Genomic DNA, 144,179 nt, shown 5'->3' on the forward strand with positions numbered 1-144,179 from the left:
CCCATAACGGCCATCAGGGAGATTAAAATCTTGCGACAGCTCAACCACAAGAGCATCATAAACATGAAGGAGATCGTCACCGACAAGGAGGATGCTCTGGACTTTAAAAACGATAAAGGTATTCCTGTGTAATTGTTTTATTACCGGTATATTGATGTAATATCTTCTTTATTCTTGTTCCCCACAGGAGCTTTCTACCTGGTGTTTGAGTATATGGACCACGATCTGATGGGCCTGCTGGAGTCTGGTCTGGTGCACTTCAACGAGAGCCACATCAAGTCTTTCATGCGGCAGCTACTTGAGGGCCTGGACTACTGCCACAAGAAGAACTTCCTGCACAGGGATATCAAGTGCTCAAACATCCTGCTCAACAACAAGTCAGGACTCTTTAAGCAAAAAAACTTATTTTCCTCTATTGCAAGGTCTTTTTTCTAACAACATTCAATTTTCTTCTAATCAGAGGTCAAATAAAGCTGGCAGACTTTGGTCTCGCTCGCTTGTACAATTCTGAAGAAAGGTGAGTACGCCTAAACAAGCTCTAACATGCCCTGTGGTTCGGAGTCTAACAAATCCACTCTCTGATTTAGTCGACCGTACACCAACAAAGTCATCACGCTGTGGTATCGACCCCCTGAACTACTCTTGGGTGAAGAGCGCTACACGCCGGCCATCGATGTATGGAGCTGCGGGTAAGAGTTTCCATCAAAGAAGTCAACGTATATATTCAGTGGAACCTCGATATACGACCTTAATTGGTTCTTGAGCAGAGTTCGCAAAAAGAAAAGTTTGTGTATTGTAGCAAATTTCTCTTTAAGAAACAGTGGAAACATAAATATATATATATATGTATGTATGTACTGTATGTATGCGCTGTGTGCACTCACATCAAAAATATATTGATATCAAGATCTCACAGTATGATATTCACATAATTATAAAGGTCACGGTACGATATTATTTTGGTATTGTCTAAAAAAAAAAAAATAGACCGTAAACATGCCAAAGTGTGTACAATGGTACCGGTATTTGAAAGTGCAACACATTGTCTGTTTCAAGCAAATATAAAAAAAGGCTTACAGTTGAGTGTCTTTAAAGTCGACAAAACAACATGCCGTGCAACAAGTGTGAATCAGTAATGTTAAGTTTAGTGTCTTTCATCTTTGACTTTCTGAGAAGCAGTGTCCTCTGCAATAGACATTTTGTATTTTATCAGTTTGGAAAATGCTGTTTCTCAGAAAAGTTAACTGACAATAAAAATTTTTGTAATTTAAATACATCACAGATTTGCTGGCTTCAAATATATTTTTTGGGTGATGGTTTATCAAGTAGCTCGAGACGAAGGTGGTGGGCTTTGCATTATGCAGACATTATTCCTTTCACGAAAGGTTATGTTTTTGCCAGGGTTTTTGTCGTTGGCAGCATAACACAAAAAGTTATGAACGGATATTGATTACATTTTCAAACAATTCCTCCTATCTACTACAAGCACACTTCTCCTGCATGCTTCCTCTTTTTCTCCCCTTCCACGGTTTTTGTTTTTACCTCCCTGGGAACCCTGTATACAGTACTGTATAGCAAACATAACAAGGAGATGATGGATCAACTTGATATTTTATAGCAATGCCAAAACAATAACGAGATCACTTGCAGCTGCCTTGCATATACGTACTCACATTGTCACCAGCATTGAGGTGAAGTCACAGTTTAAAATCACAAAACTCCATAATGGAGCTTTTGAGTTACTACAATTATTAGGAATAAAAAATAAAATCCACTCTACCATCTTCTTGTTGTGCACTGGACAAAAAAGGGATGGGGCAATGTCAACAACACTGGATTCTTTCTGAATGTTTTAAACCACACATTGCTTGTCCATTGTTTACTTTGAATTTGTATTGAGCTAGCAAAAGTAGAAAAATGCTGTAAAAAACGCTTAAAAGCACACAAAGTAGCACAGAGCACAAGATTGATCAGCTTGCCCACAGCGGATGTCCTGCCGGGTACAAAATGGTTGTGCTGCGAAGCACACGGTGGGTGATGAAACATTGTACACTGAGACAAGGTTTGTTCAACAAACCATATTTTTATACGGCCTGTGGTTCATAAATTGAAAAGTGAGGGTTTTTTAAATCAAGGTTTTACTGTGTCCATAAAAACAAATGTGTTTAAATTATGCTGTCTTTCACAGATGCATCCTTGGCGAATTGTTCACAAAGAAGCCAATATTCCAAGCTAATCAGGAGCTCGCCCAGTTGGAGCTTATCAGGTGTGTTTATGATCCATTTGGTTTGATTTAATTCTTTGCTTTTGAACTACGGTTTGATTTCAAAAGGTATACATGTGAAAGCTTGACTCACAATTCAGTTTTTTGTGTTTTGCAGTCGGATATGTGGTAGTCCGTGTCCTGCTGTGTGGCCTGACGTCATCAAGCTTCCCTTCTTCAACACCATGAAACCAAAGAAGCAGTACAGGCGACGACTACGGGAAGAGTTTGTCTTGTAAGTCTACTCACTTTCTGTAGAAAACATTTTTAAGGCCGTACTTACTAAACCATTTTTGCTGTTGTGCGCAATTCCCCCATTGGCCTACACTCACATTTAAAGGGGAACTGCACTTTTTGGGGGGGAATTTTTGCCTATTGTTCACAATTATTATGAGAGATAAGAGCACACAGATTTTTACAAATTCAAATGCAAAAAAACATCTTTTGTCTTCTTAACCCTCATAAGGACTGTGAACGATAGGCAAAATTCCAGAAAAAAGTGCAGTTCCTCTTTAACATTCGTGCTTTGTCCTGTTAGCTTGTGGCATCACTTCACTGCTGTACTACTGCTATTTTCTTGACTTTGTGGGTTATTTACATTCTTATTTCGAGTCGTTTGAATTGTTCCTATTGTGCAAAGTCGTGGCTATTATTTAAGAAGAGAGGAGTTGACGTTTAATTAATTTAATGGTTTTAACTAGAGATGGGATTTCGGACTCTTTAAAGGGAGCCTTGAGAAGTCTGTCCTTTCAAAGAGCCATACAAAAGACTGGCTCATTAGTATAATTCCTTGTTTTTTTTTCTTCAAGAGAACAATCAGTGGTAGTAGTTATAAAATATGATGTACCGGTAAACCAGAATAATTAAAAGGTACACCAATATCACTGTAATCGTTGGAAGTATTCAGAAAAATTTACTATATTTCTATTGTAAACATTCCACAAGGTGGTGCCCTACCTGTTGTGTCTACCTTTGAACTACTTTACGTTACCACAACAATGAACCAGAAAAGTAAATCCGAATATTGCAAGGTTTCCTTTCACTCTATATTGAAACATATTAATGTTTTATATCGGTCAACATAGATAATTATTTATATTTTTTATGACCTATCAAAAATAAGCACCAGGAGAAAAATGTATTAAATGTAAACATGTTTCTTTAAAATGTTACCTTTTTTCTGATTACCGGTACAATCCTCGGCTATCAAGGTAGAAAGGAAAGGAAATGTCAACACAACCATGGAAAACACTCAATCAACGTAAACAAAATTCTAAAATAAAATTAAACACTTAACAATTAAAGTGCAAAAATAAGGAATACATAAGAAATGCTTAATAAAGTGTAACAAAATAGTGTGAAAATGTAAACCAAGAGAAACCTGAGAAGAACTATTCTCTGCAGGTTTAGTGCCAGGAAGTTACAGCTGTGCTCTGAAGGGTGAGCGCTGCGAAGGTGGTGTGGTATTACCAGTCTTGGTGGATACGAACGCCTTGCATGGTTTACACACCACATTGGTCTGCCTACGGTCCGTTCTAAAAAATAGAAAAATAAAAAAAATACTGCCACACTGTTGAGGTGACTTTTCCTGTTTTATCGACAATTTCTTCGCTCTCTGCAGCACTAATTTTTACATTCTCTTCTAACTCCACTCTCAAAGAATCAACCGTGACACAGTAAGATGGCGCAAACTTGATAGTTGATACTGTTACCTGATTGGCTGTTAGAGTGTCACTCCCACTGATCACTTTCTCCATTGCTCGGTTACCAGTGAGCAAGTGTCTTTGTTCATGCAATCAACCTTGCTTCGCAACTTCTGTTTTCTTCCACCGAAGAATACAGCAAACACATTTTTTTATCGATTACGTATCTATCATGATTGTTATTATCATTGAGTCGGCTAGCCTTACTTACACTAGCTAAAAGAAATATAACAATCCCTCCTGATTTAAACTTTGTCTTTTTTGTACAGCATCCCTCCGTCTGCGTTGGATCTGTTTGACCACATGCTGAACCTTGACCCCAGCAAGCGCTGTGCAGCTGAGCAGGCGTTGGCCAGCGACTTCCTGAAGGACGTGGATCCAGACAAAATGCCCCCTCCAGAGTATGTTTTCCGACTCAATGCACGCACCTTCTAACAGTCGTTTTCAGATTTTAATCCTGAACTGTTCCGCAGTCTTCCGCTGTGGCAAGACTGTCACGAGCTGTGGAGCAAGAAGCGTCGGCGTCAGAAGCAGATGCCAGAGGAACTGGCCGTCCCGAAGGCGCCGCGTAAGGAGCTGGGCCACGATGACAGCCGCAGTAACACTCCTCAGGGCTTCCCGGCACCTGGAACTATCAAAGCCCAGAATGCAGCGGCTTCTGCACTGCTAGGTGTGTCACAGAATACACTTGATTAACCCCCAATATTAGTATGAAACATGTTCATAAAGGATGTGCTAACAGTAAATCTTACCTTCTGCAGATCCCAAAGGTCCAAACTCCCAGCTGACCCAGGAGCAGCTGGCAGTCTTGCTCAACTTCCTTGGCCCAGCCAACAGTGCTGTTAACTCAACCCAGTTTTTCCAGAACATGAGTTCAAAGGTCAACCAGGAGACGCTGCAGCAGCTCTCCAAAGTCCTAGCACCCACGACCGATGTGGCCGAGCCCGCCCCCCAGGCCCCAGCCAAGCCCCCCCAGCCCGCCGCTGTGCCAGGCGTGCCCCGCACCCCGCCAATGCCCAAGCCTCCTTCTCCTCCTCCCCCCGCCAGTGTTCCAGAAGGAGACGCGGCGGCCGCCACCCAGACAGCCATGACCATGCTGCTGGCTCAGCTACTGCAGGCGCAAAGGCAGGAGGGCGGTGACAGCGGGGACGCTGTGGAGGGCAGTAACCTCACAGCAGGACAGCCCCACCTTCCTCCTGATGTCCAACAAGCTCCAGAGTCCAGCCCAGTCTCACCAGGTCAATTATTTAGTAATGTTATGTATTTGAACGCATCAGAAAATGACTATTTATTGGGGCCTATTTTGCAAAGCCATCTTTTCTTACCTATGGCAACCTGCCTTTTGTGTATTTGGGATCCGGGTACATCCCGAAAATTGTAAATCAAACCATGGAGGCATTGCGGAGATATTTATAAACAAATCTTGTTTTCCTTCATACTTCCTGGAAACAAGCCGTTAAGAATTTGCCCATTTAGTGAAGTTTTTCCAAAGTGTGACGTCAGATGATTATCCATATTGTAGAGATTTACCCAAAGTGCTTTGCACAAGTCTGCCATTGTAGTAGCTGCATTGCTGTAGTCAAAAAGCTCCTTCTCTTTCGCTATCCTCCTGCGGGGCAGACTGGCTCGTACATGCATCCACCACTGATGCTATTTCTAACACAAAATAGATTATAGTTCTAACTTATATCTCGCTAAAAGCAGTAAAAATGACTACAAAGATGGCGGGGAGAACACCCTGTCAAAGTGAAGCCACGTAAATAAGGCCGCCCACAAAACGGTGCAGACTGAGAAGACTGTCAGAAAGCGGCTTCAAGATGGTCTGTAAAACATAATTTATGCAACATTTTGACCAAAGGACTACCATTACATGTTATGTAGACCACAAATATGTGTTTTAAATGTAGAAAAAAAACCCATAAAATTAACCCTTTAAATTATGTAACTACTAATTGGGCTAAACCTAGGACCTCGGGTTTGAAATGTGTGCTGATATGAATCCTTGAATGACCATATTATGTCATTTGTCTTACAGTGCTCAAGTTAAGTGGCATGCCCATCCTGCCCCCTGACCAGAGACCACCTGAGCCCCCAGAGCCTCCTCCACACGCTGACCTAGACTACAGGCAGCCACCCCCCGAGCCCAAGAATGGCCACGTCCCGCCGATAGCATCAGCAGGTGGCGGCGACGGCGGTCGCCCATCTGAGCCCGACTACCATCCCCTCCCTACCGCGGAAGGCCATGGGTATGGGGGTGACTTCAGCCACCCGCTGCCTCACCCCTTTACCCCTGTAGGCTTTGGGGACAGCTTCATGGGTCACTTGTTGAGCGGAGGCCTGCCACCTCAAACTCTCAGAGAAGTGTTCAGCAGGCCGAGCCAGGCCCACCCGGAGCCCTTCCCCTTGCCAGGGACCCCCGTCACTGGACCCAGCAGCATGGTGTTCACCGGGGACAAGGACCACCGTTTTGAATACAGTTCTTTACCAGTGGAGGGGCAGCCCAGCATGAGCGCCCTCCACCTGTACAACCACGCCATGGTCAGGAATGATGGCGTGCCCCCTCCCCCACTCATCCCGGCATCACCAACACCACCACCGCCGTTTGGTTATGTCCATGTGAACCCAACAGCAGCCATCAGAGGACGAGGTTTGCCCTACTAAGGAAACTGGAACATTTTTTTGGCAGTGAACTCAGTTTAGATGACTTGAAGCCTCTTGGACCAGGCTTGACACCTGGTCCAGTTTGGGTCCATTGTGTCTCTCCTCCAATGTGGAATGTGGACTACATTGCTGAAGGACAGCGGACTAGCTTTTCTGGCTCAGATCGTTTTCATATTTTTTTGTAATTTGTTCTACAAGTCTTTTAAATTAAACTTTTACCTGTTTTGTTTTTCCTTGATTGTAATATGAATTGCTGAGTACACTCTTGGCCCTCCTCAGTAGTAAAAGTATTATGTTTTGCACTACTGACTGAAGTAGGCTCAACTCTACGGGGGGGAACACATTGTGTGCATTTGTCTGCACAATAACACGCCTGACCCGTAGTCTTCTCTCTTTGGTTTTTTAACGATTCAGTCAGAGTATCATGAGCACTCTGAGCTGGTGGACTAGTAGCACTTGGAGGAACAACTCTGTTCTTGACAAAGAGACAGTTTTTCTTCTTGCAAATAGAAGAAAGTGTAAAATGATCAAACCCAAGTTCTTTTTTTTTTTTTTTTTGTATTAAAAATATTTTGCCCTCACCCTTTTCCTCCGACAAATGTTTATTAAAGAAATGCCACAGTGGACCAATGTATTGTCTTTTCAGTTACTTCATGAAGATTAATCTTCAAGGTTTGTTGTGGCTTATAAATGTCACTATCATTTCCCCCGACTGTTCTACTACTACAACTTAAAGGCGCAAATGTGACTAAGAAGCGTTTCCAGTCAGCGGATTCGTTGCATTAAATCTCTTATGTTATTTCTTTGTCAAGAGAAACAGCAAAAAAAGATCAAGCGCCACACATCACTGCCTTAGTGGGCGACTTTCCACTTTTAATCGCTTTTACTTGCACTCAAAGTAAACAGCTTGTCAAAGATAGTCTTCTTTGTGCTCTCCTAATGTCTACTTTAATATCAATCAGTGGCTCTTAACAGTCACTTTTGCACTTTCACTCAGTGCTCAGTAAGAAAAAACAAACTGGTATGGTGTGAATAAAAAACAGCAACATTGCTACAGTTGTGGCAATAATATTAAACATAACAAAAATAAGAAGGGTTAATTAATACAATACCTTGAAATGGTGGTCCTACTATCTCAGTGGTTCTCAACCTTTTTTCAGTGATGTACCCCCTGTGAATTTTTTTTAATTCAAGTACCCCCTAATCAGAGCAAAGCATTTTTGGTTGAAAAAAAGAGATAAAGTAAAATGCAGCACTATGTCATCAGTTTCTGATTTATTAAATTGTATAAAAGTGCAAAATATTGCTCATTTGTAGTGGTCTTTGTTTAACTATTTGGAAAAAAAGATATACAAATAACTAAAAACTTGTTGAAAAATAAACAAGTGATTCAATTATAAATAAAGATTTCTACACATAGAAGTAATCATCAACTTAAAGTGCCCTCTTTGGGGATTGTAATAGAGATCCATCTGGATTTATGAACTTAATTCTAAACATCCATCCCATCCATTTTCTACCGCTTATTCCCTTTTGGGGTCGCGGGGGGCGCTGGAGCCTATCTCAGCTACAATCGGGCGGAAGGCGGGGTACACCCTGGACAAGTCGCCACCTCATCGCAGGGCTAATTCTAAACATTTCTTCACAAAAAAAGAACTCTTTAACATCAATATTTATGGAACATGTCCACAAAAAATCTAGCTGTCAACACTGAATATTGCATTGTTGCATTGCTGCATTGTAATGAATGGAATAGCCTACTTGATTTGATGTTCAGTTTATGAACTTACATTCATATTTTGTTGAAGTATTGTTCAATAAATATATTTATAAAGGATTTTTGAATTGTTGCTATTTTTAGAATATTTAAAAAAAATCTCACGTACCCCTTGGCATACCTTCAAGTACCCCCAGGGGTATGCGTACCCCCATTTGAGAACCACTGTACTATCTTATATTGCATATAAAAATACAGCATGTTTACATAAGAATACATCAGCTATCTTTTCCATTGTAGGACAGGAATAGGGGGCTTGGGTTTTTTTCTACATTTTCCCACAATGGTGGTCATTTTCTAGTTCTCGTCCCATGTAATGTAGATACTTTTCTTATGCCTTCTGATCTCTCTCTCTCTCTCTCTCTCTCTCTCTCTCTCTCTCTATGTTAAAGTTAAAGTTAAAGTACCAATGATTGTCACACACACACACTAGGTGTGGCGAAATTATTCTCTGCATTTGACCCATCACCCTTGATCACCCCCTGGGAGGTGAGGGGAGCAGTGGGCAGCAGCGGTGGCCGCGCCCGGGAATCATTTTTGGTGATTTAACCCCCAATTCCAACCCTTGATACTGAGTGCCAAGCAGGGAGGTAATGGGTCCCATTTTTATAGTCTTTGGTATGACTCGGCCGGGGTTTGAACCCACAACCTACCGATCTCAGGGCGGACACTCTAACCACTAGGTCACTATGTCCACTACTTGCTGTACATATCCCACCAAGTCAGACCTACACTGTTTCAATATCCATTTCTCTGTTCTCAATTGTTGATGACTGACGATAACAACCAAACCTAACCCCCCCCTCCACACCCCGAATTGTAAATAATGTAAATATTTCAATGTATACACCCTGATGATTATCTTGTGTGATTATGATGATAGTATATATGTGATAATATATATCTGTATCATGAATCAACTTAAACAAGTTGAAAAACATTCGGGTGTTATTTAGTGGTCAATTGTACGGAATATGTACTTCACTGTGCAACCTACTAATACGAGTCTCAATCAATCAATCAATCAAACCTAGAACAGGGGTCGGGAACCTTATTAGCTGAGAGAGCCATGAAAGCCAAATATTTTAAAATGTATTTCTGTGAGAGCCATACATCTTTAACACTGAATATAACTAAATGCGTGCGCTTTTAAGTAAGACTAACATTTTTAGAGTGTATTAAGTGGCGACTTGCTCAGGATGTACCCTGCTTTCCGCCCGAATGCAGCCGAGATAGGTTCCAGCGACCCTGAAAGGGACAAGTGGTAGAAATCGGATAAGTCTCTTATTCTTTTTAATATAACGTTGTTATTCTGAAGCTAACCAATAATAAATAAAATACTTCTTACCATTAATGCGAAGTGAAGTGAATTATATTTATATAGCGCTTTTCTCTAGTGACTCAAAGCGCTTTACATTGTGAAACCCAATATCTAAGTTAAATTTTTTTTTTTAAACCAGAGTGGGTGGCACTGGGAGTAGGTGGGTAAGGTGTCTTGCCCAAGGACACAACGGCAGTGACTAGGTTGGCAGAAGCTGGGATCAAACCTGGAACCCTGAAGTTGCTGGCACGGCCACTCTACCAACCGAGCTATACCGCCAATGCGACTTCTTGAACAGGTGCGGTAGAAAACGGACGGATGGCTTAAAATGCATGAGAATGTTTTATGTTTTGAACGTTATTTTTAACACTGTGAATACCAACGGAATTATTCATTACTTATCGTGTTAAGCAATGTCAGCTAAGATTTATCTGAGAGCCGGATGCAGTCATCAAAAGAGCCACATCAGGCTCGAGAGTCATAGGTTCTCTATCCCTGACCTAGAAGATCGTTGGGGCGTAGCAGACGAGATACGGTACACCAAGTCCTTCCACCTTTGGTGGTATCCAGAAGCTGGTAGAATAGGCATGTTTGGATGTTATCCCTCCAAGGCATTCTGGGGCGACCTCGTTTTTGCTTTTTCCTTACACAGATCCTTGTAGGATGGTTGCATGATACTCGGTGTTGATCTTGTAATGTGGTCAAACCAGGAAATATGTTTGTGCACCCCGACGACTGTGGTTATTTCATTTCTGATGGATTCGTTGCTTCATATGAGCCATGTATGGGAGTCTCAGGAGACGACGACAGCGTTTCATCTCAAGAGCCTGGGAGCTTGCAGAGAGTGTCTAGCGTTCATGTCCTTAACGATAGGTGGAGAAGATTTCAGGATGAAAGAGGTAGACTTTTACTGCTTGTTGAGATGTTGTTGCTGTGGTTAATTGTGTCAGGGACTTTAATGCTACTCTTGTCCTGATCTCTTTGTCAGGCACCAAGATACTTTTCAACTTCCTCATGTAGTTCTCCCATGGAGACTCTTTGGCTTGGTATGTGAGATGCACTTCCCATTGTCATTGTTTTGTTCTTTTCTTTGGGACTGTACGACAAGGGGTGGCACTTTCGTGACTTCAGTGGTGCTTTTTTTGTGAACTTCTAGATCTGCCTTTTGGCCATTGAGCATACTTGCCAACCTTGAGACCTCCGATTTCGGGAGGTGGGGGGTGGGGGCGTGGTCGGGGGTGGGGCGTGGTTGGGGGCGTGGTTAAGAGGGGAGGTGTATATTGACAGCTAGAATTCACCAAGTCAAGTATTCCATACATATTTATATATACAGGTAAAAGCCAGTAAATTAGAATATTTTGAAAAACTTGATTTATTTCAGTAATTGCATTCAAAAGGTGTAACTTGTACATTATATTTATTCATTGCACACAGACTGATGCATTCAAATGTTTATTTCATTTAATTTTGATGATTTGAAGTGGCAACAAATGAAAATCCAAAATTCCGTGTGTCACAAAATTAGAATATTACTTAAGGCTAATACAAAAAAGGGATTTTTAGAAATGTTGGCCAACTGAAAAGTATGAAAATGAAAAATATGAGCATGTACAATACTCAATACTTGGTTGGAGCTCCTTTTGCCTCAATTACTGCGTTAATGCGGCGTGGCATGGAGTCGATGAGTTTCTGGCACTGCTCAGGTGTTATGAGAGCCCAGGTTGCTCTGATAGTGGCCTTCAACTCTTCTGCGTTTTTGGGTCTGGCATTCTGCATCTTCCTTTTCACAATACCCCACAGATTTTCTATGGGGCTAAGGTCAGGGGAGTTGGCGGGCCAATTTAGAACAGAAATACCATGGTCCGTAAACCAGGCACGGGTAGATTTTGCGCTGTGCGCAGGCGCCAAGTTCTGTTGGAACTTGAAATCTCCATCTCCATAGAGCAGGTCAGCAGCAGGAAGCATGAAGTGCTCTAAAACTTGCTGGTAGACGGCTGCGTTGACCCTGGATCTCAGGAAACAGAGTGGACCGACACCAGCAGATGACATGGCACCCCAAACCATCACTGATGGTGGAAACTTTACACTAGACTTCAGGCAACGTGGATCCTGTGCCTCTCCTGTCTTCCTCCAGACTCTGGGACCTCGATTTCCAAAGGAAATGCAAAATTTGCATGGTTGGGTGATATTAGCCTTAAGTAATATTCTAATTTTGTGACACACGGAATTTTGGATTTTCATTTGTTGCCACTTCAAATCATCAAAATGAAATGAAATAAACATTTGAATGCATCAGTCTGTGTGCAATGAATAAATATAATGTACAAGTTACACCTTTTGAATGCAATTACTGAAATAAATCAAGTTTTTCAAAATATTCTAATTTACTGGCTTTTACCTGTATATATATATATATATATATATATATATATATATATATATATATATATATATATATATATATATATATATATATGTATGTATGTATATATATATATATATATATATATATATATATATATATATATATATATATATATATGTATATATATATATATATATATATATATATATATATATATATATATATATATATATATATATATATATATATATATATATATACATATATATATATATATAGATATCTACATCCTGAAAATATGCAAACAAAACAGTGTTTGGATAATTGATACTTCAAACTTGCATAAATAAATCTTAAGGAATATAACATAACTTGGCTTCTGAGAGTTTCAAAATGTAATGAATAAAATGCTAAAGTTGTTGATAAACAAACAATTATTTTAATAATTAAATATGGTAATTTTAAATGAATTATTATGATAATTTAAAATCAATTATTTCAAATATGTTTATTTTAATGTATAATTCTATGGCTGGATGTAATTAGGAGTCAGGAAAAAATACAAAGAAAAATACAAATAATTTTGATGTTTTTAGCAAAATATAGTAAAAATGTATTTTTTTTTTTATTTTTTTTTAATCAATAAATATATTTATTTTTAGGTAAGATAAACATAATAATACAATTTATCTCTAGTCTGGATGATTTAGTTCTTGTCACCCTGTTGTCCTCCCGTCATGAAAAAAGGCTGTCCTCACGCAGGTCCGCATGGAGCTGGAGGGGGCGTGGCTTCCAGCTCCGGCTGAAAATCGGGAGATTTTCGGGAGAATATTTGTCCCGGGAGGTTTTCGGGAGAGGCGCTGAATTTCGGGAGTCTCCCGGAAAATTTGGGAGGGTTGGCAAGTATGCCATTGAGACCAGCTGCTGGGTCTCTGCCACACCAGAATCCATTTGGAGAGACTGGAGGAGATGCGGATGAAGAGATAGGGCTGCGGAGCTGGCGCTGAGCGCCGGGACAGACGAGCTTCACAGTGTCTTGGCTGAAAGAGCAGGTATCGGACACCTCGGTCTCCTTGGACGTATCCTCGCTCATCCATGCGGACTGGACACTGGCCGAGAGTTGGTGGGCGGCCGAGGCTCTCTTGGTTCCTTTGTTGGGTCTGCTCCTGTCTCTCGCCATGCTGCCCCCACCTCAGCAGACGATGGCGTGGAACACCTTGTTTTTTGTTGTTGTTTTACTCTTGTGGCTGTGTGTAGAGGTGGCTGGTTGCATCAGCTCTGCTATTTTAATGTCTTTAATGTCCTTTGTGTTCTTTAAAGTTTCCCTCTTACACACATGTTTATGTGTGCTATGGCTATGAGGTTGTTTTTCCTTGGCCTCAGTCTGGACCCCCTCTCCAGGGGCCCAGGCTTTGACTGAATATTAGACGCCTCCCCAGCGTTTACCTGTTTCTCACCTTTTTTGTAAGGGGCGCCGGAAGTTGGCAGACCCCGTCTCTGTCTCCCTGTAATGTTTGTCTGATCTTGAATGGGATTGTGCTGAACATCTTAATTTCCCCTCGGGATTATTAAAGTACAAACCCCGTTTCCATATGAGTTGGGAAATTGTGTTGGATGTGAATATAAACGGAATACAATGATTTGCAAATCATTTTCAACCCATATTCAATTGAATGCACTACAAAGACAACATATTTGATGTTCAAACTCACAAACTTTTTTTTTGCAAATAATAATTAGCTTAGAATTACATGGCTGCAACACGTGCCAAAGTAGTTGGGAAAGGGCTTGTTCACCACTGTGTTACATGGCCTTTCCTTTTAACAACACTCAGTAAGCGTTTGGGAACTGAGGAGACACATTTTTTAAGCTTCTCAGGTGGAATTATTTCCCATTCTTGCTTGATGTACAGCTTAAGTTGTTCAACAGTCCGGGGGTCTCCGTTGTGGTATTTTAGGCTTCATAATGCGCCACACATTTTCAATGGGAGACAGGTCTGGACTACAGGCAGACCAGTCTAGTACCCGCACTCTTTTACTATGAAGCCATGTTGATGTAACACGTGGCTTGGCATTGTCTTGCTAAAATAAGCAGGGGCGTCCATGGTAACGTTGCTTGGATGGCAACATATATTGCTCCAAAACCTGTATGTACCTTTCAGTATTAATGGCACCAATACACCCCCATACCATCACAGATGCTGGCTTTTCAACTTTGCGCCTATAACAATCCGGATGGTTCTTTTCCTCTTTGGTCCGGAGGACACGACGTCCACAGTTTTCAGAAACAATTTGAAATGTGGACTCGTCAGACCACAGAACACTTTTCCACTTTGTATCAGTCCATCTCAGATGAGCTCAGGCCCAGCGAAGCCGACTGCGTTTCTGGGTGTTGTTGATAAACGGTTTTCGCCTTGCATAGGAAAGTTTTAACTTGCACTTACAGATGTAGCGACCAACTGTAGTTACTGACAGTGGGTTTCTGAAGTGTTCCTGAGCCCATGTGGTGATATCCTTTACACACTGATGTCGCTTGTTGATGCAGTACAGCCTGAGGGATCGAAGGTCACGGGCTTAGCTGCTTACGTGCAGTGATTTCTCCAGATTCTCTGAACCCTTTGATGATATTACGGACCGTAGATGGTGAAATCCCTAAATTCCTTGCAATAGCTGGTTGAGAAAGGTTTTTCTTAAACTGTTCAACAATTTGTTCACGCATTTTTTGACAAAGTGGTGACCCTCGCCCCATCCTTGTTTGTGAATGACTGATCATTTCATGGAATCTACTTTTATACCCAATCATGGCACCCACCTGTTCCCAATTTGCCTGTTCACCTGTGCGATGTTCCCAATAAGTGTTTGATGAGCATTCCTCAACTTTATCAGTATTTATTGCCACCTTTCCCAACTTCTTTGTCACGTGTTGCTGGCATCAAATTCTAAAGTTAATGATTATTTGCAAAAAAAAATAAAAATGTTTATCAGTTTGAACATCAAATATGTTGTCTTTGTAGCATATTCAACTGAATATGGGTTGAAAATGATTTGCAAATCATTGTATTCCGTTTATATTCACATCTAACACAATTTCCCAACTCATATGGAAACGGGGTTTGTATTTCTGATTCTGATTCTGATTATTTCCATTCCATGGGCTTTATGCAAGGCTTATTTTCTAAATACGCTCATTGTTGTTGATCATCCAGTGTCAACTGGTACCTAACTCAACATTGATGGCGTCTTCCTCTGTAATCGCGATACCAGGAAGTAGTTTAGAACAATGTTCCAACTTTTTGTCACAAGACCATTCCTTTACACCTGTCATGCCTCAGTTCACTGAAGACTTTTTGGGTACTTGGCTTGAAGACTATTTGGGCACAAATTCTGCACTTGACTCTTTCATCACTGCCAAGCAAATTGGTTCGTCTTCTTTCATGGTCTTGAAGAAACTGTCGTACCTGGCCTGGGAAATGTTCACGGTTGTTTTCCTTGCTTCTTCCCATTGGTTTATCCAGTGTTTTTACAGATGTAAAATCAATCTCACGTAGTGGAGCCTATGTTACTCTTGTCTTTGACGTACGACGCGTCCAGTCAGCAGGTTTCTGAGTTACTGTATTCTCTTCTCTCATCCGGACTGTGGCCTCCACATAAAACCAAAGTGATGTACACGAGTACATCATTCTCCCAATCCTGCTTTACAGTCACCGTGTGCTGAGAGGATCTTAGATTGGTTATCCGTGACTATCCAGGCTGTCAAACTCGAGTCGAATATCTCTTGAGAGTGTATGACTCCAGCCTTGACAACACAATGTCCACTGGGTTTAAACAGATAAACACAAACGTCAGGAATCAACCCACCAACACACCAGTCATAGCTTTCAAGACTTTCATAATTTGGAAAGTCCCTCACCGTTGAAAATTTAAGTATTGTTCACAGACATCGGGGAAGACGTCGTGATCTCGACTCCACTAAAAACTGTCGGTCTAGTAAGGATCCTCACATCCAATAACTGCTGTTTTCTTCTTGTAACGAGTAAGGTACTTCTTACCTAGTCACTCAAAGTCTATCTCCATCGTACCACAGCCAGTGTAATGTTATTTTCTACTGAATACTTCGGAAATATCACGTGTGCATTGAATAGCACTATGTGAAATGATTCTCGGTAAACAAAGCCATCCCAATTTGGGATATTTTGGCAAAATGCCTACTTTCCTTGCATTAGCCCCCTGCTACAGTTTTATTTTTATTGGAAAATACATGTATTGTAGATGTCAATTAAAAGGTAACTAACATCCAGCCATCCATCCATTTTCTACCGCTTGTCCCTTCGGTGTCGCGGTGGGTGCTGGAGCCTATAACAATGGTACGTTATTTCCATATTAAAAAAAAACATTCAAGTCGCCACCTCATCGCAGGGCCATACAGACAGACAGACAACATTCGCGCTCACATTCACACACATGGCTAATTTCCGTGAGATTATTTTCTAATATAGATGATTTGGCCCATTTACAATGAAAATAACAACAACAAAAATATATTGTTATTCATGAGCTACTGGTATTGTATATCTGGGTGGGGGTCCTGCTTTGGAGATCATTTGTATACCTTTTAGACAAACATTCACATGTTGCACAATGAGATGTAAACATGGGATAAAGTGTACATTCCTTTAACTTTCTGTCTGTAAAATAAATTGTTTTTATTAGCATTTCTGTAATCTCGTAACAACATTTCATGATTAACATCCATAAATTAACATTCTTAATAAATTACAGTAAAATAAGCACAAATCTGATTGAGGAGTCATAAGTAACAACCTGGAATTTACACTTTATGTGTGGTGTCGGAATTTTCCGACTTTTTGTGTGGCCATAAACGCATCAGTGGCAAAGTGCCATGAGTGCGTGTGTTGGTGCAGGTGAGTAAGAGCAAGCTGACACGACAGATGACAAATAGTTGGTTTAAGCCTGGTTTGTACGGTAGACACATATACGTTTCTTTTTTTTTTTACGAATGTTTTTAGTGTGGTTACGGCCGAATATAAACAAGTTTTTCACTTGGATAAAAAAAAAATTTTTTAATTATGTAATTTACACGTATAACCAGTAAGCGGCAGTGTTGAGGACGTGTACCTTAATGGAAAAAACACACGAATAAGAGCAAGCTAGCTTCCCATTTTTAAGCTAATATCGATCAAGTGACAACCCTTTTAGCTACTTAACTTAATTTTTTTTTAAACCAAATTTACTATAAAAATGTTCAAAAAAGATCTCATCTTTTTCTACACCCTGTAAAATGAATACAAATGAAGGTAAGCAAAAATAAATTACCGGTAGTAGACGTCAAATAAAACGTATGTTATGTTATTTCTAAAGTTTTTCACTTGAATAAAAACAATTCAAATTATGCAATTCACACGCAGAACCAGCAGGTGGCGGTGTTGAGGCCTAATTGTAAGAATCTACGAATAAGAACAAGCTAGCTTCCCATTTTTTTAGCCAATATCAATGAGAAGTGACAACCCTTTTAGCCCCTTTTAACTTAATTTTTATTTTTTATTTTTTACAATATATATGTTCGAAAAAGATGTTATCTTTTTATACACCCTTTTAAAATGACGAAAAATGAAGGTAAGCAAAATAAATGAGTAGACGTCAAATAAAACATGTTACATTATTTCTGTATTCACATAAACAAATAAAGTTTTTCACTGAATGAAAACAACTCGAATGATGTAATCCACATGTAGAACCAGTAGGTGGCAGTGTTGAGGCCTAATCGTAAGAAACAACGAATAAGAGCAAGCTAGCTTCCCATTTTTTTTAGCCAATATCGATGAGAAGTGATAACCCTGTTAGCCCCTTTTAACTTAATTTAAAAAAACAAAAAACACATTTACAATAAAGATGTTCGAAAAAGATGTTACATTTTTATACGTCTTTTTAAAATGAAGAAAAATGAAGGTAAGCAAAAACAAATTAGTAGACGTCAAAAAAACATAACTAACAATGTTATGTTATTTCTATATTTAAAAAAAAAGAGAACGTTTTTCACTTGAATATAAACCAGTGTTTTTCAACCACTAGTGTGCCGTGAGATACAGTCTGGTGTGCCGTGGGAGATTATGTCATTTCACCTATTTGGGTTAAAAATATTTTATGCAAACCAGTAATTATAATCTGCAAATGATGTGTTGTTGTTGAGTGTATGTACTGTCTAGAGCTCGGCAGAGTAACCGTGTAATACTCTTCCATATCAGTAGGTGGCAGCCGGTAGCTAATTGCTTCGTAGATGTCGGAAACAGCGGGAGGCAGCGTGCAGGTAAAAAGGTGTCTAATGCTTAAACCAAAAATAAACAAAAGGCGAGTGCCCCTAAGAAAAGGCATTGAAGCTTAGGGAAGGCTATGCAGAACGAAACTAAAACTGAACTGGCTACAAAGTAAACAAAAACAGAATGCTGGACGACAGCAAAGACTTACTGTGGAGCAAAGACGTCGTCCACAAAGTTCATCCGAACATGACATGACAATCAACAATGTCCCCACAAAGAAGGATAAAAACAACTGAAATATTCTTGATTGCTAAAACAAAGTAGATGCGGGAAATATCGCTCAAAGGTAGACATGAAACTGTTACAGTAAAATGCCAAAAAAAGAGAAAAAGCCACCAAAATAGGAGCGCATATATATATATATATATATATATATATATATATATATATAAATATATATATATATATAAAATTATATGTATATAATATGTATATGTATATATATATATATATATATATATATATATATATATATATATATATATATATATATATATAATTATGTATATAATTATATGTGTGTGTATATGTATATATATATATATATATATATATATATATATGCATATATAAGTTATATATGTTACTGTTCTTGTATATTGTTACCGTATGTGCATAAAAGCTGCTTTAAGTGTTTTATTCAAGTGTCACTCATTTTGGATGCCACCTGAATGCCACTTGCATTACCGCCTTCCGCCACTGGGTGGTGTCCAAAGCCTTAACGATTCAAAGAGCCCTTTATGACCAGTGAGCTCTTCATTGTAAATATGACACATCTCTATTAACTAAAGGGTTGTCAAAAGAACTGGCAACATTTGATTTTGAACCTTTTTTTGGCAGATTAAAGTGGAATTTTAACATGTTGCAATGGTCCAATCATAGCCTTACTTACACCTGCTCTCTTTCTGCCATCTTGCAAGTGCCTGTAGAACTGGGACAGTTGGTAGATAAACTGTGATTTTTATTTACCTTTAGAAGAAGTAGCGATAAAAAAAGTGAACAATAATGTCATCCCGACTGTACCTGGGGGGGCGGGCAACACTCTGCCAAGAAGAGATGAGTTGGCAAAGACAATGATCGCCTCGTCGCACCTCGCTTGCATTTAATTTATTTACGGTTTGTTTTTGTGAGCAAATTCCTCCTAAGGGTAAATGCCACCTTTGATCAAGTTAATTAGAACTTGAAGTAAGAGTGATAGAAGTGCTGTGGTGTGGTGTCCAACATGTATAAACAACTAAACATAAGGTTTTAAAGTAAAAAAAATAAAAAAATAATTGCAAACATTATTGTTTGTTGTTGTTGTTTCTTCTATTTTTTAATGTATTTTAATTCTAGGTGAAACAAAACATAATATAAAGATGCTAGATTAAATGTTACATTTCAGTGTGAAAAAACCCTAAAACAATTTAAAATAAAATGTGTTGTGAAAAGAAAATTAAAGGTACTAAAGTGATTATTGCATTATTTTGATACGCTAGCTTGGTCACACATTGAAAGTTCATCAGCTATTGAAACTATCCATCCATTTTCTACCGCTTATTCCCTTTGGGGTCGCGGGGGGCGCTGGAGCCTATCTCAGCTACAATCAGGCGGAAGGCGGGGTACACCCTAGACAAGTCGCCACCTCATCGCAGGGCCAACACAGATAGACAGACAACATTCACACTCACATTCACACACTAGGGCCAATTTAGTGTTGCCAATCAACTTATCCCCAGGTGCATGTCTTTGGGGGTGGGAGGAAGCCGGAGTACCCGGAGGGAACCCACGCAGTCACGGGGAGGACATGCAAACTCCACACAGAAAGATCCCGAGCCCGGGATTGAACCCAAGACTACTCGGGACCTTCGTATTGTGAGGCAGATGCACTAACCCCTCTGCCACCGTGAAGCCCCTATTGAAACTAGAATATGCAAATTTGGGAGAAATAGCGTGTGAACACTGAAAGGTCAAAGCCCAACCAAATAGCTAACGGGTAGCACGCCGGCCAGATAGCGTCAAGTAACAAAGTGTGCGGCTCCATGTCGCGTGATCGCAGAGTTAGCTAAAAAAAAGCGGTCAGCATGTGTCAACTACCAAATTACATGACTCTGAGGTGTATTACCATGAATTGATTAACGTGGACCCCGACTTAAACAAGTTGAAAAACTTATTCGGGTGTTACCATTTAGTGGTCAATTGTACGGAATATGTACTTTACTGTGCAATCTACTAATAAAAGTTTCAATCAATCAATCAATCAATCAATCAATATGCCTGTAAAATCTGCCGAAAAAAAAAAGATAGAATTTTAATGTTAGCATGCTAACAGTTAACATGTCATGTACCAACTTATAGGATGCTGCTGTGACTACCTGTACAATTAATTACCATTTAGCGTGTGTCAACTGCCACATTATAGAACTCAAACGTGTATATTTGGAGCGTATTTACAAAGTTAACTAATAAAGCTAGCATGGTAATATTAGCATGCTAACATACTTACGGTTAGCATGTGTCAACTACCATATTACATGACTGAGGTGTATACATGTGAAATCTGCTATAAAGAAAACTAGAATGCTAATATTAGCATGCTAACAGTCAAGTACTAACTTATATAGTCCTGGGCATGACGTTAAAGTGCATCCGGCAGTGGAGGCTCCTCTATGGGGTCTTGGAGCACTAGGAGGTTAACCCCTTTACTACTGTTACCCCAGGTGGCCCTTGGCAAAGGCCTAGTACCTGACTGCCCCCTAGCCAGGGATACGGCGAAGACCTCAACGGCGTAGCAGGCGGAAAACGGTAGATTTAAGAACTACCACAACGGCTGTGATGGCGGAAGAAGGCTGCAGCAGAAAAGGGTACCCAGTCGTCTTGGACTTCATGCCACTGGACCCTGACCCGATTCTGTCAAAGATCGTGTGGTGACTGTCTGTGCACCAGTCTCCCCACGTTAAACAAAGTCACGCACAGGCATCCTCCATAAAGGGATACACCCCTACCAGGAGGATCGTCATACTCGTTCGAGTGACTAACTTATATGACGTTGAGGTGACTCCCTGCAAATTTTCTTACCAGTTAGCATCTGTCAACTACATACTTGCCAACCCTCCCTAATTTTCCGGGAGACTCCCGAAATTCAGCGCCTCTCCCGAAAACCTCCCGGGACAAATATTCTCCCGAAAATCTGCCGATTTTCAGCCGGAGCTGGAGGCCACGCCCCCTCCAGCTCCATGCGGACCTGAGTGAGGACAGCCTTTTTTCACGTGTGCTTTCCCACGATATAAACAGCGTGCCTGCCCAATCACGTTATTTCATACGAGATGTCTGGCATACCGCCGATGAGCATGGTGCAGATGGAGAAGATCTTCTCGTCGTCCGTGTTGGCGCACATGTTGCCAAAGCCGACGCTGGTCAGGCTGCTGAGGGTGAAGTAGAGGGCGGCGATGTACGAGCTGCGCACCGACGGGCCGCCGACCGTGTTGTTGACGTAGGGCATCTCCAGGCGTTTGCCCAGCTCATGGAGCCATCCTTGGGGAAGAGACGGGAGGACAACAGGGTGACAAGAACTAAATCATCCTGACTAGAGATAAATTGTATTATTATGTTTATCTTACCTAAAAATAGATATATTTATTAATTAAAAAAAAAAAAAAAAAAACTAAATACATTTTTACTATAAAAACATCAAAATTAATTGTATTTTTATTTGTATTTTTTCTGACTCCTTATTACATCCAGCCATAGAATTATACATTAAAATAAACATATTTGAAATAATTAATTTTAAATGATCATAATAATTCATTTAAAATGAGCATATTTAATTATTAAAATAATTGCTTGTTTATCAACAACTTTAGCATTTTATTCATTACATTTTGAAGCTCTCAGAAGCCAAGTTATGTTATATTCCATAAGATTTATTTATGCAAGTATCAATAAGTATCAATGATCTAAACACAGTTTTGTTTGCATATTTTCAGGATGTAGATATATATATACGTATGTATATATATATATATATATATATATATATATATATATGTATATATATATATATATATATATATATATATATATATATACACGTATATATATATATATACGTATATATATATATATATATATATATATATATATATATATATATATATATATGTCTTAATAAGGTTATCCAAAAAATAGTGCTCGATACCGTAGTAGAGCGCAATATATGTATGTGTGGGAGAAAATCACAAGACTATTTCATCTCTACAGGCCTGTTTCATGAGGGGGGGTTCCCTCAATCATCAGGAGATTTTTAATGGGAGCATTCACATACCATGGTTTATATAGGGCACAGAGTGGGTGGGTACAGGCTGGCGTAGGGGCGTGGTGATTGGCTCATGTGTTACCTAGGAGGTGTTTCCGTCTGTGGCGGCATGCTGTTACAATTTCGCTGCGCTTGTTGAGGGATGACAGGTCTGGACGGTAAATAATAAACAGTTTCTCTTTCAAGCATAGGTTGCATCTTTTATTACCACTATTGTAAGGTGTGCTGGATGCAAGAATTTGCCATGTTATTGAATATTCAACATTATTGTCTTTGAGGTCCCAAATGTGTTTGCTGAGTTCTGTGGTATTCCGCAGGTTTTGGGTCCTGAAAGAAGCCTTGTGATTGTTCCATCTGGTTTTGAATTCTCCCTCGGTTAATCCTACATATGTGTCGGATGTGTTAATGTCCTTGCGTATTACCTTAGATTGGTAGACAACTGATGTTTGTAAGCACCCCCCGTTGAGAGGGCAATCAGGTTTCTTTCGACAGTTACAGCCTTTGTTGGTTTTGGAGTCGCTCTGTCCGGGGGCCGACGGCTCATTTGCAATTGTTTTGTTGTGGTTTGAGATGATTTGTCGTATATTGTTCATACATATATATATATATATATATATATATATATATATATATATATATATATATATATATATATCTCACTGGATCGGTTCGCAGCTGAGTGTGAAGCGACTGGGATGAGAATCAGCACCTCCAAGTCCGAGTCCATGGTTCTCGCCCGGAAAAGGGTGGAGTGCCATCTCCGGGTTGGGGAGGAGATCTTGCCCCAAGTGGAGGAGTTCAAGTACCTCGGAGTCTTGTTCACGAGTGAGGGAAGAGTGGATCGTGAGATCGACAGGCGGATCGGTGCGGCGTCTTCAGTAATGCGGACGCTGTATCGATCCGTTGTGGTGAAGAAGGAGCTGAGCCGGAAGGCAAAGCTCTCAATTTACCGGTCGATCTACGTTCCCATCCTCACCTATGGTCATGAGCTTTGGGTTATGACCGAAAGGACAAGATCACGGGTACAAGCGGCCGAAATGAGTTTCCTCCGCCGGGTGGCGGGGCTCTCCCTTAGAGATAGGGTGAGAAGCTCTGTCATCCGGGGGGAGCTCAAAGTAAAGCCGCTGCTCCTCCACATCGAGAGGAGCCAGATGAGGTGGTTCGGGCATCTGGTCAGGATGCCACCCGAGCGCTTCCCTAAGGAGGTGTTTAGGGCATGTCCGACCGGTAGGAGACCACGAGGAAGACCCAGGACACGTTGGGAAGACTATGTCTCCCGGCTGGCCTGGGAACGCCTCGGGATCCCCCGGGAGGAGCTGGACGAAGTGGCTGGGGAGAGGGAAGTCTGGGCTTCCCTGCTTAGGCTGCTGCCCCCGCGACCCGACCTCGGATAAGCGGAAGAAGATGGATGGATGGATGGATGGATATATATATATATATATATATATATATATATATATATATGAAATACTTGACTTGGTGAATTCTAGCTGTAAATATACTCCTCCCCTCTTAACCACGGAAGAAGATGGATGGATGGATGGATGGATATATATATATATATATATATATATATATATATATGAAATACTTGACTTGGTGAATTCTAGCTGTAAATATACTCCTCCCCTCTTAACCACGCCCCCGACCACGCCTCCGCCCCACCTCCCGAAATCGGAAGTCTCAAGGTTGGCAAGTATGGTCAACTACCATATTATGTGACTCATGGTGTATACCTAGCGCATATCTACACAGTTAGGTAAAAATACTAGCATGCTAATGTTAGCTTGTAAACATTAGCATGCTAACATACCAACAGTTAGCATGTGTCAACTACCATACTATATGACTGTGAGGTGTAGGCCTAAACCGATAAAATTTGCCAAAAAAGCTATAATGCTAATGTTAGCATGCTAACAGTTAACATGTGTCATGTACCAATTTAAATGACACTGGGGTGACTACCTCCAAAATGGATTACCAGTTAGCATGTGTCAACTACCAAATCATATGACTGTGTATACAGTCGTGCTCATACGTTTACATACCCTGGGAGAATTTATGATTTCTTGGCCATTCTTCAGAGAATATGAACGATAACACAAAAACCTTTCTTCCACTCGTGCTTAATGGTTGTGTGAAGCTATTTATTGGCAAACAACTGTGTTTACTCCTTTTAAATCAAAATGAAAAAAGAAAGTACCACGCAGCCCATTTTTCTTCAAGTGCCTCTTTATTGTACATCTTGAAACATCCACTCGACCATTTTTTCAGTGAGTCCTGTAGTTCAGCTGAAGTTATTTGTGGATTTTTCTTTGCATTTCGAACAATTTTCCTGGCAGTTGTGGCTGAGATCTTTGCTGGTCTACCTGAATCCCTCATTTTCCACTTCTTAATCAGCGTTTGAACACTGCTGATTGGCACTCTCAATTCCTTGGATATCTTTTTATACCCCTTTCCTGTTTAATGCAGTTCAATTACCTTTTCTCGCAGATCCTTTGGCAAGTCTTTTGCCTTCCCCATGAATCCAGAAACATCTGTGCAGCACTGGATGAAAGATGCAATGGTCTGTCAGAAGCCCAGAAACTCACTGACCTTTTATACACACACATTAATTACAAACAAACATGTCACAGGTGAGGATTGGAACCTTGATTAGCCATTCAAACCTGTTTGTGTCAACTTTTGTACATGCTATCAGATCAAAGTCACTGGGGTATGTAAACTTTTGATCAGGGTCATTTGGGTACTTTCTTTTGTCATTTTGATTTAAAAAGAGTAAACATAGTTGTTTGCCAATAAATAGCTTCACACAGCCATTAAGTATGAGTGGAAGAAAGGTTTTTGTGTTATCATCCATATTCTCTGAAGAATGGCCAATAAATTATACATTCTCCCAGGGTATGTAAACTTATGAGCACAACTGTACCTGGCGCAAATTTGGCTAAAAAGTGAGCATGCAGCATGCTAACAGTTAACGTGTGTCAAGTACCAACTCTTGACTCGGCGGTGAATACCTGCAAAATTAGCAAAAAATTATAAATTATATGACTGCAAAATGAGCTGAACAAACTGGCATGCTAAAATAAGTAAACATCTGAATACTCCTTAATTGTGCCAACTCCTGATTGTAGCGATGTTTAAAAATAAGTCAGGTGTGTTAAAAAAAATAGTGCCTTGTCTAGAGCTGCAACTAACGATTAATTTGATAATCGATTAATCTGTCGATTATTACTTCGATTAATCGATTAATGGGGCGGCATGGCGTAGTGGGTAGAGCAACCGTGCCAGAAACCTGAGGGTTGCAGGTTCGCTCCCCGCCTCTTACCATCCAAAAATCGCTGCCGTTGTGTCCTTGGGCGGGACACTTCACCCTTTGCCCCCGGTGCCACTCACACCGGTGAATTGAATGATGAATGACAGGTGGTGGTCGGAGGGGCCGTTGGCGCAAATTGCAGCCACGCTTCCGTCAGTCTACCCCAGGGCAGCTGTGGCTATGAAAGTAGCTTACCACCACCAGGTGTGAATGATTGATGGGCTCTACATGTAAAGTGACTTTGGGTACTTAGAAAAGCGCTATATAAATCCCAGTTAATATTATTATTATTATTAATAATCGGATAAAAGAGACAAACTACATTTCTATCCTTTCCAGTTGTCAGGCTTGTCCCTGACAGTTTGACTGTGTTTTAGTTTTTTCTCTGCGTTTGTCTTAGTTTTCTCTCAGCGCTTTTATTTTGTCTTCATTTCCTGATTGTCTCCCTGAGTGCTGCTTCCCCTCAGCTGTGGCTGATTGGCACCTGGCCACACCTGGTGTCAATCAGCCAGCTGCTATTTAAACCTGCCTCCCCCTCCAGTCAGTGCTGGATTATTGTAGTGTCTACCTGTCATTGTCATTGTCATTACTACCTGTCTTAATACTTGTCGTTGTAGCTTTGTCTACTTTTGTTTCACTCTGCTCATGTCCTAGTTCCTTCGTGTCACAGTAAGTGTTTTTGTTTCTTGTCCACAGTTAGCCTCTGTGCTATTTTAGTTCACAGCCAAGTTTGTTCTCCGCCTTGTGCGCGCCTTTTGTTTGTTCCCTTTTGTTTGTTTTTTTGCTATAGTATTAAATCATGTTTTCTCGCTCAATGCCTGCCGTCATCTCTGCATCTTGGGGTTCGTCACCAACAAACTCTGACACCAGTATTTTATTGAAAAAAAACAGCATACTGGCGCCATGCTCTTTCAACTTGCCAAATAAAACAAGGAAAATGTTACAAAAATGCACACTTTTGACACCCCTGCTATGGATAATAACAAATTAAATCTGATAAATTATGGATAAAATGCAGAGCCTGACGACGCATGCGCGTTTATCACAACTCTCTCGTTCTCTCTGTCTCTCCCCCTCCGTCACCAATGCTGCTGCACGCACAATTTGTTTTGTTTTTAACCCCTTCTTAACCCTGGACGTACATTGAAAATACACGCAACCCTAACTCAAAATGCCGGACATTTGAGGCATTTAAGAAACACCGCCCGACAGCCCCGCAAAAGATGTCCAGGGAAAAGAGGACGTATGGTCAGGACCTAGCCCGGTTGATGGTAGCATGCTAGCAGCGATCGGTTTCACGTCCGGTGAAACCGATCGCTGCTAGTCCTCTTTTGCTAGCATGCTAGCAGCTAACGGGCTAGGATAGACTGACCATACGTCCTCTTTTCACCGGACATGTTCTCCTTAGCGGTGCTGTCAGGGCGGAGTTTCATAAATGCCTCAAATGTCCGGCATTTTGAGTATTGTTTACACAACGTGCAGTACGCTACTTAATATGTCCGTGTGGAAACTCGTTCGGTACACTTCCGCACCGAAACGAAACCCCCGTACCGAAACGGTTCGATACAAATACACGTACCGTTACACCCCTTTTATTTTGATTATTGTTTCTCAGCTGTTTGTAAATGTTGCAGTTTATAAATAAAGGTTAAAAACGTCCCACTGGGGTGAGTTTTTCCTTGCCCTTATGTGGGCTCTGTACCGAGGATGTCGTTTTGGCTTGTGCAGCCCTTTGAGACACTTGTGATTTAGGGCTATATAAATAAACATTGATTGATTGATTGATTGGTTAAAAACAAAAACAAAAAACAGCCTCTGCGCATGCGCATAGCATAGATCCAACGAATCGATGACTAGATTAATCGCCAACTATTTTTATAATCGATTTTAATCGATTTAATCGATTAGTTGTTGCAGCCCGAGCCTTGTCCTGTTTTGAATACGACCGCAGCCCGTTTAGGCAGCCGGCAATAGCATATAGTCGACATTGCATGACCTAATATTGTTTTGCTTACCATTTAGTGAGAGTGGATCGCTAAATCCTTTCCCCGCAGATCAATCACGGCGGCGTGTTAAAGGGCGCCCAGCAAGGTGACACCCTGCCCAACGGTCACGCCACCATGACCTTTATCACACCGCCTGTCGAGCGCGGTGCCCGCCGTGTCACCCTGTAGACCGCAGGTTTTTAATTCCTATTTTCCCTGCATTGCACAAACATATTTTCCCTTCCATCCGCATGTGATTTGTGTTTCCTGTCTCGTATTCCGACCCTTTAAATGTCACGCTTCGCTTCTTTCTCCATCCGACCTTTGACCTGTCATCGCAGAAGAAGTCTATAAAAGCTCATGGGATGTGGGAGGGGTATATACGGGTCAACCTTTTGATGAATGAGCGTTTGTCGGCAAGGTTTATTATCATCATATGTGGCTTTATAAGATATGTGGGGGGAGGGGCGGTTGTGGTGATGAGTAGGGGCGTGCGGTGGAGGGGGAGGAGGTGGGGGGGGGCATATATACGAACTGCGGTGCAGCTCCGACTGGCTCGGCCTTGTCTGCTGAAATCACGTTTACACTTCCCCTTGGGCAACAAACATGTCTGTTTTCATCTTCGACAGTTGAACGTTGCCTCTGCAAAACATGTCTCACACACACACACACACACACACACACACACACACACACACACACACACACACACACACACACACACACACACACGCACACGCACGCACACACGCACTGGGGTTCACAAAAAGAATAAATAAAAAAATTAAATAAATAAATATATACATATATATATATATATAAACATATACACACACATATATATATATATATATATATATATATATATATATATATACATACATACATATATACAAAACCCAAATCCAGTGAAGTTTGCACGTAATTTGTAAATAAAAACAGAATACAATGATTTGCAAATCCTTTTCTACCTATATTCAATTGAATAGACTACACAGACAAGATATTTAATGTTCGAACTGAGAAACTTAATTTTTTTTTGCAAATAATCATTAACTTAGAATGTATTGGCAGCAACACTTTACATGGCCTTTCCTTTTAACAACACTGAGTAGACGTTTGGGAACAGAGAAGCTTTTCAGGTGGAATTATTTCCCATTCTTGCTTGATGTACAGCTTAAGTTGTTCAACAGTCCGGTGGTCTCCGTTGTCGCATTTTACGCTTCATAATGCGCCACACATTTTCAATGGGAGACAGGTCTGGACTACAGGCAGGCCAGTCTAGTAGCCGAACTCTTTTACCACAAAGCCACGCTGTTGTAACACGTGCAGAATGTGACTTGGCATTGTTTTGCTGAAATAAGCAGGGGCGTCCATGAAAAAGACGTTGCCTGGATGGCAACATATGTTGCTCCAAAACCTGTATGTACCTTTCAGCATTAATGATGCCTTCACAGATGTGTAAGTTACCCATGCCTTAGGCACTAATACACCCCCATACCATCACAGATGCTGGCTTTTGAACTTTGCGCCTATAACATGGTTCTTTTCCTCTTTGTTCCACAGGACACGATGTCCACAGTTTCCAAAAACAATTTGAAATGTGGACTCTTTAGACCACAGAACACTTTTCCACATTGCATCAGTCCATCTTAGATGAGCTCGGGCTCAGCAAAGCCGGCGGCGTTTCTGGGTGTTGTTGATAAATGGCTTTCGCTTGGCATAGTAGAGTTTTAACTTGCACTTACAGATGTAGCAACGAACTGTAGTTACCGCCTGAGGGATCGAAGGTCACGGGCAGTCAATGTTGGTTTTTAGGCCTTGCCGCTTAGGTGCAGTGATTTCTCCAGATACTCTGAACATTTTGATGATATTACGGACCATAGATGGTGAAATCCCTGAATTGCTTGCAATAGCTGTTTGAGAAATGTTCTTCAACTGTTGGACAATTTGCTCACGCATTTGTTCACAAAGTGGTGACCCTCGCCCCATCCTTGTTTGTGACTGACTCAGCATTTCATGGAAGCTGCTTTTATACCCAATCATAGCACCCTCCTGTTCCCAATTAGCCTGTTCACCTGTGGGATGTTCCAAATAAGTGTTTGATGAGCATTCCTCAACTTTCTCAGTCTTTTTTTGCCACTTCCGCCAGCTTTTTTGAAACATGTTGCAGGCATCAAGTTCCAAGTGAGCTAATATTTGCAAAAAATAACAACGTTTACCAGATCGAACGTTAAGTATCTTGTCTTTGAAGTCTATTCAATTGAATATAGGTTGAAAAGGATTTGCAAATAATCGTATTCTGTTTTTATTTACCATTTACACAACGTGCCAACTTCACTGGTTTTGGGTTTTGTATATATATATATATATATATATATATATATATATATATATATATATATATATATATATATATATATATATATGTCTTAATAAGGTTATCCAAAAAATAGTGCTCGATACCGTAGTAGAGCGCAATATATGTATGTGTGGGAAAAAAATCACAAGACTATTTCATCTCTACAGGCCTGTTTCATGAGGGGGGGTACCCTCAATCATCAGGAGATTTTAATGGGAGCATTCGCATACCATGGTTTATATAGGGCACAGAGTGGGTGGGTACAGGCTGGCCTAGGGGCGTGGTGATTGGTTCATGTGTTACCTAGGAGGTGTTTCCGTCTATGGCGGCATGTTGTTACAATTTCGCTGCGCTTGTTGAGGGATGACAGGTCTGGACGGTAAATAATAAACAGTTTCTCTTTCAAGCATAGGTTGCATCTTTTATTACCACTATTGTAAGGTGTGCTGGATGCAAGAATTTGCCATGTTATTGAATATTCAAGATTATTGTCTTTGAGGTCCCAAATGTGTTTGCTGAGTTCTGTGGTATTTCGCATGTTTTTGTTCCTGAAAGAAGCCTTGTGATTGTTCCATCTGGTTTTGAATTCACCCTCGGTTAATCCTACATATGTGTCGGATGTGTTAATGTCCTTGCGTATTACCTTAGATTGGTAGACAACTGATGTTTGTAAGCACCCCCCGTTGAGGGGGCAAAAAGGTTTCTTTCGACAGTTACATGCTTTGTTGGTTTTGGAGTCGCTCTGTCTGGGGGTCGACGGCTCATTTGCAATTGTTTTGTTGTGGTTTGAGATGATTTGTCGTATATTGTTCATGCAGCTGTAGCTCAATTTAATGTTGTTCTTGTTGAATACTTTTCTTAGGGTGTTGTCTTTGGGAAAGTGTTTGTCAATCAGATTGAGGAATTTGTGTCCAATGTTCGTTGAGACGTTTTTGCTGTACAGCAAAAACGTCTCAACGAACATTGGACACAAATTCCTCAATCTGATTGACATAAATTCCTCAATTGATTGACACAAATTCCTCAATTTGTGTCCAATGTTCGTTGAGACGTTTTTGCTGTACAGCAAAAACGTCTCAACGAACATTGGACACAAATTCCTCAATCTGATTGACAAACGCTTTTCCAAAGACAACACCCTAAGAAAAGTATTCAACAAGAACAACATTAAATTGAGCTACAGCTGCATGAACAATATACGACAAATCATCTCAAACCACAACAAAACAATTGCAAATGAGCCGTCGACCCCCAGACAGAGCGACTCCAAAACCAACAAAGCATGTAACTGTCGAAAGAAACCTGATTGCCCCCTCAACGGGGGGTGCTTACAAACATCAGTTGTCTACCAATCTAAGGTAATACGCAAGGACATTAACACATCCGACACATATGTAGGATTAACCGAGGGTGAATTCAAAACCAGATGGAACAATCACAATCCTTCTTTCAGGAACAAAAACCTGCGAAATACCACAGAACTCAGCAAACACATTTGGGACCTCAAAGACAATAATGTTGAATATTCAATAACATGGCAAATTCTTGCATCCAGCACACCTTACAATAGTGGTAATAAAAGATGCAACCTATGCTTGAAAGAGAAACTGTTTATTATTTACCGTCCAGACCTGTCATCCCTCAACAAGCGCAGCGAAATTGTAACAACATGCCGCCATAGACGGAAACACCTCCTAGGTAACACATGAGCCAATCACCACGCCCCTAGGCCAGCCTGTACCCACCCACTCTGTGCCTTATATAAACCATGGTATGCGAATGCTCCCATTAAAATCTCCTGATGATTGAGGGTACCCCCCCTCATGAAACAGGCCTGTAGAGATGAAATAGTCTTGTGATTTTTTTCCCACACATACATATATATATATATATATATATATATATATATATATATATATATATATATATATATATATATATATATATATATATATATATATGTATATATATATATATATATATGTATATACTGTATATATTAGGGCTGCAAATCTTTGGGTGTCCCACGATTCGATTAAATATCGATTCTTGGGGTCACGATTCGATTATAAATCGATTTTTGTTTCGATTATATATATATATATATATATATGTATATGTATATACTGTATATATTAGGGCTGCAAATCTTTGGGTGTCCCACGATTCGATTCAATATCGATTCTTGGGGTCACGATTCGATTATAAATCGATTTTTGTTTCGATTCAACGCGATTCTCGATTCAAAAACAATATTTTTTTTTATTCAAAACGATTCTCTATTCATTCAATACATAGTATTTCAGCAGGATCTACCCCAGTCTGCTGACATGCAAGCAGAGTAGTAGATTTTTGTAAAAACTTTTATAATGGTGAAGGACAATGTTTTATCAACTTATTGTAATGATGTAAATTTGTTTCAACTATTAAATGAACCAAAAATATGAGGTTTTTTTTATCTTTTTGAAAATATTGGACACAATGTGTTGTCAAGATTATGAGATGCGATGCAAGTGTAAGCCACTGTGACACTATTGTTCATTTTTATTTTTTATTTGTATATATTTTTTAATAAATGTCTAATGATAATGTCTGAGGGATCTTTAATCACTGCTATGTTGAAATTGTAACTAATATTGATACTGTTGTTGATAATATTCATTTTTGTTTCACTACTTTTGGATTGTTCTGTGTCGTGTTTGTGTCTCCTCTCAATTGCTCTGGTTTATTGCTCTTCTGAGTGTTGCTGGGCCGGGTTTGGTTTTGGAATTGGATTGCATTGTTATGGTATTGCTGTGTATTGTTTTGTTGGATTGATTAGTTAAAAAAAAAATTAAAAAATAGATTTTTGAAAAATGACATGAGAATCGCGATTTGAATTCGAATCAATTTTTCCCCACACCCCTAATATATATATATATATATATATATATATATATATATATATATATATATATATATATATATATATATATATATATATATATATATATATACTGTATCTATACTTATATATATATTTATATATGTATATGTGCTGGAGCCTATCCCAGCTGCACTTGGGCGAAAGGTGGGGTACACCCTCGACAAGTCGGCACCTCATCGCAGGGCCAACATAGATAGACAGGCAACATTCACACTCACCTTCACGCACTAGGGACCATTTCCATGAGATTATTTTCTAATATAGATGATTTGGCCCATTTACAATGAAAATAACAACAACAACAAAAATATATTGTTATTCATGAGCTACTGGTATTGTATGTCTGGGTGGGGGTCCTGCTTTGGAGATAATTGGTATCCCTTTTAGACAAGCATTCACAAGTTGCACAATGAGATGTAAACATGGGATAAAGTGTACATTCCTTGAACTTTCTGTCTGTAAAATAAATATTTGTTATTAGCATTTCTGTAATCTAGTAACAACATTTCATGATTAATATCCATAAATTAACATTCTTAATAAATGACAGTAAAATAAGCACACATCTGATTGAGGAGTTTTAGGTAACAACCTGGAATTTACACTTTATGTGTGGTGTTGAAATTGTCCGACTTTTTGTGTGGCCATAAACGCATCAGTGGCAAAGTGCCATGAGTGCGTGTGTTGGTGCAGGTGAGTAAGAGCGGCTGTTGTTGATATGACATTATAGAAAAGAGTTGGTTTAACTAGATATGAGTGTTTTACCATGCTTTTGGTGTGGTTACAGCCAAGGATAAACATTTTTGCTCAATAAAATGGTCGATACAATTCCTGTCCTTAAAGCGTCTCCACAGACGTTACAATACTTGAACAGTGTTGACGATCATTGTTGTCTGTTGTGGCCGCTTGTTGTCACCTGTCACTCACAGCTGCATTGCAAAATCATACAGAATACATTTTTATGTGTTTATTTTGTTTACAGTTCTGGTGGAATTTGATTTAGTGCGCAGCATAGATTTTCTGTACGCAGAGCACGCGTGAGAAGTGCGTAATTCTAACACCTTTGAGGCAACGTTGGCAACAATGTTGTTGTCCGGGTGGGAATCGGAAGAAATTTGTGATAATGGCTCCTGAATTCGGGACTCTGCCGGAAAAATCGGGAGTGTTGAAGCCCACTCAAGCTAATAATTGAACCTTCCTCTAGCTCGGGGGTCAGCAACCCGCAGCTCTACAGCCGCATGCGGTTCTTTAGCACCGCCCTAATGGCTCCGGTGAACCTCTTTCAGATATGTGTGAAAATGAAAAAAGATGAAGAATTTTTGTTTTTTGTTTTAATATATTTTCTGTAGGATGACAAACATGACACAAACCTTCTTAATTGTTAGAAATCACACTGGTTATGTTATACATGCTTCATTGATGAGAGTATTTGGCAAGCACCGTGTAGTCCTACTAATTTCAGCGATCCTTGAACTCATCATAGTTTGTTTACATGTACAACTGTATCCGATTCTGCCACAGAAAGACATGTTTTATGTCACTCCTTCTTTGTCACATTTTGTAAAGAACATAATGTCATGGCTGTCTTGAGTTTCCAATAATTTCTACAACTCTTATTTTTTGTGTGATAGAGTGATTGGAGCACATACTTGTTGGTCATGAAAAACATTCATGAAGTTTGGTTATTTTATGAATTGATTATGGGTCTACTGAACATGTGACCAAATCTGCTGGGTCAAAAGTATACATACAGCAATGTTAATAATTGGTTACATGTCCCTTGGCAAGTTTCACTGCAATAAGGCGCTTTTGGTAGCCATCCACAAGCTTCTGGTTGAATTTTTGACCACTCCTCTTGACAAAATTTGCGAAGTTCAGCTAAATTTGTTGGGTTTCTGACATGGACTTGTTTCTTCAGCATTGGCCACAAAGTCAGGACTTTGGGAAGGCCATTCTAAAACCTTAATTCTAGCCTGATTTAGCCATTCCTTGACCACTTTTGACGTGTGTTTGGAGTCATTGTGCTGTTGAAACACCCAACTGCGCCCAAGACCCAACCTCCGGGTTGATGATTTTACAAACCCTGTTTCCATATGAGTTGGGAAATTGTGTTAGATGTAAATATAAACGGAATACAATGATTTGCAAATCATTTTCAACCCATATTCAATTGAATGCACTACAAAGACAAGATATTTGATGTTCAAACTCATAAACTTTATTTTTTTTTTGCAAATAATAATTAACTTAGAATTTCATGGCTGCAACACGTGCCAAAGTAGTTGGGAAATGGCATGTTCACCACTGTGTTACATCACCTTCTCTTTTAACAACACTCAAAAAACAATTGTGAACTGAGGAAACTAATTGTCGAAGCTTTGAAAGTGGAATTCTTTCCCATTCTTGTTTTATGTAGAGCTTCAGTCGTTCAACAGTCCGGGGTCTCCGCTGTCGTATTTTACGCTTCATAATGCGCCAAACATTTTCGGTGGGAGACAGGTCTGGACTGCAGGCGGGCCAGGAAAGTGCCCGCACTCTTTTTCTACAAAGCCACGCTGTTGTAACACGTGCTGAATGTGGCTTGGCATTGTCTTGCTGAAATAAGCAGGGGCGTCCATGAAAAAGACAGCGCTTCGATGGCAGCATATGTTGTTCCAAAACCTGTATGTACCTTTCAGCATTAATGGTGCCTTCACAAATGTGTAAGTTACCCATGCCTTGGGCACTAATGCACCCCCATACCATCACAGATGCTGGCTTTTGAACTTTGCGTCGATAACAGTCTGGATGGTTCGCTTCCCCTTTGGTCCGGATGACACGATGTCGAATATTTCCAAAAACAATTTGAAATGTGGACTCGTCAGACCACAGAACACTTTTCCACTTTGCATGAGTCCATCTTAGATGATCTCGGGCCCAGAGAAGTCGGCGGCGTTTCTGGATGTTGTTGATAAATGGCTTTCGCTTTGCATAGTAGAGCTTTAACTTGCACTTACTGATGTAGCGACAAACTGTATTTAGTGACAGTGGTTTTCTGAAGTGTTCCTGAGCCCATGTGGTGATATCCTTTAGAGATTGATGTCGGTTTTTGATACAGTGCCGTCTGAGGGATCGAAGGTCACGGTCATTCAATGTTGGTTTCCGGCCATGCCGCTTACGTGGAGTGATTTCTCCAGATTCTCTGAACCTTTTGATGATATTATGGACCGTAGATGTTGAAATCCCTAAATTTCTTGCAATTGCACTTTGAGAAACGTTGTTCTTAAACTGTTTGACTATTTGCTCACGCAGTTGTGGACAAAGGGGTGTACCTCGCCCCATCCTTTCTTGTGAAAGACTGAGCATTTTTTGGGAAGCTGTTTTTATACCCAATCATGGCACCCACCTGTTCCCAATTAGCCTGTACACCTGTGGGATGTTCCAAATAAGTGTTTGATGAGCATTCCTCAACTTTATCAGTATTTATTGCCACCTTTCCCAACTTCTTTGTCACGTGTTGCTGGCATCAAATTCTAAAGTTAATGATTATTTACAGAAAAAAAAAGTTTATCAGTGTGAACATCAAATATGTTGTCTTTGTAGCATATTCAACTGAATATGAGTTGAAAATGATTTGCAAATACCGTATTTTTCGGAGTATAAGTCGCACCGAAGTATAAGTTGCACCTGCCGAAAATGCATAATAAAGAAGGAAAAAAACATATATAAGTTGCACTGGAGTATAAGTCGCATGTTTTGGGGAAATGTATTTGATAAAACCCAACACTAAGAATAGACATTTGAAAGGCAATTTAAAATAAATAAAGAATAGTAAACAACAGGCTGAATAAGTGTACGTTATATGAGGCATAAATAACCAACTGAGAACGTGCCTGGTATGTTAATGTAACATATTATGGTAAGAGTCATTCAAATAACTATAACATATAGAACATGCTATACGTTTACCAAACAATCTGTCACTCCTAATCGCTAAATCCCATGAAATCTTATACGTCTAGTCTCTTACGTGAATGAGCTAAATAATATTATTTGATATTTTACTGTATCGTGTTAATAATTTCACACAAAAGTCGCTCCTGAGTATAAGTCGCACCCCCGACCAAACTATGAAAAAAACTGCGACTTATGGTCCGAAAAATACGGTAATTGTATTCCGTTTATATTTACATCTTACACAACTTCCCAACTCATATGGAAACGGGGTTTGTAGGTTGTCCTGAAGAATTTGGAGGTAATCATCCTTTTTCATTGTCCCATTTAAAGCACCAGTTCCATTGGCAGCAAAACAGGCCCAGAGCATAATACTACCACCACCATGCTTGACAGTAGGTTTGGTGTTCCTGGGATTAAACAGCTCAATTTTGGTTTCATTTGACCACATAACTTTCCTCCAGAAGGTCTTATCTTTGTCCATGTGATGTCAGATGAAACAAAAATTGAGCTGTTTGGACACAATACCCAGCAATATGTTTGGAGGAGAAAAGGTGAGGCCTTTAATCCCAGGAACACCATGCCTAAAAAATAAGAGTTGTAGAAATTATTGGACACTCAAGACAGCCATGACATTATGTTCTTTAAAAGTGTATGTAAACTTTTGACCATGACTGTATATAGTTGATTTATGTGTTGGATAACTATAGAGCAGTTCTGTAAGCGTTCTCATATTTTCACACACATTTTAAATGTATGCAACACTTACAAATGTTTTTTTTGTTCATGTTGAGGCTTTACAGTTATTTATATACATTTATTACGTAACTACAGAACTGTTATTGTGATCCACGACAAGCTCCTTTTTTATCAATACGCAGACACATATGAAATCAAGTGTGAAATGTTATTGTGGCTGAAATTACCATCGGGAGGAGGGAGGGTGTGTACCCAGAAAACGACAAGCTCTTTGATTCGTGTAAAGGTCACTAAGACTTGTCTTCTTTCTGATCCGTACTAGAACCCAGTGCTCAGCGGATGAGGAAACATCACACTGCAACACCGGCGGTTGTCACACAAATGTTGTTTTCCCACAGGCAGCAGCCGTCGCATCCTGCTGTTGTCGCTCTCAGCTGCGCGAGTTTCTTTCAAAGCGTGTAACGCCGTAGATGAAGCGCCGACTTCTTCTCAGAGCAAACAGACTGTCAGCGACAACACGAGGCTGCTCCACTTCCTGCAGAGACGAGTCGTCCTTCTGACTTTTGAACATCTGAAACAAAACATTTATTATGTGTGTGTGTGTGTGTGTGTGTGTGTGTGTGTGGCTGCTTGGATGAAGCCAAGGTGGAATGCACAGAAAGAAGAGTTGCCAGATCACTTTGTTAAACCACTTCATGGTTTATGGAGGCTAATGTTGACAATCCATCCATCCATCCATCCATTTTCTATCGCTTGTCCCTTTTTGGGGTCGCGGGGGGTGCTGGAGCCTATCTCAGCTGCATTCGGGCGGAAGGCGGGATACACCCTGGACAAGTCGCCACCTCATCACAGGGCCAACACAGATAGACAGACAACATTCACACTCACATTCACACACTAGGGCCAATTTAGTGTTGCCAATCAACTTATCCCCAGGTGCATGTCTTTAGAGGTGGGAGGAAGCCGGAGTACCCGGAGGGAACCCACGCAGTCACGGGGAGAACATGCAAACTCCACACAGAAAGATCCCGAGCGCAGGATCGAACCCAGGACTACTCAGGACCTTTGTATTGTGAGGCACATGCACTAACCCCTCCGCCACCGTGCTGCCCTTGTTGACAATCCACTCATGGTAATGTTTGTATTCTGGGTTGCATTGTTCCACTCATGCCTCAGTGACTCAAACAACAACTAAATGTTACCTAACTATCCCAACGACTAGGGATGTCCAGATCCGATATTTGGATCGGATCGGCTGCCGATATTTGCCAAAAATTGCGTATCGGCAAGGCATGGGAAAATGCCGATCCAGATCCAGTTTAAAACACACCGATTTAAATAATACATTCCACTTTTCTGCTGCTCCATAATTTCCGTTCCGCATTTTCCAGCACACCTTCAACACATCCACACGTCTGTGAATTCTCACGCAGTTGCTTTTAGCGGCTGGCATTACACGACAGGCTCTTCTCACTCTTTCTTGTGTCTCCCTCTCACAGACAGCAAGCGCACCTTCTTACACACGTCACATACTGTCACGACATACGTCACACACGTATACGTCCTCCCCGAGCAGAGAGGTAGCAGCATGGCTAACGTTAGCTGTGATGCTAGCGCAGCCGTGCGAGCAACGCTCCCTCTAAGGTGCGCGCCTGTGCAATTGCGCACTGTTTAAGCGTCCTCTGCGCATAGCAAATCTATGCCACACACAAAATCAAATAAAAAAATAAGAGCATAACAATTTTCGACACACGGACACGACAGAGAAAACAGTTTTCGTCATCATTGTTCAAATATTGTGACGTCTGTCGAGACGCTTATCTCCATTCGGTGCCACACGCCCACACCATCAAAATGCCGAGGCAAAAATTTCCACATCAACACCGTATGAAAAAAATTTGTGATTTTTTAGTTGTGATTTCCTTCTCTGCATTAAAGTTTAAAAGTAGCATATATTAATGCAGTATGAAGAAGAATGTTTTAATGTAGACATGCAAGCCTTGAAAGAACATTTTGAAAATCAAGACTACATTTCCTTCAAATGGGTGCATTTCTACCCTATATTTTAACTTTAGATTTATTCTCATATCAAACTCTTTTGGCTGTCTTTTTGACACTTACATCCGACGCCCCCCTCCACACCCTTGATTATAAATAATGTAAATAATTCAATGTGATTATCTTGTGTGATGACTGTATTATGATGATAGTATATATCTGATAGTATATATCTGTATCATGAATCAATTTAAACAAGTTGAAAAACTTATTCGGGTGTTACCATTTAGTGGTCAATTGTACGGAATATGTACTTCACTGTGCAACCTACTAATAAAAGTCTCAATCAATCGATCAAAACACATAGAATCATCATACTGCTGTGATTATATGCATCAAGTGTTCATTCAAGGCTAAGGCAAAATATCGAGATATATATCGTGCATCGCAATATGGCCTTAAAATATCGCAATATTAAAAAAAGGCCATATCGCCCAGCTCTTGTTTCAATGATGCCATTTCTGTTTGCCATGTATAATTTTGTCTATTTTGTGTTTATCCTTGAATAAACAGGTCAGTTTCTTGTTACCAACCATTGTGTATTATTCAAACTCCCCTAATTCAGCTGGCTAGTTGTTATCAAGCGTACTAAAACCCTTTTCAACATGATTTTGACAACTAAGTAGGCTAAATAACTTTAAACTTTAATACATGCTCGGATAGGCCAGTATCGGTATCGGATCGGAAATGCAAAAACAATATCGGTATCGGATCGGAAGTGCAAAAACCTGGATCGGGACATCCCTACCAACGACCTTAACCGGTTCATCAAACAACTAACGAGCAACTGACAAATGTACTAAGTTACTAATTTAACTAACAAAAACATTTGTTTTTTTGCACGTTTTTTGTTGCATTCATGTATGTTTGTTACGTGTGTGTGTGTGTATTATGTTTTTATGTTACATTTGTGCATGTTTTTACATTCATGCATGTTTGTCGTATGTGTGTATTATGTTGTTATGTTGCATTTGTGAACGTTTGTTACATTTGTGCATGTTTTTACATTCATGCATGTTTGTCGTATGTGTGTATTATGTTATGTTGCATTTGTGTACGTTTGTTACATTTGTGCATGTTTTTACATTCATGCATGTTTGTCGTATGTGTGTATTATGTTGTTATGTTGCATTTGTGTACGTTTGTTACATTTGTGCATGTTTTTACATTCATGCATGTTTGTCGTATGTGTGTATTATGTTATGTGGCATTTGTGTATGTTTGTTACATTTGTGCATGTTTTTACATTCATGCATGTTTGTCGTATGTGTGTATTATGTTGTTATGTTGCATTTGTGTACGTTTGTTACATTTGTGCATGTTTTTACATTCATGCATGTTTGTCGTATGTGTGTATTATGTTATGTTGCATTTGTGTACGTTTGTTACATTTGTGCATATTTTTACATTCATGCATGTTTGTCGTATGTGTGTATTATGTTATGTTGCATTTGTGTACGTTTGTTACATTTGTGCATGTTTTTACATTCATGCATGTTTGTCGTATGTGTGTATTATATTATTTTGCATTTGTGTACGTTTGTTACATTTGTGCACGTTTTTACATTCATGCATGTTTGTCGTATGTGTGTATTATGTTTTTATGTTGCATTTGTTTACGTTTGTTACATTTGTGTATGTTTTTACATTCATGCATGTTTGTCGTATGTGTGTATTATGTTATGTTGCATTTGTGTACGTTTGTTACATTTGTGCATGTTTTTACATTCATGCATGTTTGTCGTATGTGTGTATTATGTTATGTTGCATTTGTGTACGTTTGTTACATTTGTGCATGTTTTTACATTCATGCATGTTTGTTGTATGTGTGTATTCTGTTGTTATGTTGCATTTGTGTACGTTTGTTACATTTGTGCATGTTTTTACATTCATGCATGTTTGTCGTATGTGTGTATTATGTTATGTTGCATTTGTGTACATTTGTTACATTTGCATATTTTTACATTCATGCATGTTTGTCGTATGTGTGTATTATGTTATGTTGCATTTGTGTACGTTTGTTACATTTGTGCATGTTTTTACATTCATGCATGTTTGTCGTATGTGTGTATTATGTTGTTATGTTGCATTTGTGTACGTTTGTTACATTTGTGCATGTTTTTACATTCATGCATGTTTGTCGTATGTGTGTATTATGTTATTTTGCATTTGTGTACGTTTGTTACATTTGTGCATGTTTTTACATTCATGCATGTTTGTCGTATGTGTGTATTATGTTGTTATGTTGCATTTGTTTACGTTTGTTACATTTGTGTATGTTTTTAGATTCATGCATGTTTGTCGTATGTGTGTATTATGTCATGTTGCATATGTGTACGTTTGTTACATTTGTGCATGTTTTTACATTCATGCATGTTTGTCGTATGTGTGTATTATGTTATGTTGCATTTATGTACGTTTGTTACATATGTGCATGTTTTTACATTCATGCATGTTTGTCGTATGTGTGTATTATGTTATGTTGCATTTGTGTACGTTTGTTACATTTGCATATTTTTACATTCATGCATGTTTGTCGTATGTGTGTATTATGTTATGTTGCATTTGTGTACGTTTTTTACATTTGTGCATGTTTTTACATTCATGCATGTTTGTCGTATGTGTGTATTATGTTGTTATGTTGCATTTGTGTACGTTTGTTACATTTGTGCATGTTTTTACATTCATGCATGTTTGTCGTATGTGTGTATTATGTTATTTTGCATTTGTGTACGTTTGTTACATTTGTGCATGTTTTTACATTCATGCATGTTTGTCGTATGTGTGTATTATGTTGTTATGTTGCATTTGTTTACGTTTGTTACATTTGTGTATGTTTTTAGATTCATGCATGTTTGTCGTATGTGTGTATTATGTCATGTTGCATATGTGTACGTTTGTTACATTTGTGCATGTTTTTACATTCATGCATGTTTGTCGTATGTGTGTATTATGTTATGTTGCATTTATGTACGTTTGTTACATATGTGCATATTTTTACATTCATGCATGCTTGTCGTATGTGTGTATTATGTTATGTTGCATTTGTGTACGTTTGTTACATTTGTACATATTTTTACATTCATGCATGTTTGTTGTATGTGTGTATTATGTTATGTTGCATTTGTGTACGTTTCTTACATTTGTGCATGTTTTTACATTCATGCATGTTTGTCGTATGTGTGTATTATGTTATGTTGCATTTGTGTACGTTTGTTACATTTGTGCATGTTTTTACATTCATGCATGTTTGTCGTATGTGTGTATTATGTTATGTTGCATTTGTGTACGTTTGTTACATTTGCATGTTTTTACATTCATGCATGTTTGTCGTATGTGTGTATTATGTTATGTTGCATTTGTGTACGTTTGTTACATTTGTGCATGTTTTTACATTCATGCATGTTTGTCGTATGTGTGTATTATGTTGTATTTGTGTACGTTTGTTACATTTGTGCATGTTTTTACATTCATGCATGTTTGTCGTATGTGTGTATTATGTTATTTTGCATTTGTGTACGTTTGTTACATTTGTGCATGTTTTTACATTCATGCATGTTTGTCGTATGTGTGTATTATGTTGTTATGTTGCATTTGTTTACGTTTGTTACATTTGTGTATGTTTTTAGATTCATGCATGTTTGTCGTATGTGTGTATTATGTCATGTTGCATATGTGTACGTTTGTTACATTTGTGCATGTTTTTACATTCATGCATGTTTGTCGTATGTGTGTATTATGTTATGTTGCATTTATGTACGTTTGTTACATATGTGCATGTTTTTACATTCATGCATGTTTGTCGTATGTGTGTATTATTTTATGTTGCATTTGTGTACGTTTGTTACATTTGCATATTTTTACATTCATGCATGTTTGTCGTATGTGTGTATTATGTTATGTTGCATTTGTGTACGTTTGTTACATTTGTGCATGTTTTTACATTCATGCATGTTTGTCGTATGTGTGTATTATGTTGTTATGTTGCATTTGTGTACGTTTGTTACATTTGTGCATGTTTTTACATTCATGCATGTTTGTCGTATGTGTGTATTATGTTATTTTGCATTTGTGTACGTTTGTTACATTTGTGCATGTTTTTACATTCATGCATGTTTGTCGTATGTGTGTATTATGTTGTTATGTTGCATTTGTTTACGTTTGTTACATTTGTGTATGTTTTTAGATTCATGCATGTTTGTCGTATGTGTGTATTATGTCATGTTGCATATGTGTACGTTTGTTACATTTGTGCATGTTTTTACATTCATGCATGTTTGTCGTATGTGTGTATTATGTTATGTTGCATTTATGTACGTTTGTTACATATGTGCATATTTTTACATTCATGCATGCTTGTCGTATGTGTGTATTATGTTATGTTGCATTTGTGTACGTTTGTTACATTTGTACATATTTTTACATTCATGTATGTTTGTTGTATGTGTGTATTATGTTATGTTGCATTTGTGTACGTTTCTTACATTTGTGCATGTTTTTACATTCATGCATGTTTGTCGTATGTGTGTATTATGTTATGTTGCATTTGTGTACGTTTGTTACATTTGTGCATGTTTTTACATTCATGCATGTTTGTCGTATGTGTGTATTATGTTATGTTGCATTTGTGTACGTTTGTTACATTTGTGCATGTTTTTACATTCATGCATGTTTGTCGTATGTGTGTATTACGTTGTTATGTTGCATTTGTGTACGTTTGTTACATTTGTGCATATTTTTACATTCATGCATGTTTGTCGTATGTGTGTATTATGTTATGTTGTATTTGTGTACGTTTGTTACATTTGTGCATGTTTTTACATTCATGCATGTTTGTCGTATGTGTGTATTATGTTGTTATGTTGCATTTGTGTACGTTTGTTACATTTGTGCATGTTTTTACATTCATGCATGTTTGTCGTATGCGTGTATTATGTTGTTATGTTGCATTTGTGTACGTTTGTTACATTTGTGCATGTTTTTACATTCATGCATGTTTGTCGTATGTGTGTATTATGTTGTTATGTTGCATTTGTTTACGTTTGTTACATTTGTGTATGTTTTTACATTCATGCATGTTTGTCGTATGTGTGTATTTTGTTATGTTGCATTTGTGTACGTTTGTTACATTTGTGCATGTTTTTACATTCATGCATGTTTGTCGTATGTGTGTATTATGTTATGTTGCATTTGTGTACGTTTGTTACATTTGTGCATGTTTTTACATTCATGCATGTTTGTCGTATGTGTGTATTATGTTATGTTGCATTTGTGTACGTTTGTTACATTTGTGCATGTTTTTACATTCATGCATGTTTGTCGTATGTGTGTATTATGTAATGTTGCATTTGTGTACGTTTGTTACATTTGTGCATGTTTTTACATTCATGCATGTTTGTCGTATATGTGTATTACGTTGTTATGTTGCATTTGTGTACGTTTGTTACATTTGTGCATGTTTTTACATTCATGCATGTTTCTCGTATGTGTGTATTATGTTGTTATGTTGCATTTGTGTACGTTTGTTACATTTGGGCATGTTTTTTTACATTCATGCATGTTTGTTACATATGTGCAAGTTTGTTACATGCATACATGTTTGTTACATTCATGCATGTTTGTTACATTCATGGATGTTTGAAACTGAACTGAACTGAACATTTGTGCAAGTTTGTTGCATGCGTGCATGTTTGTTATGTGTGTGTGTCCTATGTTTTTCTGTTACATTTGTGCAAGTTTGTTACATTTGTTACATTCATGCATGTTTGTTACACATCTGCAAGTTTGTTACATGCATACATGTTTGTTACATTCATGCATGTTTGTTACATTTGTGCAAGTTTGTTACATTCGTGGATGTTTTGTTACATTTGTGCAAGTTTGTTGCATTCATGCACATTTTTTATGTGTGTGTGTACTATGTTTTTCTGTTACATTTGTGCATGTTTGTTACATGTGTGCAAGCTTGTTAAATTCATGCATGTTTGTTACTTGTGTTAAAGTTTGTTACATTCATGCATGTCTGTTACCTTCATGCATGGTTGTTACATTTGTGCAAATTTGTTGCATTCATATGTTTGTTTCATTCATGCATGTTTGTTACCATCTTGCAAGTTTGTTGCATTTGTGCAAGTGTGTTACATTCATGGATGTTTGTTACATTCATGCATGTTTGTTACATTCATGCATCTTTGTTATATTCTTGCAAATGTGTTACATTTGTGTAAGTGTGTTACATTAATGTGTGTTTGTTACAATAAAGCATGTGTTGCAGTTTTGCAAGTTTGCTACATTTGTGTGTTTGTTACATTCATGCAAGTTTGTTAAATTTTTGCAAGTTTGTTACATGTGTGTAAGTTTGTTACATTCATGCATGTTTGCTACCTTAATGCATGTTTTTTTTTTACATTTGTGCAAGTTTGTTAATTTCATGCACGTTTCTTACATTCATGCATGATTGTTACACTTGTGCAAGTTTGATACGTTTATAAATGTTACATTTGTGCAAGTTTGTTACATTCATGCATGTATGAGTGTGTACTTTGTGCGACTGTTACGTTCATAAATGTTACATTTGTGTGTGTTTGTTACGTTCATAAATGTTACATTTGTGCAAGTTTGTTACATATCTGCATGTTTTACATGCACAGATGTAACATGTTTGTTACATATCTGCAAGTTTGTTACATGCATACATGTTTGTTACATTCATGCATGTTTGTTACATTTGTGCAAGTTTGTTACATTCGTGGATGTTTTGTTACATTTGTGCAAGTTTGTTGCATTCATGCATGTTTTTTATGTGTGTGTGTGTACTATGTTTTTCTGTTACATTTGTGCATGTTTGTTACATGTGTGCAAGCTTGTTAAATTCATGCATGTTTGTTACTTGTGTTAAAGTTTGTTACATTCATGCATGTCTGTTACCTTCATGCATGGTTGTTACATTTATGCAAATGTGTTGCATTCATATATGTTTGTTTCATTCATGCATGTTTGTTACCATCTTGCAAGTTTGTTGCATTTGTGCATGTTTTTTATGTGTGTGTACTGTTTTTCTGTTACATTTGTGCATGTTTGTTACATGTGTGCAAGCTTGTTAAATTCATGCATGTTTGTTACTTGTGTTAAAGTTTGTTACATTCATGCATGTCTGTTACCTTCATGCATGGTTGTTACATTTATGCAAATGTGTTGCATTCATATATGTTTGTTTCATTCATGCATGTTTGTTACCATCTTGCAAGTTTGTTGCATTTGTGCAAGGGTGTTACATTCATGGATGTTTGTTACATTCATTCATGTTTGTTATATTCTTGCAAATTTGTTACATTTGTGTAAGTTTGTTACATTAATGTGTGTTTGTTACAATAATGCATGTTTGTTACAGTTTTGCAAGTTTGCTACATTTGTGTGTTTGTTACCTTAATGCATGTTTTTTTTTTTACATTTGTGCAACTTTGTTAATTTCATACATGTTTGTTACATTCATGCATGATTGTTACACTTGTGCAAGTTTGGTACATTTATGAATGTTACATTTGTGCAAGTTTGTTACATTCATGCATGTATGAGTGTGTACTTTGTGTGTTTGTTACATTCATAAATGTTATATTTGTGTGTGTTTGTTACGTCCATAAATGTTACATTTGCACAAGTTTGTTACATTCATGCATGTTTGTTACATTTGTGCAAGTTTGTCTCTTTCACGGATGCTTGTTACATTCTTGCAGGATTGTTATATTCGTGAAAGTTTGTTACATCCATACATGTTTCTTACATGTACACGTGTGTACTATGTTTTTATGTGACATTCACGCATGTCTTTTACATTTGTGTGCGTTTACTCGGTTTCATGCATATTTGTCACATTTGCGTGTGTTTTCTGTTTGTTGCGTTTGTGCACGTTTGTTACATTCATCCATGTTTGGTAGCTTTGTGCATGTTTGTTCACTTATGTCTATGGTTGCCTCAATGCACTGATTTCCCCGGGCTGAAGCCAAGGGGCCCCTGATTTTGATTAGGGTTCATAGCTGTCAATCACAGATAGCTTAGCTTCGTGTAGGGACTGTGTACTCTCTTTCTCTGTCGGCTGAGGTTTTTTTTCTTCTACTCCTCCAACCCAGGTCACCGGTGTGAGAGGCAAGCGTCCCGAGGACTGCGCTAAAAGCGCAGGCAATCTCCTGGACCGCCAGCACGATTCTTGAAGTTGACTGGCCTCTGTTACACTCCCACAGACTCTCCCTGTGTATGTCCATTAGAATTCTAGTTTAGAAATACTGCAAACAAAACAATGTAGTAGAGTTGGGATGTAAATCATTCCTTAAGCACAAAAACTTCCCGCCTCTCTGTTTACCCGCCGTACTCCCCCCACATCTCCCATCATGGCGTCTGTTTTCTTCCCAGTGCAAATGGAGTGTCCAAGTGAGGGATGCATTGCCAAAAGTCAGCGTAGGTTGAGGTGATATATCTGCCGTCACTTTGTGCATTAGCGCTCTGACCTTTTTTTTTCTTCCCTACTTCCTTCTCCACCAGCAATGTGGCCCTCGCTGCTAAGAAAGACGGATAAGTCCGCCGTGAAATGTGTCACCGGCGCGGACTCATCTATAAACCACGGGGGAAAAAAACTCAGGAAAGTGGAGTTTAAGTGGAGGACCGTAAAGAAATGAGTAAGTGACGATGAGGAAGACTCTCACAGTTTTTTTTGTCCGCAGCCATCTCACAATAGATCAGACCCAAATGCAGATTGATTATGCTGTCAGTGCCAACGTTATCCCCTTTTGAATGCATTTCATATTTGATTCAGTTTGTTATTCACGCCCCCGATTCTTTGTGATGCCATTTGTCTCCGCTGTCATCCTCGATTCATCACGCGTGTCCTCACCCTCGTCAGCTGCTGCCGGCGATATCGAGCCGCAATTAAGCAATATTACTCCAGGGAGTGTATACATTTCCCCGCCCTCTGGTCATATGCTTCTTGTCAACAAAGTGAAATGTATGAAAAGCCTGATCTAAACCTTCAGCTGATTAGTTACAGCTCATTTTCAGCGAAAACAAATCTTTTTGAGTTTAATGTAGCCAGCTGATATTAAACTTGCAAATATAGTTGCATACTTATTTCAACCGAAATGTCCTTAAGCAGGGGTCTTCAACGTTTTCCAGGCCAAGAACCCACAAACTGATGGACAGAAGGAGCCCAGACCTTCTATTTATATATCTTGTATGAAATTAAATTAGATTAAACTGGTAACTTGCTATTGTGCAATACTAACAATATTCAATGAATAGCCATTAGTGGCAATATTGTTATCTAGCAACTAGCGCACTAATCGCTACCTAGCAACCGATAACAGATTCCGATCCAACAAAGGTCTTAAAGGCCTACTGAAATGCGATTTTCTTATTTAAACGGGGATAGCAGGTCCATTCTATGTGTCATACTTGATCATTTCACGATATTGCCATATTTTCACTGAAAGGATTTAGCAGAGAACATCGACGATAAAGTTCGCAACTTTTGGTCGCTGATAAAAAAGCCTTGCCTGTACCGGAAGTAGCAGACGAGTAGCGTGACGTCACAGGTTGTGGAGCTCCTCACATCCGCACATTGTTTACAATCATGGCCACCAGCAGCGAGAGCGATTCGGACCGAGAAAGCGACGATTTCCCCATTAATTTCAGCGAGGATGAAAGATTCGTGGATGAGGAAAGTGAGAGTGAAGGACTAGAGGGCAGTGGGAGCGATTCAGATAGGGAAGATGCTGTGAGAGGCAGGTGGGACCTGATATTCAGCTGGGAATGACTAAAACAGTAAATAAACACAAGACATATATATACTCTATTAGCCACAACACAACCAGGCTTATATTTAATATGCCACAAATTAATCCCGCATAACAAACACCTCCCGTCCATATATCCCGCCAATACAACTCAAACACCTGCACAACACACTCAATCCCACAGCCCAAAGTACCGTTCACCTCCCCAAAGTTCATACAGCACATTTATTTCCCCAAAGTTACGTACGTGACATGCACATAGCTGCACGCACGTACGGGCAAGCGATCAAATGTTTGGAAGCCGCAGCTGCATGCGTACTCACGGTACCGCGTCTGCGCATCCAACTCAAAGTCCTCCTGGTAAGAGTCTTTGTTGTTCCAGTTCTCCACAGGCCAATGGTAAAGCTTGACTGTCATCTTTCGGGAATGTAAACAATGAAACACCGGCTGTGTTATCCGGCACAACAGTCAGGGGCTGCATTCTACGGCGGGGGTGCGTTATCCGGCACAACACCTGCCGCAATACACCGCTTCCCACCTACAGCTTTCTTCTTTGCTGTCTCCATTGTTCATTGAGCAAATTGCAAAAGATTCACCAACACAGATGTCCAGAATACTGTGGAATTTTGCGATGAAAACAGACGACTTAATAGCTGGCCACCATGCTGTCCCAAAATGTCTTCTACAATCTGTGACGTCACGCGCTGACATCATCATACCGAGACGTTTTCAGCAGGATATTTCGCGCGAAATTTAAAATTGCACTTTAGTAAGCTAACGTATTGGCATGTGTTGCAATGTTAAGATTTCATCATTGATATATAAACTATCAGACTGCGTGGTCGGTAGTAGTGGGTTTCAGTAGGCCTTTAACTCATTCTCTTTCTATGCTACATCAATGTGGAATGCGCTCCAAACAGGTGTAAAAGAAAGGGCATCTCTATCCTCCTTCAAAACCGCAATAAAAGCACACCTCCAGGCAACTTCAACCCTAAACTAACACCCTCCCCGGATTGTTAATAATCAAATGTAAACAATCAAATGCAGATATTTTTCTTATGCCTTCTGATCTCTCTATGTCATGACTTGGTCCTGGGGTTTAGTTTTTCCAGAAGGCAACGGAAAGTTGGCTCGGGCGAGACGGGAATGTAAGTACATATTTTAATTTTTTTACACTAACAAAGGACAAAAAAAGAGTACAAACGAAAAGCGCGCACAGTGGCGGAGAACAAACTATGAAACCAAAAGACTATAGCATTAATAAACAAAAACTTACTTGGCTTGGACTAAAGTAGCAGCATGAAAGATGGACATGTAAACAAGTGTCAGGAATGTGAAGACCATAAATGTGGGATGTCGCCAGCACGACAAACTGAAAACAATGAACTTAAATACTACAGACATGATTAACGAAAACAGGTGCGTGACTCAAAGCGTGAAACAGGTGCGTGACGTGACAGGTGAAAACTAATGGGTTGCTATGGTGACAAACAAGAGTGCACAATGAGTCCAAATGTGGAACAGGTGAAACTAATGGGTAACCATGAAAACAAGACAAGGGAGTGAAAAGCCAGAAACTAAAGAGTCCAATAACTAAACAAAACAAAACATGACTAAAACAAAACATGATTACACAGACATGACACTCTGTCTCTCTCTATATCCACTACTTGCTGTACATATCCTACCAAGTCAGACCTACACTGTTTCAATATCCATTTCTCTGTTCTCAATTGTTGATGACTGATGATAACAACCAAACCTAACCCCCTACCCCCCCTCCACACCCAGAATTGTAAATAATGTAAATAATTCAATGTATACACCCTGATGATTATCTTGTGTGATGACTGTATTATGATGATAGTATATGATAGTATATATCTGTATCATGAATCAATTTAAGTGGACCCTGACTTAAACAAGTTGAAAAACTTATTCGGGTGTTACCATTTAGTGGTCAATTGTACGGAATATGTACTTCACTGTGCAACCAACTAATAAAAGTCTCAATCAATCAATCAATCAATTTCATTGTCCCATTTACTCTCTGTAAAGCACCAGTTCCATTGGCAGCAAAACAGGCCCAGAGCATAATACTACCACCACCCTGCTTGACGGTAGGCATGGTGTTCCTGGGATTAAAGGCCTCACCTTTTCTCCTCCAAACATATTTCTGGGTATTGTGGCCAAAGAGCAACATTTTTGTTTCATCTGACCACAGAACTTTCCTCCAGAAGGTCTTATTTTTGTCCATGTGATGTTTTCAAACACTGCCTGTAATGTTAGCTTCATCGTAGCAGTTTTTTACTATTTAGAACACACAGAAAAGGGAAAGACATGTTTTTGTCTCACATTAGGATTGTGGAGGATGGGTAACGTTCCAAAAAAAGTGTAGTTTTCCTTTAACCCCTCATTTGCTGATGTTTAACTCACCTGATACGACACAAGCCAAATTAACTCACACATGCTAGAAGCCAGGTAGCAAAAATGGTGGTACTAAAACGTATGAAATCTACTGTTGTGGTAGCGGCACATGTTTGAACCTGCATACAAGGTCATGCAACTGCAAGGCGGAAAAACAAGTGTGATACCAACACGACGGATTCCGTCACATCCCGTATTTTTATTCATTTGCCGGCTAAAATTGTGTTTATGCGTCTCCACCGCAGGCTGGGGAACGTGTCCGCTGAATAAAGAACTGGTCTTGTCGGCACCAAGAGGCCAACCGCTCGCATCCTCTCTCCAAGTTTGACGCTTATGCTTGTGGAGATGTTGTAAAATAAACCCGGATTAAAGTAGTCACGGTTTATATCTGAGATGCCGGCTGAAGCCTGTGATGAACGTGGGATGTTTTCAGATTCATGCGAGATTCCTAAAAGCCTGCCTGAGAAATCCTCAAGATCAGCCGTAGTGGATGTCTGTGATGAATAATTAAGAGTATCTCTGCTCCTTTCGTGCTCGGAACATTCCTTATAGCACATGTCATTTACTCCTATACTTTTTTTTTTTTTTTACACCAACAGCTGAAGGCGAGGTGGAAATCTCCAAGGACAAGGTTGAGGTGATTGTCAGCTGATTTCCATGAGAATCTACGCTGCTGGAGAGAGGTGAAGTGCATGCTGGGATGGGAAGGAGTAGTGATTGACGTTCATGATACTAGCATTGATTCTCATAACAAATCATCAATATTTTAATCATGACTTCAGGGAGCTATATTTTATGTATTGAGATTTGTTTCATTGGTTCTTCAACCTTTATTAACACATTGGGCCATTTTGTGCTGTTCAGTTTTTTTTATTTGTGTTCCTTAATTAGCCTGAAATAGCAACATGACAAATGTGTTCCTCACGACCGAAAACGTCTTTTTGAAATTGCCATTTTTGATCCCACATTTATCATAACATACCTAACTAGCTTGGCACATACAGATTAATCAATAAATGTGATCAGGTTCTCAGGAGGTCTTTAATTAAGCTTTTTGTCATTAATTGAGAACCACTTTACTAAACTAAGACGATACTTTGTGTTAAGATTTCAATGGTAAAATGTTGATATTTGTCCACCAAATGGTAGTATTTTGCCCACTCAAAACATGCAGCAAAATTTCACACCATTTGCTGTTTTTACTGAAATACAAACCTCAAAACCAGTGAAGTTGGTACGTTGTGTAAATCGTAAAAAAAAATACAAAAAAATACAATGATTTGCAAATCCTTTTCAACCTATATTCAATTGAATAGACTGCAAATACAAGATACTTAACGTTCGAACTGGAAAACATTGTTATTTTTTGCAAATATTACCTCATTTGGAATTTGTGTTTCAAAAAAGCTGACCCAAGTGGCAAAAAGACTGATAAAGTTGAGGAATGCTCATCAAACACTTATTTGGAAAATCTCGCAGGCGAACAGGCTAATTGGGAACAGGTGGGTGCCATGATTGGGTATAAAAGCAGCTTCCATGAAATGCTCAGTCATTCACAAACAAGGATGGGGCGAGGGTCACCACTGTGTGAACAAATGCTTGAGCAATTTGTTTAAGAATAAAATTTCTCAACCAGCTATTGCAAGGAATTTAGGGATTTCATTGTCTACGGTACGTAATATCATCAAAAGGTTCAGAGAAACTGAAGAAATCACTGCACGTAAACGTAATAAACATTGAATGCCCGTGACTTCCGATCCCTCAGGCGGTACCGCATCAAAAAGCGACATCAGTGTGTAAAGGATATCACCACATGGGCTCAGGAACACTTCAGAAAACCATTTTTAGTAACTACAGTTGGTCGCTACATCTGAAAGTGCAAGTTAAAACTCTACTATGCAATGCGAAAACCATTTATCAACAACACCCAGAGATGCCGCCGGCTTCGCTGGGCCCGAGCTCATCTAAGGTGGATTGATGCAAAGTGGAAAAATGTTCTGTGGTCTGACGAGTCCACATTTCAACTTGTTTTTGGAAACTGTGGGCGTCGTGTCCTCTGGAACAAAGAGGAAAAGAATCATCCGGATTGTTCTAGGCGCCAAGTTCAAAAGCCAGCATCTGTGATGATATGGGGGTGTATGTGCACATCTGTGCCATTCAGTCTTTTATTTATCATTCCATTTTGGTTGTGTTTATTAAATATTGGTCAAATTTGATAGAGAATATTATTTTTTAAATTTGTTTAACTTATCTGTGTTCTTTAGGGATGCGTGCCGAATCCGTCGGTACTACTAGGTATTGATTCACGTAATATTTCGATAAATTTGTTGGACGTGACGTCACGTTCAGCTGCAGACTAAACACCGGCTTAAGGAAACGATCACTCAAGGAGCACTCATAGACAAACTCCCTTTAGGTAATGTTGCAATTTTCAACACCAACAAAGCAAGAATGCTTGGTCACAAACGCTCGAATGTAAAGTAAGGCTTCACTCATCCAAAATGCTCTAGCTCGATGCTAATTTACATTGGATTTGCCATAGACAGGCTACTATTAGCACGAGCAATTTTACATGGCGCTTTCAACACCTCCAAATTTGATAATGAAAACTATAACTAAGATACATGTTAAAATCAAACAGCTGGTGTGTATTAAGTATAATACTTACAGTATGAACACGTTGTAGGGCGCAACTTAACACATTCAGCTTCTTGGAAAAAGCTACATCCTAGTTCGATGACATACCATAAATAGCCTATACAATACTGCCATCTAATATCTTGGAAGTGTAATTGCATTGCAAATGAGATGTTACATGGTAAGATATAACAACTGACTGCACAGTTATCATAAGCAGCTCATTTTTAAATGTTACGTTAAAAAATAAAGTTTTGTTTTCAAACAATTAACATTTTGAACACACACAAAAGTACAGAAAATTGGTACCGATGAGTACTGGTATCAATTCCCAGGTACCTGGAATTGGTACCGTATCGGTTCAAATGTGAAAGGTACCCATCCCTAGTGTTCTGTAATTTAGCTTAAAATGGCCAAGTGACACAAAAAGTGACATTTGTTTCTTGTGATCAAAAATGTCCCAAATACAGTATATCTCATGCAATCCTTTGTGTCAGGATTTCAAGTTGTCATTTTGTTATTTGTCCACCAGACGGCATTAGTTTTTCCCATTCAAAGCATGCTGAAAAACATCAAACTTTTCACTGTTTCTTTTGAAAAATTGTGTTTGTTGCTGCTGATGTTAGATTTATCAGTGTGTATAAAAAAAAGGTCAAATTTAAGGTTTTTTAATGAGAAAAATAATGAAACAATATAAACTTACTAGCCTTTAAAGCCGGTGCGTCCAAAATGTGGGCCGGGGGCCATTTGTGACCAGAAGCAAAACATTTTAACGGCATGTTAGCTTATTATACATCTCAGCATGAAATACTTTGTTACTAATACTGGTTTTAACGTTTGTATGCTAGCTTATTTTTTACCTCATTATACACCTCAGTCATATTTTGGCACTAGATGCATGCTAAAGTTACCAGGCGAACATTTTAAACTAATTTTTCCGGTACACACCTTAGAGCAGGGGTGTCAAACGTACGGCCGGCGGGCTGGATCAAGCAGGTTTTATTCGGCCTGCGGGATGAGTTTGCTAAGTATAAAAATTAGCCAACATTTTTGAAAGAAAGAAACTGCTGTTCTAAATGTGTCCACTAGATGTCGCAATAGCAATTATTTGTATCTTTGTAGATGATGCTACATATGTACAAAAAAAATTATGTTAGTGCACCAGTCGAGAAAAATGATCAAACTACGTAAATAACATACTGTAATTTGATTTTGATATTTTTTAATTTTGATGGATTGAAAATGAACACCAATGAGTTGAGTGATGAACATTATCACATAATTTATTCAGAAAATATAAATAACGACAAATAAAGATAGAATACTATTAACCGCAACATGTAAGTGTAAAAAAACAACAACATTATGATTTGTACATTTTCAGAATATGCTTGTTCTATTTTTAAACAAAGAAAACAATCTGAAATTGTCTTTATTTTTAAGTTATTGTGCCGTGATTTTTCCAGTCTGGCCCACTTGGGAGTAGATTTTTCTCCATGTGGCCCCCGATCTAAAATGAGTTTGACACCCCTGCTTTAGAGTAATATATTTTGGACTTGACGCATGTTACAGTTAGCATTTTAGCATGATACCATTTTATACAGCTATACACTTCAGTGTTATATCTTGTGCTATTTCACTAATGCTAACTGTAATCATGCTATTGTTAGCATAGTACTGTTAGTATAATTACATTTTTAGACCTACTCAGTGGTCTAGTGGTTAGAGTGTCCGCCCTGAGATCGGTAGGTTGTGAGTTCAAACCCCGGCCGAGTCATACCGAAGACTATAAAAAATGTGACCCATTACCTCACTCAGCATCAAGGGTTGGAATTGGGGGTTAAATCACCAAAAATGACTCCCGGGCGCGGCCAGCGCTGCTGCTCACTGCTCCCCTCACCTCCCAGGGGGTGAACAAGGGTGATGGGTCAAGTGCAGAGAATAATTTCGCCACACCTTATGTGTGTGTGACAATCATTGGTACTTTAACTTTACTTTACTTTAGCTCATTTTGCTCATATTTTTCGTTACTTGACGCTATCTGGCCATCGTGCTAACTCTTAGCATTTCAGTTTTCCTTAGGCTTTTCAGCATTCACACAAAATTTGTACTGAAATTGCAATTTCTAGTTCATTGAAAAAAAATCAATGGATATTTGTTTTGAAGGTGAAAACCACCAAAATGGCCCCGTCTGGGGGCCTCAGTGGAAAAAGTTTGGGCGCCCCTGCTTTAATGGGTTTAATGATTTGGATAAATTGGAGTGCATGAGAAAGTGGATTGGACAAGGGCTGGAATTGGGGGTTAAATCACCAAAATGATTCCTGAGCGCGGCCACCGTTGCTGCTCACTACTCCCCTCACCTCCCAGGTGGTGGAACAAGGGGATGGGTCAAACGCAGAGAGTAATTTCACCACACCTAGTGTGTGTGTGTGACTATCAGTGGTACTTTAACTTGAACTTAATATTGCACAACACAGCAGCAACAGAAGCAATGCTGTAATAGCCGTAAGGAGCAAACAGTACAGCAAATGTACCAGGCATTATTTTCACTAAAGTAATAACATTCCTACGAGCATGCAGATGGTGACCACAAAGCTCAGGGTTACTGCCTGTTCACATGACCTCCACATGGCGAGTGCGAGGATGTCGACCGGTATCATTTGTCAGCTGGGAGGGAGACATCGTTCCACGATACGAGCCCGGAAAGATCCAGCAAAAACATGGTGCACGGTGCTCTGCTCAAACCAAATGTGACACACGCCTCAATGCCTCGTGCCAGCTGGTGCTGGCGCACTCAACTCTGCGCGGCTTTGCGAACTATCACCGCCATCATAAACATTGTTAACACCATGAAACGTTGAGCGTCGTTATGTTTACAAAAGCACCTTTTTTTTTTTTTTTTTGCCCCGTCGCACGAGCCGCAAGCTTCAATTCCAAATGCAATCCCATAAACTGCAATGCATATTTGATGGCGTAATAGAACATATTTTTCACTCCGCTGCGGAGAACGGCGGGCCCTGTGGCGTGTATGCATTTTGCATTTTGGATTGCAAGGTTGTGTAGCGCAGACAGACGGATGAACCGACCTTGGCACGCACACCTACCTGGGGACACACAAAACAGTGTGCATGCATGTTTAATTGTGCGTGTGTGCGTTCTTTAAGGCGGTTTTATAAAAAAAAAACAACAACCTCAAAACATCACTCATTTTGATGTTGTACTTGCATATGCGCAAACCTTCATTTCTGTTTATGCTTAACAAGAATGTTGTTCCAACCAATATGTTTAGTTTTTAGCTATATTAATTGGACATGTTTGGACTGACACCATGCACTCAAAGTCATCATTTACAAACCCCGTTTCCATATGAGTTGGGAAATTGTGTTAGATGTAAATATAAACGGAATACAATGATTTGCAAATCATTTTCAACCCATATTCAGTTGAATATGCTACAAAGACAACATATTTGATGTTCAAACTGATAAACATTTTTTTTTTTTGCAAATAATAATTAACTTTAGAATTTGATGCCAGCAACACGTGACAAAGAAGTTGGGAAAGGTGGCAATAAATACTGATAAAGTTGAGGAATGCTCATCAAACATTTATTTGGAATCTCACAGGTGTGCAGGTTAATTGGGAACAGGTGGGTGCCATGATTGGGTATAAAAGTAGATTCCATGAAATGATCAGTCATTCACAAACAAGGATGGGGCGAGGGTCACCACTTTGTCAACAAATGCGTGAGCAAATTGTTGAACAGTTTAAGAAAAAACTTTTTCAACCAGCTATTGCAAGGAATTTAGGGATTTCAAAATCTACGGTCCGTAATATCATCAAAGGGTTCAGAGAATCTGGAGAAATCACTGCACGTAAGCAGCTAAGCCCGTAACCTTCGATCCCTCAGGCTGTACTGCATCACCATGCGACATCAGTGTGTAAAGGATATCACCACATGGGCTCAGGAACACTTCAGAAACCCACTGTCAGTAACTACAGTTGGTCGCTACATCTGTAAGTGCAAGTTAAAACTCTCCTATGCAAGGCGAAAACCGCTTATCAACAACACCCAGAAACGCCGTCGGCTTCGCTGGGCCTGAGCTCATCTAAGATGGACTGATACAAAGAGGAAAAGTGTTCTGTGGTCTGACCAGTCCACATTTCAAATTGTTTTTGGAAACTGTGGACGTCGTGTCCTCCAGACCAAAGAGGAAAAGAACCATCCGGATTGTTATAGGCGCAAAGTTGAAAAGCCAGCATCTGTGATGGTTTGGGGGTGTATTAGTGCCCAAGACATGGGTAACTTACATATCTGTGAAGGCGCCATTAATGCTGAAAGGTACATACAGGTTTTGGAGCAACATATGTTGCCATCCAAGCAACGTTACCAGAAGCTCTTTCAACATTTTGGGTTGCCAACCCCTGCCCTATGTCGAAGATAATGTGGAGCTGTATACTGCACCAGAAGCTGTTTTAAGTACGGTGGAACATGGAAGTGGACACATTGAAAAAGACAACTGGATTTAGGATTAGGCCAACTGAGATCCTCGTACATAATGGTGAGTTCCGAACAGACATTTCAAAACAAATCTGTCTAAAGAATTATATCAAATATTGAGGTTTAAAGATGTAATTTGTGGTGTTTTGATAGACATCATCAGCATAATCGAGAATGAGAAGTAACAGTGGTGAAATTCTTCTTCTTCTAACCTGAAATGAGAAGCAATTGATTGATCAGTAGAGCGAGCCCAGACAGCTCTCTTGCTATAAAAATCAATATGTGCTTTAAAAGTAAGCTGAGGGTTGATCCAGAGACCAAGGTATTTAATGCATTAACTCGCTCTAATGGACTTCCATTGCCAAAATTAATAAGCAACTTAATGAGTGAGATAAACCATATTTTGTAATAAACACCACAAAACAATATTTTTTTCATATTAAGCACAAGCCTGTTGTAATTTAACACGTTTTGGACAGTATTATTATTTTGATTTGTGATATATCAGAATTGGAAGGGTAAATAACAGTTCTGTCAGTATGAAAATGTAAGTGACAGAATAAGCACATGTTGAGGGAAATCTTTATTAAAAATACAGAAAATAAGTGGACCTGAAACGGAACCTTGTGGGACACCTCTATTGGCTAAGATTCGACTGGATAGACAGCCATTTAGAGAAATATATACAGAATAGTATACTTATTGTCAAACCAGAAGACAGTGTTTTGATCCAGTCCAACATGATGCATATATATATATATATATATATATATATATATATATATATATATATATATATATATATATATATATATATATATCCATCCATCCATCTTCTTCTGCTTATCCGAGGTCGGGTCGCGGGGGCAGCAACCTAAGCAGGGAAGCCCAGACTTCCCTCTCCCCAGCCACTTGGTCCAGCTCCTCCCGGGGGATCCCGAGGCGTTCCCAGGCCAGCCGGGAGACATAGTCTTCCCAACGTGTCCTGGGTCATCCCCGTTGCCTCCTACTGGTCGGACGTGCCCGAAACATCTCCCTAGGGAGGCGTTCGGGTGCCATCATGACCAGATGCCCGAACCACCTCATCTGGCTCCTGTCGATGTGGAGGAGCAGCGGCTTTAGTTTGAGTTCTTCCCGGATGACAGAGCTTCTCACCCTATCTCTAAGGGAGAGCCCCGCCACCCGGCGGAGGAAACTCATTTTGGCCGCTTGTACCCGTGATCTTGTCCTTTCGGTCATAACCCAAAGCTCATGACCATAGGTGAGGATGGGAACGTAGATCGACCGGTAAATTAAGAGCTCTGCCTTCCGACTCAGCTCCTTCTTCACTACAACGGATCGATACAGCGTCCGCATTACTGAAGACGCCGCACCGATCCGCCTGTCGACCTCACGATCCACTCTTCCCTCACTCGTGAACAAGACTCCGAGGTACTTGAACTCCTCCACTTGGGGCAAGATCTCCTCCCCAACCCGGAGATGGCACTCCACCCTTTTCCGGGCGAGAACCATGGACTCGGACTTGGAGGTGCTGATTCCCATTCCAGTCGCTTCACACTCGTCTGCGAACCGATCCATCAGGACCACATCATCTGCAAAAAGCAGAGACCTAATCCTGCAGCCACCAAACCAAATACCCTCAACGCCCTGACTGCGCCTAGGAGTTCTGTCCATAAAAGTTATGAACAGAATCGGTGACAAAGGGCAGCCTTGGCGGAGTCCAACCCTCACTGAAAACGGATCCGACTTACTGCCGGCAATGCAGACCAAGCTCTGACACTGATCATACAGGGAGCGGACCGCCACAATCAGACAGTCTGTTACCCCATACTCTCTGAGCACTCCCCACAGGACTTCCCGGGGTACACGGTCGAATACCTTCTCCAAGTCCACAAAGCACATGTAGACTGGTTGGGCAAACTCTCATGCACCCTCAAGGACCCTGCCGAGAGTATAGAGCTGGTCCACAGTTCCACAACCAGGACGAAAACCACACTGTTCCTCCTGAATCCGAGGTTCGACTATCTGGCGTAGCCTCCTCTCTAGTGCACCGGAATAGACCTTACCGGGAAGGCTGAGGAGTGTGGTCCCACGATAGTTGGAACACACCCTCCGGTTCCCCTTCTTAAAGAGAGGAACCACCACCTTGGTCTGCCAATCCACAGGTACCGCCCCCGATGTCCACGCGATGTTGCAGAGTCTTGTCAACCAAGACAGCCCCACAGCATCCAGAGCCTTAAGGAACTCCGGGCGGATCTCATCCACCCCCGGGGCCTTTCCACCGAGGAGCTTTTTAACTACCTCGGCAACCTCAGCCCCAGAAATAGGAGAGCCCACCACAGATTCCCCAGGCACTGCTTCCTCATAGGAAGACGTGTTGGTAGGATTGAGGAGGTCTTCGAAGTATTCCCTCCACCGATCCACAACATCCGCAGTCGAGGTCAGCAAAATACCATCCCCACCATACACCGTGTTGCCATTGCACTGCTTCTCCTTTCCTGAGGGGGCGGATGGTGGTCCAGAAGCGCTACGAAGCCGTCTGGAAGTCGTTTTCCATGGCTTCCCCGAACTCCTCCCATGTCCGAGTTTTTGCCTCCGCGACCGCTGAAGCCACACACCGCTTGGCCTGTCGGTACCTGTCTGCTGTCTCCGGAGTCCTATGAGCCAAAATAACCCGATAGGACTCTTTCTTCAGCTTGACGGCATCCAGGAGACTCTGCTAGGCGTTCCCAGCAGACCCTCACAATGCGTTTGGGCCTGCCAGGTCTGTCCGGCATCCTCCGCCACCATCGCAGCCAACTCAGCACAAGGTGGTGATCAGTAGAAAGCTCGGCCCCTCTCTTCACCCGAGTGTCCAAAACATGAGACCGCAAATCCGATGACACAACTACAAAGTCGATCATGGAACTGCGGCCTAGGGTGTCCTGGTGCCAAGTGCACATATGGACACAAAAAGTCCAATAACAAAACACCACTCGGGTTCAGATCCGGGCGGCCATTCTTCCCAATCACGCCTCTCCAGGTTTCATTGTCGTTGCCAATATGAGCGTTGAAGTCCCCCAGTAGAACGAGGGAATCACCCGGGGGAGCACTCTCAACTACTCCCTAGAGTGAATCCAAAAAGGGTGGGTACTCTGAGCTGCTGTTTGGCGCGTAAGCGCAAACAACAGTCAGGACCCGTCCCCCCACCCGAAGGTGGAGGGAAGCTACCCTCTCGTCCACTGGGTTGAACTCCAACGTGCAGGCTCTGAGCCGGGGGGCAACAAGAATTGCCACCCCAGCCCGTTGCCTCTCACTGCTGGCAACGCCAGAGTGGAAGAGAGTCCAGCCCCTCTTGAGAGAAGTGGTTCCAGAGCCTTTGCTGTGCGTCAAAGTGAGTCCGACCTATATCTAGCCGGAACTTCTCAGGCTCCTTCCCCCCCAGCGAGGTGACGTTCCACGTCCCAAGAGCAAGCTTATGTAGCCGAGGAACGGACCGCCAAGTGCCCTGCCTTCGGCTTCCGCCCAGCTCACATTGCACCCGAACTCTATGGCCCCTGCTATTGGTGGTGAGCCCATTGGAGGGGGGAACCCACGTTGCCTCTTCGGGCTGTGCCCGGCCGGACCCCATGGGGACAGGCCCGGCCATCGTGCCCCACCTCCGAGCCTGGCCGAGTGGGCCCCCGGTGACCCGCGTCCGGGCGAGGGAAATCTGGGTCCTTTGTTTTTATCTCAGTAAATATATATATATATATATATATATATATATATATATATATATATATATATATATATATATATATATATATACTAAGATAGGCTCCAGCACCCCCCGCGACCCCAAAAGGGACAAGCGGTAGAAGATAGATGGATGGATGGATGTATATATGTGTATATATATATATATATATTATCATATTATTTTGTAATATCTTTTTATTTAGATTTTCTTTTCTGTTTCTTGGCAGGGTAGTACATTTTTGTATTTGGGGCGGTATCACTCAGTTGGTAGAGCGGCCGTGCCAGCAACTTGAGGGTTGCAGGTTCGATCCCCGCTTCCGCCATCCTAGTCACTGCCGTTGTGTCCTTGGGCAAGACCCTTTACCCACCTGCTCCCAGTGCCACCCACACTGGTTTAGATGTAACTTAGATATTGGGTTTCACTATGTAAAGTGCTTTGAGTCACTTGAGAAAAAGCGCTATATAAATGTAATTCACTTCACTTCACACACACACTATTTACATTTTTGTGATCTCCGAATTTTTGTTGTAGTTTAATTTATACTTTTTGTATCTAATAATGCATACTACACTCACCTATTATTTGTCTATTGTTAAAATTCTCTTGTGCTACAGCGTTTTTTTGTGTCAGTAAAAATTCGAACTAGCGATGTCCCTGTTAATGCATGGAAATATGCCACCGTCTTATTGAATGTTTACAACGAAAACAACAAGAGATTAAATTATAGCCAATATTTCAGAATAATTCCCACCAATAGAGTCATATTTAAATGATTCGGGTCCAGGTATTGTCTTATAACCATACTTGCCAACCTTGAGACCTCCGATTTCGGGAGGTGGGGGGTGGGGGGCGTGGTCGGGGGTGGGGCGGCGGGCGTGGTTAAGATATATATATATATATATAAGAAATACTTGACTTTCAGTGAATTCTAGCTATATATATATATATATATATATATATATATATATATATACATATATATATTATTACATATATATATATATAAATAAATAAAAAGAAATACTTGAATTTCAGTGTTCATTTATTTACACATATACACACACATAACACTCATCTACTCATTGTTGAGTTAAGGGTTGAATTGTCCATCCTTGTTCTATTCTCTGTCACTATTTCAGAACACACACATTATACAAATATACATTATAAAATCAATAAGAAAACGGGAGCTCTAATTTGGGAGTCTGAATTAGGATCAGAAGTTCCTATATAAACATTGCGCACTCATGTCGCCTTTTTGTATTGATTACTGTAGCTGTACACTGGATTCATTCACAAATACAAACTACAACTCACAAACACTTTAGAGTTAGGCTCCACCATCAGAATGTGTACTTAAACTTATAAAGATCACATGGATATTATTCAGTGAGTTGATTCACCAAAACTAACCTGTTATACAGGAGGAAAAAGCACACAGGACGTTTCAATTGTTCACAGACTGGTCGCTCTCGTCAGAATGACAAGACATTTCCGGTCTGTAGGTGATAGCATTCAATTTTGAAGAAACGCCCTACTGCCCCCTACTGACCAATGTAAATACTGATCAATGTGTAATGACAGCTCCAAAAACGAATTCAAACCACAAAATAAAATAAATAAATCAACACAAAAATGTGACACATGATGGGTAGGTCACATATGCATGTACAGTAGATGGCAGTATTGTCCTGTTTAAAAGTGTCACAACATTGCTGTTTACGGCAGACAAACTGCTTTACGGTAGACGAAAACTTGACTGCTGTTGTTGTGTGTTGTTACCGCAGGACTTTAATGAAACTGCCTAACAATAAACGCACATAAGAAACCAAGAACTCGCCCTCGATCATTAGCTGTTTATATTGTGGGAGAGCGGACGTGTGAACAGGCTGTCAACACGTCACTCAGGTCCGCATGGAGCTGGAGGGGGCGTGGCCTCCAGCTCCGCCTGAATTTCGGGAGATTTTCGGGAGAATATTTGTCCCGGGAGGTTTTCGGGAGAGGCGCTGAATTTCGGGAGTCGCCCGGAAAATCCGGGAGGGTTGGCAAGTATGCTTATAACTGATACTGGTGATTGGTTACATGATGTTCAAATCACATCGGGGTCACCAGTGTGTCAAGCAAGACAACTTGAAGTATCTTTGACACACAAAACGTGTGCGCCGTTTATTCAACCAAATACAAGAATAATCTCCTTTACAAAAAAAGCAACTCAAACTGGCGGTCACAACAAACCCCCACCTTTGGGTAGAACTCTTGACGGCCACACCGAATTAGTCACTCTTAACTGCATATATGAATGCTAAACAAGAACAACATTATGTGCACAATAGAATAATGACAGTGAATTATGGTGACAAAGTGAAATAAACAGGTGTGGTGTATTATGTCCTTAAAGCAACCGCTACAAGGCTCCCTTTAAAGCATACTTGCCAACCCTCCTGGATTTTCCGGGAGACTCCCGAAATTCAGCGCCTCTCTCGAAAACCTCCCGGGACAAATTTTCTCCCAAAAATCTCCCGAAATTTAGGCGGACCTGGAGGCCACGCCCCCTCCAGCTCCATGCGGACCCGAGCAATGTTGTTGTAATATATTGAGTTGGAGGCAATAAACAGGCGAGGGGATGAAGTACGTCTCTTTACTGTAGACTTCAGAACAAACTCACACACTTGACGTCAGGTGTGCAACACCACGTAAATCGTTGGCCAACCAAAAAGTAACCCCAGTACGCTATAGCCAACATTCACCAGGAGATGGCAACAGACAAACATAGATCACTCTATTACATTCCTCCCCTTTTAGAAATGGAGAAGTTACTCAAAAGAAATAAACAACCCAACCAAAAAATGCAGCAGCTCAATTAAAAAACTGTACTTAAGCCACATTCTTTTTTTTTTTTAGTACTGAACTCTTTACCCTCATTTGTAAACAATAACATGCTTATTATACAAACAGTATTTATACATCTTTAACACAGATTTTTATACTGTCTTCAGAGATTCTGTTTTTTTGGTGGTACTCGAAACCTTTCTGGGTATTTGCGGATCACTGGTGGGGTTTTTGTTGTGGGTGATCTGGGTTCTGATGATGGCAACTCAGCAGCCCTCGAATCTGGTTCAATGATGAGACTAGTTTGTGTCTGACTCACTGATGGTCCTGGTGATGGAACTGAAACAGCACTGTCCAGTTGTACTGATGGCACATTTTCTGCAACTGGTGGAGACTATATAACTGGCAGTCTCTCCATGTTTTCTCGCCATGGTAACATGTGATCCACATGCACTGTGTGCTGTCTCTGTCCCTCTTGATATATATATATATATATATATATATATATATATATATATATATCCAGTGAGGGTTGGACTCCGCCAAGGCTGCCCTTTGTCACCGATTCTGTTCATAACTTTTATGGACAGAATTTCTAGGCGCAGTCAAGGCGTTGAGGAGATCTGGTTTGGTGGCTGCAGGATTAGGTCTCTGCTTTTTGCAGATGATGTGGTCCTGATGGCTTCATATGGCCAGGATCTTCAGCTCTCACTGGATCGGTTCGCAGCTGAGTGTGAAGCGACTGGGATGAGAATCAGCACCTCCAAATCCGAGTCCATGGTTCTTGCCCGGAAAAGGGTGGAGTGCCATCTCCGGGTTGGGGAGGAGATCTTGCCCCAAGTGGAGGAGTTCAAGTACCTCGGAGTCTTGTTCACGAGTGAGGGAAGAGTGGATCGTGAGATCGACAGGCGGATCGGTGCGGCGTCTTCAGTAATGCGGACGCTGTATCGATCCGTTGTGGTGAAGAAGGAGCTGAGCCGGAAGGCAAAGCTCTCAATTTACCGGTCGATCTACGTTCCCATCCTCACCTATGGTCATGAGCTTTGGGTTATGACTGAAAGGACAAGATCACGGGTACAAGCAGCCGAAATGAGTTTCCTCCGCCGGGTGGCGGGGCTCTCCCTTAGAGATAGGGTGAGAAGCTCTGCCATCCGGGAGGAGCTCAAAGTAAAGCCGCTGCTCCTCCACATCGAGAGGAGCCAGATGAGGTGGTTCGGGCATCTGGTCAGGATGCCACCCGAACGCCTCCCTAGGGAGGTGTTTAGGGCACGTCCGACCGGTAGGAGGCCGCGGGGAAGACCCAGGACATGTTGGGAAGACTATGTCTCCCGGCTGGCCTGGGAACGCCTCGGGGTCCCACAGGAAGAGCTGGACGAAGTGGCTGGGGAGAGGGAAGTATGGGCTTCCCTGCTTAGGCTGCTGCCCCCGCGACCTGACCTCGGATAAGCGGAAGAAGATGGATGGATGGATGGATGGATATATATGTAAGTATTTCTTTTTTATATATATATATATATATATGAAATACTTGACTTGGTGAATTCTAGCTGTAAATATACTCCTCCCCTCTTAGCCACGCCCCCAACCACGCCCCCCACCCCTACCACGTCCCGCCCACCAACCCCACCCCCACCACCCGAAATCGGAGGTCTCAAGGTTGGCAAGTATGCTTTAAAGAGCTATGAATCCCATCTCTAATGTTTTGCTTTTCTTGTTTTTTTGCTTACTTTTTTTGCCTCTCCATAGAAATTGCCCACAAATATGCTAATTACATGACATCATGGAAACACTGTGCAAAACTCTCAGATGCCTGGTTGTTTACACTTTGTCATTTGTTGACGGTAAGCCAGGTGTCGTCCTGCGGTTGCCGGATGGCATTAAACATGATCTCAGCGGTGGTGCTGACGGTCTCCACGGCAACGTGGCCACTTGTGCAGCGTGTGCGTCACAGCTCATTAGCTCCACTCCATCATGAATTAATACCTCGTCTTCACGCGGCGTGCTTCAGTATGACTGCAGACCCGCCGTCAAGCGCCGACCTTACTTCCGAGACCCCGAAGCGTTTGTTTTTTCCCTCCCCAACCCCCTCACGCTGAGGCCATCCAGAGATTGTCCTTTCGCGAGAAAGCGGCGCCAAAGTGGTTTCATAAAAAGAAATATTTATATCCCGGCTGCTTATCAGCCAGCAAATAGTGGAGAAGCATTAATATGTAACATCCTGCAGGGCTATCCGGGACACTTGCCACGGCTTCAAAGAGGCCCGCGAGCTGCTCTTATCGAGACTCAGGCAGCGCGGCTCAGCGATGGTATCGACCTCGCCGACCAGATTCCATTAGGCGCCGACCGCATTTATGTCCATGTGACATATTGTATCAGGGATTTACTGCATATCCCACGATGCAGTGCGAGGAGTGCAAATAGCCTAAATGAGGTTTTTACCGCACACTACTCATTGTCTTGGAGATTAGCATCGCAAAGACGACAGTTGAAGGTAAAAGCGTAATAAACGAGCGCTCTCGACGAGACGAGAGACCTGTGGCGAGGCCAAGCATGAGGAAAAACAAGTTTTGGATCCGTGCTAAAATGTAATTGCTTCCACCTTGACCCGACTTTTATTTCTCTAAAAAGCAGACACCCGCACGCAGACTTACTAGTAATTACTCACAAAGAACTGAATAGGAAGCCGAGCAAGGCAGAATGATGCTAATTTTGGGTCAGCGTCTTCCTCAAACGCTTAATGCTCCAAGTAAACTTTATTTAACTAACTGCAGACTCTCCTGCAGAAGTAAGTCACAGCCGGGGTTCTCTAATTAATGAGAGGTCAAAAAACATTGGTATTATGGCTGGAGGCAAACCTCTGATGTAGTTTTTGATTAGCTTCACAAGATGGATGACTGCATTTAGAATCCGTTCCAAAAGCAATTTTTCCCATAATAAATTGAATTTTTTTCGACACCCAATCAATATGAACACAAAACACATTTTATTGAGAATAATTGTAGCTTTACATGCAGAAACTAATGTCATATACACATATCGTATTTTCTGGACTATAAGGACCTTTTTCCCACGCTTTGAACTAGAGATGTCCGATAATGGCTTTTTTGCCGATATCCGATATTCCGATATTGTCCAACTCTTAATTACCGATTCCGATATCAACCGATACCGATATGTACAGTCGTGGAATTAACACATTATTATGCCTAATTTTGTTGTGATGCCCCGCTGGATGCATTAAACAATGTAACAAGGTTTTCCAAAATAAATCAACTCAAGTTATGGAAAAAAATGCCAACATGGCACTGCCATATTTATTATTGAAGTCACAAAGTGCATTTTTTTTTTTAACATGCCTCAAAACAGCAGCTTGGAAGAGAGCATGAGGAGGTTGCGGTGGGCGGGGTTGGTGGTGGGGTGGGGGCGGCGGGGGGGGGGGGGGGGTGTATATTGTAGCGTCCCGGAAGAGTTAGTGCTGCAAGGGGTTCTGGGTATTTGTTCTGTTGTGTTTATGTTGTGTTACGGTGCGGATGTTCTCCCGAAATGTGTTTGTCATTCTTGTTTGGTGTGGGTTCACAGTGTGGCGCATATTTGTAACAGTGTTAATGTTGTTTATACGGCCAACCTCAGTGTGACCTGTATGGCTGTTGACCAAGTATGCTTTGCATTCACTTGTGTGTGTGAAAAGCCGTAGATATTATGGGATTGGGCCGGCACGCAAAGGCGGTGCCTTTAAGGCACGCCCCCAATGTTGTTGTCTGGGTGGAAATCGGGAGAAATTCGGGAGAATGGTTGCCCCGGGAGATTTTCGGGAGGGGCACTGAAATTCGGGAGTCTACCGGGAAAATCGGGAGGGTTGGCAAGTATGACTGGGAGACGCAACTGCTCTGTACTTCTCCCTACGTCCGTGTAGCACTCCGTACAGCGGCGTTTTAAAAAGTCAGAAATGTAACTTTTTGAAACCGATACCGATAATTTCCGATATTACATTTTAAAGCATTTATCGGCTGATAATATCGGCAGTCCGATATCGGACATCTCTACTTTGAACCCTACGGACCAGAAAACGGTGGAACTAATTTTGGGATTTTTATTTACTAATGGCCGTAATGTTTTCTATTCGACAAATAGTTTTCAAAAACTCAGACAAACACTAATAAGTTGTGTTATTGTTTGTGCTATGGCGCCATTTTTTGGGACGAATTCGCTCAGGTGCTGCGGGTTGAAAATGCACTTCCTGTTTCGTTCTTTGAACCATAAGTATTCGTCCGTAGCATTTCTGCTCAAAAGTATTCTTCATTCATCAGTCCAAGCAACGTAGCAACGATTGCAAGTTTTACAATATATCTAAAACAATTCATGCTTACTAGACCGTCCCATGCGTGATGTCTGTAGGAGTGTTTTCATGCATATTTGTACGTGCTATCTTTATGTAATCAAGCTAGTGTTATTAGCGTGAGCTAATATGCTAACACATTTATGAGTGTCTGTATTAGTATTATTAACGTAAAATGGCATTTTTTTTGGTATTGTATAGGCTCCAGCACCCCCCCGCCACCCCGAAAGGGATAAGCGGTAGAAGATGGATGGATGGATGGATGTTTCAGTTTAGTAAATTCACCAAAACATCACTGTGGAGTTATTGAGTCTGTTTAGCTGATTGGAGAGCTAGCTTCCGCAGCTAGTGGGTCCATGACGATGATTTCTGTTTTGTTTGATCAGCCGTTTTACTGCCATGTTACAGACACCGTTTGGAAACAATAAAGGTATGTAATAAACATTTACAGTTATCTTTCATTATATATCTGCGGCTTAAAGTCCTGTACGGCTAATATATGTAAACATATTTATTTCTTCTAAAATTTGTTTGGCTCTATATCCTCGGAAAATAGGGTAGATGAGTAATAAAATTAATAAATTAACATTTAGCATAACTTTTACCTATGCTGAAGACTCTTGTTGGCTAAGATGGCAAAGAGGGGAGAACCAAACAAACGACCCTTTTTTATTTTGAATTTTTTGTTTTGTTTCTCACCTTCTTTATCAAAGTGCCAACACTTGGTGGATTTAAGTTATACTCAAATGCATGGACTTACTATTGTGTGGGATTCTTTTGTTGGACACTGTTAATTGCGCAATGATACTCAGGCAAACTGACTATTTTGTTACTCGCAATGTTTGGCCGTGTAATAACCAAAACGGTATATGAAACACGTTCGTTAAAATCGTACGAAAAGTAAGACAAAGTACCACTGTATCTTGAGCGCTCAGCATCTTGCATTTTTATTTACCTCTGCATGCATTTTAAAATGTTGGCATGAACTTGGGTTGGGCGATAGCCACTATATACGGTAGTCTAAAATCCTTCTATAGTGCAAGGCCGCATCTAAGTCACCAATGCTTGTCTCCTTGGCGGAAAATAAACTATGTTTCCTACAAGTAGCCTTATCACTGAAGGACGAGGAATAGTTAAACATGCCGTTGGAAGATAACCGCTAAACAAGAGCTCTTGGATGTAAACAGGACTTGACAATCGATAAAAATACCAGTGCCAAGTACAGTATAAGTATACGGTCAATACTACAGGGATTTGATTGACATTTTTTACTATCACAAAAATCTATTTTTGTCGTTGTTTTATATTGTTTACAAACCAGAGATTAAGTCCCAAGACACAGGAGGACGTTAAGGGCAGAAACCAAAATATTAAATTTAGATTAAATCGTAGTTTTGTCATGGTTCATTTGCCCTGGTCATGTCTTGATTTATGTTTAGTAGTTTTTTTCCTATGTTTTAGTCTGTTTCCGTTCTCTACCCTCTTTCCTTTCGTTTATTTTTGGTTGCCATGGACACTAATTCTCCACACCCGCCCTTGCTTAGTAATTAGTGTTCCCACAAGATGTTTTGCTTAATTACTCCCCTTGTTTGTAATTTGGTTTCTCCAAGCCAGGAGTCAAAGTAGGCTTTATGTGTCAAGTACGTTGTTTATGTTTTCACAACTCCGTGCTTAAACTAAGTTTTGCTTTGTGGCTTCCTGTGCACCCCGGAGCACATGTTTTTGCCAAATCTATGGAATAAAGGAATCTTACCTGTACGCTGCTCTTGCTGCTTCCTGTCCTTGGCATCATCGTTAAGAACACCACCATCGCAGCAATGCGACCGGAACGTAACAAGTTTATTGCTTATGTTTAATAATTTTTTTCACTATTGACTTTATTTTGCTCTTAATATTGTATGAAGTAAAAGGGAATATATATGGCTTTACTTTTATAGCGGCTCCAGACAGATTTGTTTTTTGTATTTTTGGTCCAATATCGCTCTTTCAACGTTTTGGGTTGCCAACATCTGGTATAACCAATAATACCTCTGTAACTACTTGGTATTGGATCCATACCCATATTTGTAGTATCACCCAAAACTAATGTAAAGTATCCAAGCAACAGAAACAAGGAGTTTATGATGTTTTAACAGAAGTGTAGATAGAACCATGTTACAACAGAACGTACCCAACTATTAACAGTAAATGAACAAGTAAATTATTAATAGTTTTGACTAAATAACACAAACGTAAATGACGCAATATGTTATGTCAGCAGAAAAATTAGGAGACTTTTTAACTCGTTTTGAAATTATTCTATTAATATTTTTATATGCCAAATAATATATCCTGATTAGGTATGGGAACCTTTTACATTCGAGCCGATACAGTACCAATTCCCGGTACATAGGTATCCATACCAGGACTCAATATTTGGTCATTTTGTGTGTGTAAAAATATATTAATTGTTTTTGATTGAAAAATACATTTTTATTGCAACACATAAAAATCAGCTGATTATGTTGACTGCAGTCCAGTTGTTATCACATTTCTGAGTATGCAGGTATGACATTAAATTTCAATTTCAATTAAAACTCTTTCATCAACTTTTAATCAGAAGGGTTCAATCTCTCTCCTGTGCTTATTTGAAGCCGACCACACGACAAACGCGCTCAGAGGAGATAATGTTTGAAAAAAGGTGACTGTTTTTACACAACTTCTGTTTTGAAGGGGGAATTGCAAACTTCCTGTTGATTTTTGCTGAGGGTTGTCAGTGTATGAAATATAGGTCTAAGTGAGACCTACATAGAGGGTTCATGTGTCTACGACATTCCTACTGGGAGTTAGAGGCAGTTTTGTCTGTGTTTTTTTCCTAGGGAGCGCTAGAGCGCAATTTTGAGTTTTGGGGTTTGGCTTTTTGATTAGATCGCAATTTTCGCCAGTCCTGATGTGTGTGTCCAATTTGGTGAGTTTTGAAGCATGTTAAAGGGGTCGAATTACAGATCAAAGATGCGGCGGTATAATAATAAAGAATAAAGAATAATAATAAAACGCTAGAAATTCAATAGGGTCCTCTGTCCCAAAGAGACATCGGCCCCTAATTACAAGTCCAAGACTGAAGATGGCAGTAGTGTATAGTTTATAGTGTGTTGTTTTGCGCCGCAAAAAGCGTTATACTGTAAGTGTTGTACTTTTACGCACCAACTGTTTGATTGTAACGTGTATTTTAGTTACAGTTTTCATTTATAAATTTGGAGGTGTTGAGATTGCCACGTAAAATTGCTAATGCTAATCAGCAAGCCAATGTATATTAGCATCAAGCTAGCCATTTTCTGGAAAAGTAGAGCCTTACTTAACTTACATTAGAGCATTTTTGGGTCAATTTCTATGTTGGCAATGAAAATTGCAACATTACCTTGAGGTGGTTTGGCTGAGTCCGCTCTCAGTGCTGCTGGAGTGATTGCCAAGCACCAAAGTGCAAAGAGCCGGCTGATTCGGAAACCGGGCGTGACGTCACGCGCAACCCAGGTACCGAAACATGGCGCCGTTGGATTTTACGTGAATCGGTGCCCGTAAGAACCGGTATTTGGCTTATGCCAAAAAAGTACTAGATTCGGGATTGGTACCGCTGCAATAAATATTGTGGTCTAAATTTAAGGACATATTGACAATCCGTAGTGTGAACCTCATGCGTGTTTCACTTGTCGCACTGCTGTTTACAATCAACCTATCAGCTGTTTAATGCCGACTCAGCAGCTTGCTCCTTACCGCTATTACAACATTGGTTCTGTTGCTGATGTGTTGTGTAATACACTTGTTGATAAACATCAGTTGCTTTTTCACTTTGTCATGCACTCCAAAACATTACTGAAGTTAAAAAAAAAAAAAAAGATTTTAAAACAGTCTTTCTATTATTATTATTATTATTATTATTATTATTATATTGCATATTGTGTATATTGTGTTGTTTCTGTATATTGTGTGGTTTCTTCTTTTTTTTTAAATGCAAAGCACCTCAGGGAAGCAACCTAAATTTCGTTGGACCTGTACCTGTACATGCACAATGACAAATAAAGATCATTCATTCATTCATTCATTCATTCATTCATTTATTATTATTATTATTATTATTATTATTATTATTATTATTATTATTATTATTATTATTATTATTATTATTATTATTATTATTATTATTATTATTGCCTGATTTTAAAGAATAACAGTCCGGTCCTCTTTGTAAAGGCTAGGATTGTTGCATTTTTCATTTTGTGTGATGTTGTCTTTAGGATCTATTTGTTCATACTAGTGTTGTGCCGATACCAATATTTTGGTACTGGTACCGGTACCAAAATTATTTAGATACTTTTCGGTACTTTTCTAAACAAAGGGGACCACAAAAAATTGCATTATTGGCTTTATTTTAACAAAAAATCTTAGGGTATATTAAACATATGTTTCTTATTGCAAGTTTGTCCTTAAATAAAATAGTGAGCATATAAGACAACTTGTCTTTTATTAGTAAGTAAACAAACAAAAGCTCCTAATTAGTCTGCTGACGTATGCAGTAACATATTGTGTCATTTTCCATTCTATTATTGTATCAACATCATTAAGGACAAGTGGTAGAAAATGAATTATTAATCTACTTGATCATTTACTGTTAATATCTGCTTACTTTCTCTTTTAACATGTTCTATCTACACTTCTGTTTAAATGCAATAATCACTTATTCTTCTGTTGTTTGATACTTTACATTAGTTATGGATGGTACCACAAATTTGGGCATCAATCCGATACCAAGTAGTTACAGGATCATACATTGGTCATATTCAAAGTCCTCATGTGTCCAGGGACTTATTTCCTGAGTTTATAAACATGGTATAAATAAAAAGCAAACAAAAGAAGCTGTTGTGATGCCAAAAAATATCGACGTAATCATAGTAGTATCGACTAGATACGCTACTGTACTTGGTATCATTACAGTGGATGTCAGGTGTAGATCCACCAATGGCGTTTGTTTACATTGTGACGCCGGTGAGCTTTGGTGTGTAGTGAAACATGTTTAGCTATTCCTCATCCTGCAGGAATGATACTTGTAAGAAACGTATTTTATTTGTCGCCATGGAGACGAGGATTAGTGATTTAGAAGTAGCTAAAACACTACACTGTCGACTGGGGCTGGACTTTAGCCGCTAGCTAGCTAGCCATATCTTAAAGCACCTCTTTTAAGGTGGGCGTTTTAGTTTTATTAGTTTTTAAGCCAAAATGCATCCTTTCCCCCGTTTCTGTCTACACACTCTGTATGTTTGTAAGTACTCTGTGATTGTGCGCTGCCGAACATGCTCGTCTGCTCGTAAACCAGCAATGACACAACGTGACGACGACGGAGGGGTGGGTGGCATACAGTTAATTTTCAGAGGCGGTATATTACCGAATATCATTCATTAGTATCGCGGTACTATACTAGTACCGGTATACCGTACAACCCTAGTTCATACTAATACTAACCAAATTGAAATGTTTATTCTTTTGCACAATCCTGTAAAAAAAATGTGTAGTCAATCTTGCTAAGTAACAAAAAGTGAGTAAAACCCCCCTCGGTGGAGGAAAGCGTATATTCATCTCGCTAAAGGTCACGTTATAAGCGCATCATTTAATTCCGTGTCATACACCCGGACGTGACTCATGCATATATGCAAGAATTCAAATGAGTCATGTTTCGCCTCGCCAGCGTCAAACGACAGCGATGGGAAGTGACGTTTTTAAAAGAAAATCTGATCAAGTCTCTTGTAATTGAAACACACTCTTGACTGCATCACAAAGTTTTCATGCATTACATCCTACACACTTTCTTTAATGAGCAAGTGCGTCCATGTGTTCCGCTCTATTGATTTTGCTCTGCACATTTTAAGAACAACTCCCTGAACCAATTAGGCAAGTGTTGCAGCTTCCACCTTCCTTTTTTTGTTTTGTTTCAGCTTTGTGCTCTTTCATTGTTGTGTGGCAGCACAAACAAGCGCACGTTGTGTCAGCGCCTGTTTAGATTCCTCACTCAGCTTTGGAGACGCCGCCAAACAAAACATCCTAATTAAGTCGCCTGCACGTTGGCGGCGTGTCGCTGGTAACGTCTCCGAAAATGTTCCGACGCGAGACGCTGTGATCTGGCTTTGACGCCGCGACCTTGAAGAGCGACGTGATTTTGGCTAGGTGTACCCGAGCAGCACAATCTAATGAGCGCCAACACAACAGTACGCCCGCAGAGGTAGCAAATAAAACGGTGGTAGTTGCAAAGCAAACTGGTGGTGATATAGAACTTTCTGCACAAAAGTTCCTCGTCTGAGGATGCACAAAACAGTTTGCAGGTATTGTTTGGTATATAAAAAGTAACCGTGTCACATTAGATCAGTGCTCCTCAATTATTTCCTGCTACGCCCCCATAGGAAGGAAAAAACACCCCCCTCACTCTCCGCCATTTCTACAAGTTGTCCACCCGGACAACAATATTAAGGGCGTGCCGTGATGGCACTGCCTTCAGCGTCCTCTACAACCTGTCGACGCGTCCGCTTTTTCACCATACAAACAGCGTGCCGACCCAGTCACATGTTGTATGCGGCTTCTGCATACACACGAAAGTGACTGCAAGACATACTTAATCAACAGCCATACAGGTCACACTGAGGGTGGCCGTATAAACAACTTTAACACTGTTGCAAATATGCGCCACACTGTGAACCCACACCAAACAAGAATGACAAACACATTTCGGGAGAACATCTGCACCATAACACAACATAAACACAACAGAACAAATACCCAGAATCCCTTGCATCCCTAACTCTTCCGGGCTACAATATACACCCCCGCTACCACCAAACCCCGCCACCCCCCCCAAATCTCCCGAATTCGAAGGTCTCAAGGTTGGCAAGTATGCTAAAAGTAGTATAATTTGTCTATAAAATTGTTATAAGTACACCTCTACATAACAGTGTATACTTATTAACATTAAAGAAAACAAAAAGACTAAATAAATATAGATCAATGTAGGAGTCGCTTCCTAGCGGTTCCCCTGCTACACACGTCACAGGAGTCAGGCGTGTAGATTTGAACAAAGTTTGAATGTTCCTCCATAAACTCATCAATAATCTTTTCAGATGTACAGGACTTTTCAGTCTCTCCAAGTCTTCTCAGTCCTCCCTCTTCCTGTTCCCGGCCGCTACTGTTAAAGACAACAGGTGATTAGACAACTCGTACCACCTGGGAAATCTAATCACCTGTTCAGCTGTGTTTCGAAGCTGGCACTGTTAGTCGGTGTGCTGTCCTCAGCACCTTGGACAGGGGCTGTGACCTCCACTCCCACAGGCAGCGCTGGCCACGCCTCCCTCCACAATCAACTTACAACAAAGAATTACTTCATTAGCATTGTTTTTTAGTCTGTAACAGAACATAAGTGCCTGAGATAGAAAAAACTACAGAACATTTTTACCAACTTGAACCATTTGATCCTGAAAAATAGAATTAAATAAACTAAAAAAAAACAAAAAAAACATTAAAATTGATTAGCAACATTAACTCAGGAGCACATTATATAAAACATAACCTTCCGTCCATCCATCCGCTTATCCTAAGTAAGGTTGCGGCAGCCTAAGCAGGGAAGCCCAGACTTCCTTCTACCCAGCCACTTTGTCCAGCTCTTCCCGAGGGATCCCGAGGCGTTCCCAGGCAAGCTGGGAGTCATAGTCTCTCCACCGTGTCCTGGGTGGACCGCGTGGTCTCCTACCGGTCGGACGTGCTCTAATCACCTCCCCAGGGAGGCGTTCGAGGGGCATTCTGACCAAAGGCCCGAACCGCCTCATCTGGCTCCTCTGAATGTGGAGGAGAAGCAACAGTTTAAAATACAAAACAAAAATGAATACAAATAATTTTTGCTGATTTTGTTTTTTTTTATTATTAGAATGAGGAAGTTAGGATTAATGAGCATGTTTTGTGGTGCACAGCTTTTTGAAGCGGGGTTTGAAGCATGATACTGCACTGATAAAGCATATTCCCGGGAGGCCTGTCCCAATAATTGAGAAGCACTGCATTAGCTGCATAATAGTATTACCGGGATGCTATTTTATGACTAAAATAAACGTAAATTCAAATTAAAAAAATTAACAAAAAAAAATCCACATTTGGCACTAATTAAAACATTTTTTCACTTCTTACATTTTTCTTTGCATATTTTTAACTAGACTATTAACAGCAATCAATCTAACAATAATACAGGTACGATGATAAGCATATTGTTAAATGAACACCTAACCCCAACGTTTTTCCAAGCTTTTCCTGAAAGTTTGTTGAGTGATAATAATGAAGGGATAACGTCATAGAATGATGTTGGACATACAGAGGTAGAAAAAAATGGTGGCACTTTTTAGTACTTTTATTGTTTTCAGGTGGTACTCGGTGTAAAAAGTTTATCCTGTCACATCAAATGCACAATAGTCAGAATAATAGGTTGTTACTTTATAACAAAAAAATATGAATATATATATATATATATATATATATATATATATATATATATATATATATATATATATATATGTCTTAATAAGGTTATCCAAAAAATAGTGCTCGATACCGTAGTAGAGCGCAATATATGTATGTGTGGGAAAAAAAATCACAAGACTATTTCATCTCTACAGGCCTGTTTCATGAGGGGGGGGGTACCCTCAATCATCAGGAGATTTTAATGGGAGCATTCACATACCATGGTTTGTATAGGGCACAGAGTGGGTGGGTACAGGCTGGCGTAGGGGCGTGGTGATTGGCTCATGTGTTACCTAGGAGGTGTTTCCGTCTGTGGCGGCATGCTGTTACAATTTCGCTGCGCTTGTTGAGGGATGACAGGTCTGGACGGTAAATAATAAACAGTTTCTCTTTCAAGCATAGGTTGCATCTTTTATTACCACTATTGTAAGGTGTGCTGGATGCAAGAATTTGCCATGTTATTGAATATTCAACATTATTGTCTTTGAGGTCCCAAATGTGTTTGCTGAGTTCTGTGGTATTCCGCAGGTTTTGGTTCCTGAAAGAAGCCTTGTGATTGTTCCATCTGGTTTTGAATTCTCCCTCGGTTAATCCTACATATGTCCTTGCGTATTACCTTAGATTGGTAGACAACTGATGTTTGTAAGCACCCCCCGTTGAGAGGGCAATCAGGTTTCTTTCGACAGTTACAGCCTTTGTTGGTTTTGGAGTCGCTCTGTCCGGGGGCCGACGGCTCATTTGCAATTGTTTTGTTGTGGTTTGAGATGATTTGTCGTATATTGTTCATACAGCTGTAGCTCAATTTAATGTTGTTCTTGTTGAATAATTTTCTTAGGGTGTTGTCTTTGGGAAAGTGTTTGTCAATCAGATTGAGGAATTTGTGTCCAATGTTAGTTGAGATGTTTTTGCTGTATGGGGGGTTGTACCAGATGATGTTGTTTCGTTTTCTGTTCTTTTTTGGCTGGTTTCCTGGCGTGGGTTCATAGGTGAGGGTGAAATTGTATCCGCTTTCATCAAGGGCTTTTTGGTACGGGGGGGTTGCTTGGTCAAATTCAGCTTTGCTAGATGACAGCATCGATAGTCTTTTATTAATTCCGGTAGGTATTCTTTTCGTGGTGGTGGGTGGGTGGTTGCTGTCATGGTGCACGTATTGGAGTGTTGTGTTGGGTTTCGTGAATGGTTGGTAGCTGTTATTTCTCAGGTTGAAAGTGACGTCAAGGAAGTTGACGGTTTGCTTGTTGGCTTCAATCGTGATCCGTAGGCCGTTCTCTTTGAAAATTTGGCATATGCGCTTCTTGGTATTCTCGCTGCTCCTTGGCGAGGCGCCAATAAACCGACTAATGCCGACTAATAAACCCAACTAAATCTGAAATAGGAAAAATCAGCAAAATAATCCTGGACAGAGTCAACACAAAAATCAAGGACAAAACACCACTCAACCAATGGAGAAATACAGCAGCAGTAATCAAATGGTTCAACAACATCCAAGACAAACAACAGCACAACTTTATCTCCTTTGATATCGAAGAATTTTACCCTTCCATCACGCAAGACCTACTGACTCAAGCACTAGACTTCGCCTCAGACTACGACTCAATCACAGGCAACGAAAGAAACATCATCATCCACGCAAAAAACTCCATTCTCATCCACAACAGTACACCATGGCAAAAAAAGAACAATGCAACATTTGACGTCACTATGGGAAGTTTTGACGGAGCAGAAACGTGTGAACTCGTTGGGAGTTTCCTCCTCTCCCAGCTTGTTAGCCTCAATCTGAACCTTGGTATTTACCGTGATGACGGACTGGCAGTGTGCCGCGCCTCGCCAAGGAGCAGCGAGAATACCAAGAAGCGCATATGCCAAATTTTCAAAGAGAACGGCCTACGGATCACGATTGAAGCCAACAAGCAAACCGTCAACTTCCTTGACGTCACTTTCAACCTGAGAAATAACAGCTACCAACCATTCACAAAACGCAACACAACACTCCAATACGTGCACCATGACAGCAACCACCCACCCACCACCACGAAAAGAATACCTACCGGAATTAATAAAAGACTATCGATGCTGTCATCTAGCAAAGCTGAATTTGACCAAGCAACCCCCCCGTACCAAAAAGCCCTTGATGAAAGCGGATACAATTTCACCCTCACCTATGAACCCACGCCAGGAAACCAGCCGAAAAAGAACAGAAAATGAAACGACATCATCTGGTACAACCCCCCATACAGCAAAAACATCTCAACTAACATTGGACACAAATTCCTCAATCTGATTGACAAACACTTTCCCAAAGACAACACCCTAAGAAAAGTATTCAACAAGAACAACATTAAATTGAGCTACAGCTGTATGAACAATATACGACAAATCATCTCAAACCACAACAAAACAATTGCAAATGAGCCGTCGGCCCCCGGACAGAGCGACTCCAAAACCAACAAAGGCTGTAACTGTCGAAAGAAACCTGATTGCCCTCTCAACGGGGGGTGCTTACAAACATCAGTTGTCTACCAATCTAAGGTAATACGCAAGGACATTAACACATCCGACACATATGTAGGATTAACCGAGGGAGAATTCAAAACCAGATGGAACAATCACAAGGCTTCTTTCAGGAACCAAAACCTGCGGAATACCACAGAACTCAGCAAACACATTTGGGACCTCAAAGACAATAATGTTGAATATTCAATAACATGGCAAATTCTTGCATCCAGCACACCTTACAATAGTGGTAATAAAAGATGCAACCTATGCTTGAAAGAGAAACTGTTTATTATTTACCGTCCAGACCTGTCATCCCTCAACAAGCGCAGCGAAATTGTAACAGCATGCCGCCACAGACGGAAACACCTCCTAGGTAACACATGAGCCAATCACCACGCCCCTACGCCAGCCTGTACCCACCCACTCTGTGCCCTATACAAACCATGGTATGTGAATGCTCCCATTAAAATCTCCTGATGATTGAGGGTACCCCCCCTCATGAAACAGGCCTGTAGAGATGAAATAGTCTTGTGATTTTTTTCCCACACATACATATATATATATATATATATATATATATATATATATATATATATATATATATATATATATATATATATATATATATATATATATATATATATATATATATATATATGTATGAATGTATGTGTATGTATATGTATGTATGTATATATGTATATATATATATATATATTAGGGGTGTGAATCTTTGGGTGTCCCACGATTCGATTCAATATCGATTCTTGGGGTCACGATTTGATTCAAAATCGATTTTTTTCGATTCAATGTGATTCCCAATTCAAAACGATTCTCTATTCATTCAATACATAGGATTTCAGCAGGATCTACCCCAGTCTGCTGACGTGCAAGCAGAGTAGTAAATTTTTGTAAAAAGCTTTTATAATTGTAAAGGACAATGTTTTATCAACTGATTGCAATAATGTAAATTTGTTTTAACTATTAAATGAACCAAAAATATGACTTATTTTATCTTTGTGAAAATATTGGACACAGTGTGTTGTCAAGATTATGAGATGCGATGCAAGTGTAAGCCACTGTGACACTATTGTTCTTTTTTAATTTTTTTTTTACAAATGTCTAATGATAATGTCAATGAGGGATTTTAAATCACTGCTATGTTGAAATTGTATTTAATATTGATACTGTTGTTGATAATATTCATTTTTGTTTCACTACTTTTGGTTTGTTCTGTGTCGTGTTTGTGTCTCCTCTCAATTGCTCTGTTTATTGCTGTTCTGAGTGTTGCTGGGTCGGGTTTTGGAATTGGATTGCATTGTTATGGTATTGCTGTGTATTGTTTTGTTGGATTGATTAATTAAAAAAATAAAATAAAATAAAAATAAATAAATAAAAATAAAACAAATCGATTTTTTTAAAATGAGAATCGATTCTGAATCGCACAACGTGAGAATCGCGATTCGAATTCGAATCAATTTTATCCCACACCCCCAATATACATATATATATATATATATATATATATATATATATATACAGAGTATGTATATATTTACATATATAGTTGGTGCCCTCTAGGCATCTGTGTAAACAGCACCTTTAAGTGAGTAGAAAATTAATTTTAAGGCTCCGAAGATGATTTATTTATTATTTATTTACAGACATAATTTTTGTTCCAATTATTTTTTCTTTTTTTAATATTATATGTTCATTTAATATACAAACTACTGTACAATACAATTCATTTCAAACTCTACCCACCCAATACCCATTTACAATGTCATACCAACCTACCAACATGATTACATTTACAGAGAACGAAGCTTTTAATCCACCAACCAGTCTCGATATTTTATTATTCAAATTTGATCAAAAAGTTGCATCTTGAGGATTTGAGATAATCATATCATTCATGAGTCAAGACCCAAACATCAACTTAACTTCAACACAATTTTCTTGATTAAAAGTGGAGTTTCTTGCTTGTGAGTTTGGTTTGTTCCCAAGAAGGAGCTGTCCACTCGTCCAGTAAATCCGAGCATCCATGTGAGGCGGCGAGGAATCCACCTGAGACTCAATCTCATTCTCAGTGCCACTGATGGAAAGATGCTTCCTTTTCATTACTTTCCTTTCTTTTCACCCAAGTCTGCCTTTGCCTCACGCCAGACAGGCAGGGGTCATGTTTACCCGCTCTCCAACACTATTTGCTGCGGGCGCCATCAGGGCAGATTTACGTCCCACGTCCTCAAGCGTGCGAGAAGACGAGAAGGAGACGTGACTGCTGCGCTTGATTAAATCTCCTCAAAAGGCGCCGCGTGGCCTTGGCGGTTTATTATTGGCAGGCGCTCGCCGGTGACGTGCGAACACCCGATCAATCTTTGGCTGGTAATGAGCGAGCGAACAGTAATTTGTGGCCGTAACTCTGGCGGCCATATTGATCGCGGCGGACGTGGCGTGAGGAGCGGACACAAATCACAGTGCAAGTGTTAAACGTCCCCCCTTCCCCCATCCCCCACCTTTCCTCTGCTGAGATAAATCCGCTGGCCTCCATCTTGCCACTCAGCACTTTTTCCACTTCCGTCTCACGTTTTGACAACCTGCATCAATTCATTTGACGGGATGTAGCGAGGGGGGAAGGGGCTGGTGTAAGACATGTCCTGAATAGCTAGACCACTCCTTGTTAACTTGGGGTGATACAGTAGTAGGTCAGTATTAAGGTTGCAAGTTGAAGGCCCACAACAGGTTGGCACAGTTTTTTTCTTACAATTATTTACACAGGGAAGTTCTGTTGAGATTAAAACAGAACTGCACTTTTTGGGGATTTTTCTCTATTATTCACAATCCTTATTTACAAAACCCTAAACCAGTGAAGTTGGCACTGTATTTTGTAAATAAAAACAGAATATAATGATTTGCAAATCCTTTTCAACTTATATTCAATTGAATAGACTGCAAAGACAAGATATTTAATGTTTGAACTGAGAAACAACTTTTTTTTTTTTGCAAATAATCATTAACTTAGAATTGAATGGCATTTTTACCACTGTGTTAGATGGCCTTTCCTTTTAACAACCCCCAGTAAACGTTTGGGAACTGAGGAGACCAATTTTTTAAGCTTTTCAGGTGGAATTATTTCCCATTCTTGCTTGATGTACAGCTTAAGTTGTTCAGCAGTCCGGGGGTCTCCGTTGTGGTATTTTAGGCTTCATAATGCGCCACATATTTTCAATGGGAGACAGGTCTGGACCACAGGCAGGCCAGTCTAGTACCCGCACTCTTTTACTATGAAGCCACTTTTCCACTTTGCATCAGTCCATCTTAGATGAGCTTGGGCCTAGCGAAGCCGGCGGCATTTCTGGGTGTTGTTGATAAATGGCTTTGGCTTTGCATAGTAGAGTTTTAACTTGCACGTACAGATGTAGCGACGAAATGTAGTTACTGACAGTGGTTGTCTGAAGTGTTCCTGAGCCCATGTTGTGATATCCTTTACACATTGATGTCACTTTTTGATGCAGTACCGCCTGAGGGATCCAAGGTCACGGGCATTTAATGTTACGTGCAGTGATTTCTCCAGATTCTCTGAACCTTTTGATGATATTACAGACCTTAGATGGAGAAATCCCTAAAGTCCTTGCAATAGTTGGTTGAGAAATGTTGTTCTTATACTGTTGGACAATTTGCTCACGCATTTGTTCACAAAGAGGTGACCCTCGCCCCATCCTTGTTTGTGAATGACTGAGCATTTCATGGAAGCTGCTTCTATACCCAATCATGGCACCCACCTGTTCTCAATTAGCCTGTTCACCTGTGGGATTTTCCAAATAAGTGTTTGATGAGCATTTCTCAACTTTCTCAGTCTTTTTTGCCACTTGTGCCAGCTTTTTTGAAACATATTGCAGGCATCAAATTCAAAGTTAATGATTTTTTGCAAGTTTCTCAGTTCGAACATTAAGTATCGTGTCTTTATAGTCTATTCAATTGAATATAGGTTGAAAAGGATTTGCAAATCATTGTATTCTGTTTTTATTTACGATTTACACAATGTGCCAACTTCACTGGATTTGGGGTTTGTAAGACAAGCACACATACTATATGTTTGTCTTTTTTAATGCATTCTAAATCATAAATAAACGCTAGTAAAAGTCAGCTAACAAAGGAGCCAAAGGGAGTTGCTCTATTCCTCCTATAAAGTGTTCTAAAAACCTCCAAAAACCTCCATCATCGTTGTATATAAATGCTCTTTTAAGCCGTCTGAGATCCAGAAGCCTTACTCTTTGCTTCATTGTTTAATGGACATAAAACAATGGCTGAGCAACAACTTTCTGCAGCTCAATGCAGACAAAACAGAAACACTGGTCATTGCACCTGATGATTCAAATCCAGAGATTAAACAGTTCTTTGGTGACTTAGGCCAGACTACTAAACCCAGCCTCGGAAACTTGGGGGTTATCAAGGACATTAGTGCAGCATTGTAAGCAGCTGATGAGGACCTGCTTCTTTCATATAAGAAACATCTCTAAACTTGGGAAAACGGTGTCACAGAATGATTTGGAGCGTATCATTCATGCTTTTGTGTCCTAGCGTTTAGAGAAGGAGCTCTCTCGACTGATACTAGTCCAAAACTCTGCAGCGAGAATTCTGACCCGCACAAATAGGAGGACCCACATATCCCCTGTTCTAAAAGAACTTCATTGGCTACGGGGTCCTATATGATCTAGTTTAAAATTCTGGTTCGAGTCTTTGGAGCGTTGCAATGGTCAGGCTCCTTCAGTGATCTGACCCAGCCTTACGCCCCAACTCGGGCTTTGAGGTCTGCTGAAGGTTCCACGGACTCGTTTTGAACATTTGAACAACATTGAAGCCTGTTTAATATTTTCTGGAAGACGAGAGAGATGAACTGTTAGTGTTTTCCAATGCAACGGTGCCCTTGAGCAAGGTAAAATCTGAACATCTGACCTGTTAAAACAATGTAATGTAATAATTTACATTTTTTTATATCGTTTTAAATATCTGTAATTAAAAGTTAAAGTACCAATGATTGTCACACACACACACGAGGTGTGGCGAAATTATTCTCTGCATTTGACCCATCACCCTTGATCACCCCCTGGGATTTGAGGGGAGCAGTGAGCAGCAGCGGTGGCCGCGCCCTGGAATCATTTTTGGTGATTCAACCCCCAATTCCAACCCTTGATGCTGAGTGTCAAGCAGGGAGGTAATGGGTCCCATTTTTATAGTCTTTGGTATGACGGGGTTTGAACTCACGACCTACCGATCTCAGGGCGGACACTCTAACCACCACTAGGCCACGAATTCGTTTTTAATCTTATTTCTTTTTGGCATGAACATGTTGATACAGGGTTTTATTATTATTTTATTGCACAGTGACAAATATGAGACACTTTTACAGGATCGCCTTTGTTCTTCAACAATATACATTTTCAAAATATTTTGTTGACAATGATGCCATGTTTTAATGGTTAATTATATTTGTATTCATTTATTGTTTCAGTTTCAGTTTCTTTTGAACATACAATACAATTACAATGACATATTTCCAGTTGTTTCATTATAACACGTCCGAAAAGGAGTACGAAGAAGTAGAGCTTATTTGATCTGACCCCTTTTCATATCACAGCTGTTTTATCACATTTATTTGTTCTCTGCTTGTAACAGAACAGTGAATAAATAAATATATAAATGAATACATATACCACGAGTAAGTAAACAAACATTAAATACATATATAATCATTATCTAATTAAAAAAAAAAAAAGGTTCAAGATGTTTGTCATAATTCTTTTTCTGTGTACTTTAGGGATGTCCCGATCCGATATTTGGATCGGATCGGCCGCCGATATTTGCAAAAAAATGCGTATCGGCAAGGCATGGGAAAATGCCGATCCAGATCCAGTTAAAAAAAAACACAGCAGGGACGGCGTGGCGCAATGGAAGAATGGCCGTGCGCGACCCGAGGGTCCCTGGTTCAATCCCCACCTAGTACCAACCTCGTCATGTCCGTTGTGTCCTGAGCAAGACACTTCACCCTTGCTCCTGATGGGTGCTAGTTAGCGCCTTGCATGGCAGCTCCCTCCATCAGTGTGTGAATGTGTGTGTGAATGGGTAAATGTGGAAGTAGTGTCAAAGCGCTTTGAGTACCTTGAAGGTAGAAAAGCGCTATACAAGTACAACCCATTTATCATTTACCATTATCATTTACCGTATTTTCCGCACTATTAGCCGCACCTAAAAACCACACATTTACTCAAAAGCTGACAGTGCGGCTTATAACCCGGTGCGCTTTATATATGGATTAATATTAAGATTCATTTTCATAAAGTTTAGGTCTCGCAACTACGGTAAACAGCCGCCATCCTTTTTCCCCGTAGAAGCGGAAGCGCTTCTTCTTCTACGGCAAGCAATCGCCAAGGTAAGCACCCGCCCCCATAGAAGAGGAAGCGCTTCTTCTTCTACTGTAAGCAACCACCCGCCCCCGTAGAAGAAGAAGAAGCGCGCGGATATTACGTTTCATTTCCTTTGTGTGTTTACATCTGTAAAGACCACAAAATGGCTCCTACTAAGCGACAGGTTTCCGGTTCATGAAAAGACGCAATCTCTCCATCCGCACACGGACTACTATTTCACAGCAACTGCCTAAAGACTTTCAAGAAAAGCTGGCTACTTTCCGTGCATATTGTAAAAACAAGATAGCTGAAAAAAAGATCCGGCCAGAGAACATTATCAACATGGACGAGGTTCCACTGACTTTTGATATTCCTGTGAACCGCACTGTGGATACAACGGGAGCACGTACGGTGAATATTCGCACCACAGGGAATGAGAAGTCATCCTTCACTGTGGTTCTAGCTTGCCATGCTAATGGCCAGAAACTTCCACCCATGGTGATATTCAAAAGGAAGACCTTGCCAAAAGAGACCTTTCCAGCCGGCATCATCATAAAAGCTAACTCGAAGGGATGGATGGATGAAGAAAAGATGAGCGAGTGGTTAAGGGAAGTTTACGCGAAGAGGCCGGGTGGCTTTTTTCACGCAGCTCCGTCCATGTTGATATACGACTCCATGCGCGCCCACATCACGCTGGTTTTTAATATATTATTAAAGTTTGACTGACCTATCTGACTGTTTTTTTGACATTCCCTTTAGCGCAGTTAGATGCGGCTTATAACACGGGACAGCTTATAGGTGGACAAAGTTTTGAAATATGCCGTTCATTGAAGGCGCGGCTTATATCCCAGGGCGGCTTATGGTGCGGAAAATACGGTACCTATTTAAATCATACATTCCACTTTTCTGCTGCTCCCTAATTTCCGTTCCGCATTTTCCAGCACACCTTCAACACATCCACAGGTCTGTGGATTCTCACGCAGTTGCTTTTAGCTGCTGGCATTACACGACAGGCTCTTCTCACTCTTTCCTGTGTCTCCCTCTCACAGACAGCAAGTGCACCTTCTTACACACGTCACATACTGTCACGTCATACGTCACATACGTATACGTCCTCCCCGAGCAGAGAGGTAGCAGCATGGCTAACGTTAGCTGTGATGCTAGCGCAGCCGTATGACCAACGTTCTCTCTAAGGTGCGCGCTCGTGCAATTGCGCACTGTTTAAACGTCCTCTGCGCATAGCAATTATATGCCACGCACAAAATCAAGTAAAAAAATAAGCGCATAACAATTTTCGACACACGGACACGACAGAGAAAACAGTTTTCGTCATCATTGTTCAAATATTGTAACGTCTGTTGAGACGCTTATCTCCGTTCGGTGCCACACGTCCACACCATCAAAATGCAGAGGCAAAAAATTTCCACATCAACACCGTATGAAAAAATTAGTGATTTTTTTAGTTGTGATTTCCTTCTCTGCATGAAAGTTTAAAAGTAGCATATATTAATGCAGTATGAAGAAGAATGATTTAATGTAGACATGCAAGCCTTTAAAGAAAATGTTGAAAATCAAGACTACATTTTCTGCAAATGGGTGCATTTCTACCCTATATTTTAACTTTAGATTTATTCTCATATCAAACTCTTTTGGCTGTCTTTTTGACACTTACATCCGGCACCCCCTCCACACCCTGGATTATAAATAATGTAAATAATTCAATGTGATTATCTTGTGTGATGACTGTATTATGATGATAGTATATATCTGATAGTATATATCTGTATCATGAATCAATTTACGTGGACCCCGACTTAAACAAGTTGAAAAACTTATTCGGGTGTTACCATTTAGTGGTCAATTGTACGGAATATGTACTTCACTGTGCAACCTACTAATAAAAGTCTCAATCAATCAATCAAAACACATAGAATCATCATACTGCTGTGATTATATGCATCAAGTGTTCATTCAAGGCTAAGGCAAAATATCGAGATATATATCGTGTATCGCGATATGGCCTTAAAATATCGCAATATTAAAAAAAGGCCATATCGCCCAGCCCTTGTTTCAATGATGCCATTTCTGTTTGTCATGTATAATTTTGTCTATTTTGTGTTTATCCTTGAATAAACAGGTCAGTTTCTTGTTACCAACCATTGTGTATTATTCAAACTCCCCTAATTCAGCTGGCTAGTTGTTATCAAGAGTACTAAAACCCTTTTCAACATGATTCTGACAACTAAGTAGGCTAAATAACTTTAAACTTTAATACATGCTCGGATAGGCCATTATCGGTCAGTATCGGTATCGGTCAGTATCGGTAACGGATCGGAAGTGCAAAAACAATATCGGTATCGGATCGGAAGTGCAAAAACCTGGATCGGGACATCCCTAGTGTACTTTGTGAACACTAGTAGTTTGAAAAGTCTCTTAAACTGAATCATATTGGTGCTTTATTTGATTTCCTTGCTCAATGCATTTCATAATTTAATTCCACATACTGATATACTAAAGGTATTAAGTGTTGTACATGCATACAAGTGTATTAAATTAGATTGTCTTCTAAGGTAATATTTCCCCTCTATTGTTGAGAAGAATTGTTGTACGTTCTTGGGTAGCAGGTTATAGTTTGCTTTGTACATAATTTTAGCTGTTTGCAAATGCACCAAATCGTTGAATTTCAATATTTTTAATTCAATAAATAAAGGGTTTGTATGTTCTCCATATCCAACATTACGTATTACTCTAATAGATTTTTTTGTAACACCGTTAGTGAATGAAGCGCACATTTGTAGTTGTTTCCCCATATTTCTACACAATAACATCAGATATGGTAACTTTAGTGAGCAGTAGAGAATATGAAGTGATTTTTCGTCAAGAACATGTTTTGCTTTATTCATTATTGACGTGTTTCTTGTTACTTTATGTTATATATTTGGTTATCAGTCCGATACCAAGTAGTTACAGGATCATACATTGGTCATATTCAAAGTCCTCATGTGTCCAGGGACATATTTCCTGAGTTTATAAACATAATATGGATTTTTTTTAAACGAAAGAAGATGTTGTGATGCCAAAAAATATCGACGTAATCATAGTAGTATCGACTAGATACGCTACTGTACTTGGTATCATTACAGTGGATGTCAGGTGTAGATCCACCAATGGCGTTTGTTTTCATTTTGACACCGGTGAGCTACGGTGTGTAGTGAAGTATGTTTAGCTATTCCTTGTCTTGCAGGGATGATACTTGTAAGAAACTTACTTTATTGGTCACCATGGAGGCGAGGATGAGTGATTTAGAAGTAGCTAAAACACTGCCGACTGGGGCTGGACTTTAACCGCTACTTAGCTAGCCATGTCTTAAAGCACCTCTTCCTGAGGGCGTTCCAGTGTTATAACTAGAGATGTCCGATAATGGCTTTTTTGCCGATATCCGATATTCCGATATTGTCCAACTCTTAATTACCGATTCCGATATCAACCGATACCGATATATACAGTCGTGGAATTAACACGTTATTATGCCTAATTTTGTTGCGATGCCCCGCTGGATGCATTAAACAATGTAACAAGGATTTCCAAAATAGATCAACTCAAGTTATGGAAAAAAATGCCAACATGGCACTGCCATATTTATTATTGAAGTCACAAAGTGCATTATTTTTTTTAACATGCCTCAAAACAGCAGCTTGGAATTTGGGACATGAGGAGGGTGCGGTGGGCGGGGTTGGGGGGGAGGGAGGTAGCGGGGGGTGTATATTGTAGCGTCCCGGAAGAGTTAGTGCTGCAAGGGCTTCTGGGTATTTGTTCTGTTGTGTTTATGTTGTGTTACGGTGCGGATGTTCTCCCGAAATGTGTTTGTCATTCTTGTTTGGTGTGGGTTCACAGTGTGGCGCATATTTGTAACAGTGTTAAAGTTGCTTATACGGCCACCCTCAGTGTGACCTGTATGGCTGTTGACCAAGTATGCCTTGCATTCACTTGTGTGTGTGAAAAGCCGTAGATATTATGTGACTGGGCCGCCACGCAAAGGCAGTGCCTTTAAGGTTTATTGGCGCTCTGTACTTCTCCCTACGACCGTGTACAGAGCGGCGTTTTAAAAAGTCATACATTTTACTTTTTGAAACCGATACCGATAATTTCCGATATTACATTTTAAAGCATTTATCGGCCGATAACATCGGCAGTCCGATATTATCGGACATCTCTAGTTATAACTTCACCTTTATTGTTAGTTTTTAAGTCAAAATGCGTCCATTCTCCCTTTTCTGTCTACACACATTGTCTGCTTGTAAGTACTTTGTGATTGTGCGCTGCCGAACATGCTCGTCTGCTCGTAAACCAGCAATGTCATGACATGACGACGACGGGGCCGTATATGATTCATTAGTATCGCGGTACTATAATGATACCGGTATACCGTAGAACCCTATAGTGGCCAGTCGGCACCGCTAATATAAAAGTTTCTTTCCTGGTAGTTTTATACCTCTACTTTTGAGATTTATCATACAATGTCCATTTAACGAGCAAGCAGTTAGTTTCAGTGGTTTGTTTATTATCTGAAGTCATACTCGGTTCTGGTAAATCATATTGTAGAATAGTCACATTAAAAAGACAATCTATCCATTATGTGTGTTTGGAAATGTAAAGCTGTTGTGTAAAATGAAGCGAGCTCTCCAGCTGAAGTTCCTGCGTGGCCGCGAGCTAAAGAACGCGACCGCCTCCCATTAACGCGTGTAATTAGTTGGCGGCATTGTTCGCGTAAAATGTGCTTCAGCTGCTGAATAAACCTGCTTTGAAGCCACATTCCGGTCACGGATAGCGGCTCTGTTTCTCCATGGGAGTTTCCCCCGCCCTCTCTTTACCTGAAGCAAAGCTCATTTTGCTGGAAAATTGGCTCCCCTCCTCCTCCGCCATTCTAAATGCAGCCGCTATTGTAGCGCCGTAAGCACTAATCCAATTAGCTATAGGAGGCAAATGGAGTTATCTCTCACCGTGTCACCTGCACAGGAGGGCGAGTGGTTAGGAAGGTGTTTAATGGGGGATTTACAGCACGCCAGCGAACATGCAAATGGTTCGGCGGCTCCATTTCAACCGTCGACGTCCTTGGCCCGCCGCCCAGCTCTTAGTCACCGTAAACATTTTACCAGCTACAAAGCATAACCCGCGCCGTGCCCTCGTCGTCCAGACATTCACGCAGCGACCATATTTCTCCGAGCCGTCCAGATGGCGTGGCGCGTCCGCCACAGCTTGGCGGGAGCGGGATGCTGGGTAAACATCATTTTGGGTCAATGAAGGGTCACTGGGTAGTTTTCTTGTGCAAAAAATGCTGTTACTTTAACTACTTGTGCAGAAAAATGCTGTTACTTTAACTACTGTATGTTTGTTGTTGAACCTGTGGTCAATTTGTACTTCAGGACATGCATTTACAATTGTGGTCTAAAGTTTACATACACTTTGTCAGGCTTGGTAAAAAGGATAGGACTCAGATGCAGAGTAGGGAACTATGACAGGCTTTTATTTTGACAGCTTCCTTTCACCTCCAAAGTCAAGGAATTACAATATCTATATTAACCAAAAAACTAATCGGCGAAAAAGGTTCCAAAAAATAGGAACAACCGAAAATCACTCCGAACGGAGGAAAACACAAAAACAAAGACGAACTATAATTGGCGCCGTATATGCTATAAAATGTATTAACAAAAAACGCTCCAACAGGAGGAAGAAACAACAGCTATGAAAAATTCTACATTATTTAATCTAATAAAGTATAACAAAAATTGTCACTCAAAAATTTGAGGAAAGAATGAAAAATAACTGATAACTCACCACTTCGGCTGAATAAACTAAATAACAACAAATCTCTCTGCTGAGGAGGAAGAAAGGAAAACTCAAAATAGCAAGAAGGGATTCAGGATCAAGGCACATAAGCAAGAGACGAGGCAAGGTAAGGCAAGACATGGGCATGGAAGCTAGAGAGCACGAATAAACGAGACAATCTGGCACAGAACAAAGGGAGGAGTGGGCTTATAAGACACATGAGGGTAATAGGGAACAGGTGGAAACAATCAGGGAACAGGGATGACGTCAGACTGATGACACAAAAGGAAGGGCAAGTGACCTGAAACGAGAGGAGAGTTACTTTTCAAACTAAAACATGCAAATCACAAGACAGAAAAAACCAAGACAAGACATCCCTCACCGTGGTGTGACACACTTGTCATGGCTGTCTTGAGTTTCCAATAATTTCTACAACTCTTATTTTTTTGTGATAGAGTGATTGGAGCACATACTTGTTTGTCACAAAAAAAATAATTCATGAAGTTTGGTTATTTTATGAATTTATTATGGGTCTACTGAAAATGTGACCAAATCTGCTGGGTCAAAAGTATACATACAGCAATGTTAATATTTGCTTACATGTCCCTTGGCAAGTTTCACTGCAATAAGGTGCTTTTGGTTGCCATTCACAAGCTTCTGGTTGAATTTTTGACCACTGCTCTTGACAAAATTGGTGCAGTTCAGCTAAATTTGTTGGTTTTCTGACATGGACTTGTTTCTTCAGCATTGTCAGGACTTTGGGAAGGCCATTCTAAAACCTTCATTCTAGCCTGATTTAGCCATTCCTTTACCACTTTTGACGTGTTGGTACACCCAACTGCGCCCAAGACCCAACCCCCGAGCTGATGATTTTAGGTTGTCCTGAAGAATTTGGAGGTAATCCTCCTTTTTCATTGTCCCATTTACTCTCTGTAAAGCACAAGTTCCATTGGCAGCAAAACAGGCCCAGAGCATAATTCTACCACCACCTTGCTTGACGGTAGGAATGGTGTTCCTGGGATTAAAGGCCTCACTTTTTCTCCTCCAAACATATTGCTGGGTATTGTGGCCAAACAGCTACATTTTTGTTTCATCTGACCACAGAACTTTACTACAGAAGGTATTATCTTATTTTTTTATTTTTATTTTGTCTATTGTTCACAATCATTATTAAAGATTTTATTTTTTTTAATGCATTCTAAATATTAAATAAATGTGATCAAAAGTCTGCTTATCATGGAGCCTATTGGAGCTGCTTGATTATGCCTATAAAGCTTTTAAAAAAACATCTAAACACCTCCATTAAGTTTTTATATACATGATGAAAGAATATATGTAAGGTAGTAACAGGCACATGTATAATAACATTTAATATTTACGTATTTTGATCATTTTAATTTCAATAACGCATCACAATGTTTGCTTTTTTTTCCCATTCATCACTAATTATTACTCACCAACAGTGACGTGCGGTGAGGTTGATGGCTGGTGAGGCACTGACTTCATCACAGTCAGATTTACAAACATATGAACCCTAAAGAGTATCTTATTCACCATTTGATTGGCAGCAGTTAACGGGTTATGTTTAAAAGCTCATACCAGCATTCTTCCCTGCTTGGCACTCAGCATCAAGGCTTGGAATTGGGGGTTAAATCACCAAAAATGATTCCCGGGGGCGGCGCCGCTGCTGCCCACTGCTCCCCTCACCTCCCAGGGGGTGAACAAGGGGATGGGTCAAATGCAGAGGACACATTTCATTACACCTAGTGTGTGTGTGACAATCATTGGTACTTTAACTTAACTTTAACTTTACACATATAAACTGTAGCACACAAAAAAGCACATTTAATAAAAAAAACGTTATTATGGTCTTACCTTTACTTATAAATTAAATCCATGAGCCGCTGTTGTGCTGGATTAATGCACCCCCTGACGAGAGTGTTATATCAACTAAAGCCCTCACTTAAACTTTCCACGTGCAAGATTGAATCTATTTAAAAAAGTGTAACCGAGGGTTTATAAATGTCGCCTATACTGTATGAAACTACAAAATAACAAACACGGAGGCTCCAGTTTACACGAGGACCACTTTATTTACATTCTTTCAAAAACTTCCGCTCCACTCCGTGTCATCACTTCCGCTCTTAGCGCCTTCAAAATAAGAGCTCAAGGCATATACTGTATAACAGCGCATAACAGGAACTTAACATCACAAAGAGGAAAGCCCATAAAAATAGGTTACAAAAGTTATTTAATAAGAAGCCAAAAAGTGCAAAAACAATAATGTTCGTGTTGGAGGAGTTGTGAATTAGGTACACCTGCAGTCTGCGGGTGTACCTAATGATGTGTCCCAGCAGTCATTCACAACTCCTCCAACACGAACATTATTGTTTTTGCACTTTTTGGCTTCTTATGTAATAACTTTTTTTAAATAGATTCAATCTTGCACGTGGAAAGTTTAAGTGTGGGCTTTAGTTGATATAACACTCCCGTCAGGGGTTGCCGTGCATTCTACGGCGAGGGTGCAGGAGGCGTCTTTTGCAGCCGTTTTATGATTGCTCAGCACAAGAAATACGTTACACACATACAGTTGTTGACAAAATACACTGTACATTATATACCTCAGCTAACTAAACTATGGAAATGTATAATATAATTCATATAGCAATACGGTCTCACTGCACAGCAGGCCAGCAGTCAGCCGAGTCAGCAATCCATGTTGAGGCACAACTGAGTGACGTGCCTCAACTGGCTGCTGATCACCGCACCGTCTCTTTTCAGTATTTGAACGGCAAATGTGAAAATTCAGCGATTTTAAATAAAAATAATCTAAAACGGGTGAAGTTAAATGGAAAAAAACTTTATAGTATAATCACTGGATACATATAGCAATTTAATAAAAACAAATTCTTTTTACATTTTTTTTCTTTCCATGATGGCAGGTGAGGCCCCGCCTCACCTGCCTCTAGTGACTGCACGTCACTGCTCACCAACATAATACAACATCACTTACTGTACAGGGTCTGCTGTCATTAGGATGCCGACTGCTAGGATGTTCATATATTCCCATTAATATGAAGAATGTCTCATAATCCTCGCAAAGAAACGGGGTGGGGGTTGTGTGGGGACCAAGTGTCTTTTTGTGTCGTTCTCGCCATTTCTGGGTCCTAAATGGCTGTCAAAGTGTCCCAACTTGTCGGATTGCCTCCTCAGACTTTTTCTGTCCAGGTGAGATGCTTAATTTATGACGTAGAATAAATTTACATAAGCAGCAGACCAGTCGATGTAAACATACGGACACACGATAGTGATCACGGCGCCGCTTTAAATAGTTTCTCTGTGTTAGCGCTTTTAATAACAATATGACTAATAATACTTGGTTGATATTTAAGTCACAACATGTAAATGGAGTATTGTTTGTGGTTTTTGAATATTTATTTTTCTGATTTTATGGGTGGAATGGAGGACCTCCCATTGGCTCCACTGTAAGCGGACTTTTATGTACATGTATGTTTATTTGATATTCAGAATTCCATCCATCCATCCATCCATCTTCTTCCGCTTATCCGAGGTCGGGTCGCGGGGGCAGCAGCCTAAGCAGGGAAGCCCAGACTTCCCTCTCCCCAGCCACTTTGTCCAGCTCTTCCTGTGGGACCCCGAGGCGTTCCCAGGCCAGCCGGGAGAAATAGTCTTCCCAACGTGTCCTGGGTCTTCCCCGCGGCCTCCTACCGGTCGGACGTGCCCTAAACACCTCCCTAGGGAGGCGTTCGGGTGGCATCCTGACCAGATGCCCGAACCACCTCATCTGGCTCCTCTCGATGTGGAGGAGCAGCGGATTTACTTTGAGCTCCCCCCGGATGACAGAGCTTCTCACCCTATCTCTAAGGGAGAGCCCCGCCACCCGGCGGAGGAAACTCATTTCTGCCGCTTGTACCCGTGATCTTGTCCTTTCGGTCATAACCCAAAGCTCATGACCATAGGTGAGGATGGGAACGTAGATCGACCGGTAAATTGAGAGCTTTGCCTTCCGGCTCAGCTCCTTCTTCACCACAACAGATCGATACAGCGTCTGCATTACTGAAGACGCCGCACCGATCCGCCTGTCGATCTCACGATCCACTCTTCCCTCACTCGTGAACAAGACTCCGAGGTACTTGAACTCCTCCACTTGGGGCAAGCTCTCCTCCCCAACCCGGAGATGGCACTCCACCCTTTTCCGGGCGAGAACCATGGACTCGGACTTGGAGGTGCTGATTCTCATCCCAGTCGCTTCACAATTCTAAAAAATCCCTCTGTCGTCATGTCTTTCATAATGATTGTGAACAATAGGCAAAATTCCAAAAAAGTACAGTTCCCCTTTGAGCTGCTGTATTGACAAACTTAGCTGCTGCATCGCTTTGGAGTTTGTTGAAGGAAAGATTATAAATCATGCCTCTCACCTGGATAGTAGAAGGTTGTGGCCATAAACCAGGAAGTTGGTCAACTTTGACATTCCACTTAAATTTGGAGATGGCAAAACACGAAAAGACGCTTGTTTGCGGCAACATTATTTTAAACCTGTGTGAAGATTCTGATAAATTCTTCATCCAAACAGGAAGATATGAACATCCCGTCAGTCGGCATCCTAGTGAGAGCAGACATTGTACAGTAAGTTATATTATGTTTGTAGTTTTTACTTCTTATTTAGCATTTAGCAGTACTGCTACATGATGCTTAGTGTTTCGCTGAAGCTGGATCTGTTTAGCACACAGCTTCTAAAACTTGTAGATCATCCTCCCTATATTCAGGCTCAAAAATATAAGGTTCTGCATCATCATTTGTCCTAAAGTTTATGTTGTTGGCTCTCATGAAGTCTGCATGATTAGTAGCGTTGTGATGCGTCTGTAAAATTAGTGTGCTGCCTTAAACTTAAAATGAGCAAAATACGTAAATAATACATGTTATTATGAATGTGCCTGTTACTACATTACATATATACCTACAGCATGTATATACAACGTTGATGGCTGTTTTTGCATGTTTTGTGAAGCGCTTTACAGGCGGAATAGAACGACTCCCTTTGGCTGCATTGTTAAAGGGGAACATTATCACGGTGTGGCGCAGTGGAAGAGTGGCCGTGCGCGACCCAAGGGTCCCTGGTTCAATCCCCACCTAGTACCAACCTCGTCATGTCCGTTGTGTCCTGAGCAAGACACTTCACCCTTGCTCCTGATGGGTGCTGGTTAACGCCTTGCATGGCAGCTCCCTCCATCAGTGTGTGAATGTGTGTGTGAATGGGTAAATGTGGAAGTAGTGTCAAAGCGCTTTGAGTACCTTGAAGGTAGAAAAGCGCTATACAAGTACAACCCATTTATCATTTATTTATAATTTCAGAAGGGTTAAAACCATTAAAAATCAGTTCCCAGTTTTTTTCAAAATTTTACCCATCACGCAATATCCCTAAAAAAAGCTTCAAAGTGCCTGATTTTAACCATCGTTATATACACCCGTCCATTTTCCTGTGACGTCACATAGTGATGCCAACACAAACAAACATGGCGGAAAGAACAGCAAGCTATAGCGACATTAGCTCGGATTCAGACTCGGATTTCAGCGGCTTAAGCGATTCAACAGATTATGCATGTATTGAAACGGATGGTTGTAGTGTGGAGGCAGGTAGCGAAAACGAAATTGAAGAAGAAACTGAAGCTATTGAGCCATATCGGTTTGAACCGTATGCAAGCGAAACCGAGGAAAACGACACGACAGCCAGCGACACGGGAGAAGGCGAGGACGAATTCGGCGATCGCCTTCTAACCAACGATTGGTATGTTTGTTTGGCATTAAAGGAAACTAACAACTATGAACTAGGTTTACAGCATATGAAATACATTTGGCAACAACATGCACTTTGAGAGTGCAGACAGCCCAATTTTCATCAATTAATATATTCTGTAGACATACCCTCATCCGCTCTCTTTTCCTGAAAGCTGATCTGTCCAGTTTTGGAGTCGATGTCAGCAGGCCAGGGAAGCTAGGGTCGATATTCTTCTCTTGATCATCTTCGGTGGCATAAGGGACGGTATGAGCCAAGACATCCAGGGGGTTTAGCTCGCTCGTCTGCGGGAACAAACTGCCGCCATTGCTTGCCGTGCTACAGAGGTCCTTTGTCCCTGAATTGCTCACACACTCCGGCAGATTCAATGGGGGTCTGACGGCAGATTTCTTTGACTTTATCGTTGGAAATGCATCTGCTTTGAGTGTCGCAGGATATCCACACATTCTTGCCATCTCTGTCGTAGCATAACTTTCGTCTGTAAAGTGTGCGGAACAAACATCCAATTTCTTGCCACTTTTGCATCTTTGGGCCACTGGTGCAACTTGAATCCGTCCCTGTTCGTGTTGTTACACCCTCCGACAACACACCGACGAGGCATGATGTCTCCAAGGTACGGAAAACAGTCGAAAAAACGGAAAATAACAGAGCTGATTTGAGAAAATGGCGGATTGCTTCCCGATGTGACGTCACGTTGTGACGTCATCGCTCTGAGAGCGAATAATAGAAAGGCGTTTAATTCGCCAAATTCACCCATTTAGAGTTTGGAAATCGGTTAAAAAAATATATGGTCTTTTTTCTGCAACATCAAGGTATATATTGACGCTTACATAGGTCTGGTGATAATGTTCCCCTTTAACTGACTTTTGCTTGCGTTTATTTTTGATTCAGAATGCTTCAAAAAGAGAAGTACATGGGTGTTCTTGTCTTACCATAAGGATTGTAAATGTTGGACAAAATTCCCAAAAAAGTGTAGTTCCCCTTCAACTTAATACGAGTGCTGTCAAATGATTAAATGTTTTAATCAGGTTTCACACATTTGCATTTTGTTTAATTGCAGTAAATTACTTGCGTGCATAATTTCAATTCGCTTTACAAATGACCCCAATATTTTGGCACAAATGCAATTTTACTGTCAGAATGTCACAAAAAAATGGTTTTCTAATGTTTTACTTGAATGCCTGTCACTAACATATGCATTGACCTGATAACTGACCGTAAAAGACCCTAAGCTGCCTTTTAGGTGACCACCCGCGGTTAAATCAAAGGAGCATGTGCGGTCAAAATAAATTGAGTGAGTAATCTGTGATTGTACGTGATCAATGCGATAGTAAAGAATCGCATGAGTTAAAGCGTGTATTTTGACAGCCGCAATTAGAATACAAGAAACAATTCATAGTTGGAGTGTTTTTCAGTATAATAGATGTCCTAAACCACAAATATAGTGGGAATAATGTGCCACATAAATGCTGTATTCTGTCATTATTTTCACCCCAGCATATTAGGGCTTGTTTACATGAGGAGGCATATTTGTGTTTGTCAAAAGTTGCAAAAAACACCTCAGAATACTGTCATTTGCCAACGTGTGCACACCATCTGCTTGCCCTTATCCAAAAGTATGTTTCTAACTCTCTACTGTACATTTTGCTCAAGATTGTGCGCTGCTATCAAAGTTTTCTTCACACACAAGAATGATATTGCCGGCAAACGCCCACAAAACTGCTGTCAAATTTTGCAAGCATTTGAAATGTAAAACAATTGCCTTATTGCTGTAACAAGAATCTTTAATTGAAAGCATTTTCGTTAATGCCACAGCACTCCTCGTTACGGGTTGATTTACTGTATTTTCCGGACCATAGGGCACACCGGATTATAAGGCGCACTGCCGATTAATGGTCTATTTTCGATTTTCATATATAAGGCGCACCGGATTATAGGGCGCATTAAAGGAGTCATATTATTTTTTTTTTTTTTCTATAATGAAAACACTTCCTTGTGGTCTACATAACATGTAATGGTGGTTCTTTGGTCAAAATGTTGCATAGATTATGTTTTACAGATCATCTTCAAGCCGCTTTCTGACAGTCGCTTCCGGATGGGCCGTTTTGTGGGCGGTCTTATTTGCGTGGCTCACCTTCGGCAGCGTCTTCTCCCAGTCATCTTTGTTGTAGAGTGCAAAGACGGGAGTGGAAGAAGTGTGAAAAGCATCTTCTCATCCGGAAACAAGGCCGGAAATGTGTCCCGCGACCGGAACTCTCTAATAACCAAAGTTCCTTGGGTGAATAATATAAACTCACTACACCGGTTGGTTTTAGCGCTTTCATGGCGAGTTTACTGACAGATATAAGTAAGAACTTTACACTACTTTATATTAGAAATGGCAACAGCGGAGGATGAATGTTCCATAACAAGAAGATACAGAAAAAGAAGAAGCTTATCGACTACGGTGTCTGCGCGGACTACAAAGGCGGACGCGCGCAATTTTTCAGGATTTGCGCAGATCCCAAATACAGATCAGCAGGTGCCAGAAGGTAAGAAAAGTTGCTTTTGCATAATATTGCGAAACAAAACGCCAGATAATATGTCTTACCTTATACACACACCATAATAATACTCGTATGTTTAATGCGCCGACAATCCATCAAGCGGTGCGGCTTCATAGCTTACCAAAGTCGTACTAAAACATTTTGATAGATTTTTGAGCATCGTGTGTAATGTTCTATATTTTCAATGGAACATATAACATGTTGGTGTTGTTTACTTGAGTCATATTGCCAACATAGTGCAGCTTACACGTACTCTTATGTTTGACTGCCATCTACCGGTCACACTTATCATTACACGATGTACCAAATAAATTGCTTCGAGGTCGATAAGCAAAATCCTGAATTATTCCGTACGTTTTGAGAATTTTTTTTTTTTAAGTGCGCCTTATAGTCCGGGAAATACGGTGCATCCGAATCGAAATTCTTAATTACTCAAATTCCGAATTGATTCAAAACTTTCAAGAATTTTTTGAGGCCATCTCTGCACTCACTCACTGCGTGCATACGTCATACATCAGCAGACCAAAGGAGGAGCTTTTGTAAAGGTAACCTGTTCTAAAAAAGTTTTGTTATCATTTATATACCAAATACTCGATTTGAATCGAGAACTGTGTATAAATCAAGCATCGGATCGTCACCATGAGAATTGCAACCGAGGTGAATTGTAAAATTTCATATCCTTACTACTCGTTAGGGGTGCCGAAAGAAATGGATTCCCACCTGAATTGCAAATTCGTATTTATTTAGCTTCTAAATAGATTCCTGATTTTCGAAAAAGTGATTAAAAACATATATATTATTTTACTCGACTAATTTCCACAAAAACTAAATGTATAACAACTTATAACTTATACATTATATGTAATACATTACCTATACATAATAGTACAATCCTTTTTGGTGTCATTTTGAATCAGTTTGTGCCTGTCGTTTATTATAACTAATTAGCAATACGTTTGAATATTCATTATATTATGGCGGACTTTGTGAAAATTTATCAAATAGTAAAACAAATTTAATGAAAAATCAGGGTTTGCTACACGTCTTTAAAAAAAAACCTGGAGTTCTGCTAACTACAAAACCCAAAACCAGTGAAGTTGGCACGTTGTGTAAATGGTAAATAAAAACAGAATACAATGATTTGCAAATCCTTTTCAACTTATATTCAATTGAATAGACTGCAAAGACAAGATATTTAATGTTCGAACTGAGAAACTTCATTTTTTTTTGCAAACAATCATTAACTTAGAATTTAATGGCAGCAACACATTGCAAAAAAGTTGGCACAGGGGCATTTTTACCACTGTGTTACATGGCCTTTCCTTTTAACAACACTCGGTAAACATTTGGGAACTGAGGAGACCAATTTTTTAAGCTTTTCAGGTGGAATTATTTCCCATTCTTGCTTGATGTACAGCTTAAGTTGTTCAACAGTCTGGTATTCATTGTCGTATTTTACGCTTCGTAATGCGCCACACATTTTCAATGGGAGACAGGTCTGGACAACAGGCAGGCCAGTCTAGTACCCGCACTCTTTTACTATGAAGCCACGCTGTTGTAACACATGCAGAATGTGGCTTGGCATTGTCTTGCTGAAATAAGCAGGGCCGTCCATGATAACATTGCTTGGATGGCAACATATGTTGCTCCAAAACCTGTATGTACCTTTCAGCATTAATGGTGCCTTCACAGATGTGTAAGTTACCCATGCATGTCTTGGGCACTAATACACCCCCAATACCATCACAGATGCTGGCTTTTTAACTTTGCGCCTATAACAATCCAGATAGTTATTTTCCTCTTTTTTCCGGAGAACGCAACGTCCACAGTTTCCAAAAACAATTTGAAATGTGGACTCGTCAGACCACAAAACACTTTTCCACTTTGCATCAGTCCATCTTAGATGTGCACGGGCCCAGCAAAGCCGGCTGCGATTCTGGGTGTAGTTGATAAATGGCTTTCGCTTTGCATAGAGTTTTAACTTGCACTTACATATGTAGCAACATAACAAGGTTTCTCAGTTCAAACGTTAAGTATCTTGTCTTTGCAGTGTACTCAATTGAATATAGGTTGAAAAGGATTTGCAAATCCTAGTTTTTATTTACCATTTACACAACGTGCCAACTTCACTGGTTTTGGGTTTTGTATATTTGATAGTCGGTTTTAAACATGAGGTCTGTTTAATCTCTTTATTTTTTCAGCGACGTTGCTGTTAAAAAGTGTAAAGTTAGCGCAAATACACTAGCTATGCCAGAGCTAATGTTTGTGTCCTTTTGTCCCACTCCTTAATTGTACATATTTTATGTGTGATATGTGGTATATATTACAATGGGCACCCAAAATGCATCAGCAGTCTACTAATTACAATGCTATGTGCGAGTATTTAATGATTAGCTGAATCTGCAAGTGTACGTCATAGTGGAAGCCGACAGAAGAGTTTGAGTGTAGAGGAGAAATTTCCCAGCTAACAAAGTGCATTTTCATGTCTAAGCTGCCACTTTTTGCCCTCTCTCGCCTGTCACCAAAATCCCCGCAGAACTCTGTCAGACCTTGCCGCTAGTGACAGACTCCCTTTGACATGTGTGCCTTTTTTACGCTCTCTGGGCTGAGCCGCTGAAGCACTCCACCTCTTTATTTCCTGTGTTTGCGGTTTGCACTTGCTGTGTTTTTCCGTATGTTTCTTTGTGCTAATTGCATGCCATTTAAACACAAGCTAATTGGCTATCAGCACACGTCATGTGCAAAAGTTTGGGCAATCCCATGTTATTTTTTATGTAACACAGATTTGAATACCTAATCATTCCAAACATAAAATAAAGAAATGGCCAATGACTTATGGACAATTACTTTCTATATGTACTGCCCATGGTTCTCTTGATGGCGGCCATGTTTTTCCACTAATCTTGCTGAAATTTGGCACACATATGCTTGTCAGCCCCTAACTAGTGTGCCGCGAGATACAATCTGGTGTGCCGTGGGAGATTATCTGATTTCACCTATTTGGTTTAAAAATATTTTTTGCAAACCAGTAATTATAGTCCTGCAAAAGATGTGTTGTTGTTGAGTGTCGGTGCTGTCTAGATCTCGGCAGAGTAACCGTGTAATACTCTTCCATATAGGTAGGTGGCAGCCGGTAGCTAATTGCTTTGTAGATGTCAGAAACAGCGGGAGGCAGTTTGCAGGTAAAAAGGTGTCTAATGCTTAAACCAAAAATAAACAAAAGGTGAGTGCCCCTAAGAAAAGGCATTGAATCTTAGGGAAGGCTATGCAGAACGAAACTAAAACTGAACTGGCTACAAAGTAAACAAAAACAGAATGCTGGACGACAGCAAAGACTTACTGTGGAGCAAAGACGGCGTCCACAATGTACATCCGAACATGGCATGACAATCAACAATGTCCCCACAAAGAAGGATAAAAACCACTGAAATATTCTTGATTGCTAAAACAAAGTAGATGCGGGAAATATTGCTCAAAGGAAGACATGAAACTGCTACAGGAAAATACCAAAAACAGAGAAAAGGCTACCAAAATAGGAGCGCAAGACAAGAACTAAAACACTACACACAGGAAAACAGCAAGAAACTCAAAATAAGTCACGGCGTGATGTGACAGGTGGTGACAGTACACCTACTTTGAGACAAGAGCGATATTGATGAATGGTTGGTTATGGTTTAAAGTCATATCCAACAATTGCGACTTTTTACTGTCAACTGAGTTTCGTCTTTTATTGATTTCTGCTGGTGGTGTGCCTCCGGATTTTTTCAACGCAAAAAATGTGCCTTGGCTCAAAAAAAGTTGAAAAACACTGCCCTAAAGGTCCGTACCAAATTTGGTGTTAATTCGATTCCACACTCTAAATAGTCAATCAAATAGTCAAATTGGTTGAGAAATGTTGAAATAGTAGCATGTTGAATTGAGAAATGGTACTACGGAATTCCTGGAATTTAGAGAAAACCGGGAATTTTTCCAGCTCAAAAAACAACTTCGTTTTTGGAATGTTTTGACGGTGGAACGGTTTAAATGCGTTGAAAAATGTGGAAGGAGTAGTCGCCAGAAAAAAGGGTGGAAATAGGGCTTTGGAAAACCAAGACTTCTGGAAAATCCTGGAATTTTTTTAACTTGGAAAAAAAAAGGTAGTTTAAATTTCCAGGATGGTGGAATGTGTTGAAGGTGGAATTGTATAAATCTGTTGAAAAATGTGGAAATGGTGGAAGTTTGAAAAATGGCCAATTCATTTTGAATGGGAAAAATGTCCCGGAAAACCTGGAATTCTGGGAAATCTGGGAATTTTTGGAATTTGTCAAGGGAAAGCCCGCGATTCCCGAATAGGCTGAACAGTTTGATGTTGGAACAGTTTGAATGTGGAAGGTAGAGCGCGCCAAAATCTGGAGAAGAAGTTGAAGAAGTTTAATAATTAGATGAATTTTGGTGTGGAAAACAATATGTGTGAATGCTTTGGAGCATTCACACAATAATAATAAATAGATGAATTTTGGTGTGGAAAATGCTTGGAGCATTCACACAATAACAATAAATAAATGCATTTTTGGTGTAGAAAACCATATGTGTAAATGCTTTGGAGCATTCACACAATAAATAGATGCATTTTGATGTAGAAAACCATATGTGTGAATGCTTTGGAGCATTCAAACAATAATAATAATTAGATGAATTGTTAGTGTAGAAAAGCATATGTGTAAATGTTTTGGAGCATTCACACAATAAATAGATGGATTTTGATGTAGAAAACCATATGTGTGAATGCTTTGGAGCATTCACACCACAAATAGATGAATTTTGATGTAGAAAACCATATGTGTGAATGCTTTAGAGCATTCACACCACAAATAGATGAATTTTGATGTAGAAAACCATATGTGTGAATGCTTTGGAGCATTCACACAATAATAATAAATAGATACATTTTGGTGTAGAAAACCATAATGCTTTGGAGCATTCACACAATAAACCTTTTTGAGCAAATAGTCAATCAAACCAACAACAAAGCAGTTTTTTCTTTTTGCTTTTGCGTTTAAAACACAATTTTAACTCTTAAGAATATTTTGTAGTGAAAAGATTTTGACAGCTAGATTTTTTTTAAAACCCGTGCATGCCCTCAGCTGCTTCGACGCCCACGGCTGTGCCTGGAACTTGTCTAAATGCTACCCTTGTCTCTGGAACGGGTGCTGATGAATCGAGACAAAGCTCGACCCCCTTTTGCGCGAGTGAGCTGCCATTCTCTCGGCTGAAGACGCTCGGAGATAATTGCAGGCTTGGAGAGCAGCAGTCTCTCAAGTTGACGTGCAGTCAGTCGCCGGTTCTAACCTGACATTAGCGGCGGAGTTCGCTTCTCCCGTGAACACGACTGCTGTGATTGTGAGGACTCAAGCCCTCGCCTCCCCCAAATGTTCCGAAGCAGTCTCCAAAAATAGGAATGAGTATATGAGTCCATTTAGCAGATGGTTACATCCTGCTGCTGTGTTATTTGCTTGTCATGTAAACTCATACTTGCTAATTATTTTTGTTTTACTGGTGTGCCCTAAACCCGTTCCTCCACCCCCCCTTGATGAAATGCACAGTATTGGCTGTTTATTCGTCCGCCACAATCCCTGAGCGTGGCGATCAATGCCTCGCAGGCCGGAACGGTGGAAAATGTTTATGAGGTTTTGTATGCAGTGAAGCTCCAGCTCGCCGAGAGCGGGGTTATGGATCCCCCGAGCGCTCTTAACAGTCGCTGGAGTATATTGTTCTCGTATTTTCATTAACACATGCCCTTTGCGAGCTGAAGGCAGTCTATTTCCCAAATCACATACGCAATCCTGCATGCCGCTTCCTTGCCAGGCTCTCTTATGTTATGTTCAATTTACCCTTGTGCAAATTGGAAACAATTAGAAAGTTTTTCATTTTGCCGAGAGAAGATGGAAATTTTAAATTCAATGACAAATTTTAATATGCGCTCGTGCAATAAGGAAATGGGAGCAATTTAAATATAAATTGACTGTGCCGGAGTAACGTGGAAATGTAAACGGGCTGGGAATTGAGCCCTGAGGTACACCAATGAAGCTAAATTAAATATGTTCCGTGATTCTGTAGGTAAAGTTAATCTAATTTCATACAGCTTATTGTACAATTTTTGATCATTTGTTCCTTTAAACCAGGCGTCCCCAAACTTTTTGACTCTAGATGTGTGTGTCCAAGTTAAAGGAAATGGCAGGCTGTCTTCTTGTAATGGATTTATTACAATCTTTGCGAGCTGGGTAACGTTTGCTGTGGTCTGGAACAACATGGCACACAAACAACTATCAGAAGTGCAACCAATATTAAATACAGATAACATGAGACATGCAAATATAAATTAAATACACAGAGGACATAAGTAAAGGAAATAAATGAGCTCAAATATGCCTACAGATTATATGACATAATGACTCAATTTGTACATACAGTTAGCCTGTTTAGCATGTTAGCTCCGTTTAGTTTGCTGTCATGGATTGACCAAATATGCCTGATAAGCCCTCCAGCTTCTCAGTACAATCAACAAAGCTTACCTTTGTGTATTCACACACAGCATAAAACGTTTGGTGGACAAAATGAGACAAACAAGTGTGTGCTCCAGTCACTCTATCACAAAAAAATAAGAGTTGTAGAAATTATTTGAAACTCAAGACAGCCATGACATTATGTTCTTTACAAGTGTATGTAAACTTTTGACAACGACTGTATATATATATATATATATATATATATACATATATATATATATATATATATATTTTCCAAGCGCGATGATGTCACGTTATCGATGGGAAAATGCATTTTTAGACAATATGATTTGATTTGCCTGAGCGGCTAGGAGACACCAAGAGTAACAAGCGGTAGAAAATGGATTAGAAAGGACGAATAAAAAAATAAAAACATTTATAAATACAATTATTGTTATTTTTTTTCATCTTCAGACTTCCTGCGGGACGGATTTTGGACGCTGTACTTTGAGGACCCATGCTTTAAACTTTGGACAGGATTAGTTGGAAAAGTTGTTAATTTTGTAATGAAGATGGCCAAAAATAAAAAAAATATTCGTATTAGGGTGTAGTGGTGCACGAATAACATGGAAATGTAAGCAGGTAGTTGAACCCTGTGGCACACCAAAGATGCTAAACGAAACATATCTCCTGATTCTGTAGGTAAAATTATGCAATTTTTGATTAAATATATTTTTTTCTACTCTTTACTTTAGACAGGATCAGTTAGAAAATGTGTGTATTTTGTAAGTTAGAACATTTGTTTATTTTGTGAAGAAAATGAGCACATTAAAAAGAAAGACCCCGAGGTACACCAATGAAGCTAAAAAAAAAAAAAAGTCTCCTCGTTCTGTTGGTAAAATGTATCAATTTCATACAGGGTATTGTGCAATTTTTGATGTAATCCTTTTTTTGTTGGAAAAGTTGTTCATTTTGTAAAGAAGAGAAGAAAAAATAAAGAGAAGGAATGACTCGTTTTAAGGGGCAGTGGTGCAAGGAAAACATGGCAAACAGGCTGGGATTGAGCCCTGGGGTACACCAATGAAGCTAAATAAAACATGTCATCTGATTTTGTAGGTTAAATTATTATAACTCCATACACTTTATTGTGCGATTTTTTAAATCATTTTTACTCTTAACTTTGGACAGAATTCGTTGTAAAAGTTGTTCATTTTGCAAAGAAGGTTAGCAATTTAAATTTTTTGGGCGTAGTGGTGCAAGAATAACATGGAAATGTAAACGGGTTGGGAAATGAGCCCTGCGGTACACCAATGAAGCTAAATGAAACATGTCTACTGATTCTGTAGGTAAAATATATCTAAATTCATGCAGCGTATTGTGCAAAGTTTGGTGCGATATTTTAGTTTGTATTGTTTACTTTGGACAGAGTTTGTTGGAAAAAGTTGTTCATTTTGTAAGGAAGAGACAATAATTAAAAAAAAAGAAGGATTAGTTTTAAGGCGCAGTGTTGCGAGAATAACATGGAAATGTCAAAGGGCTCGGAATTGAACCCTGGAGTAGGTAAATAAAACATGTCTCCTGATATTGTGAATTTTTTGGTGCGATATCTTTTTTTAACTCGTTACTTTCGACAGGATTTGTTGGAAATGTTGTTTATTTTGTTTAGAAGAGAAGCAATTTAACAATAAATTATTAGTTTCAAGGCGCAGGCAGGGCTGGCCCAGGCTAAATTGCATTTTTATTTAAAACATTTTTTTCTCACTTCTTTATTTATGTCAAAAATATTTATTTTTAAATTTGATGCAAAAAATATATTGAGGAAGAAATTGTTCAATAATTTACGTTTGTATTGCTTAATAAAAATTTCATATAATGAAAACATAACATTGCACATTTTCCCGGCACAATTCCGACAGGGATTTGATCCCTGCACGTAAAATCTACAGCCCGGCACTAACAGCTCGGTTGGTAGAGTGGGTTCCAGGTTCAATCCCCGCTTCCGCCATTGTGTCCTTGGGCACTTTACCCAGCTGCTCCCAATGCCACCCACACTGGTTTAAATGTAGCTTAAATATGTAGATAATGGGCTTCACTATGTATAGTGCTTTGAGTCTCTCGAGAAAAGCGCTATATAAATATAATTAACTTCGCTTCAACAATGTGCGCTGCTGGAGACAAAGAAAATAACTGGAGAAATTTGCCATTACATTCTTATCAATGACGGAGGCTATAAGTAGATTTAAATGTAAATGGGCTAGGAAGGGAGCCCTGAGGTATGCCAGTGAAGCTAAATGAAATATTTTCTACAAACCCCGTTTCCATATGAGTTGGGAAATTGTGTTAGCTGTAAATATAAACGGAATACAATGATTTGCAAATCATTTTCAACCCATATTGCTACCCAATATGCTACAAAGACAACATATTTGATGTTCAAACTGATAAACATTTTTTTTGTTGCAAATAATCATTAACTTTAGAATTTGATGCCAGCAACACATGACAAAGAAGTTGGGAAAGGTGGCAATAAATTCTGATAAAGTTGAGGAATACTCATCAAACACTTATTTGGAACATCCCACAGGTGAACAGGAAAATTGGGAACAGGTGGGTGTCATGATTGGGTATAAAAGTAGATTCCATGAAATGCTCAGTCATTCACAAACAAGGATGGGGCGAGGGTCACCACTTTGTCAACAAATGCGTGAGCAAATTGTTGAACAGTTTAAGGAAAACCTTTCTCAACCAGCTATTGCAAGGAATTTAGGGATTTCACCATCTACGGTCCATAACATCATCAAAGGGTTCAGAGAATCTGGAGAAATCACTGCACGTAAGCAGCTAAGCCTGTGACCTTCGATCCCTCAGGCTGTACTGCATTAACAAGCGACATCAGTGTGTAAAGGATATCACCACATGGGCTCAGGAACACTTCAGAAACCCACTGTCAGTAACTACATTTGGTCGCTACATCTGTAAATGAAAGTTAAAACTCTCCTATGCAAGGCGAAAACCGTTTATCAACAACACCCAGAAACGCCGCCGGCTTCGCTGGGCCTGAGCTCATCTAAGATGGACTGATACAAAGTGGAAAAGTGTTCTGTGGTCTGACGAGTCCACATTTCAAATTGTTTTTGGAAACTGTGGACGTCGTGTCCTCCGGACCAAGGAGGAATAGAACCCTCCGGATTGTTATAGGCGCAAAGTTGAAAAGCCATCATCTGTGATGGTATGGGGGTGTATTAGTGCCCAAGACATGGGTAACTTACACATCTGTGAAGGCGCCATTAATGCTGAAAGGTACATACAGGTTTTTAGCAACATATGTTGCCATTCAAGCAACGTTACTATGGACGCCCCTGCTTATTTCAGCAAGACAATGCCAAGCCACGTGTTACATCAACGTGGCTTCATAGTAAAAGAGTGCGGGTACTAGACTGGCCTGCCTGTAGTCCAGACCTGTCTCCCGTTGAAAATGTGTGGCGCATTATGAAGCCTAAAATACCACATAGGACTAAACTGATTTTTTTTTTTTGAAAACGTTTCTCATGCCAATCTAATTTATTCTAATAAAGATTTATTTTACCAAATCAAATAAAAAAATGTCCACACTCGGTATGCATAATTCATGGCGTTATGCGCGATTACCCACTGTGAATATTTTCCGCAATTGACACGCCAATTAACGATAATCACAATGTCTTTTGGCCTCCGATCATAAAGAGAAAAGCAGCCCCCGTTTAGAGACGGAAATGAAAGTACAAATTTCACAGTGGTTGTTAAACTCTAAAGACGCAACACTCTGAGTGAACCCAGCCGCGTCCTCCCCCTCCGCAGACACAGCGGCAGCGTGATGGTGAATGTCAATGGATGTTGTCAGATGTTCTGCACAATAACGTCAAGCTAATGAGTATCCCAAAGCCACATCAGGCAGAACATGGAAAATAAAAAAAGTTTATTTCTTATTCTCGCCGTCAATCTCAGAAAAGTAGCAGGAGTCATCCAGCGCTGAGCTCCTGTGATTGCTTCCATTGTCCGGGCCTCCGAGATGATGGCCGAGAGCTTTTCATGTTCCACCGCCCAGCTGCAATGGCCGTCATGCGTGAAAGTGATGGTTCGAGGCGAGGAGAAGTTCTTTTCAGACGAAGACACGGTCAAGTTGCACCTGCAGGACCTTTCGACTGCTGACACAAGCAGATGCAACTTGGGGTCATTTGAAAACTCTATACGGTTGTTTTGGACTTCAGTAGCTGATCTTGTTGTTGTGCACGGCAGCTGTTTGCTTGTTCTACTTTCAGTTCAGTTTAGTTTCGGTTCAGTTTATTTCGAACATGCATTTGATAAAATGTAATGCATCACGCAATTCCAGTTGTTTCTTTCCAGCATGTCCGAAAAGGAGTAGGAAAAAGCAGAGCTTATTTAATACTACCTCTTTTCATACCATAGCAATTTTATCCCATTTCCTTGTTCTCTGCAATAGAACAGTGAACAAATAAATAATAAATAAATAATATACCATAGTAAGCAAGCAGATATTAAATACATAAATAATATTTGTCTCAATAAAAAAAAGAAAACAAAAAGGTTCAAGATTTTTCATCCTAATTCTTGTTCTGTGTACCGTATTTTCCGGAGTATAAATCGTACCGGCTGAAAATGCACAATGAAGAAGGAAAAAAACATATATAAGTCGCACTGGAGTATAAGTCGCATATTGTGGGGAAATGTATTTGATAAAACCCAACACCAATAATAGACATTTCAAAGGCAATTTAAAATAAATAAAGAATAGTGAACAACAGGCTGAATAAGTGTACGTTATATAAGGCATAAATAACCAACTGAGAACGTGCCTGGTATGTTAACGTAACATATTATGGTAAGAGTCATTCAAATATCTATAACATATAGAACATGCTATACGTTTACCAAACAATCTGTCACTCCTAATCGCTAAATCCCATGAAATCTTATACGTCTAGTCTCTTACGTGAATGAGCTAAATAATATTTTTTGATATTTTACGGTAATGTGTTAATAATTTCACACATAAGTCGCTCCAAAGAAAGGGCATGTTCACCACTGCGTTACATGGCCTTTCCTTTGAACAACACTCAGTAAACGTTTGGGAACTGAGGAGACACATTTTTGAAGCTTCTCAGGTGGAATTCTTTCCCATTCTTGCTTGATGTACAGCTTAAGTTGTTCAACAGTCCGGGGGTCTCCGTTGTGGTATTTTAGGCTTCATAATGCGCCACACATTTTCAATGGGAGACTGGCCTGGACTACAGGCAGGCCAGTCTAGTACCCGCACTGTTTTACTATGAAGCCACGTTGATGTAACACGTGGCTTGGCATTTTCTTGCTGAAATAAGCAGGGGCGTCCATGGTAACGTTGCTTGGATGGCAACATATGTTGCTCCAAAACCTGTATGTACCTTTCAGCATTAATGGCGCCTTCACAGATGTGTAAGTTACCCATCTCTTGGGCACTAATACACCCCCATACCATCACAGATGCTCGCTTTTCAACTTTGCGCCTATAACGATCCGGATGGTTCTTTTCCTCTTTGGTCCGGAGGACACAACGTCGACAGTTTCCAAAAACAATTTGAAATGTGGACTCATCAGACGACAGAACATTTTTCCACTTGGTATCAGTCCATCTTAGATGAGCTCAGGCCCATCGAAGCCGACGGCGTTTCTGGGTGTTGTTGATAAACGGTTTTCGCCTTGCATAGGAGAGTTTTAACTTGCACTTACAGATGTAGCCACCAACTGTAGTTACTGACTGTGGGTTTCTGAAGTGTTCCTGAGCCCATGTGGTGATATCCTTTACACACTGATGTCGATTGTTGATGCAGTACAGGCTGAGGGGTCGAAGGTCACGGGCTTAGCTGCTTACGTGCAGTGATTTCTCCAGATTCTCTGAACCCTTTGACGATATTACGAAACGTAGATGGTGAAATCAATAAATTATTTGCAATAGCTGGTTGAGAAAGGTTTTTCTTAAACTGTTCAACAATTTGCTCACGCATTTGTTGACAAAGTGGTGACCCTCGCCCCATCCTTGTTTGTGAATGACTGAGCATTTCATGGAATCTACTTTTATACCCAATCATGGCACCCACCTGTTCCCAATTTTCCTGTTCACCTGTGGGATGTTCCAAATAAGTGTTTGATGAGCATTCCTCAACTTTATCAGTATTTATTGCCACCTTTCCCAACTTCTTTGTCACGTGTTGCTGGCATCAAATTCTAAAGTTAATGATTATTTGCAAAAAAAAAAAAGTTTATCAGTTTGAACATCAAATATGTTGTCTTTGTAGCATATTCAACTGAATATGGGTTGAAAATTATTTGCAAATCATTGTATTCCGTTTATATTTACATCTAACACAATTTCCCAACTCATATGGAAACGGGGTTTGTTCTTTAACTCTTTACTCAGGACTAAACTAATGTATATCTTACTAATTTTGACAACTTTTCTTATGTTGATCGAATTTATTCTAATAAAGATTTATTTTACCAAAGATTATAAACCCTGTCAATATTAATTGAGACAGATTTTGGTGAATTTATCAAGGGAACTTTTGTCCAAAAATCTGTCCGCTAAGGAGCGTGCCACTGCCGGCAATTTTGGGAAGATTATGCACACATTATTTGATGCTAATTGATGATAAGTACATTTCCAACTGTGTTTGCTAATATTTGCAAAACTTACCTTTCATGGCTAGTAAAAAATATGTCAAGACAACGCTTACAATTTGGTGTTTACGACCAGTGTTGAGTTAGTTACTGAAAACCAGTAACTAGCTACAGTTACTAGTTACTTTATTTCAAAAGTAACTCAGTTACTAACTCAGTTACTTACACCAAAAAGTAATGCGTTACTGTGAAAAGTAACTATTTAGTTACTTTTTTTTTCTTCTTTTTTTTTTAAAAGCTTCCTTGAATGCCCTTTTAGCCTTCATTTCAGTACTTTTATTGCACTGGAGAATAATACAATCTGTTGATCAACTTGACATGCATTTGCATCACTGAACTCTGCTAAGCAATGTGGTCTACATACAACACACAAAGACAAAGATATGTTTCAAAGGGCCAATTTGTTTCAGGCCAGAACAAATTGACGAAACTATTTTAAATAGCTGCAACATAACATACATAAGTAACAAACAGCACAAATGACATACACAAAGCCTAACCAGGTATATTTGAGTTGTTGTTTTGGGCAGTAGATAGGATCTTTGATCCAAGACACAACTCACATTTAACTATAATGTTCTTTTCTTTGTGCTCGACAAAAAAAAGAAGTGAGAATATCTCCATGTTAAAGGGGAACATTATCACAATTTCAGAAGGGTTAAAACCATTAAAAATCAGTTCCCAGTGGCTTATTTTATTTTTCGAAGTTTTTTTCAAAATTTTACCCATCACGCAATATCCCTAAAAAAAAGCTTCAAAGTGCCTGGTTTTAACCATCGTTATATTCACCCGTCCATTTTCCTGTGACGTCACATAGTGATGCCGATACAAACAAACATGGCGGATAGAACAGCAAGTTTATAGCGACATTAGCTCGGATTCAGACTCGGATTTCAGCGGCTTAAGCGATTCAACAGATTACGCATGTATTGAAACGGATGGTTGTAGTGTGGAGGCAGGTTGCGAAAATGAAATTGAAGAAGAAACTGAAGCTATTGAGCCATATCGGTTTGAACCGTATGCAAGCGAAACCGACGAAAACGACACGACAGCCAGCGACACGGGAGAAAGCGAGGAAACATTCGGCGATCGCCTTCCAACCAACGATTGGTATGTGTTTGTTTGGCATTAAAGGAAACTAACAACTATGAACTAGGTTTACAGCATATGAAATACATTTGGCAACAACATGCACTTTGAGAGTGCAGACAGCCCAATTTTCATCAATTCATATATTCTGTAGACATACCCTCATCCGCTCTCTTTTCCTGAAAGCTGATCTGTCCAGTCCAGTTGGAAATGCATCTGCTTTGAGTGTCGCAGGATATCCACACATTCTTGCCATCTCTGTCGTAGCATAGCTTTCGTCGGTAAAGTGTGCGGAACAAACGTCCAATTTCTTGCCACTTTCGCATCTTTGGGCCACTGGTGCTACTTGAATCCGTCCCTGTTCGTGTTGTTACACCCTCCAACAACACACAGACGAGGCATGATGTCTCCAAGGTACGGAAAACAGTCGAAAAAACGGAAAATAACAGAGCTGATTTGACTCGGTGTTTGTAATGTGTTTGAGAAAATGGCGGATTGCTTCCCGATGTGACGTCACGTTGAGAGCGAATAATAGAAAGGCGTTTAATTCGCCAAAATTCACCCATTTAGAGTTCGGAAATCGGTTAAAAAAAATATATGTTCTTTTTTCTGCAACATCAAGGTATATATTGACGCTTATCTAGGTCTGGTGATAATGTTCCCCTTTAAGACACTCGAGTCTGCGGCTCCGTTGTTAGTAAACACAGACACGCCCCTCTTCCTCTCCCCTCCCCTCCCCACACCCAGACACACACAGAGCGCGCCTCCAGCTTCTGACACAAGAACATTCAGAAGGACGACACTGCAGCGCTCCAATAAAACACACTCAGATCTTCTGTTTGTAGCCGATACTACATAAAAAATAACGTAAAATAACGCAGTAACGCATCATGTAGTAACGGTAACTGAGTTACTGAATATAAAAAATAACGCGCTAGATTACTAGTTACCGCCGAAACTAACGGCGTTACAGTAAACACTGTTTACGACGACTGTAGTTTTCGAAGGTCTAAGGAACTACACTTCTCAATACAACTGAACACTATAAATCAGCAAACACTGGCGACGGAGGCAAGGAAAAAGCCCGTCTATTCCGCCACTATTCCAAATATCCAGTATAAATGTCTTTGTTTATGACTCAGTCAATCAAATGAAGCATTTCACATCATAACTTAGAAACATGGTTCATTCATTTGGAACAATTTAGTCGCATATCCGCCACTGACTGAATGACTAAACATCCACAGGGCACAGTGCTAACACATTCTGCCTAACACGAGTAATTAACACGTCTAACGTGACTAATTTCATCCAACATAAATTAGCATGTACTTCCTCGGGGCGTCCACTGCCAGTTACATTTATGGTGGCATGATTAAAGGTCCAATGTAGTACTAGGGTTTTTATTTTTTAGATTTTAAATAAGACTCGGAGGTGCCACCTTATAAGTGTGTTCTTGAAAAATCTAGATGCTGGAATTTAGACGGTTTAACAGTGTTTTCAGTGAGATCTACTCAAAACACACCATTTTGTTCGTGTGTTGCTTTAATGGTAATTAGCTGTGATAGTCCATGAGTATGTGTGTCCAAGGACATTTTATCCACTTTTAAGATTTTTTAATATCAGATATCAGGTATGATATTAGCAATAAAACAAGTATTGAACTTTATCAGCTTGCATCTACAAAACCCAAAACCAGTGAAGTTGTCACGTTGTATAATTCGTACATAAAAAGAGAATACAATGATTTGCAAATCCTTTTCAACTTATATTCAATTGAATAGACTGCAAAGAAAATGCTAAGTTCGAACATTAAATATCTTGTATTTAATGTTGTTTGGTTTTTTTTGCAAATAATCATTAACTTAGAATTTAATGGCAGCAACACATTGCAAAAATGTTGGCACAGGGGCATTTTTACCACTGTGTTACATGGCCTTTCCTTTAAACAACACTCAGTAAATGTTTGGGAACTGAGGAGACCAATTTTTGAGGCTTTTCAGGTGGAATTATTTCCCATTCTTGCTTGACGTACATCTTAAGTTGTTCAACAGTCCGCGGTCTCCGTTGTGGTATTTCAGGCTTCATAATGCGCCACACATTTTCAATGGGAGACAGGTCTGGACTATAGGCAGGCCAGTCTAGTACCCGCACTCTTTTACTATGAAGCCACACTGTTGTAACACGTGGCTTGGCATTGTCTTGCTGAAATAAGCAGGGGCGTCCATGATAACGTTGCTTGGATGGCAACATATGTTGCTCCAAAATCTGTATGTACCTTTCAGCATTAATGGTGCCTTCACAGATGTGTAAGTTACCCATGCCTTGGGCACTAATACACCACTTTGTCAACAAATGCGTGAGCAAATTGTTGAACAGTTTAAGAAAAACATTTCTCAACCAGGTATTGCAAGGAATTTCACCATCTACGGTCCGTAATATCATCAAAGGGTTCAGAGAATCTGGAGAAATCACTGAACGTAAACAGCTAAGCCCGTGGCCTTCAATCCCTCAGGCTGTACTGCATCAACAAGCGACATCAGTGTGTAAAGGATATCACCACATGGGCTCAGGAACACTTCAGAAACCCACTGTCAGTAACTACAGTTGGTCGCAACATCTGTAAGTACAAGTTAAAACTCTCCTATGCAAGGCGAAAACCGTTTATCAACAACACCCAGAAACGCCATCGGCTTCACTGGGCCTGAGCTCATCTAAGATGGACTGATACAAAGTGGAAAAGTGTTCTGTGGTCTGACGAGTCCACATTTCAAATTGTTTTTGGAAACCGTGAACGTCGTGTCCTCCGGACCAAAGAGGAAAAGAACCATCCGGATTGTTATAGGCGCAAAGTTGAAAAGCCAGCATCTGTGATGGTATGGGGGTGTATTAGTGTCCAAGACATGGGTAACTTACACATCTGTGAAGGCGCCATTAATGCTGAAAGGTACATACAGGTTTTGGAGCAACATATGTTGCCATCCAAGCAACGTTACCATGGACGCCCCTGCTTATTTCAGCAAGAAAATGCCAAGCCACGTGTTACATCAACGTGGCTTCATAGTAAAAGAGTGCGGGTACTACACTGGCCTGCCTGTAGTCCAGACCTGTCTCCCATTGAAAATGTGTGGCGCATTATGAAGCCTAAAATACCACAACGGAGACCCCGGACTGTTGAACAACTTAAGCTGTACATCAAGCAGGAATGGGAAAGAATTCCACCTGAGAAGCTTAAAAAATGTGTCTCCTCAGTTCCCAAACGTTTACTGAGTGTTGTTAAAAGGAATGGCCATATAACACAGTGGTGAACATGCCCTTTCCCAACTACTTTTTCACGTGTTGCAGCCATGAAATTCTAAGTTAATGATTATTTGCAAAAAAAAAATAAAGTTTATGAGTTTGAACATCAAATATCTTGTCTTTGTAGTGCATTCAATTGAATATGGGTTGAAAAGGATTTGCAAATCATTGTATTCCGTTTATATTTACATCTAACACAATTTCCCAACTCATGGAAACAGGGTTTGTAGTATCGGAACACTTGTACTTTTTAAAAATACACTGCAACCCGGTACTTCCTCATTGTATTACATGTCATGTGGGACAGGAGGCCACATACGTTAACAACATGAGCTACAGTGCTAACGCTACACATGCATTTTAACAGCAACCTTATGCCAGCTTAGCATAAACGCTGAAAAGAAACAAAATAATGTCAGTAGCTGATAGTTTTGCGGAGGTTTATTTGAAGAGCCTGAGGTAGAAAGCAGTCGTTTCAACATCTTTGCTCAAAAAGGAGGGATTTTATGTGTTGTTTTCTCAGGTTTGATACTCATAAATGCATATTACTGTTAGAGCATCTTTTTAAAAGTCCCCTTTGCATAACAGGAGACCTTTAACAGTTAGATTTAATCTTACTGTTCCACCATGCACCGCAACTAACCGTCTATTTATTGCGCAACATCTCCATAAAAAAAAAGCGTGTTTAAATGTGTGAATTGAACGCGGCCACGGCGTTATATCAGCCATCTGGGTCCGAATGTCTGCTCTGGCTTTTTTTGTTTTCTCTTAAAGAAGGCGCGTTATCAGACCGCTTCCTATCGAGGCGGCACGGTGATAGGAAAGTATGGAAGAGGCGACTCGGCAGTAATTGCCAGCCGTTGGGAAAGGGAGAGGGGAAAAAATGTCAGCGCTAGCAACCGTGTTGTGAAATCAGCTGAAAATCTCTGTTTATAAGAGAAGCGGGTATCTGAAATAGACTCTTGACTGACTTTATAGGGTTGCTATACTGTCTAGTTTATGGTAGCTGCACATAAAAAGAATACTAGCATGGGCCTCATGAGAGTCTCCAGCAGCCCAGTGGGGGGGTTTCAAATGTCCTGAAAGCAGAATGACAAAAATAAGACATCACTGTTGTCCAAGTCAGGGGTCAAAGCAAGTGATGCAGTTACCACGGCGACGGCCTCCGTAGTCAACCTCTGATGTTTTAATGCCGTTGTTTCTCTCCAAAACACATCATTGCAGTCATGAATGCTAGTGCCATCCGTGGCTTTAGCATGCACTGCAAATTTTGTGGAAATAGATTTGATTTGGAACCCACAGCGCAGGAAGATTAGTGTTCAGAAATATATTATAGACATCATCTTAATTATAAAATTCCGACATGTTCAGAAGGTTCTCTTATGAAGTGAATGTTCTTTGGCCTTGGTAGAGATCTGCTTTATTCTGTTTCCCCTCTGTTTCTTTAAATAAATATTATCCTCAAGTAACTTTGATTTAATGCTACCCAAGTGAAAAAAACTCACAAATGTCCCATGAAAATGTTTTATATGTATATATATGTATATGTATATGTATATATATATATATATATATATATATATATATATATATATATATATATATATATATGTATGTGCATATATACAGTATGTATGTATATATATATACATATATATGTATATATGTAATATATATGTGTGTATATGTATATATATATATTGGCACGTTGTGTAAATCGTAAATAAAAACCGAATACAATGATTTGCAAATCCTTTTCAACCTTTATTCAATTGAATGGACTGCAAAGACAAGATACTTAACGTTCGAAATGGAAAACTTTAAGTTATTCTTTGCAAATATTAGCTCATTGGAATTTGATGCATGCCACATGTTTAAAAAAAGCTGGCACAAGTGGTAAAAAAGACTGAGAAAGTTGAGGAAGGCTCATCAAACACTTATTTGGAACATCCCACAGGTGAACAGGCTAATTGGGTATAAAAACAGCTTCCATGAAATGTTTAGTTATTCACAAACAAGGATGGGGCGAGGGTCACCACTTTGTGAACAAACGCATGAGCAAATTGTCCAACAGTTTAAGAACAACATTTCTCAACGAGCTATTGCAAAGAATTTAGGCAATTCACCCTCTAAGGTTCGTAATATCATCAAAAGGTCCAGAGAATCTGGAGAAATCACTGCATGTAAGCGATGATATTACGGACCTTGAATCCCTCAGGCGGCATGGCATCAAAAAGTGACATCAGTGTGTAAAGGATATCACCCCATGGGCTCAGGAACACTTCAGAAAACCACTGTCAGTAACTACAGTTTGTCGTTACATCTGTCAGTGCAAGTTAAAACTCTACTATGCAAAGCCAAAGCCATTTATCAACAACACCCAGAAACGCCGGGCCTGAGCTCATTTAAGATGGACTGATGCAAAGTGGAAATGTGTTCTGTGGTGTGACGAGTCCACATTCCAAATTGTTTTTGGAAACTGTGGACGTTGTGTCCTCCGGACCAAAGAGGAAAAGAACCATCCGGATTGTTCTAGGCGTAAAGTTGAAAAGCCAGCATCTGTGATGGTATGGGGGTGTATTAGTGTCCAAGGCATGGGTAACTTACACATCTGTGAAGGCACCATTAATGCTGAAAGGTACATACAGGTTTTGGAGCAACATATGTTGCCATCCAAGCAACGTTATCATCGACGCCCCTGCTTATTTCAGCAAGACAATGCCAAGTTACGTGTTACAACAGCGTGGCTTTGTTTTAAAAGAGTGCGGTTCTGATTCTGATTCTGAACAACATTATGATTTGTACAATTTCAGAATGTGCTTGTTCTAATTTTAAACAAAGAAAACAATTTGAAGTTGTCTTTATTTTTAAGTTATGGTGCCTTGATTTTACCAGTCCAGCCCACACAGTAGTAGATTTTTCTCCATGTGGCCCCCGATCCAAAATGAGTTTGACACCCCTGTCTTAGAATGATGCTGAAAATGTGCAGGATCGCGATATCGCAAATTCTTCCGAATTGGTCTGCGTTCATTTAATCTCATTTGGGGAGACACTTTTGTATTTCAAGTGTAACAAAAAAACTAAGGGAAAATGTAAAAAAACACATTGAAACACAAGAAAAAGCATGAAATGTGTGAAGTGCACTTCAGCCTAAAATAAAATGAAATACCGTATTTTTCGGAGTATAAGTCGCTACGGAGTATAAGTCGCACCGGCCGCAATACATAATAAAGAAGGGAAAAAACATATATAAGTATATATTTGTCTGGAGTATAAGTCGCATTTTTTGGGGAAATGTATTTGATAAAACCCAACACCAAGAATAGACATTTGAAAGGCAATTTAAAATAAATAAAATATAGTGAACAACAGGCTGAATAAGTGTACGTTATATGAGGCATAAATAACCAACTGAGAACGTGCCTGGTATGTTAACGTAACATATTATGGTAAGAGTCATTCAAATAACTATAACATATAGAACATGCTATACGTTTACCAAACAATCTGTCACTCCTAGTCGCTAAATCCCATGAAATCTTATACGTCTAGCATATTTGCCAACCTTGAGACCTCCGATTTCGGGAGGTGGGGGGTGGGGGGTGGAGGTGGGAGCGGGGGCGGGGGCGTGGTGGGGGGCGTGTTTAAGAGGGAAGGAGTATATTTACAGCTAGTATTCACCAAGTCAAGTATTTCATATATATATATATATATATATATATATATATATATATATATATATATATATATATATATATATATATACACATATATATGTATATATATATATATATATATATATATATATATATATATATATATATATATATATATATATATATATATATATAAGAAATACTTGACTTTCAGTGAACTCTAGCTATAAATATATATTTATTTTATTATATATATATATATATATATATATATATATATATATATATATATATGTATATATATATATATATATATATATATATATATATATATATATATATATATATATATATATATAAAAATAAAATAAATACTTGAATTTCAGTGTTCAATTATTTACACATATACACACACATAACACTCATCTACTCATTGTTGAGTTAAGGGTTGAATTGTCCATCCTTGTTCTATTCTCTGTCACTATTTTTCTAACCATGCTGAACACCCTCTCTGATGATGCATTGCTGTGTGGCACGCACAAAAGTGCTTTCATCAAATGCACTAGATGGCAGTATTGTCCTGTTTAAGAGTGTCACAACATTGCTGTTTACAGCAGACGAACTGCTTTACGGTAGACGAAAACATGACTGCTGTTGTTGTGTGTTGTTACCGCGCTGGGAGGACGTTAATGAAACTGCCTAACAATAAACCCACATAAGAAACCAAGAACTCGCCCTCCATCATTCTACAGTTATAATAATTGGGCAGGCACGTTGTTTATATTGTGGGAAAGCGGACTCAGGTCCGCAGGGAGCTGGAGGGGGCGTGGCCTCCAGCTCCGCCTGAATTTCGGGAGATTTTCGGGAGAGGCGCTGAATTTCGGGAGTCTCCCGGAAAATCCGGGAGGGTTGGAAAGTATGACGTCTAGTCTCTTACGCGAATGAGCTAAATAATATTATTTGATATTTTACGGTAATGTGTTAATAGAACACAACACAAATCGTGTTCTGTTTGTGTTGTGTTGTGTTTGCTCGGTACTCGTTTTATCTTTTAACCTGCTCATTGTACAGCACTTTGGCTACCCCTGTGGTAAATTTTAAATGTGCTTTCTAAATAAAGTTGATTTGATTTGATTTGATAATTTCACACATAAGTCGCTCCTGAGTATAAGTCGCACCCCCGGCCAAACTATGAAAAAAACTGCGACTTATAGTCCGAAAAATACGGTAGTAACATCGCCGAGAAGGAACATGACAACTGTGAGTTTAATAAGAGTGTTTTTTAGACATTTCACTAATATATTTGTTGTTTTGTTTGACTAAATATAGACATGTCAAACAAGTGTGGACTAAAATGGAATCTATTATGCATTCTTCCTCTCTCTCCAATCCATCCGCTAAGCTTTTAAGTCTTTAATGCATAAATGTTACATTTGATCTATTCTTTATTTGTGGTGTTTTGTGCGGTTGTTTAGTTAACAAACAACATTTTACAGCGCTGCCTGGGAGCAACGGCTGTACGGACAATAACTTTTATTCCCTGCCATTAGCTTTTTTTTTTTTTTTTTTTTTTTTAATCAATAGCCTCAAGGCCCCGAAGGAGAGTGTCTCGTCGGTAAAGGTCGCCTATTCTTCGTATTACAAACCTGCTTTGTCTGATTCGTCCGGACAAGGTGACCACTCGTCCAATCTGCGGCCTCATTAATGCATCTGCGCGCCAACCAAATATCTGACATAAGATTTCCAATTTTGTTTGTGCCAAAGCAACACTTCAATTATTCAGCACCGTGCGTAATGAGTTACTCCTCGTTCATAACGGGCCACGCCGCAGCTTGTTTACGTGTTAAGATGTTCACCTTTTTACACTTCATTAGTTATAAAGTTTAGCTTCGCCTCTCAAAACAAACTTTTCAATGAAGGGCTGAAAATCATTTTTTTTGATCAGCCGGCTCACAAATTGTCCTTGCAGTCTGGGCGTCTAAAAGCTGCTCGCCTCCTTTTGAGGACGCTGAATAAAACCTTGTTCAAGCTGGCATGTCCTTGGATTCCATGTGGGACTGCAATGGTGTGGTATGGTATGCGCTTCATTTTCATTGCACGAGTACAACCACATTTTAGTCTCTTTTTGGTCACTCTGAGAGCATTTTTTCCTTACTTATTTGACGCAGCGAGCACAACCTTTTTTTAATTAAAAAAAAAAAATAGTGTGCGAAGGACTTCTCAAAAATAAGTTATCCATCCTTGTAGTTTAAAATCAAATTTTTTATAATAGGATAAAGGGTATATGTTTTTTCCTCTTTCTTGGCCTCAGCCTTTTGTAAGGTATTATTACTCCCTATTTGCATATGTAAAATTCCCCTATTATGTAAAAGTCTAAGCACTAATACGAGTCCCTTGGACCGGTTAATGAGCGCCAAACATGATTTCCCTCATTTCTGAGAGAGTAGGAGCTCAAATTGTTTGGTTTTTGTTGCATCTTGAATGGAAAACAAATCTTCTTTTCCAGGCTTCGCTACACGTCTTAAAATACCGCCCTGACCTGGGAGCTGTAAGCCGTTTTGTTTTTAGTCAGTCAATAGGTAGGCTAACCTTGCAACGAGAGTCGGCGGGCGGCGGAGGGCGGAGTCGGCTCTCTTGGTTGCTTTGTTGGATCTGCTCCTGTCTCTGGCCATGCTCCCCCCACCCCAGCAGACGATGGCATGGAAAACCGCAGAGACCACCGCAGTGTATATGTTTTTGTTGTTGTTGTTGTTGTTTTACTTTTGTAGCTGTGTGTAGAAATGGCTGGTTGCATCAGCTCTGCTCTTTTAATGTCTTTAAAGTCCTACTGAAACCCACTACTACCGACCACGCAGTCGGGTAGTTTATACATCAATGATGAAATCTTAACATTGCAACACAAGCCAATACGGCCGGGTTAGCTTACTAAAGTGCAATTTTAAATTTCGCGCAAATTATCCTGCTGAAAACGTTTCGGTATGATGGAGGACATTTTGGGACAGCATGGTGGCCAGCTATTAAGTCGTTTGTTTTAATCGCAAAATTCCACAGTATTCTGGACATCTGTGTTGGTGAATCTTTTGCAATTTGTTCAATGAACAATGGAGACAGCAAAGAAGAAAGCTGTAGGTGGGAAGCGGTGAATTGCGGCAGGTGTTGTGCCGGATAACGCACCCCCGCCGTAGAATGCCCCCCTTGACTGGTGTGCCGGATAACACAGCCGGTGTTTCATTGTTTACATTCCCGGAAGATGACAGTCAATCTTTACCATTGGCCTGTGGAGAACTGGGACAACAGAGACTCTTACCAGGAGGACTTTGAGTTGGATGCGCAGTACGCATGCTGCTGCGGCTTCCAAGCATTTGATCGCTTGCCCGTACGTACGTGCCGCTATGTGCATGTCACGTACGTAACTTTGGGGAAATATATGTGCTGTATCAACTTTGGGGAGGTGAACGGTACTTTGGGCTGTGAGATTGAGTGTGTTGTGCAGGTGTTTGTGTTGCATTGGCGGGTTATATGGACGGGAGGGGGGAGGGGTTTGTTATGCGGGATTAATTTGTGGCATATTAAATATAAGCCTGGTTGTGTTGTGGCTAATAGAGTATATATATATGTCTTGTGTTTATTTACTGTTTTAGTCATTTCCAGCTGAATATCAGGTCCCACCCGCCTCTCACAGCATCTTCCCTATCTGAATCGCTCCCACTGCCCTCTAGTCCTTCACTCTCACTTTCCTCATCCACAAATCTTTCATCCTCGCTCTCGCTGCTGGTGGCCATGATTGTAAACAATGTGCAGATGTGAGGAGCTCCACAACCTGTGACGTCACGCGCATATCGTCTGCTACTTCCGGTACAGGCAAGGCTTTTTTATCAGCGACCAAAAGTTGCGAACTTTATCGTCGATGTTCTCTACTAAATCCTTTCAGCAAAAATATGGCAATATCGCGAAATGATCAAGTATGACACATAGAATGGACCTGCTATCCCCGTTTAAATAAAAAAATCGCATTTCAGTAGGCCTTTAATGTCCTTTGTGTTCTTTGATGTTTTCCTCTTACTTGTTATGGCTATGAGTTTTTTTTCCTTGGCCTCAGTCTGGAACCCTTCTCCAGGGGCCCAGGATTAGACTGATTTTTTTTTGTCACCCCCTCTCCTCAGCATTTACCTGTTTCTCACCTTTTTTGTAAGGGGCGGTGGAAGTTGACAGACCCGTCAGCGATCCTGTTCTGTCTCCCTATAATGTTTGTGCTGAAAATCTTAATTTCCCCTCGGGAATTATTAAAGTATTTCTGATTCTGATTCTGATTCTGATGATGTGTCTGTTAAAATGTGAGTGTCCGCCTCTTCAATTTTTTAAGAGGTCATAATATGTTTGTTTTTCTACATTTAAACACTTCCTAGTGTTTTTTTTGGTCAAAATGCTGCTTTTTTTCCAAGACGGCGCCACTATAGAGGCTGCTGGTTGCAGGAGCTCTGTGCTCTTGTGTGTCCTACTTCTGTGTTCCTGATTTGTCCCTCTTGTTTTGGTGTGTTTTTTGCCTTTGGGATCGGGCCCCTTTGGTACCGCGCAACAAGGGGTGGCACTTTCGTGACTTCGCCGCTGCTTTTTGGGGCCTTTTTGTGAACTTTTGGATCTGTCTCGGGGGGAGTCATGGCAATGTTTTGTTTGCATCGGAGACCAGCTGCCGGCTCTCTGCCACACCGGAGTCCACGTGGAGAGACCGGAGATGCAGGAGCGGCCTAAACATTGACCGAGAGCTAGTGAGCAGCCTAGGATAGAGTCGGCTCTCTTAGCTGCTTTGTTGGGTCTGTTCCTACGTCTCAGGTGGCGTTGAGCATTGCAGAGGCCACCGCCATTTATGTGGGTGTTGAAATTGTTTTTGTTTAAATTTGTTGTTTGTCTGTGTATGGTGCAATCGTATGTGCACCATTTATATAATTTATTGCTCACTTTTTGTTGTTGTGTTTTATTTTTGTCGCTGTATGTAGAACCGGCGCCGCTGAAGTGGCAGCCAATTGCATCAGCTCTGTGCCCTTAAAGGGGAACATTATCACCAGACCTATGTAAGCGTCAATATATACCTTGATGTTGCAGAAAAAAGACCATATATTTTTTTAACCAATTTACGAACTCTAAATGGGTGAATTTTGGCGAATTAAACGCTGATTGTGACGTCACAACGGGAAGCAATCCGCCATTTTGTCAAACACCGAGTCAAATCAGCTCTGTTATTTTCCGTTTTTTCGACTGTTTTCCGCATCTTGGAGACATCATGCCTCGTCGGTGTGTTGTCGGAGGGTGTAACAACACGAACAGGGACGGATTCAAGTTGCACCAGTGGCCCAAAGATGCGAAAGTGGCAAGAAATTGGACGTTTGTTCCGCACACTTTACCGACGATAGCTATGCTACGACAGAGATGGCAAGAATGTGTGGATATCCTGCGACACTCAAAGCAGATGCATTTCCAACGATAAAGACAAAGAAATCTGCCGCCAGACCCCCATTGAATCTGCCGGAGTGTGTGAGCAATTCAGGGACAAAGAACCTCGGTAGCACGGCAAGCCATGGCGGCAGTTTGTTCCCGCAGACGAGCGAGCTAAACCCCCTGGATGTCTTGGCTCACACCGTCCCTTAAACTGGACAGATCAGCTTTCAGGAAAAGAGCGCGGATGAGGGTATGTCTACAGAATATATTAATTGATGAAAATTGGGCTGTCTGCACTCTCAAAGTGCATGTTGTTGCCAAATGTATTTCATATGCTGTAAACCTAGTTCATAGTTGTTAGTTTCCTTTAATGCCAAACAAACACATACCAATCGTTGGTTAGAAGGCGATCGCCGAATTCGTCCTCGCTTTCTCCCGTGTCGCTGGCTGTCGTGTCGTTTTCATCGGTTCAAACCGATATGGGTCAATAGCTTCAGTTTTTTCTTCAATTTCGTTTTCGCTACCTGCCTCCACACTACAACCATCCGTTTCAATACATGCGTAATCTGTTGAATCGCTTAAGCCGCTGAAATCCGAGTCTGAATCCGAGCTAATGTCGCGATAGCTTGCTGTTCTTTCCGCCATGTTTGTTTGTGTTGGCTTCACTATGTGACGTCACAGGAAAATGGACGGGTGTTTATAACGATGGTTAAAATCAGGCACTTTGAAGCTTTTTTTAGGGATATTGCGTGATGTGTAAAATTTTGAAAAAAACTTCGAAAAATATAATAAGCCACTGGGAACTGATTTTTAATGGTTTTAACCATTCTGAAATTGTGATAATGTTCCCATTTAATGTCTTTTATTTGTGTTCTTTTTTTATTTTTTTTAATGAATTTTTTAATCAATCAACAAAACAATACACAACACCACAACAATGCAATCCAATTCCAAAACCAAACCCGTCCCAGCAACATTAAGAACACCAATAAACAGAGCAATTAAGAGCAATTGAGGACACACAAATCCAAATGTAGTGAAACAAAAATGAACATTATCGACAACAGCGTCAATATTAGTAACTATTTCAAAATAGCAGTGATTAAAAAACCCTCAGTGATATCATCATTAAAAATATTAATAAAAAAATAATACGAAAATTAGAAATGAACAATAGTGTCACAGTGGCTTACACTTGCATCACATCCCAAAAGCCCGACAACACACCGCGTCCAACATTTTCCACAAAGATATAATAAGTCATATTTTGGTTCATTTAATAGTTGAAACAAATTTAAATAATGGATCCCATATTCCAATATATGACTCATTATTATATAAACTAAATGCAGTTTGTTCTACTGATATCATCTCCATAGCTTGTGTATACCAGTCAGTATGAGTTGGACTATCAACAGCTATCCATTTTCTTAGTATTACCCTTTTTGTTATTATGCATATTGAAAGAAAAGCATTTTTACTCTTTGATGACACGTTACTAAATTGATGCAGATCCCCAAGAATACAAGTTTGCAGTGTCATTGGGATATTTATATTAAGGAATGTGATTGCTTCTTTTGTTGTTTTCAACCATAACTCTTTTATTCTCCGACATTCCCACAATAAATTAACAAGAGTTCTCTGAGCTGCCCGACACTTCATACATAACTTGCTATCTACTACGCCAATTTTAAACAGCTGAGAAGATGTAAAATACAATCTATTCAATATCTTAAATTGAGTCAGCTTATCTTTAATGCTTCTAAAGGGCGTATTGGCATTTTTCCAAATATCATTCCATTTGTGTTCTTTGTTGTTTAACCTGGTTTTCGTATGTTTTTACCTTATTTTTTGCCGTCTTTTAAGTCTGCACTGCAACCACATAATTTCCTCACTTTGGGATGAATAAAGTCTATCCTATCTTTCTATCCTATAGATTGTTTTACAGACTGTTTTCAAGCTGTTTCCTGACCGTCTCTTTAGGATGGGCCGTTTTGTGGGCGGTCTTAATTGCGTCTTCTCCCCATCAGCCATGTTGTAGTTTCTACTAACAGATATACATTTGAACTATACGCTACTTTGTGTTAGACACATCAAAGGATGCATGTGCATGTATGAGCCAGTCTGCCCCAAAACAAAGAACAAGAGAACAGAGAAAAAGAAGGCGCTTATTGAATATAGCGTCAGACTACAATGGCAGACTTTACCCAAAGCACTTTGGATATATTTAAACCATACATGGATAATCCATAACATATTTGGTGCGAAAAACATCACAGGTTTTGCAAATTCATTTTGTAATTCATTTAATACATACTTTATACTCGTTTGGCGGAAGTATGCAAGAAAGCAACATTATTTTATAAATATCTCCGCAATGACTCCATGGTTTGTGTTCAAATGTTAAGGACTTATGCTTATGCTTATACATCAGGACTTCCTGATGTATAATACAATGCAAAAATGGCAATTTCTGCAAAAGGTTAATTTAAAGTTTATCCTGCATCCTCTTTAAAAACTCCAACATTTTTCCCCGTCAGATTTGGATAACCATCTGTTGTCACACCTGCCAGCTTATCCCATTTCAGTCCTAACATGTCCAAACACGCATTTACCTATGTGAACAAGTCATTACCTGTGGTTGTCCCTTTTAATTGACTGCATGGCTGCCAGCTCTTCCGTGATTTGAAAGTCTGCAGTTATCCCACGTAAGAAGATGAGCTGTTGGGCCGTGTTACGTACATCGCAGCTCTCATCCAAAGCCAACGAAAAACAGTCAAAGTCGGCCGTTCTGTTCTTCAGCTGAAGCTCCAAATTTCCGGGCATATCAGCGCAACAGAGTCCTTAATAAACTCTCCGTCAAAAAAACGCCTTACTTTTTCTGGCGATTTTGTGAGAAATGACGAAACTTGTCCTGACTGCTGCATCTCGGGATGTGAAGTATGGCAAAAAGTCCTTGTTGGGGTTTGCAGTTTTACCATCAACGCATCAGCCTCCCTTGCGCGCGCTTCATCGGACAGATTCCGGTATTTTTCCTCGTGCTTCGTCATGTAGTGGCGATTCCAATTATATTCTTTAAACACAGCAACCTGTGTACCACACATTAAGCACACGGCTTTACCTTTAATTTCTGTAAAGAAATACTTGGCAGTCCATGTCTTGTTGAAAACACGGCATTCGTCATCAACTTTTCTCTTTTTAGCGTCTCGGGTGTAAACCGTGCATCACTTGTCGCTATGCACCTTCACTCACAGGTTGCACACGGACATACGACCATAAATAACACTTTTCAAAATAAAAGCAGCACAGTTGTATTGCATGCACGACATAGATGTTTTTTAAACTTTATTTTGTAATTTGTGATTGCCGCTGTTCACATTCACCCACAATCACGCACGCGCGTACGAAGTAATACAAATAACGCTTTTCAAAACAAAAGCAGCACCGTTGTATTGCACACTCGACATAGATACTTTTTTAAATTTATTTTGTAATTTATGATTGGCCTCACGCGGGCCGGACAGGGACGCACAAAAGGCCGGATGTGGCCCGCGGGCCGCAGAATGCCCAGGTCTGTTCTAGGATCTTAAGAAAACCATTAGTAAAAGAGGACGCAAAATAGAATAGTCGCAACTTAACTTATTTTTCTCTCGTTTTTGTTCCGACTTGGACAAGGTGTTGACCCCGGATGCAGAAGGGAGGCAAGATGGAATCAAAAAACAGAAAGTCTTTAAGGCCCCTTCTACAGTAAGCTGGCTAAGGTTATCCAGGCTATAAACCCCCTAACCTTATTCCTGTCCACACACACGCAATGCCACCGTTTAAGACCCTCTCCTCCGCCGCATGCGCAAAAAAAAAATGCGCGTCATAGTCACCTCTGACCTGGAAGTGTATTCTTACCCTCTGTTTCAATGTAGACTATTGCCACATTTTCTTTAACAGTAAACCTTGCTTGCCTCACCATCAGCAGCTGTTAGACTATTGTAATAAATCACACTAATGGACGTGTGAAAGTAAACAATGTGAGAAAGAACATTTTACAACAATCATAGATGTCTGGTCAGTACACTGTGCTTGTAGGCTGAAATTGGTGGTCGTACTTGACAGCTGCAACCACTTCATGGCTTCACAATAGTTATGGAGTACAGAACTAGACGTTGAGTAATCGCTCGACATACATCGCGGACAATAACTGATAGTCTGTGTGATGGTTCCTTGCTCGTATGTTCCCCTAACACCGACAGACCTTCACTGGAGCCCGGGAAGTCTGGTTTTAACAATCTTTAATTCAGCACTCTGCTCTGCAACTTTTCAGTCTTGTCGGCGTGTCGTTTCTCTCGTCTCTTTCCAGCGTGTCTTTTCTCTCATCTCTCTCCAGCGTCCTTCCAGTGTGTGCGCGTAGCGTCTGCCCAACTGGCGTTCCATGGCCCCGACCGCTACTGATAAGCAGTGTTGGGTTAGTTACTGAAAAGCAGTAACTAGTTACAGTTACTAGTTACTTCATTTCAAAAGTAACTCAGTTACTAACTCAGTTACTTACACCAAAAAGTAATGCGTTACTGTGAAAAGTAACTATTTAGTTACTTCTTTTTTCTTTTTTTTTTAAAGCTCCAATTAATGCCCTTTTAGCCTTCATTTCAGTACTGTTATTGCACTGGAGAATAATACAATCTGTTGATCAACTTGATATGCATTTGCATCACTCAACTCTGCTAAGCCATGTGGTCTACATACAACACACAAAGACAAAGATATGTTACAAAGACCAATTTGTTTCTGGCCAGAACAAATTGACAAAACTATTTTAAATAGCTGCAACATAACATACATAAGTAACAAACAGCATAATAACAGCATAGATGTAAACCAAGAAAGGCACACACTACATACACAAAGTCTAACCAGGCATTTTCTTCCTCAAGTAATTCTTATGCAAAATCATGTCTGAAACCCAGAACACTACACATTTCCCCAGTTTTAGTTTAGAGATAAGGAAAGATTGGCCTGGCCCACTAGGATCCCTCTTTATGTTTGTGAACTTTATAGTCTATACATTTAGAGTGATGTGATAATCAAACACTCTAGAAGTCTAGAATGAAAGAGTATATAAGAGAATTGACAGCAACGTTCCCTCTCAGGAGCGCGCATGTGCAATTGCGCACTGCTCAAGCGTCCTCTGCGCACGGCAAATCTATGCCATGCACAAAATCAAATAAAAAAATAAGCGCATAACAATTTTCGACACGACACGGACACGACAGAGAAAACCGTTTTCGTCATCATTGTTCAAATATTGTAACGTCTGTCGAGACGCTTTGAGGACATGAATTCCATCCATCACTTTACTGAGCAAAACTCTTTACTGTCGGCCATAAACACATCACCAAAACATTAGTAAAAAAAATGATATCTAGCAAAACTGGTCATTTTCTGCAGTACAAACCAGACCAAAAGCAACTTTGTTATATCAACAGCAGCCGCTCGCTCTCTCACGTGCGCCAACACTTGCACATATGGCACTTAGCCAGTGATGCGTTTACAGCCACACAAAAAGTCGGACAACTCCAACACCACACATAAAGTGTCATTCCAGGTCGTTACACTATGATTTACCAATCAAATGTGTGCTTATTCTAGTGTCATTTATTAGGAATCTTAATTTATAAATATTAATCATTAAATGCTGTTAGTATATTAAGTAAATACTAATAAAAATATATTTTTTACAAACAGGAAGTTGCAGGAATGTACACATGATCCCCTGCTTACATCTCATTGTGCAACATGTGAATGTTTTAATGGGAACTAAATGCAATGTCTGAAAGGGGTACAAATTATTTCCAAAGCAGGACCTCCACCCAGACAAACAATACAAGTACACAGTTCATGAAAAACAATATTTTTTGTTATTGTCATTATAAGTGGGCCTAAACACTTATATTAGAAATGGAAATGACTGCTGTCATTTGATTCTAATAATAAGAGAATGTTGTCTGTCTATCTGTGTTGGCCCTGTGATGAGGTGGGGACTTGTCCAGGGTGTACCCTGCCTTCCGCCCGAATGCAGCTGAGATAGGCTCCAGCAACCCCGAAAGGGACAAGCGGTAGAAAATGGATGGATGGATGGAGATGTAAGTTGTTATTTAGTGAGGTTTGGGACAGGTGTGCTGCTGGTGTAGCCACAGTGTGCACGTCTAAAGTTGCTCACATGGACTCCACTCAATGCTCAGGGACTTTTTGCATTTGCTCACACATGAACAATTAGAGGGAACATTGATTGACAGAGTGTGTTCCTTCAGCGGTGAATGGTGGTGGTGGTGGAGGTGAAGTGGCATCAGAGTCTCTGTCTCTCTTTAATAGCTTTGTCGAAGCATGTTGCTATGTAGCTTGTTTCAGCAGATTTGAATTGCTGTTTTGGGCAGTAGATGGCATCTTTGATCCAAAGCACAATTTACATTTAACTAAAATGTTATTTTCTTTGTGCTCGACAAAAGAAAAGTAGTGAAAATATCTCCATGTTAGCAAACTCGACTTCTGGCTCCGCCATGATCAGACACGCCCCCCCCCCCCTCGCTCCCCACACTCACACTCAGACACACCCACACAGAGCGCATGTCTCTCTCTCTTCTCCGGCTTGTGACACAAGAAGAATCAGAACGACACAGCAGCCCTCCGATAAAACGCACTTTATACTACATAAAAAGTAACGTAAAATAACGCAGTAACGCATCATGTAGTAACGGTAACGGAGTTACTGAATATAAAAAAATAACGCGTTATACTAGTTACCGCCGAAACTAACGGCGTTCCAGTAACGCGTTACTTTGTAACGCGTTAGTCCCAACACTGCTGATAAGAATGGCAGGTGATTAGATGATCAGCCCCAGCTGGGCAATCTCCTCACCTGCCAGTTGTGCTTCGAAGCCGGTCCCCTACACACCCAATTCTGTAGCAGGCGCACAAACCACGCCCCCCTCCACAGTCTGCTTTGCCAGTCCAAATGCGTTCGCTGTTTTCTGTAGTACTCCCTCGTCCACGGGAGCCCGCATTCTTGTTGTCTCTTTGTCAGGACTTGGACTATGGCGTAGTTTGTTCTCCCGTGGTGCAAATGAACATTTGGACCAGACATGGCGTGAAGGTGAAGACATGATTTATTTAAACACTATAACTACAAAAAGAACAAACTAAAGGCGTGCACAAGGCGGAAGTACAAACTTGACAAATGAAACCAATACTTGCACGTGGGCAAAAAAACTAAGGACATGAACAAAAGTCGCTAACTGTGGCATGAATAGAAACAACTTACTTGGACATGGCATGAAGTGCGCAGAGGTAAACAAAGTGTGAAGCAGAGAGTCAGGGGTATGATGTCGCCAGGCTGACTTCCTGGCAACAATGGGTTTAAATAATAGTGACATGATTAAAGACAGGTGCGTGAGTCCTGAGGGCAGGTGAAAACTAATGGGTTGCTATGGTGACAAACAAGAGTGCACAATGAGTCCAAACGTGGAACAGGTGAAACTAATGGGTAACCATGGAAACAAGACAAGGGAGTGAAAAGCTAGAAACTAAAGATCAAATCAAATCAAATCAACTTTATTTATAGAGCACATTTGTCCAATAACTAAACGAAACAAAACATGATTACACAGACATGACACTCCTCTTCGACAAACGGACAAAGTTTTTCGCTAAATAGAATCACCGCTGACCTGGACATTCGAAAGTTGTCTTGCAGTTCCCGGGGCACAACACACTCGTTGACAAACATATCTCACCAGGCTGCCGTTCTTCCAGGCCTTAACCAAAACCGTTTTGTATCCCAAATAGCTGCAATCACCCGTTTCCTTCTTTTAAGGTATTCATGTGTGATTTACCTACTCAGTGGCCTAGTGGTTAGAGTGTCCGCCCTGAGATCGGTAGGTTGTGAGTTCAAACCCCGGCCGAGTCATACCAAAGACTATAAAAATGGGACCCATTACCTCCCTGCTTGGCACTCAGCATCAAGGGTTGGAATTGGGGGTTAAATCACCAAAAATGATTCCCGGGCGCGGCACCGCTGCTGCCCACTGCTCCCCTCACCTCCCAGGGGGTGAACAAGGGGATGGGTCAAATGTAGAGGACAAATTTCACCACACCTAGTGTGTGTGTGTGTACAATCATTGGTACTTTAACTTTAACTTTAACTTTCCACATGCGTCTGTTATGAAGCTGGCTGTGGCGCGTTCTTTCCGACGTCACTTCCTGTGTGGGGCGCGATCTTTCTGGCGTCACTTCCTCTCAGAACTCAGTTTGTAAAGAGCTGGAGATTCAAAAAAAATGCACGGCGCTCTTACCCGTGTAAAAAATTATCCAAGGCGGGGAACCTTAAACGATTGTTTAGTGTGGCTGAGACGGGACTTAGGCTAAATAATTATTTGTTTAATGAGTTAGCCGGCTTAATGTAGACAGGGCCTAAGTAAGTCCGAAATGTAAACAAAAGGTGATGGGGCAGAAACGCACACCCTATAAGGTAGTCAGTAAGCTGGAACCTCAGAGGTCGGCGAGGGGAAAGACCAGGGCACATCGAGCGAAGGAAAATTCCACAAAAGATATCCACTCCACCTCAGGGGGTACAGAGAAAACACACGGAGGTTAAGCACATTATAAAAAGGCGAAAAATGTATCGAACTTGGAGGTCAAACAACGCATGTGATGGAGAGGGACGAGGAACAATAACCAGCAAAGCACAGCTCTCTGAGTAGTCCATGGACTGATTAGCTGCAGGTGTGCCCCGATGGTCCGCTTCTCGCCGAGGAAGAATGAACTGAGAAATAAAAAAAGCACAAAAGGGAACATGCTGGGTCAACACAATAGGGAAGGCAGGAGAACAATAACAGTAGTTTTTGTATGTATGTCCGTTTTTTCCACAGGTTCTGACTCATTTCTTCTCCCCTGGAAGGTGATCCTGATTTTTAAGCTCGCACTGGTCTTTTAAATATATTTCACCGACCAAACTCTGACCAAAACCCTTCTTCTTCTATGTCGGGGGTCAGCAACCTGCGGCTCTTTAGCGCAGCCCTCGTGACTCCCTGGACCTCTTTCAGATATGTGTGAAAATAGAAAAAAATTATGTTTTGATATATTTTCGAGAACAAACATGACACAAACCTTCTTAATTGTTACAAATCCCACTGTTTATGTTATACATGCTTCACTGACGAGAGCATTTGTAAGCACCGTTTTGTCCTACTATTTTCAGCGATCCTTGAACTCATCGTAATTTGTTTACATGTACAACTTTCTCTGATGCTGCCACAGAAAGACCTGTTTTATGCCACTCCTCCTTTGTCTCATTTTGTCCACCAATCGTTTTATGCTGTGCGTGAATACACAAAAGTGAAGTTTGTTGATTTTATTGATTTGCTGGAGTGCTTATCAGACATATTTGGTCAATCCATGACTGCAAGCTAATCGATGCTAACATGCTATTTAGGCTAACTGCATGTACATATTGCATCATTATGCCTCGTTTGTAGGTATACTTGAGCTCATTTAATTTCCTTCACTTTTGTCTTTTGTGTATTTAATTTATATTTGCATGTCTCATGACACATTATCTGTATGTAATATTGGATGCATTTCTCATTCAAATATTGTATAACATCCATTAGAAGAAGACAGCCTGCTGTTTCCTTAAATTTGGACACCAACATCTATACCTTTGGCCATTCTAAGACAGTAATTTCCAGGAGTTATCTCACCCTTTGGGAAGCCTCCATTTCACTAATGATTTCCAATGTTGCAAAAATGTGTAGAATAAAAATTAAAATACAACATTTCCGTCAACGAAGATTTGCGTCAGCCTTTGATAGTAGGCTATTATAGCTAAAATAGACACTTACATCATGTGTTGCCTTCATTAAAATACTTATATAAGACTTTTAAAGCCCATTGATAGTATGCTAATATAGCTAATATAGACACTTACATAATGTGTTGCCTTCATTTTAACACTTATATAAGGCTTTTAATTTTTTGGGGCTCCAGACAGATTTTTTTATATTTTTATTTTTGGTCCAATGTGTCTCTTTCAGCCATTTTGGGTTGCGGACCCCTGGTCTAAGTCAATCATTAAAATGACTGCTGCAGATTACATTCCCCTCACCTGGTCTGTCACATTTTGAGACAATTTGAGTGTGAAGGTCCATACTTTCCTCATATTGCCATCATTTGGAAACATGCATGCTGACCCCTTCTTTACTTGCATTGCTACAACCTGCAACAATGCATCGGGCAATCATCATTTCTTCTAATTCTGCACAAAATATCATATTTCTGGATGAAGATTCCACCAAAGCACAGACTGCACAATGTGAACCTGCCTCCAGTTTCCTGGAAGTGACGTCAGCAGGCTGATGAAGGCCCCGTCCACCTTTTGGAGCTAAAAGTGAACGTTCCAAAATGTGCTGAAACTCGTTAGAAAACAAGCAAACTTCCTCTTCCATCATGACTGTGCACCAGTGCATAAAGCAAGGTCCATAAAGACATGGATGACATAGTCTGGTGTGGATGAACTTGACTGGCCTGCACAGAGTCCTGACCTGAACCCGATAGAACACCTTTGGGATGAATTAGAACGGAGACTGAGAGCCAGGCCTTCTCGACGAACATCAGTGTGTGACCTCACCAATGCGCTTTTGGAGGAATGGTCGAAAATTTCTATAAATACACTCCGCAACCTTGTGGACAGTCTTCCCAGAAGAGTTGAAGCCAGTGGCGAATGCTGGACTCTTAAGGAGGGTAAGCTCAATTTCGGCCTACATCATAAAATGTGTTGGTTTATTTATACGTAAATTCTACCCTCTCTCTAGGTCGTCCTCAGACGAGCCTTCCATCGTTGCTTCCAGTCATCCCGATTCTCCATACATTTGGCCAGTTTCTTGGTACTCTGAGCTCCTGCATCCTTCTTGAGTATGTCCACGTATGTTAGTGTGGGACGTCCTCTTTACCGATGCCCATGTGTTGGTTCCCACAGCACCAATTTGCTGGCTGGCAGCTCCTGATGCCTTTGGCAGTGTCCTGCTAGTCTCATTCTCCTTACAGCAATCTTCTCGCTCACCCTTGGTATTCCCTTGTAGAGGATTCTGTTGGTTACGTGCGCACTCTTGATGATGTTAAGCACTGCATGCAGCCTCCTGGTGTAGCATCCATCCAGAGACTTCTCCAGGATTGGCTTCAGAGTCCAGCATTCGCTGCCATAGAGGAGAACGGACTCAACTGTCGCATAGAAGAAGCTGAGTTTGATTTGGCAGGGGAGGTTGGCGTTCCATACACTGGTCATGCCGTTCAGGGCCCTCCATGCAAGAGCCTTCCTCACTTTTAGATCTTGCTCAGTTGAGTTGACCCATGCGCCCAGGTATTTGAAGTCCTCAACTTCTTTCAGCACAGTGCCTCCTGCTGTTATCAGAGGTTGATGTTCTGGTGGAACGTTGTAGGTCACGACCTCAGTTTTCTTGGCATTTAGCCTAAGGCCAACCATGGCGCATTCTCGCTCTATCCTGTGTAGTAGTTCTTGTGCTTGTTCCACGTTGTTGGAGAGCAGACTGATGTCATCCGCATAGTCAAGGTCTGTCAGGACCACTGCCGATTGTCGACTCGACTTCCTTGGTGTCAGCGTGAAGCCAAGTTCCTGCTCTCGCCCATTTATTGCCTTCCTGAGCGCATGATCAAGGACTATGATGAAGAGGAAGGGGGCTAGTGTATCCCCTTGTATAACTCCAGCCAGGATGTCAAACTCCTCGCAGTTGCCATCTGGGGTCACCACCCTAGCCCTTGTTCCTGCGTACATGGACTCTATTGCTCGGAGTAGGTTCGGAGGAATTCTGTATGCCTTTAGGATCTTCACCATCGTGCCTCGGTGTATCGAATCAAATGCCTTTTTGAAGTCTATGAAGCATAGTTCTGCAGTCAGGTTGTCCTTACTCACCTCCTCAATCAATCTTCTAAGTGCCAAGATCTGGGCTGTAGTTGTTCGTCCTTCTCGAAAACTGTTCTGATTTACTCTCAGGTGAGGGTCGATTGCATGCCGGACCCTGTTTAGAATCATGCCTTCCGTTCCTTTTTAAGAAAGTGATCTGTGACCCTGTCGTACCAAGAAGGCGTCTTTTCCAGGGATTTGAAAAGTGTCCTCTCAATGGCCAGGCCTTGGCCCATGGTGTTGCGGGTGTAAGACTTGAGCCGCTTTAAACAGGAGAAGCTCCTCTGCAGATGTAGCTCCAATTGTTCCCACTAATGACAAGATTTTATACACTTGTGTGCATTTGTGTGCATTATAAATGTGTCACAGCGGGGTCGTTCTCCCAGGAATGCAGAACGGACAACTTCGGACGACAGCGTGAGGTAGGAGATGATTTATTTCTCAAGAAATCCTACACATTACAAAAAGACAGGAACCAAACAAACGGAAAGCGTGCCGTTCGCACGAGAAGCTAAATAACAAAAATCTAGCTCAGGAAACATAGAAGCTAACACTTAGCATGGGCTACGGACATGGAACACTCACGAGCTGTGGCATGAACAAACAAAACTTACGTGGACACGGCATGAAGCGAACAATGACGCCAGGCCGACTGACTGGCAAAGGCAGGCTTAAATAATGCCTCTGATTAGATTGATTGATTGATTGAAACTTTTATTAGTAGATTGCACAGTTCAGTACATATTCTGTACAATTGACCACTAAATGGTAACACCCGAATAAGTTTTTCAACTTGTTTAAGTCGGGGTCCACGTAAATCAATTCATGGTAGAGACAGGTGAGCGTCCCGAACACCAGAGGCAGGTGAAAACAATAAGCAGCCATGGCGACCAAACCAAACTTAAGTGTCAAACAGGAACTATAGGAGTCCAAAACTAACAGAAAATACAAAAACATGATCCGGACCACGGATCATGACAAAATGTATGTTTGTTGTTCAATTAAAAAAAAAAAACATTCAAATTATCTGCCATTAAGTGCAGCTCGCTAGCTGGGACTGGCGCGAGGCTAGTGCGACGTATGTCCTTCTATGAGTGCTTTGAGACGGTGGAGGGGCTGAGCAGCACCCGCTGCTCGGTAGGGACAGAAACTGCAGAGTGAAAGAAGTCAGTCTCCAAACACAAAAAACACCAGAAATAGAAGCTCTATTTGTCGCTAGTCGTTTTTAACAAAGGAAATGTCGCTAAGAGGATCAGGAAAGTCTCCGGTTCAACTCAGAACAACAGAGTGAATATTGAAAAATGCACTCACGGACGTTTACAAGACAGGATCGCTGATTCGCACATTTCGCTGTCAATGAAAAAGGCAATCAGCCTTAGACAGATCATCCAATCATCATGCAGAAGTTGAGCGTCCGGGCCGGCTGAGGCCAGCCCACTGCCCCATAGACCCCCAGAGATGCTTAGCGTCCGATGGGCGGGACAAAGCCCAGCATTTATCCAATGACTCGTCTCGTTTCGCTGCAGTGTATGAAGTCTGTGGACGTCGAGCGTCTACAGTGTTTAAATCACCGTGAAAATGCGGGAATGAGAGAGGAAAGCCACGTCATTACCAGTGATAAGAAGCTGATTCTGAACAACAGAGCGCGTTGTAGTGCATATTTGGTCAATAACATGTACACACAACACTATATATTTAATCACTTATTTTTTGACATTTTAGGGGAATTGCAGTCTTAGAGCAATCGCCACTGCTTGAAGCTGTAATAGCTGCAAAAGGTGGACCGACATCATATTGAACCCTATGGGTTAGGAATGGGATGGCACTTTAAGTTCATATGTGAGTCAAGGCAGGTGGCCAAATACGTTTGGCAATATAGCGTATTCCATCATTTCAGCAGACTGCATTGCAAAATGATCAACCCCTCCTCCAGGAGTGGCGCCATAATGAATTCCTTCCCGACTGTATAAAAAGGGCCAATGTTGTCACCATTACTGGAGCCCTTTAACCCTTGTGTGGTGTTCGGGTCTGTGGGACCCGTTTTCGATTTTTATTAAAAGAAAAATTATACAATTAATTAATTTTTCAAACTGAGACTCACTGGCTTTGGCTCATTTTCTGTGAAGAACATATATCAGAATACATATTTAATGAACACACACCATACACCCCCCTACACATTTCTATTACATTTAAGATGTCCGGGTCCACTGGACCCGGTGCTAATAAAAGTGTGGAAATTGATGTTCTGTGTACCACACAAACACACACACACACACACACACACACACACACAGCCGGCCTAGACAGGAGGGTGACAGAGTTTAGGTACACAGAACATCAGAGGGTCAAATGTGCGAGAAAATGAGAGCAGACAGTGTTGACAAACAATGTTGCAACCTTGTGTGGGAAACGCAGGTGCAGAAACACAAAAGAAGAATCCCTGTGGGATGCAGAAACTGGCAGAGAAATTTCCATGCAACGTTCATATTGTTGTTACTCAGCCAGTGTTTGTGGGTCTTAGACTTAGACTTAGACTTACTTTTTATTGTCATTCAAATTTGAACTTTACAGTACAGATAAGAACGACATTTTTTGCATTAGCTCATGGTAGTGCAGGATAAAAAAGCAATAATGTGCAGATATAAATAAATAGATTACTGTACAGATAAATATATTGCACTTTTGCATATGTATCCACGTTTATGGATGTATGTTATTTGTCTTTATATTCCAGCGAGTTAATCCATTTTTGGGGGAATTGAGGGGATTATTATGATGTGTTCAAGAGTCTTACGGCCTGAGGGAAGAACCTGTTACAGAACCTGGAGGTTCGGCTGTGGACCTCTTTCTAGAGTCCAGCAGTGAAAACAGTCCTTGGTGGGGGTGGGAGGAGTCTCTGCAGATTTTCTGAGCCCTGGTCAGGCAGCGGCTTTTTGCGATCTCCTGGATAGGAGGAAGAGGAGTCCTGATGATCTTTTCCGCCGTCCTTACCACTCTCTGCAGAGACTTCCAGTCTGAGGCACTGCAGGCTCCAGTCCAGACAGAGATGCAGTTAGTCAGTAGGCTCTCTATAGTGCCTCTGTAGAATCTGGTGAGAATGGGGGAAGGGAGCTGTGCTCTTTTCATCCGATGCAAAAAGGGCTTTCACTGCTGAGCTCTTTTTACAAGAGCTCCGGTGTGTATGGACCAGGTCATATTGTCAATATCTGCACCCCCCAGGAACTTGGTGCTGCTTACGATCTCCACTGCTGTGCCGTTGATGAAGAGTGGAGCGTGGCTGGACTGGTGCTTCCTGAAGTCGACGATGATCTCCTCGGTCTTGTCGACGTTGAGGACCAGGTTGTTGGTTCTCCACCAGCCAATCAGATGTTTCACCTCCTCCCTGTAGTCCATGTCATTGTTGTCACGGATGAGGCCCACTACTGTCGTGCAGTCAGCATACTTCACAATGTGGTTAGTAGTGGGCCTGGCGCAGCAGTCATGGGTCATCAACGTGAACAGCAGCGGACTCAGGACGCAGCCCTGGGGGGAGCCGGTGCTCTGGAAGATGGCACTGGAGGTGTTGTCGCCCACTCTCACAGACTGGGGTATGTCTGTGAGCAAGTCAAGCAGCCAGTTGCAAAGGGGGGTACTGAATCCAAGGTAGGCCAGTTTGCTCACCAAGTGCTGCGGGATGATGGTGTTGAATGCCGAGCTGAAGTCCAGA

General features: G+C 40.4%; 1 protein-coding gene and 1 long non-coding RNA gene across 3 annotated transcripts in view; both read left to right on the plus strand.

Annotated features, from left to right (window-relative positions):
- Positions 1 to 7,248, plus strand: part of cdk13 (cyclin dependent kinase 13) — a 10,969-nt gene extending 3,721 nt beyond the window's left edge. The window contains exons 5-14 of the mRNA XM_061965205.2: positions 1 to 118; positions 188 to 377; positions 461 to 517; positions 588 to 689; positions 2,189 to 2,266; positions 2,382 to 2,498; positions 4,236 to 4,367; positions 4,440 to 4,636; positions 4,728 to 5,204; positions 6,002 to 7,248. The exon at positions 1 to 118 is cut by the window's left edge and continues 53 nt beyond it. Of these exons, the coding sequence (XP_061821189.1) occupies positions 1 to 118; positions 188 to 377; positions 461 to 517; positions 588 to 689; positions 2,189 to 2,266; positions 2,382 to 2,498; positions 4,236 to 4,367; positions 4,440 to 4,636; positions 4,728 to 5,204; positions 6,002 to 6,627 (2,094 nt within the window). The 3' untranslated portion in view covers positions 6,628 to 7,248. The remainder of the gene's footprint in view (positions 119 to 187; positions 378 to 460; positions 518 to 587; positions 690 to 2,188; positions 2,267 to 2,381; positions 2,499 to 4,235; positions 4,368 to 4,439; positions 4,637 to 4,727; positions 5,205 to 6,001) is intronic.
- A 40,726-nt stretch (positions 7,249 to 47,974) lies between these two features.
- LOC133609221 (uncharacterized) lies at positions 47,975 to 108,865 on the plus strand. 2 transcript variants are annotated; one of them, XR_009815678.1, is made up of 5 exons: positions 47,975 to 48,248; positions 48,407 to 48,451; positions 48,536 to 48,669; positions 52,809 to 52,892; positions 108,797 to 108,865. It is a non-coding gene; the product is annotated as an uncharacterized lncRNA (long non-coding RNA). The 2 variants fall into 2 exon arrangements; XR_009815677.1 differs by lacking the exon at positions 108,797 to 108,865 and having other exon boundaries at positions 52,809 to 53,185.
- The last annotated feature ends 35,314 nt before the right edge of the window (positions 108,866 to 144,179 follow it).

Source organism: Nerophis lumbriciformis, linkage group LG07 (assembly GCF_033978685.3).
Source record: "Nerophis lumbriciformis linkage group LG07, RoL_Nlum_v2.1, whole genome shotgun sequence".
In the NCBI taxonomy this organism is placed as follows: Eukaryota; Metazoa; Chordata; class Actinopteri; order Syngnathiformes; family Syngnathidae; genus Nerophis; species Nerophis lumbriciformis.